Source organism: Anastrepha ludens, chromosome 5 (genome assembly GCF_028408465.1).
Source record: "Anastrepha ludens isolate Willacy chromosome 5, idAnaLude1.1, whole genome shotgun sequence".
Lineage (NCBI taxonomy): Eukaryota > Metazoa > Arthropoda > Insecta > Diptera > Tephritidae > Anastrepha > Anastrepha ludens.
The window spans coordinates 102,468,348-102,579,972 of NC_071501.1; the positions used below are offsets into that span (position 1 = coordinate 102,468,348).

At 35.8% G+C, this 111,625-nt stretch overlaps 2 protein-coding genes across 3 annotated transcripts; both read right to left on the minus strand.

The window, feature by feature from the left end:
• Positions 1-1,934: 1,934 nt before the first annotated feature.
• Positions 1,935-5,722, minus strand: LOC128865367 (peptidyl-alpha-hydroxyglycine alpha-amidating lyase 1). The gene is made up of 7 exons (XM_054105652.1): positions 5,399-5,722; positions 4,977-5,136; positions 4,665-4,905; positions 4,231-4,526; positions 3,945-4,151; positions 3,372-3,875; positions 1,935-2,631 (listed from the first exon to the last, which is right to left on the minus strand). Exons 1-7 carry the CDS (start codon positions 5,483-5,485, stop codon positions 2,441-2,443), a joined length of 1,686 nt encoding a protein of 561 aa, XP_053961627.1. The 5' UTR covers positions 5,486-5,722; the 3' UTR covers positions 1,935-2,440.
• Positions 5,723-9,007: 3,285 nt separating this feature from the next.
• LOC128864373 (homeobox protein 5) lies at positions 9,008-69,703 on the minus strand. Of its 2 annotated transcripts, XM_054103997.1 has the most exons (8): positions 69,618-69,703; positions 34,683-34,948; positions 34,022-34,553; positions 33,546-33,684; positions 32,583-33,473; positions 28,981-29,234; positions 28,692-28,869; positions 9,008-16,086 (listed from the first exon to the last, which is right to left on the minus strand). In XM_054103997.1, the coding sequence occupies exons 1-8, from the start codon at positions 69,670-69,672 to the stop codon at positions 14,568-14,570; spliced, it is 3,834 nt and encodes a 1,277-aa protein (XP_053959972.1). In that variant the 5' UTR covers positions 69,673-69,703; the 3' UTR covers positions 9,008-14,567. The 2 variants fall into 2 exon arrangements, with proteins under 2 accessions (XP_053959972.1, XP_053959971.1); XM_054103996.1 differs by having other exon boundaries at positions 28,692-29,234.
• Positions 69,704-111,625: the final 41,922 nt, after the last annotated feature.

Genomic DNA, 111,625 nt, shown 5'->3' on the forward strand with positions numbered 1-111,625 from the left:
AGTTATTTGTACAACAATATTTAATATAAATAGATAAAATTTGGCCACAAAAATTTTATTTTTTGCATTATGAGAAAAAATATTATACAATACTTGAATAAAGTTTTTTTAAATATATAAAGTAAGTAGTTGGAAATGAACACAAACACACCGTGCGTGTGTAAAATTGTAAAATCAAATATTTGACTTAATAGTACTTAGTTGTTGCGTCGTATTCGACTATTATTATGAAAATTCGAGAATTCGTTTGAGATTAGCTGAATTTTTAATGAAATCTTTAAGTTAAAAAATATGGATTGTGGATTAAATGGAATGCTGAAAATGATGAAGTATCAGTTGTAGTCGGAAATTCGCTTTTAACATTCAAAATATAATTACAGTGAAATTCCCCATTACGGACAGTCCTTATAACCGGACAGCTCCAATAACCGGACAAATTTTGGGCACGCAGGTTTTTCATTCATTTTTTCATACAAATATCATCCTAATAAACGGACACTCTAATAACCGGACGCGGACAAAGTATTTCGAACCATTTTCATAAACAAATTTCTCATAAACGGACAAAATTCAAAAATTTCACAAGCAAGCTTTGTTGTTCATTATAAAAATGAAATAGGTGATTCCCCTTTTAACATGTATGCACACATTCAAGCCCTGTGTTTTAAATTAAGAGTAGTTTTCCATTCAGTTTGTTAAGTCAGTTACATGCGAATGGTTGCGTTCAAAGTTCGTAATAATATGGCGCCGAAAAAGAAGGTACTTTCTATTAAAGAAAAAAATGGAAATTATTAATGATAATCAGTACGTGGAATTGCAAAAAGGTAAAGTATAGTGAGCCCAAAAATTTAATGGTAGGTACACGTTTCTTTTGCTTTGAAAGGTTCAATATTGGCAAAACACTAGCTGCTGAAATCAATAAAAATAAAGAAAAAATTCGTTCTAAATGGGAGTCTGGAGTTAATGTTCATCAAAAGCGAAGCTTTCTTAAAGAAGGCGGCTCTGAAATAGACAAGATGTATTTTAGTTGGTTCGCTGAGGCTAGAAGTCAAAACATTCCGATTTCTGGTCCCATTTTGAAAGCAAAGGCAATGGAAATTGCAGGCAAACTGGGTGTACCTAATTTTAATGCTTCAGATGGATTGTTAAACAAATGGCGAATAAAGAATAATGCTGCTTTCAAATGCGTATCTGGTGAAGCTGGAGATGTAAACCAGGATGGTGTCGAACAGTTTAGGACAAAACTGCCATCTCTGTTGACCGGTTACAAGCCTCAAGACATTTACAACGCAGGCGAAAGTGGGCTTTTTATTCGTGCCTTACCTGACAAAACCCTCGCTCTTAAATCCGAAAAATGCGTGGGCGGTACACTATCAAAGGAAAGACTCAGTATTTTGTTCTGTGCTAACATGGCTGGAGATAAGGAGCTGCTTTTGGTTATAGGTAAGGCAGCCCGTCCTCGATCTTTTAAACATAAACATCATAACATCTAATAAAAAAGCATGGATGACTCGAGAAGTAATGAGTGAATGGCTGCAGCAGTTCGATCGAAGAATGAAAGCCCAGAATCGAAAAATTATCTTGTTTTTAGATAACGCGGCTTCTGACCCAAAGGAATTAAACTTAACCAACATAAAAATTATTTTCTTGCCGCCAAATACAACGGCAGTTAGCCAACCCCTTGATCAAGGTATAATCCAAAATTTTAAAACTTAAGCTTCTATAAGCTTAGTTTTAAAACACTAGTATTGAAATGTAAAGACTTGTACAATGTACTTAATTGATATATGTACATGAATGTATTTATATGTAATACAAAAGTATGCAAATATTTTTTACTTCCAAAAATTTCTTAAATAATTGTGACTTCATCTCTTATAAGCGGACATCTCCCATAGCCGGACAAAAACACTGCGACGGTGAGTGTCCGGTTATAAGGAATTTCACTGTAATTATCAGGAATAGTATGCCTAAAGTAGACCTAATGTAAATTTTGCTTTGCACAACATTTTCCAATCCCTATTTACCACTCTACCCTCGAACACCAAGCAAATCTGCTCATATTTCACTTCCAAGTATTTTAGTTTCTCATCCCGAGTTTACTATTCTTGACTTATTACAGTTTTTGCTTTACCACACACTTAAAAAACAAACCTAAATATTTACATATACATAAAAATAATCACTTTCAGACTATTTTTAAATAAAGCAAATAATTTATAACTAAGTTTCGCAGCGGAATGTTAATAATTTCAAATTGGAAAACTTGCAGTCCTGCTATTGCAAGTAATAATATATTGATTGATGCGCAAAATATACTATTATGACATAAAAACATTAGCAGTCCATGTGTTGCCTTCTCAATGGAAATTAGAAATCACTTATTTCTTTAAAGCTTCTCTTCGTTTTCTGGTTTTCTGCAATTTCGTGTTTAGTTTGCTTAGGCGAATGGCACACTCGTTAACATATTTGTTGTTGCCTCATTCTCCTCATCACTGGCATTTTGATCGAGCTTCTCAAAACCTCCACGTTTGCCACGATCCAATAACAAGCCGCCTAATTTGAATCCCTCTGGTTTCGAGGGAAAATCCCAAGCATGACGACGATTCTTCACGCCAAATGGTAGACAACCTAAAAGTACACATACACATACATACATAGACGGAACAGTCAAGTAGAGTTTAGCTCTGGTACTTAATGGCGCACAAAGTTAGAGGGTGACACAGGCAACATTCATTCTTTGGCACTGGATAATGGATAAAGAAATATTTCACAAGTAATGTACAATAATAAAATGATTACGACCTTAAATTGCATTGTGTAGAAAGGAAAAAAGTAAAATAAATTAAATTTTCTTAATAAAAAGTTTTATTATTTTTACGACATGCTAAAAATAAACGGTAGTGACACTTAATATAAAAAAGCATAATACGGTACAATATAATTTTGAATTAGCTATCAAATTTTAATATAGTTTAAGAATTTTATACGTGCATTTAGCAAAAATTTTAATAAACACATAATTTAGCACATGGTACATACATAAATGTAGGCATGAAAAAATGAATTATTTTCAAAGTTACAACACCAACTAGTGTGCTATACAAAAGAAAATAGCTGCCAAATTCGTTACACAAGTAAATCATCGTATGACAAGGTGATTCAAACATTGAAATTTCAAAAACTACAAAAGGTTACATAATATATTTGTATACGAAATAAAAAATCAAAACGCAAAAAGTGTAAAGCTACACATAGAGATGTAGAGATAAATGCGCCTTATGGACATTCTTCACAAATATTTTGACTCGAAGCGACTAATTTTCGATACACCAATTCACTGGGTGGGCCAACATTTAGCGATTCGTTACCTCGTTTTCGCCGACGTGCAATAATAAATGCTAATATAAACGTCAACGCGGCAAAAAGTAGCATTAACGATACAACAAGTATTGCTGTGCCTCCTGGGTGATGCGATTTCGCTACTAACATCGGTCCAGGTGCAGAGCTGGCGTTGTTATTACTAGCTTTCATCAAAGGCATATCCACTTGATATTCGGGACCATTGTGACTTAAAGTGTAACTGCTGCTGCTATTCAAAAGTGTTTTTGCTGATGACAACGGCATCGATTTGGCAACAGTTTTATGCAAAAATTTGTGTATGCGCATTGGATTTAGTTCAGCAACATATATTTCATTGCCATCCTTGGTTGCGGCCACATCGTGGGGATTTGAAAATTGCATATCATTAGGACCGAATTTCGAGACCACCTGTTTAGTTCTCATGTTCATTATGTAGCCACGCACTTCGTTGTAATGCTGCACCTGGGCACTCAACTCAGCTGTGGGTCCATTTACGATAACAAGTTGACCGCCTGAAATGGTTTGCATTTTTAAAATCCATGATCCCAGTTGTATTGTAAAATATTCGTTTTCCACATTACCTTCTGCTGGTATATAATCCATGCTAAATAACCGATCGCCTACAATTTGACTATAATATTGGGAGTGGAATGTACCATTAGTCCAAAAGAAACACTGTACGCGCCCGTTTTCACGATCAGCTGCACATACTAATTGCTGTTCAGGCACAAGTGTCAGTGCATGTGGAATGGCGAAGTAATTTTTTGGGGCCACTTCAAAGGAAGAGCCTTATAAAATAAAGGTAAGTTTGAAAAAACAAAAATAAAAGAAATAAATAGTAGAAAGGAGTTGAAGTAATTTAATTACCAGAGAATGAGTTTTGCCCCCATGAGAGTATTTTCTTTCCATTTTTGTCATATTTTAATATTCGGGCATTGCAGTAACCATCAGCAACAAAGAAATCACCATTTTCGAGAACGGCGACTGAGGTAGGCTTGCAAAATTTCGAATCCCCTACGCCGGGCATAAATGCTGTGCCCAAAGTCATCGAAGGTTTATCAGAAGAACCAAGCGGGCCAAATTTAAAAACTTGATGCAGGCCGACATCTGTAAGCCATACATTATCCTCATGATCGATTGTTAAACCATGAGGCATGTAGAATCTAATTGAATGAATTAAAGAATTTAAATTGATTCGATTAATTAAAATATTGGACGAAATCGATTTACATTCTAAAATATTTTACATATCCTATATATTTTTAGTTTTTTGAGTATTTTAAATTTTCATAGAAACTTACTGATTCTTCCCCCAGCCGTAGACGACATGCCCCGTTTTACGTTCTAGTGCCAATACGGTGTTTTCTCGAATGGGCCCTTTCTTTCGTTGTAGGAAGACATTTCTGTCATTGAATGTATTTTCATCCCAAATACGATCCACGCGATGAAATATCACTACATTTCCAGCCTTATCGAAACTAACTGCGGTTACTGCGCCCAATTTAAGATCTTCTTCTGGCCATGCACTTTGATATACATAAGCTGCAACCAAGATAATATTTTATTTACATCTAATAGAATTGCATATATACATTTAAACTAAAATTTCTAACTTGTATTCAATTTGGTTAATTCGTCTTTCACGTTGATTTCCGTTTTCAATTTTGGTGGCTGCGGCCAATTTATATCTGCTAAGCCACCACCTTGCATGATCTGTTGAAAGCGTTTATTTGTGCTAAGAACCATGTCGTCGGCCGGTAAGGGCAAGTAGTGCTGTAATAAAAGATTTCGAAAATTTCAAATTTAATATAAAAGTAAAAATCGATACATTTTATCAGTATCAGAACAAACTGAAAAATAATAGCGCAACAGTGTATATCCCCGCCCTAGTATACCGTTTGCCTACACTCACTACTACCTACACACATACCATCATAATTAACATATGCCAGCAATATGTAGATAATCTACTTCCAATTTGGAGCTAAGCTTTATCACTATAAATATCCGTTAGTTGGTGATTTTAGATGCTTACCTCATCGGTGGCGGAATCGGCTATACAAAATGCCAAAAATACCAACGACGCACAGCAGGCAGACTGCACAAAATGTGAAGTGTTCATTTTAGTTACGTGCCTTTGTTCCTTTGTTTTTGTTTCAAGTTTTAAGGCAATTTTTCAGACACTTCATCAATGGATTTATATTTGTTTGTTAAGTTTATAAGTAGCGGCTTCAGGAGAAGGCTTTAAGTTCTTTACATTATTTGTACAATATTTAAATGCTTCGAAGGAAAAATTATTGACCATAAACAAATGCCACCGAATCAAAGATGACATCGAGCGCCGATACATAACACGTATGCTGAGCGTTGCCACACTACGCAAGATGTCGATAACAACATCTATAGCTCTCTAACGCTGAGAGTTGATTATTTATTTAAAAGAATAAAGATCGAGGCGAATATATAATAATAAATTTGGCTTGCAGGAACTTGTGCCTAGCGTGGTATCCAAGGCGAATTAATTTAAGATGGTGGTATTAGAGCAGCAGATTTTGCGACTTGATGTTTGAATGGCAACGTGACTTACTTCTTTGTTTATTTGTTTATATTTTCATGGAAATATTCACATTCAAAACACCAAATTGGAAAAACAAAATATATATAAATGTTGTGATCGCTCTAGCGCCACCACTTTTTATATATTCACCTTGGCGGTATTCCCACTTGACTTTATACGGATTTGACAGAACCAGCGATTGAGCTTACATATGTAATTGTAAATTTATTTAAATTTTTGATTATTTGCAAACGACTCCCCTTCCTATTCTCCTCAATGTTTATATTATTCTATAACTTTAACTTTTAACCTTACTTTAATTTTTGTTTACAAAGTTTACGATTTTGATACTAAGAAGTTAATAATACGATCACATATATGTAAGTATATCACTCAAAATCCGTAATTAAAAAGCGCGATTTCCCAAACAAAATTTCTCTCCCAAAATCTGAGATTATAAAATAATCCTAGATAATAACGATACTTTTTAACATACAACCCTGTGTTTTCTGTGTTATCGATAATTATTATTACGAATGTAAGGAGACACATCAAAATAAAAACTAAATGAAATGGATGCCGGTGAAGAAAACAAGTTTGTAAACATAATTCTAATAAAATTTTTAATTATGGATTCATTTTACAGAAAAAAGCGTGTGTCCATAAACGTTTTGTTCTCTTATTACTTATTATAAAATGTAATATAGAATATCCCATGCGCATTGCTGACATAATTTTTTGCAACCTCAGTAAACGTCGAATACGGATTTCCTTCAACTGTTTATTATTAGCAGCCAATTGCGCAATTAAATTAGCTCTTCCTTCTCCTTGTATTTTTTTCATATCGTTAATAATAATTAAAGAAACCAAAAAAACCGAAATATTCCACCAAAATAATTTGTATGAATAAAAAACTCTTAAAGCAGTATTGACAGCTGATTGTCAATTTTGCAGGTTATCTGCCATATGTGAACGGGTAGATGAATTTGGTGGATTTATAGGTGATTATTGCATATGTGTGGCGGCCGCCGTAGCCGAATGGGTTGGTGCGCGACTACCATTCGGTAATCACAGAGAGAACGTAGGTTCGAATCTCGGTGAAACACCAAAATTAAGAAAAACATTTTTCTAATAGCGGTCGCCCCTCGGCAGGCAATGGCAAACTTCCGAGTGTATTTCTGTCATGAAAAAGCTCCTCATATAAATATCTGCCGTTCGGAGTTGGCTTGAAACTGTAGGTCCCTCCATTTGTGGAACAACATCAAGACGCACGCCACAAATAGGAGGAGGAGCTCGGCCAAACACCCGAAAAGGGTGTACGCGCCAATTATATATATATATGTATGCATGTGTGAACGTATTATAAGAAGAGTACTCTCACACATTTCACGGCAAAGTTATTCTTTTTCATTTTGTATTTTGAGACACAACAAAAACAATATTGCCTGCTAATCTTTTTAGCAAAAGTTTTCATTGCTATGCTTTTGAGCACTTTTTCTTTAGTATTTGATCCGAAATAAAAAGTCAAGAGAATATCACGGATTTATTAAGTCGATCAAGATGTTCGACAGATGGTGAAAATTACTCATCTTTTATCACCTTTAATTATTGTTTCATGGGCGTTTCGGATTCATTAAGTAGCTCAAGATGGCCGACACAGGGTGGAAATTACACAAGTTTTATCACCTTTAATTACTGCTTCATGCTGCTATCCTATAGAGTAGTATGCGTACGAGAATCGAATTAAATTTATTTTAAAAAATTACGAACTTAAATGCGAAACGTTTCTGTAATAATTGCAACGCAGAATTTAATAAAAATTGTAAAACAAAGTTATTTGACACTAGTATTTCGATTTAACTACCCTCCCATCATATGATTTCACATTTCGTATTTATATTTACAGTAACTACAGTACTTACCATTTAATTTTTCGTAAATACCCCAAACGCGGTGTACAGGGCCAAGTTCGCCGAATCCATCGCAGAATACAAATTTAACGGGTGGAAATTGATTTTTACTGACGGGTCAAAAGGATCCCACACTTCTTACGCAGTGGTAACAGAAAATCAGGAAGTTATCGCGTACGGCCTCCTATTTTCATTCTGCTCTATTTTCACCGCTGAAGCAACCGCCATACTACAAGCCGTTCAATACTGCGCCAAAAGTAAGGGTAAGCATATAATTTGCTCCGACAGTTTGTCCTGCTTCCAAGCCATTAAAAACAACAAAAAATCAAGCAAAATAATCGATAGTATCAAAAACATACTAATAACCCATCGGAGCAGCATCAAAATTATGTGGATACCTGGGCACTCCGGCATCCAGGGTAACACACTGGCAGATACAATTGCCAAAGACATGTCCATCACACCAACAGTCACATCACAAATCATTCTACCTAGCGACATACACCGACTCATTCATGTACAGAGGCAAACCAAGTTACTTCGCGAATGGTCGTATTACAAACATCATTATTCCAACATCAACCCTAAACGTTCCAAACCTACATATCCAACATCGGTACCCACCAACCACATTACCCCATACACACGACTCCGTATTGGACACACCATAATCACCAGCGTACACCTATTAAAGGGTAATACACCCAACACCTGCCCCTTCTGCCAAGCAACAGTCAGCGTACATCACCTACTGGTATCCTGCCCAGAACTTGCTTCTCAAAGGCATCACCACTTCAGGAGCACAGACCCTCTTCTACTTCTAAAAGAAGCCACTGAAGAAAACATCAAACATATTTACAAATTTCTGAAGGACACCGACCTACTCCGTCGTATCTGATTCAACATATAGTACATCACGAGACAGCCGAAAGCCTCTGCTGCTAGCGCTGCGTTTGCTTAGTTTACTTTTAATTTTATTATCATGTAAGCTCCAAAAAATAAAATAAAATAAATAAAATAAATTTTTCGTAAACGAATACTTCAGTTTACTTACAAATATATTATTCTCCCAACCTTTGTATTGAGTAATAAAATCAGTGCATTGAATAAATTTAATATTTCTTTTATATTTTTAATAGGGCTTTTCTTTTATTTTGTTTACAAGATGTTTATATGCATTTTATTTTCTATTGTTTTTTGTTTTAACATTTAATAGTTAGCTTTTGGTTATAGTCATCATTTTTTTTTAAATTGCATGAAATGAAAAATTGTAAAAATTGTAAAAAATGTTTAAAATTATTTAATAATTGTTAATATTTGATTTGAAGCAGAAAATACTTTGGGCTCTTGTTTCGTACTTCTGTTAACTATAAAAGTGAGGAGGTTATGATGAAGAACAAAAGTTGCGAGACTAAAGTTTATTTAGTTATGCACCTAACTGCATTGGGAAAAGAAATAAAAAATACATGTATGTTATATAAAAAACAAAAATATAAATATAAAAAACAGCAATAAAAATAAAATAAATTTGAAAGTACGACCATTTCAACACCGTACACACTTGAGAAACTAATAATTTGTTTTAATGTTTTTAGGAAAGATTTTATTGTTTTATATTATTAACCTCACTATTTACTATGACTAATATGTATTAGTGTGTTTGTACAACATTGTTAAGGCAATTTATTTGAATTTATGAATTATCTTTAAATGTTTATGCATGCGTATGAGTTAATGCACATATACACGCACAAATACATATAATATGTATATATGCACATATGTATGTGCTTGTATAATTATATATGTACATATATATGTAGGTAAGTAGAATTTTAACTTACTTTAAGTTCCATTAGGACTAAATTCCATTAGGAAATAAACATAAGAATTGTGCTCTTAACTAAATGTGTGTACTTATATGAGTATTTATACTTTGTATAAAGTTGAAAAAATTTTAATATATGTATGTATTTATGTATACTTGAAATACAATTTACAAATATGTATACGTATGCACGTAAATGATGTATGTATGTATGTATAATTACTTATAAAAGATAAGTTTCAATAATTTTAATAATGCATATACATATAAATATATTATATTAGTAAAATTAGTTATGATAATAATGCACATGTGATTATACATAATTACAATAATGCAACAGCGACGTTCAGCATAAGGAGAATAAACATAAACTTCCCCATTTCACTGGAGTTTGTCACTGTGCTGTGTACATACATACATACATATGTATATAGCAAGTATATATGTATGATATAACAAATATTTAGTCAAACAAGTAATGACATTGCACTAGAAAACATTAAAAAATGCACTACAAAACCTTATTCGTATGTATGTATGCATGTATATGTTTGCATATGCTTTAGTTGCCTGTAAGCATTTATATGAGTGTAATATATTTATAATTATAGGTATGTAAATAACATAATATAGTCAAAATGCTACACACATACATACATATGTATTTGTTTTTTCTTCTCTTTTATAAGAATCATTTATTCTTACTTCCTAATTTGTATATTATATTCACATTGTTTTGTATGCAAATGCATGTATAAGTAGTGCTACATATTGTATTTGTTTTGTTTTTGTTGTTTTTTAGGTATCCTCTAGGTTTTAGGTACTTTCAGTTATATATTTCTGTATATTTCACAAGTATCAATTCTATAATAATTTTTGCAAACATAGTACAGTTGCACATATATACATACATATATATGTACGTATGTGTACAGTATATACGTATGTCCTTATCATCATTGCTATGTACATACATACATACATATATAATCTAATAACAATTATTTGTATGCACCATAATGGCGCTCTAAGAAATTTGTTGAATATTACATAACCTCACATTGAGTAGTTTCAATTACTGCAGATTTATTTACTTCTTTATATACAATTCAATACATACATATGTATGTACGGTTGTGAAATTTAATACAAGTTGCTGATAAATACATACATACATACATAGATATGCTCTAGTGATGTTTTCATAGTTTTTATTAAGCTATTCTTACAACAAAAAACAAACAAAAAATGAAATTCAGTCAATTTGATTTTTGGGTCGTGCGCCTTATTTTTTGATTTTTTGACTTTAAAAAGAGATTTTTTGCCCATGGGCCGCTTTTCGCTAGAATAAAGTCAGTCGAATGCTGCCAATTGGTCGCCTAGAGGCAGCAATTTGCTTCCATTAGACAAATAAGCCAGAGTTGGTTCAAGCAGAAGTGAGATAGCGCCGAAATTCGCGAAAATGTTTTGAAAAATTGGGCTGAGGGAATGAATTACTATGCAGCCGGTCGTACAAATCATTTGAATGAAATTGAGTTCTGTGTTAAAGGTTTACTTTGTAATAAAAATAATAAAAAAATAATTCAAAAAAAAAAAAAAATTTACAATAATTGCGAAATATTCAAGCGTCTTTTATTTATAGTCAAATTAAATTAAATTCCTAACGATAGATGTGCAACCCACTCTGTCTATGTAATACATACTCGTGCGTGTGGACTTTTGGCAAAATAGCTAAAGTCGACTTAGAAATGTCTACCCATTAAAAAGTAAATTTCTTGGCTCTCTATAATATTTAAATTATAATTTATTAATTATTATACACTCATTATCTTGACTTTTAAATCCATTCCAATAAAAGTTGAAAGAAATGTTAGACATTACTAATCAATTATCACGATTTATTGATCCAAGAGCAAAACATACGTGTTTTTTTTTTGGCAAAAGTTCACAAATATTTATATTTGTTTTAGAAATGGATCGAATAATAAATAAAAAAATTAGTATAAATTAAAAATTTTCATATTTCAATTGTCACTTCTTAAAGTGGACTTTAAATGTATTTAGCACAAAACCATTCCCACACGGCGAAAAGAGAGAGGCATGCGCTTCGTTGGTGCACACCTGTGTTTCGATGGGCAATCGTATTAGAGTCGTTAGCTACGCTTATTCGTCACAGAAAACATGTAACATGACCCCTGCCGTATAGCAGTATTGGTTGCTTGTCGTCGAGTACGATGGGAGTTTGTTGGTATTTTCCAGCGCCTACTCGTGCAAAAATGTGCGGCCGCATATATAATATTTTTCTAAATAATTTTATAAAACCAGTTTAAAGACATTTTACTCTACTGGCCAGTATCAACTGCTTAATATTATGATCCTAGTCACGATGTACAGAATCTGTAATCCTTGATTCGAATTGCCGCATTCTCATTAAACATTTCCCGCCGATAAAGGCATTTTCGTTCTCTGAAAAGCTTGGCCTGCCAGATTTGCAGGTATATAAAATAGAGGTGTGCACCTCGTCCTTAAGGTATATTATGCACTACTCGCACATCTAAAACCGGTTTTTTAATGCAACCTAAGATGGTGCAGTGCTGGGCTAAATGAAGGCATATTTACACCGGCCCTGTCAAATCAAAATGCTTAATTCATCTTCCCAATGTGGCTTCGCATTCGAGAAGTAAGTGCAATGGTGTTTTTGTTCAGATGACTTGAGCATTGTCAGTTTGTACCAAGGAAGTTTTCTGAGATTTACTCCATCCTTGGCGAAGTTTCGACAATAGCAAATTCACCTTTGCCAGGCAGTTGAAAAAACAGATAAATCAAAGTAAGTAAAACTCTCTTTTTTGGTTTTTAAGAAAAATGGCTTCAAATACAACTTTCAATTTTATTGCTGTTGCTTTCTTGAGATACACATTTGTATAAAACAGTAAATGACTACTAGTGGAAAAAACTTATTTGCAATTGGGGTTGTGCGCATATTCGAAAAAGTTGATGACCTAAAATTATCACTACTTTAGTCACAAATGATTATATAGAGAAGTATTTATTTTGCTCGCATTTATAAAAAAATTCTGGAAAATTAGATGCTTTGAACACCGAATATAAAAATAAAAAAGATCAAAGATAATTTCTGTGCTGGCCGTTCGAGAATGGGTTAAGTGCTGAAAATGCCTGAAATAATAAAAAAAATATCAAGAATCTACTGATTAATTATTGTATTTTATTCAGAATTATGATTAATCAAAAAGTTTCTTTTTTGAAAATTTCGGTTTTAATGAATCTATTTATTATCTGTTTAGGTAATTCAACTTGCCATGTCAAAAAGTGTAATTGGTTAATTAAGTAATTCAGCATTTGAAATAATTTAATAGTAAACTGAAAATAATAACAGCACTTACATATATTAAAATAAATGTATATGTACATACATACATATGTAGTTGTGTTAAAACAATTCATATTAGTAATAGATGTAGATAAGTAATTCGTATAAATAAATAAAATTACATTATTTTGTTTATTTGTCACAAGATCTATTTGCATTTATATTGATATGTAAAACATCTGGATAAATAGAAACGAGATAAATATTTCAAATCAATGATACGGTCTAGATAAAAGTGCACGCTAGTCAGAAAGCTCGACAGCGAACTGTTCGTTTACTCAAAAATATAAAACTAGATAGCACGCATTTCATTTGATTTTCCATTTTCTTAATTTGAGTTTGTTTCCGATTGAAAATCCTTTCCCCTTGTTGGCGATGTTTTTATAGTATTTCGTTTATTTAAATTCGATTTTGCTCGCGAATCATATTCCTGTCAACTGCTGGTTTACTCAAACATACTAAAACAACTCAATAGCGATCTTTCTTATGAGTTCATGCTTGTGTAAATAATGAACTTTCTGTACATGCTCAATACATATTGCTTAGTATAATGAATTTTTGCTTAATTAAGTGAAATCTTATTAAAATTTAATACTCGTATATAGATAAATATTGCAAATTTTCAATTGCACTGAAAATATTCTCATTACTCTTCAAGTGCATTAATTTCTCTTGATGATACTCAAAAGAAAAAATAACATCTACCAACAAAAAGGTGCGCGCCAGTTGACTCATTAGGCACACACATGCAGTGGGAGAGATAGAGTGAGTGTGTGAGAATGAAAGTGTTGTACGTGTAGACCAGCTACACGTAACTGTTGGCATCAACCGTTAACTCACATAAGCAGCTGTGAGTTACAGTGATCTCACGCTAAATAATTTAAAAAAGTAATATATAGATTCAAATTTGAAGAATGAATATTTTGAAATTTACAGTACTTTGGATAAAATGTTTTTTTATATGCTTTGCATACACATGAAGCCTAAAATATTATGTATTTATACACATACACAAGGTGGCGCAAAATTCATCAGCCTTTCGGAAGGTTTATAATTTTTGCTAATTTTGCAAATTTTGGGTTGTACCTATGTCAATCATTTTGACACTTGTGAATTTAACAGCTGCAGTCTACAAACAGACAATTAATGGTACGCATAAAGTTCAAAATAAAGATTTCCATCATTCGAAATAATTATTTTTAAATTGTAAACAAGTTATTGAAAAATAAAATTTGATGAATAATTTCGCATCACTTTGTATATGCATATGTCTGCAAATAATTATTTAACATAAGATCGGTAATATATACTCATATAGCTTCCTTTATTTTAGTGGGCCATTGCTCTATGCATTCATGTCGCATACAGCAACGCGCTAAATTCATATTTCTAGCGTAAATTAAGTTTTGTAAAAATATTTATGTTTATATTTATTTACACGTGCAATTCTATGTACGTATATTTTTGTATAATTCTACACTTAAATAAACATAAAAAATAAAATCACTTGCGCCGTACTCAGTAACTGATTTTTTTGCGCAGCTTTAGCGTTGTCTCACGCTCGCGTTCGACCGCTAATGCCGCCGCCGCAGCATAGCGCGCGCCACTGCCACGCTGCAAATACAAACCATGCGCTGTGGTGGCCGCTGTCGGCGTTGGTATACCCGAAGTGGAGGCTGACGACGCGGACGAGGCTGTAGATGACTCAAGCAATGTGCTGTTGGCGGTCGCAGCAGCGCTTGGCACGTGGTGTCGTGTTCGATAGCCACCGCCGCTCACAGCAGCGCCAGAGGGTCTGATACTACTGCCACTGGACTCGCAACTCACGTCGCCTCTTCCCGTGCTGCAGGAGAGCTGGTTATGGTTGTTGCTATTAGCGTTGTTGTTGTTGGTGTTTGCATTGCCAGGAGCGCCCTCACTTGCACACGCGTTACTGTTGCTCTGCGCTGTATTGTTATTGCCAGCTGCCTTGCGCAACAGCTTCGTATTGTATTCATCGCATTTGTCCTTTTCTAGCCTTGTGCTGCTTAGCGAACGTTTGTTGCGTTTAGTGATGCCCGTTGGGATGCCAGTAGGTGAGAAGCGCGCTCCTGTGGTTGTTGCAGCGATTACCGCATCGAAGCTGTTGCGACCGCAATTATTGTTGTTACTCAGCCGGTTTGTATCTAAAGGCGGTGTGGAACGTAAATTTTCATTTAATTGAACATTCATACTATTATTGTTGTTGTTATTGTTATTATTATTATTATTGTTGTTGTTGTTGCTGTTGCTATTATTCTTATTAGAACTGCTGCCATGATGCTGATGATGGTGATGACGTTGGTAAAACATGTGAGATTTAGGCAGAGAGGTCGACTGTGAGACTTTACTATGCAAGAAGGCAGCCGAACTGCCAGCCACATCTTGTAATGGATTTGAGTTTAAATCAAGCGTTGCCGAAACTGAACGTGTACTACCCGCGCCGCCGCCACCGCCACCACCAGCATCCAAAGGTGAGGCAGCAGCCGACGGTATTGCTGATACATCACGATAGTAACGCGCTGTCACAGTCGTGCATGGTGGCTCTACCATCGTTGCAGTAGCAGCCGCCGCACCTGCGCGATGATAGCGTATTCGCGAGCGTCCGCGTAACGTCATATGATGATGCGGAGCGCGTGAAGTTGCACTTCGTGAGGGTGGTATGGTAGCTGATGACCCAATACCACCCCCGCTGCTTGACGCCGCTGCATTGCTGACGCCCGCATCAATTAGCACTGCACTGGAGCGCACCACAGGAATTTTACTTTCATTTATGCCCGCAGTCACGACATTTGATGTCGAACTGATCAAGGTGTTGTTGTGTGTTTTGGTTTGTTTATTGAGGCTACTCAGCGTGGGCGCGGTTACATTGTGATGATGATGATGCGGCAAGGTGCAGCCGCTGCTCGTTGTGGCCGTTGCTACAATTCCACCAGCGCTGTTGTTGTTATTGCTATTGGAAAACTGTTGTTGCTGTTGTTGTTGTGTATCCGCTTTGCGTAAGTGCATAAACCCCATTCTGGGACGGATGTGTATAGAACAATTTTGTTGGGTTAGGTAAGAAGGGTATCAGACGTAAATTTTTTTTGTCGTTTGTGCGTCGACAATTAGTAGAAGAACAGAATGGATTAGTTAAAGCAGCCCGAGGAATACCGTAGGTTTTTTTATTTTAAATTTTTATTCACAAAGTAGGCAGCCAGTGTAGTTCGGGCATAAGGATAGAATAAAAAGAAAAAAGTAGAAGATTTCATTTGGATTAATTTATTTGTCATACGATGATTTATTTATTTAATTTTTGTTTTTGTTTTACTTGGTAAAAATGTGATATTGAAAACAGTGTAGCATTTTCAAATCTTCGCGCTTGAAATGTGCTTTCTAGAGGTTGCTTCAGTAAAGTTTCCAACCAATGTGGGTAAGAAAAAACTAATAATTAAACAAATATTCTGGCAGAAAAACAAAAAATAACAAATTCATGCACATGAGCTACTAAAAATCTCTAAATATGTAAGTTCCCTGTCTTACTCCATTTGTGGTATGTAAAAGTTCTCTCGTAGGAAACATTAATTGCCATATAAGATACCACAAAAATCTTTGTTCGCCTCGGTCATATGGCAACTTGGGCAAATTATACGCGTAGAGCTGGCACATACTCTTTCCGGACCTCAGTAGAGCTTTGTGGATTTTAAGAAAATTATTTGCTGTGTTCTTGAATACGCGCTAACGTTTGGCAAATCGAATCATTCCATGTCAGCACGTTGTAGGGTTTCTGAGGAAGATAGCGGCAAGAGGGTGTGGACCTTATTTTTTTTTTTAGAAAATAGAGTCCATAAAAAATGGTATTTACCAAACAAAATAATAGAAGGCCTCTCGTTAGCGAGTGGCGAATAGTTGAAGTAACTGGTATAAATAACAACCTATATGTTGGCAGCACTGGAAAAGAGCTGCCAAAAATTAAATTTGTTTCAAAGCATTTAACGAGTATTAGTAAGACTGCGTTCATATAGGGAAATATTTGCTGCTTCTACTCGTTACTTGTGACGCTTGTGCTCTGTCAACACGCTTTGCCTTCTCGTTATTTTTAATGCTGTTGACTGTAGACTAAAAACAAACAATTCCAAGGTTTGTAATAACAAGAAGAACATTAAAAGAGAGTCCGCAAATTTGAAACAACAAAAGCTTTCCTGTATGAATGCGGCCTAATAAAATTTGCCTAATATCGGGAAAGAGAGATTCGACAGCATTGAAAATAATGAGTTATATCAATTTTATGAGAGGAATTTTCCTCGATAACTTTGTTATTGCTCTCAGATGCAAACTTTTCATTACGGGAATATGTAGAGTCGAAACATAGCGAACAGAGAAGTGGCGAATCGAAGGCGCCTAGTATTCCACTTCAAATTGACTTTAACATGGGAAAGTCTACAGACATTTTATCGATCAATTTCAAATACACTCTTACTTTTTCGCCAATGTATTCCCATTTTTGCATATCGCCTATCAGCCTGTAAATAAATTTTCATAGAAGCCAATCACAACTTTGGCATTCAATATTCTTACTGAAGTGGAAATTTTCAGTTGCTTCCTTAACGTCATAGCTGTGATTTTTGAAAATTCGTAGATATGAGTAGATTGAAAGTCTACACTCGAGTTCTGATGAGACTAATTTTTTAAAGCATGGCCGTGTGGCGCCAAATCATAAAAGAGTGCTGGACTGTGGATAGCGAAGTTGAAGTAGTAAATACAAGGATTTTGATTTGTTGCTGAATAGAAACTAATTGCCATTAAAAAAAATATCTTAAAAATTAATTCCTAAAAAAAGGAATTATCTCCTGTGACTGTACAATTCAATTCGTCTTCTTTTTAATGTTAATTTTTATATCTTTATTAAAACGCCTGAAACGTCTTGCTGTTATTTTAAATATATATAATTTTTTTTGAAGTAAAATTTGCAAACTTTAAAGCTGTACTTCACAAACCATAAGGCATTTGTAAAATATATGCACCGCACGAGACCTCAAATGTAACACTGTCTCATATACAGCACATATTCTTCAAAACTGGCATAACTAAAAAAATAGAATCGAGATTATACCCTTTTTTCTATTCACACTTCACATCTTTACCGTTAAGCAACATATTAATCCAGTTTTTATTTTAAATTTCCGTTATAATATAGTTCTCCTAATTCCTCTCATTTCAGTTATAATTCTCTTCATGCTGTACTACTCTACCTTTTCTAGCAAAAAAAAAATGTTAGCTGCCTCTCTCCTGAAGAATATGTGCGATATACATAATCAATCTTAAAAACACAACTTTTTCCACAGTAATTCAAAACAAATTGTCTGATTGCATAAATGTCAAGGGCACTGGGAAAAGAAAGGCGAATTAGGAATGCAAGGAGCCAGGGGGAGCAAGGAGGAGCAAGGGAGAAGTAGCAGAAGCCAAATAAACTGCTTAGTCAAGAAGTAAGACAACAATAAAATGGAAATTAGATGCACAAATACGAAATAGCCATATATACACACACAGAGAAAAATAAGCTAAATAAATAAAAGACGAGCAAAGGAGGAAAATAAAATTTATTTACAAACACAATTTTAGAGAAGGAGAACAATTCCAAACGAACTCAAATGAATAGCGGAAAAGATGTTTGCCAAAAATGTAAAGAATGCCGAAAAAATGTAAACAAAAAAGAAATTCATAATTTGTTTGAGGTAAATAGATTTTGTGTTTATTAATATAAATATTTTTTTTTTGTTTTAAATTTATAATTATATTAATAATTCATGCAATTTATACTAAAATAATTACTTAAAGTATTGTAATTAATAGTTATATTAATTTTTAGCGGCACTAAATTTTTTTCTAATAACAAATTTAAGTAAAATATATTTTACAAAAAAACCTGGCAAAATAAAATAGTAGATTAAAGATGTCTTTACGAACAATTATTTGATTGATAATGTGAATATTTTATAAAATATGTAGAAAAATAAGAACAAAAAAATCAGTTGAAAATAAATTGCTGAAAAAGTAGATAAATAAATTAAGCCGTAAGGCTAAAATTAAGTAGTTCATTAGCTGCACTTTTATGAAACGCTCTTATTAATAGCTTGTTTACACATCAACTTGTATTATGTGATTCGTTATTAGTTTTCTGATCATAGATAGTCAATCACAATGATTGCATGACTTCCAGATAAGTTGACAGGACGGCAACAATAACCGCTAAACCGGATTACTTTGGCAAGAAAACGGTGATTTGTGTCTGATAACACCAGAAATGAGAATTTATTATTTATATCTAGAATCCCTTGAAACCTGGTGATACAATTAATATCAAAAGCTGCCAATAGTAAATGCTCTATTTAGATGATTCACAAAACTGTTCAAAACTTTTTCTGATGTCACCTTTAAATCGCTGTTTAGTGTACATCGTTAGATTTAGCTCACAAAAGACATCAAACGGAAAATTGTCAGAACTATTTATTTCACCTTACTAGAAAAAGCCTATATAAAAATTATTTTCTCTCTGTGGCATATTCCAAAACCTTAGAATCATTCAACTGGAAAGTTATACCGACTAGACGTTCCTACTTCCAATTACTAGTTTTTTTGCAACGCTTTATTATGCAGGTGGCCGAGCAGAGGTTTGCTTCTATAGAAGGTATGAAAAAATGGCTTGATAGATTATTTGCGATAAGAGGAAAAATGTTTTATGGCTGAGTTATACATAAAAATGGCCCGAAAAATGGATTGCTAGTTGAATAAAGTGCATATTTCATGGCACACTGATGTAGATAAGTTCCCTTTCACGTTCCTGCAATAGTCGGTTCTACGCTATCGGAACGACCCGGATTTATAACCGACCAAGAACTGCCACTTCGTCAGCATTCCCAAACATTTATGGGGTATGTTTATGCTTATTTAAAAATGTAAAGGAGAAATTTAGAAAGCAAAATGTCATTTCAAATGACAATCAGCTGTTAGCTGTTGTTCATGCAAATGTCTAACTGTTACACTGCTCAGCAAATTACGGCGGCCGCCGTAGCTGAATGGGTTGGTGAGCGACTACCATTCGGAATTCACAGAGAGAACGTTGGTTCGAATCTCGGTGAAAACACCAAAATTAAGAAAAACATTTTTCTAATAGCGGTCGCCCCTTGGCAGGCAATGGCAAACCTCGGAGTGTATTTCTGCCATGAAAAAACTCCTCACAAAAATATCTGCCGTTCGGAGTCGGCTTGAAACTGTAGGTCCCTCCATTTGTGGAACAACATCAAGGCGCACAGCACAAATACGAGGAGGAACTCGGCCAAACACCCAAAAAGGGTGTACGCGCCAATTATATATACTCGTATATATAATTCCAGTGAATCTATCTTGATTCGAGATACGTACATAATTCAGTTTTAACGGTAGCAGGTTTGCAATTCCGATTTTTTTTCTATTTAGTTGGTCTCCAAATTGTCAAATTTTGTTTAAGTTATTCTGAGCTGTTAATCTGTATTTATAGATTTTGATGTTGGGGCCAAAAGCGAAAACAAAAAATATGGTTTGTTTGCTCTACTGGTACAATTTGTTTAATGTGCCTTGAGTTTTAAAAATTTATATGACGAATTACTTCATTGAAGTGCAATTTTTTTTTGAAATATATGAATTACGTTATTCGAGCGCAAACTGCAAGTTGATTGAAAAATAAGAGAGCAAAACAAAAAAAAAAAGAAGAAAACAAAGAATGTGAATAAAATAAAAAAATAAATAAAATTATTATTTTAATCAATATAATTTCGGCAAAAGACTGTTCCTTAGTTTTTTGTTAAGTTGTTAACGAATGGTGACTAAATTTACGGACAGGTTTTCTATGTGTAATTATTTCATGTAAAATATAGGGAACGATATTCAGTTTTTCCAATGAAAAACAAATACACTGACACAACATCTTTAAATGGTTTGAAACCAAAAAAAAAAAAAACAAAAATGAATTGAATCGAAATCAAATTCTTTGTTTATTCAAATGAAAGATGAAATATTAAAATTGCGTGTGAATTATGAACCTTGTACACAATATCTCGACACTCAATTCTTTATTCTATAACAACTGTCAAATTTGATTGAATGCGATGGCAAAATTGTAAGTATGGGCATTGCCATTTTATGATATCGTTATTTTGAAAATGTCGCGATCTTGTTTGTTTGAAAGCATTGCTTGATTTATACGATGAAGAGGAAAGAAAGACGCCGAGATTTTGGATGAATTCTTTTTTGCAAAGAAGGGAAATGCACAGTCTGAAAACTAAAATGATCAAAGATGTTGCCAATGGAAGAGCCAAAAAAAAATATCAAATGGCTATCAAATATGTAAAATGGCAGCTAATTGTTTCACAGATGTTGGCAATATATGACTTAAAATATTTCACAACAAGAATTGCCAACTTCATTCAATTTGCTGTCTTGATTGGCAATTTCTTTGAAATTTACCATTGAAACTAATCAAAAATTATGTGTCGATACGGTAAGTTACTGGCTTATAGGCGCCGCTCTCAATACTTTTCAATCAACTCGTATTTATAATCATTTTCAAATTTTATATGGCAATTTACGTCATTCAGTGCATAATTAAAGTACGATACGCACAAAGTTGCTGAATAACGTAATCCAATGTGATATTAAAACGTGCTGTAGCTGTTTCATGTGAAGTAAATTAAATTATGTTTCATATTTCAGCAAATGAATGCCCTAAGTTTTAATCAAAAAGAAAACTCAGCAATTTGTTGTGTGATTGTTAAAGCATTAGAATATTATTTTTTTCTGGTATTAAAATTTTTGATATTCTGAATTTGCTGAGCTATTGTTATGGGGGGGTGGGTTCTTAGTTCATTTGCGCTTAGATACATTTTTGCGGTTTTGTTGCTTTGGTTTGATTACATAAAATTTACGCTTCATTAATTTTGCATTAAGGTCACCTTGATTGAATTGAGCTTTCTTTGTTAAAAATTAAACCGGCCGTTAGAGAACGTAAAAAGCTTAAAAAGTTAAAAAATTAAAAAAATTAAACTCAATAATGAAAAAAAAAAATTATAATAATTTAATTAAATAATATGGATGCATGTGACTATTGTTTACTGATTATTGTTTATTGCATATTTTTGGTTCTTGGTTTTTTGTATTTGTTTTGATTTCTTTTTGGGTTTGAATGTCTCATTGCTAAAATTATAATTGACTTTGAAGCGCGATGAGCTGTAGAAAATTAATTGAAACTGATTATATACCACTTTGAGCAAAAAGTTCTCGGAACAACCGTTAGGTGATGCTCTAAGTCAACTGATTTGAGTTCTGTGTTTCTTTTTTTCTGTGTTATGCTGCTACGTCTGTGATTAACATTCCTACCAAAATTTTATCGCCGTTGCTTGACTTTTACAAAAGTGAGGCTATCTTAAGAAAATCTACCTCTGCACGTGTTTTTGATGTTTTGCAGTTTCAAATATGGATTTGAATATGCAACAACGAGTTTGTATTAAATTTTGCGTTAAAAAAAGATTCAATTGTGCGAAAACCTTAGAAATGTTGGGAAACTTTTTCGATAATGATACTCTAAAGAAAACAACCATTTACGGAGTTGCATGAGCGCTTCAGAAGAGATCGTAAGCCCAACGAGGATGACGAACGTAGTGCCAGATCGTCGACATCGAAAACTGATGGAAACACCCATAAAGTGGAAGAAAAGTGGATCAATAACCGAAAATTAACCATCAGACAGTTGGCGGAGGACTTGAAGGCATTGCTTATGGATCCATTCAGGACATTGTAGTTAATAATTTGGGCTTGCGCCGTGTTGCTGCAAAGTTGGTGCCAAAGGACCTGAATTTCATGCAAAAATGGAACCGTGTTGATATCGCTCAATAGTTAGTGGCGAGCACCGAATGAACCAATGCCAAAAAACCACGTAATTTTTAGTCAAAAAAGAAAGCGAAGCTCATGGTTTTTATGGATTACAACGGTACGATTATTGTAAACCACGATATTTAGCCAGAAGGTCAGACAGCATGGTAACGCACCGTCGCAGAGTGCCATCATTATCCGTAAATTGTTGACCAATAATGAATTGAATACCATCCAACAGCCATCGAATTTTCCTGATACGGCTTTTTTTTCTATTTGGAAAAATTGAAGATGGCTATACCAAAAATAGAGTTCCAGAAATGTTTCGAGAGCTGGATCAAACGCTAGCATAAAGGCATTGCAGTTGAATTTTCTGAATATATTCTAGAACCTTTTTGATCAGGGCGATATGTATGTATGTATATTCACATTCTGGTGACTCTTAATCCCACATTGAAATATTAAGAAAGCCCGGTGCCCACATGCGAAATCGGGACAAAATCAAAGCAGAAATTTGGCAACCGTTAGCAACATTTTTTGTTTTTTTGCTTCAACCTATATCCCATCAACATTCTCCAACCTTCAAGCCGGCCCTTTAGTGCTACATGGCGTGTGCCAGACTGCTACTTCAATTATTTCACCCGCCTACCTACTAACACACATCTAGTAGAAGGGGTAAATACGTACGCTCCCTATAGGTTAATTTGCGAAATTTAATACTCTGCTGCATTCAACCCTTAATCTTATTTCAATTAAACAATTACGAGCTAGGCTCGTATATAATATAATTTCTCATGAAGTAAGTTTCCTATCATGTTGTGATAGATGGAAGACACGCTTCTAGTGTATTAGATGTACGTACGATCCGAGGACCCAACATCGACTCGGATCATTACCTTGTTGCAGCCAAACTGCGCACACGCCTCTGTGCAGCAAAAAACGTACATCTACCTACGCAAAGAATGTTCGACATCGAAAAGCTGCAATCACAACAGACAGCCAGAAGATTCGCCACTCGACTCTCACTCCTGCTCTCGGAGAGCACTGCCCAACAAACCGGCTTGCGCGAGCAATGGAGCAACATTTCTCGCTCCCTACGTACCGCCGCCGAAGAAGAAATCGGATTCCGGCGAGCCCGAAAAAACAATTGGTACGACGAGGAATGTCATGCTGCCGCAGAAAGAAAGGATGCTGCCTATAGAGCCACGCTGCGATCGGGCGCAACGCGAGCCATGTGGGATCGCTACAGAGACCTGAAAAAGGAAGAGAGACGTATTATCCGACAGAAGAAACGAGAGGCCGAAATACGTGAGTGCGAGGAGCTTGAGATGCTGGCCAATAGGAACAACGCCCGAAAATTCTACCAGAAAGTTCGGCGGCTTACAGAAGGTTTTAAGACCGGGGCGTTTTCCTGTAAGAACAAAGACGGCGATCTGGTGACTGACGTACAGAGCAATCTTAAATTATGGAGGGAACACTTCTCGAACCTGTTAAACGGGGACAGCTGCGCATGTCATAGAGAATGTGAAGATCCCGATACCCCAATCGTTGACGACGGAATTGTCGTTCCGTTACCCGACCATGACGAGGTGAGAATAGCAATATCACGGCTAAAGAACAACAAAGCCGCGGGCGCCGACGAACTGCCGGCTGAGCTATTCAAACATGGCGGCGAGGAGCTGGTAAGGTGCATGCATCAACTCCTATGCAAAATATGGTCGGATGAAAGCATGCCTGCCGATTGGAATTTAAGTGTGCTCTGCCCAATCCATAAGAAGGGCGATCCTGCAATTTGTGCCAATTACCGCGGGATTAGTCTTCTAAATATCGCCTATAAGGTCCTAGCGAGCGTATTGTGTGAAAGGCTGAAGCCCACCGTCAACCAACTGATTGGACCTTATCAGTGTGGCTTCAGACCTGGAAAGTCTACCATCGACCAAATATTCACAATACGCCAAATCTTGGAAAAGACCCATGAAAGGAGAATCGACACACACCATCTTTTCGTCGACTTCAAAGCTGCATTCGACAGTACGGAAAGGAGTTACCTGTATGCCGCTATGTCTGAATTTGGTATCCCCGCAAAACTAATACGGCTGTGTAAGATGACGTTGCTCAACACCAGCAGCACCGTCAGAATTAGGAAGGACCTCTCCGAGCCGTTTGATACCAAACGAGGTTTCAGACAGGGTGACTCGCTGTCGTGTGACTTCTTTAACCTGATGTTGGAGAGCATCGTACGAGCCGCAGAACTTAATCGCTCAGGCACAATATTTTATAAGAGCGTACAATTGTTGGCGTATGCCGATGATATTGACATCATCGGCCTTAACAACCGCGCTGTGAGTTCTGCCTTCTCCAAACTGAATAAAGAGGCAAAGCGAATGGGTTTGGTGGTGAACGAGGACAAAACGAAGTACCTCCTGTCTTCAAACAAACAGTCGGCGCACTCGCGTATCGGCACTCACGTCACTGTTGACAGTTATGATTTTGAGGTTGTAAAAGACTTCGTTTATTTAGGAACCAGCATTAACACCGATAACAATGTCAGCCTTGAAATCCAACGTAGAATCTCTCTTGCCAACAAGTGCTACTTTGGACTAAGTAGGCAACTGAGCAGTAAAGTCCTCTCTCGACGAACAAAACTAACACTCTACAAGACTCTCATCATGCCCGTCCTAACGTATGGCGCAGAAGCTTGGACGATGACAACATCCGATGAAGCGACGCTTGGAGTGTTCGAGAGAAAGATTCTGCGTAAGATTTTTGGACCTTTGCACGTTGGCAACGGCGAATATCGCAGACGATGGAACGATGAGCTGTATGAGCTTTACGACGACATAGACATAGCGCAGCGAATAAAGATCCAGCGGCTTCGTTGGCTGGGTCATGTCGTCCGAATGGATACAAACGCTCCGGCTTTGAAAGTATTCGATGCGGTACCAGCTGGTGGTAGTAGAGGAAGAGGAAGGCCTCCTCTGCGTTGGAAAGATCAGGTGGAGAAGGACTTGGCTTCACTTGGTGTGTCCAATTGGCGCCGGTTAGCACGAGAAAGAAACGACTGGCGCGCTTTGTTAAACTCGGCCAAAATCGCGTAAGCGGTTATCGCGCCAATTAAGAAGAAGAGAAGTTTCCTAAACAATGCTAATTAAAAATTAATGCAAAAATTTCCATCTACTTTACTCTACTTTTATGTTTTATCAATAGAAATCCATTACTTTAGCTTCTAATGGTAGATCTTTAGCTCTTGGGCGATGCTACGGCTGCTCACATGCCGGACAACTTCGATTATTTCTGTGGATTTCATCGACATTATCGACATTATCTTTAGCACCAAAAATGTCTGGTGCCGACGAAGCCAAAATTGCACATAATTAGCTGTTAGTAGCTGGCTTGCATTTTCGCCTTTATTAAAGAAAAACTGTAAAATGTATCGTATTTTCTTGATGTTGACTTCCATTGTTAACACCCTGTAACTCACAACTGAATGGCACAAACAAAAAACAGCAAACGAATTTTTTTAGTGTGAAATGTCACCTTGACAACGAGCATAAACTTTAAATTGTGTGATCGATACTTTACGATATATCGATCACTACAGCCATCTACCGAGAAAATAATGAATTTATTTTTCCCTTAACTAATACTTTAATCTGCTTTCATTTTTAAGTTCGATATTATTTCTTAAACTCAAAGGCACAATACACAGTACATACATATGTACATATATTCTGGCAGCCATCGTAGCTCAATGGGTTTGTGCGTGACTACCATTCGGAATTCAGAGAGAACGTAGGTTCGAATCTCGGATAACACCAAAATTAGGAAAAAGTTGTTTCTAACAGCGGTTGCCCTTCGGCAGGCAATGGCAAACCTCCGAGGGTATTTCTACTATGAAAAAGCTCCTTGTGAAAAATATCTGCCGTTTGGAGTCGGCTTGAAACTGTAGGTCCCTCCATCAAGACGCATGCCACAAATCGGAGGAGGAGCTCGGCCAAACACCCAGAAAGGGTGTACGCGCCAATTATATTATATATACCATACATCCCGGCAGAGCGATTAGTTTCAATAATGGCCTACAAAAATTTAAATTTATAGGTCGCTTGAAATAAGGCAAATTATTTATGGATATAATTATGGGGGTACGTTTCTTGTTTTAATTGCTGTTTTTTTACATTTTTTAACAACGAATCCCTATATGGCATATGTGATTAAGCGACAAAAAAGAAACTGGCCCCACTCTACAGCTCCTGTTGAGAATTTCGAGGAGCAAAAAGAGTTTAGTAGCAGTTAGAATAGACAGCAGATTAATAAATAATTTAGTTTTTAAATATAATCTTAATAAACAATTAGCAAAATTTAGCACAATATTTTATTAAAAGTTTGAAATAAATTTTTAGTTTTTAATTATTTTTTAGAATGCCTCAGTACGAGTACAATTAATTTTCTAGAGCGTATCCTGCCTTAGTTGGCTTTAAAAAGTCTAATTTTAAGAGAATAATATTAAAAAGTTTATATTTATATAAATCTAAGCAAGTACATATGTATATTATGTAGTAAATATGTATGAATATATACAGTGTAAAGACTTGCAAAATTCATTCAGCTTATTTTTATATCATAAATTTTAGCTCGGTTTAGTATTTAATGTTTCATTAGTATTGGGGGGTGACTACCATGGGGTGTTTTGCCTTAAATATTATTTCGCTTAGCGCTATTTTTCTAAGCATATTTAATGTATTTTATGTATATTTAGTGCACTAATAAATACAAAAAATATATGTATTTTTTTTATAAATTGAGTAGTACTCATATTGGAAAAAAGATTGCACATTTACGCTACGAAAACACAAAAACATTTAGCAAAATGTCAATATTCTGTTTCTGATACAAAAATGTAAACGTTAGATGTGATTTTAAGGGATTTTTAAATTAGAAATATTTTTTGTTTTTTTATTTCCGCAAATTTAAGCTGTATGGTTTCATGCAGTTGTTTTGCTTGTTTTTAATAGTAGAAAAAATAAAAATGAAATGCTTTATAAGCAGAAAAAATGGATTTATAATCTATTTATTGCTTTTTTGAAAATTTTTGTAAAAGCTTTACAAGCCGTTAGATTTTTTATTCTCACACATATTTTTGAAATAGTAAAATATTATATATTTGTACAAACATTTTTATAAAAGTAAACATTTAATTTTAAAAAATGTGGTATAGACTTTTTGTAAAAGAAAAAATTGCACAGAAATTAATCCAAAACAAATGATGAATACAACAAAATTTAGTAAAAATGTTAAATTCGTGCACATTGCAAATATTAAAAAATTTATATAAAAAATGACAGCAATAATTTAAACATGCCAAAAAGAGTACAACAACTATATACATACACACATTTTATTAAATTTGCGGCACATATTTGAAATTGGCAAACAGTGTCGAATGAGCGATACGTACAACAACAAGGCAGGCAAAAGTGCGCAAACGCAATTGGAATGGAAGCGGTGTTTACTTGGATTATATTGCACTGGCATTGGTTGATTGCAACACAACTTCAGTTTTTAAATTTTTACAATTTTTTTTCTTTTTTTTTTTTGTCGGTTACTTTTATCAGATTGGTTTTTCAGTTATTTTGGTTTTCCGTTTTTAGTTTTGGTGGTATGTTAGATGTAAGTTGTTTGTTGCTGTTGTCGTAATACATAATTGTAGTTGTCACTAACGGGGCACTTCGCGCTTGCACTTACCTCTTGCTATAGATGGCTAGACTCCGTGCACGCGTCGTCACACTGCCACCGCCTCCGGGCGGCAACGTTGTCGCTGTTGTAGCCGCCGCCGTGGTCGATACAACAGTGCCGCCCTCTCCACGTGTGACTGGCACACTAGTTCCTGCTGCCGTTGTTGCTGTTGTTGTCGTATGTGTGGCTATTGTTAGAAGGTTAATGAGGTTATTATTAGTGCGTGTGTTATGGTTATTGTTAATGTTGTTGTGGTTGTTGTTGTGGTAACGTGTATTAAAAACAAAACGATTATTACAATTGTATAGATTTTTGTTGTTGAGCGCCGCTGTTGCTGCAAGCATAGCTTCATGTGCTGCCGCCGCCGCCGTGGCTGCCGCCGACGCTGCTGCTGCTGTTGCTGCGGCCATATCATGGCAATCACCATGGCGCATAGTGGATGTAGGCGGTGCTGTTATGCCAGTAGAAGCCTGTGCGCTCGACATTATGTTGGCGATATTGTTGCGGAAAGGTTGTGAACGGGCGCGCATGTGACGCTCGAAATCCAATGGGCTGTAATTTAGAAGAATAAAAAGAGGACACAAATTAGAAAGAGATCACAAAAAAAGAAAGGAAGAAGTTCGTTTGTACACATGCTGCGACGCGCTGAACAACAGCGCAGATTTTCAGGTAGAGGCAATTGGTTCGTCCCTCTCCCGTGAAGTACTACCTAATGGTTGTCCCGCGGGAGGAAATCGGGGCTGGGGTGGGTTTTTAGTGGATGAGTCGAAAGACAAGTCCCTCACTTTTCGGCTTTCAATGCTTTTTGCCACATATGTATGCGCACCTGCCTGTGTTCACAATAATAACAGCGCTACATATTGCAAAGTTTTGACTATGCGTCTACTTTTTATATTATTTTTTGTTTACTAGTGGGTTAAAATGCGTAACATCGTCAACAAAAAAAAAAAAAATTATGAAAAATCAAAGCGACTTTGGAGCCATTTTAAACTGGAACAATATTATACCAAAATAAATGGACTACAAAACTGCATACCCCGAATTTTCATAGAAACTCTGCACAAAAAGCTTAAAACCATTTTTTTAATCTTTTTAAATTTTGTACAAAGCTTGAAACTTTTTATTTTTATAAACAAAAAAAAAAAAAATTAAAAAAATTACAATAATAAAAAAAAATTAAATAAAAAAAAAAAAATTAAATTAAAATAAAAAATTAAATTAAAATTAAAAAAATTAAATAAATAACAGATAAATACTCGTAGTCAAAATTTTACCATAAGTCGCGCTGCTATTATTTTGAGCACAGGTACGTATGTACAGCATGTATCAGGCCAGTCCATAAGTTCGTGCGTTTTTTAAAGGTGGTGTTAAAATTAATAAAAAAGATGTTTAAAGTATTTATTAATCAATAATATATGTATTTTCCTTTATTAACAATGTTTTCCCACCGTTTAGGCAAACTTTTAATTCCCGGTTAAAAAAATTGTTTATCCTTGGAGCCAAGGAGGAGTAGTTCTTGTTACTCATATGGGATTGAAGTCCACGAAAAAGGTGATAATCAGAAGGTGCAATATCCGGAGAGTATGGTGGATGCGGCATTAGCTTCCATCCGAGCTCCTTCAGCTTGCCTAATGTTTGCCTTGCGGTATGAGGTCTTGCGTTGTCGTGGTGAAACAAAACTTCGTAGATTTTTGTTAAGTGTCTCATTCAGGTTTGATAGCTGATGGAAATAATAATCAGCAGTTATCGTCTGGTTTCGTTCCAGAAGTTCATAATAAACAATACCGGCCATATCCCACCAAATAGACAGGAGAATCTTCTTGGGGTGAAGGCCATCTCTAGGGGTCGGTTCTGGTGTTTCATCTTTATCACCCGTTGGCGTTTGCAAACATGATTATTGTAAAGGACCCATTATTCATTACCAGTAACGATCGTTTCAAAAAATTTTCATTTTCAAGCCGTTGCAGCAGCTGAGAACGCACATTCACTCTCTGCTGAAGGTTGGTGACGGAAAGTCTATGCGGAACCCATTTTCCTAGCTTTGAAACCTTTCCCAACTGAACCAGGTACCTGTGGATTGTTCCATGCGATGAATTTAACCTCTGAGCTATCATATCGACTGTCAAATTTGGCTCAGCTTCCACGAGTTCGAGCAAGGCGTCGGAGTTAAAGACTTCAGGGCGACCAGCGCGCGGGGCATCCTCCACGTCGCAGTTACCACTTCGGAATATTGAAAACCACTTTTACGCAGTCCTTACACTCACGGTATCCTCTCCGTGAACAGTGTTTATTTCTGCAGCAGCAGTTGTTGCATTTTTACCACTTTCACAAAAAAAATACAAAATATGCCTCTTATACGCGTTGGAAGATTCCATTTTATTTTTTAACAACACGTGCTTCTATCCGCGATTAAAATCACTTGTTGAATGTACAATATATCAAAGAAAATATAAATAGTTCCCTTAATATTCCGCAAATAATTTTTTGTATGCAAAAATCGTACAAAAGTGAAATAATGGACTAACCTGATACGTATAATATTTTACTTGGCAACAATATATTTTTTATTCATAAAACCTTAAAGTCGACATAAGAATAATATAAAAAAAGTTTAAATGAATTTTCCGAAGGTCTGGCACGAGTATTTTTTATTTTTATTGAGTTCTATAGGTTTGGAATTCTTATATCGAAATTTTACTGATGTTTAACGACCTTTCAAATAATTTGCTGATCACCGCTGCCACAACCCCGGTAAGTGAGAAATTTTCTAGTCTATCAAAAGTTCTATTAAATCCAGACTATTCAGACTACCTGCCGTTACTTTTTTATCACACAACTTCATAAGTGGGCCAGATACAACACAAAATATGTCAATGGAGGTAGATGTTTTGATACAAACTTGCCGATCGTTGGTGGTAATAATTTCGCCATGATTCGCCGCCGGGCATAGATAGAAAGCGGAAAAAACTAATATAATTGTGTCGTAATTTATTTGATAATATAGAAAATAAATAATAATTAATGGATGAAATCACATGGTTTTAATATTTCCAATACTGAGGTAAAAAATGTATTGTATTATGTTATGCGGACAATACAGTGCTCATGGCAAATTCAGAAGATGATCTTCAACGTTTACTATGATATATTCTTTTGAAAAATCTTCGCAAATATGCAACATTCAAAATTTGCACATCAAAATGGAAATCACTAACAATTTCAAAGGACCCATTAAGATGCAAGTTAGCCGTAAATTACCTGGGCGCAAAAATAACATTTCCGAAAAATTTCGTGGATGACGTGCGAAATCAATTCGAAAAGGACGGGTGTCCGGGTATTTACGCGATTTTATATGGAAAAACGAATCAATGAGCATCAAGCGCAAACTTAGCATATATAAGACAAATAAGACATGCGTAAAGCCAATTATGAAATACGAGTGGTTACAACTACAACGAATAATATCCATCGTCGAAATGCGAATCTTAAACGAAACGAGCGGATACGAGAGATGTGCGAAATAACTGACATAGTGAAATTGAGCCACAAAAGAAGAAAATAATGGAATCTGTAAAGAATAACCTGCAAAGGGAGTACAGGGAATGGGCGACGATCGGTTGGCCACCAAAGCGTTGGCACAAGTGTTGGACGTCTGGATCCCGATCCTTTTTTCTATTTTAGTAAATTTTACGTATCTTATGAAAGCGAAAAATTTTAATATCTCAACAGATCTTCCAAAAAATTACGTCTCACGATGTTAGACCTAATTTCATCATATACGAGTATACAAGCAATCCGCCTTCTGGATGCTCAGCATGTTAAGTTGCACACCACAAACTGAAAGAGAAGCTCGGCAGACACCCCATAAAGAATGTATACACCTCTGAAAATTTCACTCACTATGAATTCGCATTTGTGTTGTTGCCGCGGGAATTATGCTGCATTGACAATTGTTGCTGGTGCAACGCCGACGTCTGCTGCAGCACTGCTGTGGGCTGGTGCGTTTGTTGCTGATGTTGGCGACGCAACGCTTTAATCTGATTCAACTTATCACCTTGTGTCTGTGAGTTCTGCTTATCGATTGCTGCTTGTGTCATTTTTACCGTCGAAGCAATCGTCGGCCGCTGCGCTGCCTCCAAACCAATACAGGGTTTCTTAATCTTTTTCTCTGCGTAAAGTGGCTCAGTACTGCCAATTGGCGATAGACGTGTGATGGCCTCGCTAACAGCAATGGGTGGAGTGCGTCGCACCGGTGGTGTAGGCGGCTTACCGCCTTCCGACAGCGTATTTGCAGCGGTTGACGCAAGTGTAGTGCCCAGATGTATCGTTGGTGATTTACGTCGCCTTGTCGATGCTATATAAGTCGCATTCGAATTATCTGTGTTATCTTCATCATCACCATTCTCCTCGGTAATTGTAGCATCTTCATCGCTGGCGCTGCTCACATTCGCATTGCGACTATTATCGGCCTTTTCCTTAGAGCGGCGATTATTCGTCGAGGCCGTCGTCGCTGGCGTGTTAATAGCGGTGATGGGTGAGCGAGCGCGCGTTGTTACACCAGTTTTTGCATTGCCATTCGTAGATATCTCTTCGCTATCGTGCAGATGCATTGTATCTACCTTCTGTGAGATACCTTTTACGCAATTCTCTTTAGGTTGTGTCAGCGGTGTACCACCGGTTGAGATGACTTGTTTGAGCGCAATGCTGTAAATACCATACTTGTGGATGGGACATTGCAAACCAGATCGTTTGCGAATGCGCTCACCTTCCGCCCACAGCCAGGTTTGTTTACTGTGGAAAAGAAAAATAGAATAGTGAATTTGATGAGTAACTTAGGGGAATAGATAAATTTTCGATATTTACTCTTCCATCCATTGTTGCTGATGTCCAATCACTGAGCCTGGACGACATAGTCGTAACCAGGCGATAGCTTCCAGCGCTGTAAAGTTATAATGCTTCATGATGTAGGCGCCGATAAGGCTGCCAGTGCGACCAAGACCAGCTGGAAAAATCATATGTACATAGATAAGTTAAAAGGAATGTTATCTAATAAAATATTGCGATAAGAACGGCATATAAACTGTGAAACAAATGTAAGTTAGGTACATCGTGGACAATCAATTACACTACAGATTTCTCTGAATATACTACCTTAGTAATCGGTTATTTCGTTAATTAAATTATTTTGATGACCCCGTACATATGTAGGCCAAAATAACTCAATAAGTTAGATATATTCTCGACTCTTAGCTTCCTTACATTACATTTTTTCACTCAAAAAACCATTTAGAGATTATTTTTAGCCACAATTCCATACATTTTCCACCATCCCCACTTACCTTTGCAATGCACTGCTATAGCACCCTTTGTATTCTCGCATATCGAGAGGAATTTCTTCAATATTAAATCACTCGGCGTACTACCATCGATGAAGAACAGATCCTTGTGATCGAAACCAGCATTTTCAAAACTCGACGCATGGTACACCTTCGCATTCAAACGTATCACAGTAGTTACATTGTTTTCGTGAAAGTATTCAAAGTATCGTTCGGGCGAGTGGCATGGGTAACCATTCGGCAGTGTTTTTGACTTCTGGTGTGGACCACAGAACGCAATGAACTTCTGTGGCACAATCCAATTGAAGTCACCATTTTCCACACGCTCGAAATACTCATATTCCTCGGCATCGAAATCGTCGAAGCTGTAAAATCCAGCTTTCAATGCCTTGTACACAGCATTCAAACAATCAATTAGCGAAATTTTATAGCCACTTGGTCCAAAAGAGGCGTCACAGAAACGCGTGTAGGCGGGTATGTCGCCGGCGACTAGCGGCCGATAGGCGTCCATCGGCAACTTGTTTAGGTAGATAATCTGTAAGGAAAGTGGAGAGGAACATAAGTTACAAGCGACATACTCATTCAACATATTCTGATATACAAAGTAATTTTTTGTGTAATTTCATACATAAAATAAGAAGGCAATTGCTTTCATAAGACTTACCGAGTACGAGCCAATCAGGTAAGCGGCATTTAGACGCTTTGCCGCATTGAGCGTTGTGTAATGTATGATTTTTTTGTTGGCGTGACATTTAGCAGTCAATTTGGAATTTAATTTTTGGCAGTACCGATACAGCATGCAAATATTTAATGGCCCAAAATCATTGTAGAAATTTTCGTAAATATATTCTTCATCTATGCTGAAGTAGTGTGTGTTGGGGGTGCTCTTTGGTTTGATGTTTTTCTTGAATGTGACAAAATATAACCGATCTGAGAAGAGAGAAGAAAAATAAGATAAATTAAAATATTGTTTATACTAATTGCAGCTCCAAAGAATATTTTAAAAATAAAAAGAAGGCACCAAATTCGATGGTTTAACTTAGGGGTTTTTGGGTTGCAGAGCGGAGAAGCGGAGAGTTAATTTAACAGAAGTGTACGATTTTATAAGACTATCGGTTTTGCCCGACTCAGTGTGTCATAAATATAAAAAAATTAACCATTAAATTTTGTTTTTGACGTGATAACGTCTTATAATTCGATTTAGCTGGCTGCACGCACGAAAAAATGTATCGTTATCTTGCTCATTCGTCGTTATCTTGCTCAATCGCCGTTACCTTGCTTGAACTGCAAGCGAGAGCGCGGAACGAACGACAAAGAGCACAATCGGCTCTCGCGTTCGGCAACGTTCGACATCTGGCTCTCTCCTACTTGAGTGAGCATATATATGTATGTATATGCGTATTTGTATATAAATTCACATATTTGTATTTGCATGTGCCTCCTTCCTGTGTGCATGGTAATGAACCATTTCTCCGTTGAGAATAGGACGATGATAGGAAAAGTAGGAAATGAAAGGGGGTGTTTCGAGTGCAAAGTGTCTTGAAAAAGGCAAATCGATGATGTTGCCTCTTAGTGTTGTTGACTAACGTCTGATGCACAATCGAAATTGAACATATCTTTCATGAATTTGATCAATGTTTCGTAATTGTTCACGTTTGTGTAAATGTAACTTGATCAATTCGATTACGATTCCATTTACCTCCTTCTCTATAACCATACAAAATATCTATCAAACAAATAAAATTAAAATTTTCTTTTGAAAAATGCAACCATTCCATCAGTATTTTTTTATAACGTTGTCGCGTTAAACTATCGTCAGTAAACCGACTTTACAGACAACCTCTTTTGAATAACTTTTTTACTCAGTAAAAAAAAAAATTAGCGATGGAAATCTTTATTTTAACCTTTACGCGGCCCATTGCTTCTCTGTTTGCATACTGCAGCTGTCTAGTTTACAGGTGTCAAAGTGATTGACGTACGATCCATTTTGAAAAAATTATAAATATTCGAGTAAGGTGATTAATTTTGCACCAGCTTGTACTTTTGCGAACGTAGCTGCAGTTGAGCTACTATGGATGGCGACATTATGAAAAGGTGAATTAAAAAGTTGTGGAAGTTTTTCGCTAGATGTCTTTAGTTCTTCAGGCCAAACTATTTCGCGCGAATGAAGAGGTTATCGCTGAAACTGAGAGCTATTCTGAGACAGAAGGTAAATCGTTCTACAAAAGTGGTATTGAAATGTTAAGAGCGGTGCTGGAATGATTGCGTTGTTCTTGATGAATAAAGCTAATTTTGAACAAAACAAAACGTGTTTTCTTTGTTGGGCACGGGACTTTTCAGACCATATGTTATCGTATGAGAGTGTCCATAGCAGGTATAGATGCCCAGTAACGTAGCGACCATTTTCTTGTTAGAAAAATAAAGCTGTGGTGGTTTTTTGGACATACTTCACATTTTTTACATTTGGTCAGCCTTTTGACAGAAACACTGCTCTTTTGAGACGAGCCGGTATGTGAGCACTTATTCTGCAAGGAACGCAAGCGCACCGACGCACATGGCTAAACCGAATTCTCTCATCATTCTGAATACTTTGATATGCAAACACGTGTTTGTTTAAATCTTTTTTGATTGCATTAGGCGGTCTTATTCTATCGGATGTAAACACCTAAATTTAAATTGAAAATCTCTTAATGCTTTTAGTGCTATATTTTAGTCTTTTGATTGTGAAACTATTTACTTTTGACTTTTCCTCGACCACTTATTGTATTTACCCATTGACGTCACACCAATTAAGAGGTTAAAAAGTTCAAATCTTTGCGGTTAAAAGTGAGTATAAATAAGTGTTGCGTATACAGCCCAGTTGACAACCAACTGACACACATACACACATATATGTGCTTGTATGGTGTTACATATGCACATTGCACTTACCGCATACACACAAGCAGACACATACACACACATTCAATTAAATATGCTGAAGTATAATAAACGCTTTAAGCCGATTGTATTACCGGCGCATTTGGTAGTCAAATTGGCTTGGCATAGCGCACCGCATGGCTGGCATGGCATGGCATGCAATGTTCATAAGTTGGAATACATAAGCAATGCAGGTTTTATGCATGAAATGACCTTGAATTAAACAACTGACTACGAAAAACAAAAAAACAAACAAAAAAAAAAATCAGCAAAGATTACAAAAATAAATATGAAGAAAATTTTAAATAAAATGTTTCAGTGTCGCTGCTGCTGCTCAATGGAGCATAGCACGAAAGCGCCCACAAAGTCAAGTCAAGCTAAGCTTGATATACACGTAAACGAGTGCATATTTGCAATAAGAAAAAATGAGAGCGTAAAACCCAAACCAAACCCGTTAAGTTCGATTACACATGCAACGTCTCACATACATACACATATTTGGCAAATATTTTGCTTACTAACTTTGACAAGAAGTTCAATGCTGTTTGCCGCAATTGGCGCAACAAGCAAACGGTAGCGAAGAACAAAACAAAAAAAAATACAAATCATACCAGAAATTATGCTCTCACACGTAAGTGCAAGGGGGTATGCACTTTACACTTGACACACCACTTTGCGCACGAATGGATTGCGATTGTGTATCGAAAAGCCAAATCGAAAAGTCAAAATAGAAAACCGCAACAAAACTCAAATTGAATGGTTTGCTAATTTAATAGGCAAAGGCAGTGGCAGAAGTCAAAAATGAAATAGTTGCCACCAACACCACTAACACCACCCGCACCACTCTTTGCTTATTTAATTTGTGCCAAAGTGAAAATAACAATTTCACGATTTATAGGCGTCAAATTGTTAGCCACAATTATTGCTAAGAAGTTTGGCACTTTTTACATTGCCGCTCTGCCATTAACTGATGTGCCAAACTGGCTAATGTGACATGACGCTTAGTGTAGGTAGTTCACATTGAAGGTATACCATAAATAACAAATAGGGAAGTGATTGAATACAGGCGGAACCGAATCTTAGATACGAAGTGGTGCATGCCATGATTACATAAATATAAATCATATTAAGCCATTACTGCGTGCCCATAGAATCCATTACCCAATAGGCCCCCGGCTCAGCCTATTGGGTAACGTGGATGTAACATTTAAAATAAAATGCAATCAGCACAGACTTGGTTAATATTTTCTGAAAGTATACACACCCATTTTGTCTATGGATTTTCAAAGGTAGGTAGGTAGGTAAGATGGCAAGAGTACCCCAGGTACACTTCAAGTAGCACTTACATACCGTTTTGATACCATAATGTGGACCACTTCCTGTGAAAAGATTTAGGGAAGAGAAAAACCGTCTACAGCCATCCAGTGCTGTTGATGTAGTGGAGGAGAGAAAAGGGATCTAGGCTGGAGAATTTCTTCAAGTCATCCCCATAGGGCACGCTAAGGAATCTCAAGCGTCTAGCCGCCAGAGCTGGACAGAAAGTGTTCCACAGTCTCTTTCTCTGGAGGATCCCCACAACTTCTGCAATAGGGGTTGTACGGAATTCCAAGCGTCTCCGCATGAGTACCGATCACCCAGTGACCATTGAATACCGCAATGGGTTTGGAAATTTAATGGCGGGGGATTCTCATCACCTTAAGCGTTCTGTTTCTATCGTATTGAGGCCATAGTGCTTTCGAAATAGCACACGATGAGACAGACATCCATCTGTCTTGCGCTTTTTTTAGAAAGAAATTGGGTAGTTTCGACTAATACAAAATTTTGCAACAAAAGTTTTCATGTACTGGCCAAGTTAGGAGCCAAACAAGCGGGAACAAGTTTTAAAATATAAGTCTGAGCGAAAAGAAAGCTTAAGGGGTTATACGCAGTTATGAAGCAAATAAAAGACGGGTTGTCAAGGATTTATCCTGAAGAAACTTCAGAATATTTTAATTTGAAAATTTTTGGCGGTTATAAATGCATCCTTCAAGAACGTAACAAAATTTTTTATTTATGAAAATGTTGATTATAGAGCGCGCTGCAGGCGATTTCTGGAACCTCCTTTAAAAAAAGACGATTTACGGTGTACATCGTAACTCAGGATTGGATTATTTGAAATCAAAAAACCAAACAAATTTTGTTAATATATTAGATTATCTAGTAATTAATCCTTCGGCTAATCAAAATAGTGAATTTTCACAAAATGGCAGCTTTTAAAAGAAATGATTTCGATTTTTACGTTAAAATTTGGCCGTAAATTGATTATAAAATGGAAAATAAGTATCAGATTTACAAAAGGAACGATTAATTACTAGAAAATGTATCTTTAAAGATTGAGTTAAAACGGTTGACCGATCAGACAAGCCGTTTTCGAGATATCGTGTACACCGACTTGAAAAATGCCGTTTTGAAAAAAAACACGTTTAAAGTTTCAATACCTACCTTAAAACGTGCCGAGGCATCTCTACATATTTAGGTATAACTCCGAAAGTATTGCTTAGGTCTACTTCAAATTTCGTGCGTATACTTTTGAATATATGTACATTACAAAAATGCAATAAAAAAAAAATCGATTTTTTTGAAAGTCATAACTGCGTATAACCCCTTAAGGGGTTACATACCTCCAGAATTTCAAAAAATCGATTTTTGTCGACATTTCGAAAGTATAGTATCTTGAGAATATACTGTGAAATTTTCATGCTAAAATTCTCAATAAATTCCCTACAGCCCATTAACTAGGTAGAGAGCGGACCGCGCGCTCCTGTACCTTAAACTTTAAACTCGTTTTTCTCGAAACTACCTTTTCCGGCACGGTCTGCATGATAACTCATACAGTTTTTAATATTTTTTATTCTGTTTTTTTAATATTCATAAGTGTGTTTTCTATAGATTTGATTTGATTGATTTTAGATATTTTTATTAAAAAATTTTATTAACATAATTAAAGTGAGACATTTATAACGTAAAACGCATATTTTTAAATTACGTAAATTGCAAAATTTTTCGAAATTGAAAAAACCGCTTCAACAGACTATGACTACAGCTTTATTTGACAAGATTTTTTTTACTTTTTACAGATCCATCCAAGGAGAAATGAAGCAGACAGTGGAGCAACTTTTTTTTATTGTACTTTGGGTCACGTGATTTTTTATATAATAATTTTGGTAAAGAAAAATTAAAATAAATTTTTTTATAAAGTTTAAGTACTAATAAACAATGTATACAATTTTTTATATTTATTTCTATTGTTATCTCTTCTAAAAACAGTTTTTCTTTTAGCGCATTTTTGGCGCTGCTGGACGTATGTAAGACCTTAAAAAACATATACAGTAAAATTTTATGGAAATATTTTCGTAGAACATTTTAATACATTAGCTTCCATCTGAAGGGGTCAGGGAAAGGGAAGCTATAAAAAAAAAAATATTTGGCAACTTATTAGAGGATTAATATGTTTTAGAAAATTATTCTTCGGAATATTTTACTAGGGTCTTCTCAGGCAAAGCCTTCATGTTGCGAACATAAAAGTCTGCAAAAAAATTAAACGATAAAATCCATGCGAATAACAGATTAACTCAGAAATTCTGAGCAAAAAGTTTGAAATTTTGATGAAAATTTGGCGAATTTTCACAAATTTTATACAAAATTTGAAATTTTGATTTATATTGTTCTTGTTGCAGTATGAACTGTAATTTTATAAAAAATAATTGAAATTACAAAACAAAAAAAAAAAAATTAAATAGTATATTTCTACCTTTGCGCACTCAAATATGAATTATTGATAAATACTGAAACCAGCCGATGTTACACCACTTTATTCGTAACATATATTAAACAATTCTGCTATAGGTATTGCACTTATAATTTTGAGCCTATGTATGTGCATGTGCAACTAAACATGCTCTCGTACATAGAAAGTAAGCGCATTTATACACATACATATACGTACATACATATATACAAGAGTCTCCCCTCAAGTGATACTCGTCAGCGGAAGTGTTGCAGATTTCGTAGAAAAGGTTTCTAAATGTGCCTGCTTATAGTTTTATGTTCATGCGTGTTTACACACAAACGAATACATTTATATTCACATTATTCACATTATTCACTGCAAAACCCGCAAGCACAACTTAAAAGTTTTTTAAATTCTTAAGAAAATCAGCTTTCTCAGTTCTTCTGGTGGTACTGAATGAATATCTTTCCGCCTTATTTTAAAAGATCTCAATGTGCTCCACACTACACAGTATCGGCAAGGGATATATTATTCTAATGTAAGTATATATGTATACAAATACCCTTTTATGATTACAATACTCTATACCCGAGTCGTCATGACGGAGATCGAAATATAAAATTTTTCGAGTAGAAGTAGATAGAGTAGATGATAGAGGGGTGGTCTGTATTACGCCCGCGGCAAAATTTGTGCACATCAACAATCTTTGCATTGCTTTACATAGGTACTACAACTCAAGACCATTAACTAATTATTATTTAGATATGTGAAATGATAGATATGATTTAGGACCATTGCCCTACAATTTTGGTTGCAGAAATTTTCAGAAATGTGAATGCAGTCGATGCCGCCTCTTTTTGACACTAGACGTCCCGGGAATTTTCGTTGCAGAAATTCAATTGTTGCATTCGCAGTTTGGCATGGCGCACCGTATTGTTGAAACTAGTAACCGCCTTAAGGGGGTAGTATGGTATTTTTTTTTTTCATTTTTTTTTTTTTTTTTTTAAATTATTCTATACATCTTAAGATTATTGTGTGAAAGTTTGAAGTGCATTAGAGTAAAATTGACAAAGACACAAAGGATTAAGTATCTACCTCTCCAACCGGATTTCACGCTGTAAAAATCTTCACAAATCTTTAAACGCGTTTTTCTCACACTTGCCTTTTTTACGGTCGGTGTCCACTGTAGATTCATATCTACTGCACCGATTCTTTTCAAATTTGGTTTTTTTGTTTCTTTACTTTATTCACGAGGTAATGACGTCGAGTTTTTTTTTTTTTAAATTTTGTCATATTTTAAAACAACAAAGTTTTCAAGTTTTTTTTATGAAAAATCGGTGTTTTGACTTCAAAGCGCTTTAAAAAATTAAAAAAAAAAAAAAAAAAAAATTCGACGTTGTTACCTGCGAAACTTTATTAGCTGATGAAATCAATTTGGTTTTTTGATTTTAGTTGATCCAGTAATGAGTTCTGAGGGACACCGCAATAAAACTTTTTTATGAGACGTCCGCGAAGATTCGCTGCCACCAACTCATTTCTTCATAAAAATCAATGAAAATTTCACACAATATTCTTTAAATATGACTATATACTGAAGTAATTTTAAAATTTTGAATAAATCAACTGTGTCGACAAAAAAAATTTCGAAAAATATGCTTGTTTTACACCGAATTAACCATACTACCCCCTTAAAATGCGCCGCATTGTGGTTTCACTGACGCCAAAATGCTGAGCGCGACGACGAGACGACACTGTTGGCTCCTGGGCAACGCTCTCCCTCACTGCTTCAACAAGTTCATTGGAACGTCTTGGTCGTTGATGAACGGCATGTTGACGATCTCCTACTGTCCCGTGCTCAAAAAAATTCGACACCAAACGACGAATAGTCTTGTCAGGCGGTGTCTGTTTGCTGCAATACTTTTTGCGATATACGCGTTGAGTTAGAGCAATAGAATGACTATTTTCGATGTAAAGCGTCACTATTTCAAAGCGTTGTTTCGGTGTAAAGCGATCCATGGTTGAAAATGTACTGAATTGATGTATCGAAAACATGTATGTTGAAGTCGATCAGTTGGTAATGACAAAGTTATTCAGCGTTTACATACCGACATAAAAGATGGTGCACGTATTGTCTTCCTTAAGGGGGAAGTCTACTTCAAAAAATCGATTTTTTTTTTATTAGCTTAAAAAATACTTTGAACCCTCTTAAATCAGGTACAATATGTGTTACAGCTGGCTAAATTTTTCTTCGTTGAAATTTCGACCTTTTCCCGAAGCGCTCCAAAGCTTTAAACGCTGAAAACTGAAACTTTAAACGCATTTTTCTCGAAACTAAGTTTTTGTATACGGTGTACACGATATCTCGAGTTTTGATAAATGAATCAGCTTAAAAATTTAATTATATATTCTCTGTAATAGTGTCTCTCGTCTGACATAGGATTTTTTTGATATCGTTATTTGTTAAATTGTTATAAACAATAGTAACATCAATTTTAGGCAAAAAAAAAGAAAAAAATTTCAAGAATTTTTTTTTCAACGCCAAAATTTTTTATCGACATAATCCTACGTCAGACGAGAGTCAATGCTATGTATATGATAACAATATTTTGTTTTTTTGTTTTAGATCACCGAAACGTAAGATTTCATGTACATCGTTTAGGCACCTAAGAAAAGCGGACCTGCGCTTGCAGAAGTGCCACAGCGGCCATTTTGAATATTTTGACTTAAAATTTTTTTTTCAAAAACTTAAATATATAATAAAGATAAGAGTTTAAATAGATTTTATGTACGAGCAATATTTTGTTAGAAATAAAATCCGGAAAATAAGTCTGTTTTTTCCCTTGCCACAGTAGACTTCCCCCTTAAGCCTCAAATATGAATGTCTAAAAGTCTAACTATTGGGGAAATTGAGTTTAAAAACTCATTGCTCTCGTAAAATAAGAAGGTTTGGTTTCTGATATTCTGGATTTTAGTATAACCAAAGGTTTAGCAGTCAACTCATTAACTCAAAGTCTCAAAATTTACATATTCATGCTTCTGGTATAAAAATCTCACTAAAGTGGCGAATAATAGATATTCTGCGCGAAACTGACCTAGAGGCTGCCAAGAACAAAAAAGGAGGAGACGATTCTGTACCTTTTATGCTAATAACCTACTTTAAATACATGAAATTTGTACTACAATTCGTACTACATATACATATAAGTGAGCTCAGAGAGCTAATAGATAATGAACCTAGTAACATTCGTCTAAAGGCGGTCTTTACCATTTTCACCTAGCGTTCAATCAAAATGTTTTTTTGTTTTGCTGAAAATATTTACCTTTTGACTACATCTGCTTGAAAAAATATTATAAATATAAAGTATTATAAATCAGATAATTTTTACGTGCCACTGTTTGGAAATTCTTCCTAATATGTGCCATTTTACCGAAATCTGGCAGGTAAAACTTCGAAAGTAGTCCCAAGCTTGTCGTGAATGAACTGGCGTTTGGCAAAACGGCTGCTTTTGTTGGGAAGTTGGAGCGGATTTCAAATATTCATCCGTCTGAAACTCAAATATACACCAGTCGGTTCCGTATAATCAAAAATAAGCCCAAAATATAGTCAATACTAGCGAGCATCTTATTCTCTAAGTAATAAGTCATTAACTCAAATGAAAGTTCCACAATAAGAAGAAAACAACTACATCGGTAAATGTATAGGTTAATGCATATAAGAATAAGAATATTTAATATATAATACATTCGAACGTGCAAAGCTTGCTTCGGCTACTGAAGAAGGTAGTGAAAAATAAAAAAATCGATACTACTAACAAGATTTCTTCCATGCTTTCGTGCGCCACGAAAATAATAAAATAAAAATAAAACAACAAGAAAAGTAAAATAAGCACATAAAAACAAAACAGAAAACCACAACAAAAGAGTAGACAAGACAGAGTCAATATAAAGTGCCGCTTCTATATGAAAGACGACACAACAAACAAAACAACAACTAACTAACTAACAACATATATGTATGCACATATATATGTATGCACTATAAAAGGCAATGAGTGGAAAAAAACACTTCACTCAAATAAAAAGGGTTGACGACTTTAACCGGTGGCCATGTTACGTTGCTTTGGCACGTTTGGCATTAAGCTTCATTGGCTGCCACAAAGGTTTATTAGAGACTTTCATAATGATTTGTGGAATATGCGAAAGAGCAGTTAAAAATAGAAATAGATCTAGAGATTGTTTAAAGTAGGGTAGTTGTGTAATGGTGAATGGGTAAAAAAAAACAAAAACTTAGTTAAGAAATTTGGTATAAAGGAAATGTGTGCAAAAGTGATTTGTCAAAGAGAAAATTATGAAAACAATTGTTGAAAATTAAAATGTAGCAAATCGAAAAAGGTGCATATCGATAACACAATCAAGAGAGAATCGATATTTGTGCAATGCTAGAGCTCAGTTTTTGCAAGTTTTCACCAGTACGTCAGAGCTTTTCCAAAGTTTCACTTAAGGGGTATTCTGGTCTAGAAATTTGAAAAAATCGATTTTTTTTTGCATATTTTCAAAGTTTAGACCTTCAAAAATATGCCCTTCAACGGATTTTTCAAAATTCGAATTATTTTCGGAGATACAGCGGATTTTGTGACGTGGCGTCTAAGCCGGCCGAGTGGAGCGAATCGCACAATGAACGGCAGATGTTACCGGACGACTTAAGGAGTCATTCTTTCTAGAAAATCTTTTGTATCCCACACAACCTTTATTTATTCTATACATACAAATATACATACAGTGAAATTCCTTATAACCGGACACTCACCGTCGCAGTGTTTTTGTCCGGCTATGGGAGATGTCCGCTTATAAGGGATGAAGTCACAAAATATATACCACACATATAAATTGTATTGTACATAGTTTATTTAAGAAATTTTTGGAAGTAAAGAATATTTGCATACTTTAGTATTACGTATAAATACATATATGTATGTACATATAGCGATTAAGTACATTGTACAAGTCTTTACATTTCAATACTAGTTCATTGAAAAAATTAGGTAATGCTTGATTGCATTAATTTAAAATGTTCATTTTCAAAGTGACTCTCGATATTTTTAATGTGCTGAAAAGCTACATAGTCATTTTTTGCATATTGTTTCAAGCCCGCAACAAGTTTTAAAGCCTCATCATATGATGTTATAGGCTCACTTATTTCTTCTGAAAATTCATCTTCTGAATCACTTATGTCCATAGTATCATCTTGTTGGTCAAATTCAACTTCTATATTGTTGTCCTCAGTGAAAACATTTTGATCCATTTGGAGAAAACCTTTGAACGCAACCATTCGCATGCAACTGACTTAACAAACTGAATGGAAAACTACTCTCAATTTAAAACACAGGACTTGAATGAGTGCATACATGTTAAAAGGGGAATCACCTATTTCATTTTTATAATGAACAACAAAGCTTGCTTGTGATATTTTTGAATTTTGTCCGTTTATGAGAAATTTTTTTATGAAAATGGTTTGAAATACTTTGTCCGCGTCCGCTTATTAGAGTGTCCGTTTATTAGGATGATATTTGTATGAAAAAATGAATGAAAAACCTGTGTGCCCAAAATTTGTCCGGTTATTGGAGCTGTCCGGTTATAAGGACTGTCCGTAATGGGGAATTTCACTGTATATATAATATTAGGCCGGGTCGATTTGTGGGGAGGCAAAAAAATCGCCCATTGCTCTGTGAAAATCATATTCTACGGATCAAAATAAGAAACTTTGCCGAAGGAACCATGCCTCTAAAACGAATTCTGATGTCCCCCAATTTGGGTCGAACTTTTTAGTTTCTTTTCTATAACTCAATTAAATTAATTTTTTCATTTACATATGTTCTGACTAAATAAATTTCTTAAGAGAAAAAATAGATATTATTATAAATAAATAATAAATATTATTATAAATAAATAATAAATATTATTATAAATAAATAAAAATAAAGAAAAAACATAGCCATTTAGCTGATTTTTTCATGTAAAGGCCAACAATGGTGATATTTTTAAATTGGGGGACATCAGAATTTGTTTTAGAGGTATGGTTCCTTCGGCAAAGTTTCTTATTTTGATCTCTAGAATACGATTTTCACAGAGCAATTAGCGACCCGCCCTAATATATATACTTTATACTTCTATAATATATACCTGGAAATATATCGCCGATTAATCCAGAGTGAGTAGTAAATATTATGATCTAAGTTATTCTATTGAAATTGTTGCTTAGATGGTCGTCATGATATTTCAAGTTCTACTTGACCGATCGCTTTGAAGTTTGATAAGAATTCTTTATTATACATGTGTCTATTGCGCCTGCCTCGGATTGTGAAAAATTTAAGTTTGATGTATTTTTAAAAAAATTGACAAGGTAAAAAAAAGGGTACACAATTTTTTTTCAAGTTTACGCCATTTTGCGATTTTTTTTCTTTGATTTGGCGTAATGCGATAGCGACATCCTAACTAATGAAGATTTTTTTTAATTTGTTTGTTTTAGACCACTACAAGGCACACTGTGACTTTTTATCGTTTTAGGATGCCAAAATTTAAAAAAAAAAAGTTCTGCGAAAATGATTTTCTTTCGGTATGTTGTGTAAAAATGACCAAATTTTACGACAGTGTACTCAAAATTTATCAAAACAATAGTTTTAAGAAAGATAACCGTTTACAAACACAAGCCGGTGCGTCAATTGAATAATTTTTATTTATTATCCGAACATCGCTGTGAAGTTTGTCAAAAGATATAATACGAATAAGTATCAATTTCATAAAATTGAGTATTTGCTGATTAAATTTCAACAATTTTGTACTTCAGGGGTAAGTAAGAGGATTATAAAGTTTTTACTATCGATACAAATCCGCTCAGTAAAATATCACTAAAACAGCCATAGCTTAATATTATTTTTGATATTTTACTGAGAAAAACTTATATTGGTCCATCGAGTTCCGTCCATTCTTTAACAGCGAAACGACCTTTAGGATTCTGTGTTTCAGATACTGGAATAAAATTTTGCTACAATTTGCTACCACAGCTTTAAAAGAAGTTTTCATGGCGATTCCTCGGAAAGAACTTTTTGAAATTTGGCTGACGAGCTCAAAAGAAACGCGTCGTGATGCGGTGTTAGAGAAAATTTTTGCGGTGATCGGAATAGACGTGGATACTAAAAAGCTAGGAGAGCGTATAAAAAACTGTTTTACCAATTTTCTTCAAAGTGGGAGGGGTCTTGCCGAGTTAAGGCCCGTGTTCTAGTCCGTAATTATAGTTGGTTTTCCAAGAGTGAAGACTTTGGAAAATACCGTCTTGATGTTGGGCCATCAACTTCATCCTCTATTAGATCCAATGTAGGTAGACCACATGTGGCGTTTTCCGATTCTTCTCTTCGCCCAAAGAAAAGAAAAGCAAAGAGTCTTTTAGCAGTATCAAATAGCGAACAAGTGTTAATGGCGGCAGAAATGGGACTTAGATCAAACGGTAAGAGAAATTCCGCAATATTATTTAAAGAGCTGTGTTTGTCTTCACCGTCAAGAGGTACTGTGTTGAAAAAATCTCGACTTTCGAAAGAGCGCAACAAAAGTTTATCGCCAGACCAAGCACTTGCGCTGATAATAAATGCAAATGATTCAACACATGACTATAATATGCATAGGCAGCATACAGCAGAAATAAATCCCAAATTATCGCGAATGGTATACAATGAAAAGTTCACGAACTCCAACCAATGAGGATTTATTGCACAGGCTTCTAATATCATCCGATCCCTACATTTGCAGCTTACGTAAGCCATCGAAAACCAAGCGCGGGACTTTGCCTCAAGATGTAATTGCATTGCTGGCCCAGGAAGAAGTATTAGGAATAATTGCTTTCGAATAAGTGTTTATGTTTTGTTATGTTTACTCTTTAGAAACTGTTTATTGGCTTACTATTAATAAAAATAAAGATTAGTGACATATTTATCATTGAAATAATTTGTGATTATCCCCTTCATTGAGCAGTATAATGTAGTATAAAAAGGTACCCAGGGGCTGAATGAAATCTTTTAAATATTAGTCATAAGCCTCTAAGCTAAAGTTAAGAAATTTAAACAATTTGTATTTAAATTGGCACTGGAAAATGCTTTTAAAGTAGAAAATATGAATATGTGAAATTTTACCTTACATGTGGGCAAGGAGAAAAAGTGGGCGTATCACGCCCATTTTTATTCTCAAATCAGATTTAGGTATCTGCAACCACACTGCAAAATTTGAAATGAATTGCTCCATTGGTTTGGCTGTTATTAATTTTGGCATCCTAAAAGTGAAAAAAGTCACACTGTGCAAGGGTTGGAATCATGTCAACCATGGAGGTACCGTTTTTTATGTAGCCCCCAGTCCGCCGGCTTGTAATTCCACGATTTTTTTATTTTTATTAATTTTGTTTATACTTTACCAATATTAATAAAACCCATAAAAAAATGGATGGTAAAAATGTTTTCATTGTTTTATCTTAATTAAAAAAAAAATACCTAAAATTAAGGCGTCTAGACCGGAATACCCCCTTTAGATCCAGGATTCAAAGAATTATTGTATGAGGTTGACGAAAAATCATTATAAATTGATAATGCGTGAAAAACGGCCTTTGACATTCAGGAATAATAGGAAAATGTGAGTGAAATTTGGAAATATTTTTCAATTACCGTTTCAAAGCATGGGCAAAACGTTCTTTGATATTTGTATCTTTCAATGTCCTCGCTTAATTTGTTTTTGGGTTTATGCCAAAAAAAAAAAAAAATATATGATAAAGCTATGATATATATTATGATTTAAGCTAAAACCTAACAAACAATTTTTGCTTTTACCTTTATTACTTCCCGGCTAAATGACGCTCATACCTGCTACTCAAAAATGAAGCTAAGGGTCATGTTTCTTTAATATTCATACAAAAATTTGTATAGATATGGAATACAAGAATCCCGCGATTTTCGGGATTTCTAATATCTAACGCAACCAAATGGATACTTAAAAATCCCCTTTTACAGGAAAAAAGCAACATTGAAAAGCACTTTGCGTTTACAACACTGTTGTGATAGAAATCAGCTGGGTTTTTGTGCTCAATATTTAACTCTGCAAATGACTGAAATTTTAATGAGCGGCCATCCTCATCAGTTACGTATATAACGGGTTTTCCAATAACAGGTGTTAGGTGTTAACCAGGAGAAATGATTAACGATTTTTTATGGCCGGAATTGGATGGCATTGATTTGAACAATGTTTATTTTCAACAAGATTGCGCTACGTGGCATACAAGCAACGAAACCATTGATCTTTTACGGGAAAAGTTTCCGGCCCGTGTTATCTCTCGAAGAGGTCATCACAATTGCCCACCGAGATTTTGTTTTTTAACACCTTGTGACTTTTTTCTTTGGGGCCACGTGAAAGAGAAGGTCTACGCCAACAGCCCAGGTCAATTCAAGACCTCAAAGATGGAATTCGTCAGGCTATCGAGAACATCGGGCAACGACTTTGCAATTCGATTATGGAAAATTTCATGAAAAGGATATTGTCCTGTAAGCATGGTCGTGGTGGTCATTTGCCTGATGTTATTTTCCACTATTAACGGCATACCTTCCTCTTTATAATCAAATAAACATCCGATCATTTATATTAAAAAATATGTAGCATTTTTCTTTGAATATCAGAATAACGCCTCTTATTTGAAAACCCTTTATATAATAAAATTAAGTTCTGACTGCATCATTTCAAGTTCGAATCATAATTACGTAGTTTTCTCCCGCATAAAACGGGAAATGAAGTCAAAAAATTCCTCTTTCGATTTTTGCATCGAGCTTTTTTCGACATATCTGAAGTTACAATATATTATCAAATATGTACGTGCTTAAGCACTTTTAAATTTGTATAAATTTAAGTATTATTTTTCGTCCTTTTACTGATGGATTTTCGCTAATAAAAAAATATCTTTAAAATTCATTTGTTATTTATTATGTGGCAGGAAAGCTTCTCAAGCAATGCAGCTTGGTGCAGTTCTTTTCGAATAAAATTGTTGCAAAATAATGAATATTTAAGTGCCGGGACTAATCCCAAAAATCCCGGTATGCCGAAACTCGAAGAAATTCACATCCCTAAAATCCGTTTTTAAGTTTTTTATTAATATACCTTGCCTTTTTAAAAAGTTTCAAAGGAAATTGCGCACTTGCTTTAAAATGGAATTATCCAAAAAACAAAAACAAAAAAACAAGATATAAAAATTTTTAAATTTTCTTCATATTATTTATTCACTTGACATCTATTTCTCCATATTATATATTTTTACAGATTCATAATAATTTTTCGAGTCCAGGACCTTAAATTAAACCTTCAAATTCTTCCAAAAAAATTCTGACATGATGGTGAATTATCCAAAAAACGCAGGTTTGCTATAATTGAGCTCTAACCTAGCGTATCGTCATCATTTCACAGAGCAATACAAGATTTTAATAAATTTTGAACTCTTCCATAGCCACATTCACATTCTCATTCGAAAATATTGGGTAATCTTCACAGCAAAATTGAAATTATTTCCGAAACTACTTCGATGTGGTTGTTATTGTTATTGTAGCAGTATAAACACTCTCCATACATGTACGGGAAATGCTGCTGAGTAGTAGCCCTTAGGCGAATATAAATCCGGGTCGCTCCGGTAGCGTAGAATCGACTGTCGTGGGAACGATGCCGTCAAAACGGAGTTGTCACTTTAGATTGGCCATCTCAGTCACCGGATGCAAATGCCAAAGAAAATGTGTAGGCTCTGATGAAAATGCAGCTTCGCAGACGTAAGCCATGTAATTTAGATAAACTTTTTCGACAAATTCGGAAAATTCGGAGGTCTTTTTCGGTAGAATATGCAGAAAAACTAGTGAAAAGTATGCCCCGACGGTGCCAGGCCATAATTGACAATGCAGGAGATTGGACTTGCTACTGAGGTATTTGCATTGAGTATTAATAATAAATTTGCGAATTTTCGAAAAATCAATTGTTGTTATTATAATACACAAACCAAATAATTATTTAACAGTGACCACGCTCTTATGTAACAGACTGTAATACAAGTTAATTCTTTCTTAAGTCGACTTAGCCCCTTTTTGTTTGTGGTCACAGATATGCTACGTTAGGTGCTGTGGGGCAGCATGACAATGTAGCCAAGAAAGGGTTAAAATTAATTAACAAACGAAAGGGTAAGTGGAATAGGGAGAAAGAGAGAGAAAGACATAACAGATATCCATACGCAAAAACAAATGGCGACTGATTTACATTGCCGGCCATAATAGAAGACTAAGACATACTGGCAAACTGATTGACATACTTTGCGGGTTACTCATCCGTTGCGTCACACCACAAAACAAGGCAGGAAGCAACACAAAGTACATATATCTAAGCAAAAAAAAAGGCCAGCTAAAATATAGAGCAGCCAGGAGGCGCAGCGAGCGACATGAATGTAAGTTATAACTAAAGGATAAATGAAGTTGAAATAATTTATGATGTTTGACTTGGTGGTTGACAAACTGACTAACTGCCTGACTGGAGAAATAACTGCCGCTTGACTGCTTTAGCAGCCTTTGTCTTGTTTGCTAGCTACAGCGCGAAAAACATAATCGAAGCAATCAAAACGAAAGCTAATGGAAATGGAATTTATTTTTAGAGTTACTTCATACATAGACATATAAACATTGGTGTTTTATTTGCTAGTGTTTAATGGTATACTAAAAATTTGTGCATAACTTGGGAATGTAAATATAGGTAAGATATCATGTATTGGAAGCAAGTATAGAAAAATGCGGTTTCTTTGTGAATATTTAGCTTTAACAGTAAAGGCTTGTGAAATGATGTGAAACAAATCCAATAATTTTCCTTCATTACATGTTTGAATTCTTATATCTCATATATATATTTTTCTCTTATATAAAACTATTAAAATTGTAGCTATGCAAGTTAAGTATATTTTGAGTGAGAGCGAGATCAGCTGGTCTTAGTGTTTAACTATATCAATGGCTACCGAAACCACCACAGGATTTCAATGCAGCGCAAAGCTAAAGCATTTGAACTAAGCTTGCAGGAAAAACAATAAAAAATTATTTTTCAGCACAACTAATCTCAGTCACTTATTGGTAAATCTGGAAAAATGAATCGAGTTATAATCTAACTTGGGCACAAAAGACCGTCGAAGTTAAAGTGCAAACCTCCATTAAATATAAATCTTCTTATTTTCCACTGATTTGCTGCACGTATTTGACTATAACTTTAAAAGTTAAAGGGATCCTATATTGAAACTTGCAGGAATTACTGAGCATGTTGCAGATGTTAATAAAGAAAAACCAAACCTGCGGTTTAATATTTTTAATTTTTTTTTCAGACGTTAAAATTGCTCGGTTCGGTGGATTAATCCTCTTTAGTCGGTTTGTATATTTGCCTCGTCCCAAAAAGACGTGATGCTTAATGCTTTTTGCTTGCTTAGCAGCGCAAAGAGTTATCGTTTCTTTGACTGTGTGCAACTGCAGGTCTCTGTGTGGGTGATCGTTCCGTACATATCAAGGGGCTTGAGCGATATTTCGAACTACTTTATTTGAAAACGTTGGATCATTTCAAGAATGATAACACAATTTTTTACCATATAATTTTTTTTGTACATTTTTTGTAAATTTTATTTTAGCCTAAACATTTTTTAAATTTTTTTTAACTTAAAAAACAAAAATAAATATATATTAGGTGCGCAACTAAGTTCTCGCTGTTTTTTTATGAAAATACAACTATATTCTGAAAAACTGGTTAGAAGTGAATCATTGAAAGTATTGCTTATCGCTGGCTATTACTTTTTTCAATCTTTCTGGTAGATCTCATATACCGTTGCGGTAAAACTGTTCATCTTTTGAGGCTATCCACGGCTCAAGCCGTCTTCATATGAATATAACTGCTGGTCAGCTAGATCATGCGCCATCGATCGGAACAGGTGATAATCGGACGGCGCAATATCTGGAGAATATGGCGGGTGGGGTAGGATTTCCCATTTCAGTGTTTCCAGGTAGGTTTTAACAGGTTTGGCAACGTAAGGCCGAGCGTTGTCATGCTGTACAATCACTTGTTCATGCTTCTCCGCGTATTGCGGCGGCTTCTCGAGAAGTGCTCGGCTCAATCGCATCAATTGAAGTCGATACCGATCCCCAGTGATGATTTCGCCTGGTTTTAACAGTTCATAATAAATAACACCAACTTGGTCCACCAAATATATAGCATAACCTTCGCAGCGTGAATATTCGGCTGAGGCGACGATGTAGAAGCATGATTGGGATTGCTATAATGAATCCATTTTTCATCACTCGTTACGATGCGATGAAGAAAACCCTTTCTTTTCCCTTTTTACCACTGGAGCAGTTGTTCACAGGTGAAAAAACGACATTCAGGATCCCTTAGGTTTTAACTCATAAGGAACCCAAGTCCCCTGTTTCTGAAGCATTCCCAAACCATGCAATCGCTTGGAAATGGATTGGCGGGTAACTCCTAGTACTGAAGCAAGCTCTTCTTGCGTTTGACACGAATCCTCACTGAGCAATGCCTCCAATTCAGCGTCTTCGAAGGTTTCTGGCCTTTCTTCACGCGGACGGTCGTCAACATTAAAATAACCGTCTTTGAAGCGACGGAACCAATCTCGGCACGTTGTTTCACTTAAAGCAGCATCTCCATACATTTTTTGTAGCTTTCGACGCGCTACATGCTACGGCGGCTGGTCGTTTTTTTCGAATGAAAGAGGAAAATCAACACTTCCCGCAAATGACGATTATTCGGAACAAAATCAGACATTTTTACAAGTCCAAAAGTATATGATACCAAAACAAAATAACTAACGTGTCGAAGCAGTTTGTTTACTATGTGTCTAAGCTTGGTTTATGGTGGTTGGGGTATGTTAGAATCGACTAGCATACACTGCTGCCTGCATCTATTGACAAACAGCGGGAACTTAGTTGCGCACGTAATATATATAAATGTTAAACAGCACTGAAGATATTTCACTTTAACAACTCTATATCAAAAATTTTCGCATTGCATGAATCTCAAAATTATTAAGTTTTTTTCTTCAAAATTTTTTCAGTTTATTTCTTACTATGCTTACGACAAATACTTGGATTCCCATTGGATCACCCTATTGGAACAATACAAGTTTAGATTTTCAGTTATTGTTGAGTTTTTTTTTTAAACTCGAAAAATAAGAGGAATCCGTCATTCTTGAAAAAAAGAGAGAGGTTTTTTAATCTCTGGAATGAATTTTTTTCCTTGTTCACTCCTCTCGGGGGCATAAGGCCTCGACAAGACTCAGTCTTGAGTTGGTTTCGTTAATCTGTTTTGATTTCTGACAGGGTAGGTGATTAGCATGCCAGTCCTAAATAGCGGGAGTGCCCACCCGTCGTTGCTTAGGAACAACGTCTTCTTTACTGCTTGGAGAACCATCTGTGTTTCACATTTTTCAGCCAGAAAGATCACACTTCCTCTTGCTGGCGCCACTGATGCAACGTGTAACTGTGTGTTTTCCTTTGTTTTTGCTTGTTTTCCTTTGTTTTTGCTTGTTTTAGCAGCCACAATGCAAATAATGCGCTGACTATTGTGCGGGAATAAAAATAGAAAGGATAAGTTTGTGGGGTTGATATTTTTTTTGTTTTTTTTTTTTAACAGGGAAAGTAAGTAAATTTGGAAAAGTGCGAGGACGATGCCTTACTGTCGAGGCCGCTGGAATGAATAATACTGTAAAATTTTTAGAAGATTTGACGATAATGTTGAAAATATTTGGTTCACTTGACAAGGAATCGCTCACATGGTTGCATTTAATGGGAGCAACTTTAGCTGACCACCATCAGAACAGTATGAAGTATTCCAAAGGGCTACCTCTTCAGAGTGGTAATGCATCGCATAGTATGGCTGTCCTTACAATTAACACTAAACCTACCATGACGGGTCAAATGACCCATTTTAAACTTTTTTTCAGAAGATTTTGGAAATAACATTATTAAGTCGCCGTTTTCTTTCACGACTTTTATTAAAAAATACATCGAATGTATTTTGCTCCTTTCTTGCTAATTTTTTTACCGAGAAATATATGTGATCTGCTCTAACTACCGTAACGGGTCATTTGACCCATGCACAGATTGTGCCTCTTGATTTGATTGAGCCGTTTTTCCTATTACGTGATATATTTCGCTCCATTGAGTTATATTTATTGCAGACTGACGGATGAATAGCCAATTTCGTTCTACTACAAACGAGCGTTACAGTAAGAATCGCAAGTTATAGTGCTATTTTGTGAATCAAAAATTCTTATTTGATAATTTTACATATAATTCTTATCCCAAAAATGTCAAAACATTCAAGATATTTGAAATCATTGGAAGTTATAAATAACATAGATGAAGAGTGTTCGGAATTCAGTGAGGAGCTACTGTCTGAAAGTAAAGTAGATAACATAGTACAATATAATAATTCATTTGACAGTATAGATGAATGTGAGTCCTCAGGTAAAGAAAGCGAAGACGAGAAAAAGGCCGTTATCGAGTTCAGAAAGTGAAAAATATGTGGAAGACCGATGTACTGAAATTGCGCCTGATTGTACAATTTGGCAAGAAATAGAACAAAGCTCAACACCTGGACGTTCTCCAATTTATAATATTTTTAGGGAGGTTGTAGGCCCGACAGCGTATGCCAAACGAAATATAATGATATTATATAAATATAAAGAAGCCTCTCGAGTATTGGGAGCTCAATGGAATTTTACTCCTGCAAAAGTAAATGTATTTATTGGTCTTCTATGTATATGCACGTGGCTTATATCAGGCAAAAAATTTGAACATTTCATATCTATCACTAAATGGGGTCTAGCTAGCAACGAAGCCAGCGTTTACAAAATGATAAATTCGCTCTAATCTCAAAAGTATGGTACAAATTCATCAAGAATAGCCAAAATTGTTAGAAGCCTGTGTAACATGTAACTATCGATGAACAGCTCTTCGAAAACAAAGTAGCCGAACAAACCGAATAAGTTTGGTATCAAATTTATTTAGCATCTGATGTCAGCACTAAATACATCATAAATGGATTTTCATATTTGGAAAAGGAAGAAAAAAGAGGTACTTCAACTCCGCTTGCAAAACTCGTTGTTCTCAAACTAATGGAACCGTTCACAGGATGCGAAATAAGCGTCCCTACAGATAATTTCTTTACAAGCGCTTCACTCGCTACGAAACTATTAGAAAAGAGAACCACTCTTTTGGAAACGATTCGCGAAAGCATAAGAGAACTGCCCAAATTAGCCAAGTAGAAGATGGTGCGCCACGCTTCTCAACAAAACTATATAAATCGAGTCATTATTCACTTACCATTTATAAAAGTAAGCCAAACATAAAAGTGTTTTTACTAAGCGCAAAACATAAATCTTTAAGCATTGAAACATTTGGCAAGCGTATACCAGAAACGATAAGATTTTACAATAATACTAAGTACGGTGTAGAGATGACGAATCAGATGGCCAGAAAATACTAAGTGAATATTCAATATGAATCAATATTCTTGACCTGGCTGGAATCAACTCAAGAGTTTTATATAGAGAAACAATCGGACAAAACACCTCTAGATAACAATTTTTATTTTAATTAGCTGAAGAACTTGCCGAAAGAAGATTTTCAACAGGAGTAAAAACAAAGCAAAGAATAAACTATTTTTATGTTTTTTAAATTTAATATATAAACTATTTTGAATCATTAATTGAAAACAATTGTTTCATTCATGTACCAAATTGGCCTAATTGATATATTTTTCGGTAGACTTAGTAATATATATAACATTTTAAAGGCGGGTCATTTGACCCACTTTGGTAGGAATAGGAATACATAAAGTATCGGTAGGTTTAGTGTTAAATAAATATAACCAATTATGCAAAACAAAGCTTCAATGTTAGTTGTTCTTCGTCGTCTAAATAATCTAACGATAGGCCCAGGAACCAAGCGATGGGTTGGAGCCAGAGGGAGAGTGGTGTTAGGGTGTGTGATGGGGTTTGAGAGGGGTACCTCACATGCCGGACATATGTATATTCAGTATGTCAGCATAAATTCTGGATAAGTAAGAATTCAACGTGAACGTAGTTGAGCCAAACTTGCGCGTTTTTGACGAAACAGCTAATGCGTTGAATGCGTGTTGGTGGTTGGACTCCCTTGGTGGCAATCGGGGGTCGCGAGTTTAGGAAGGTAGTAAAATACTCCTGATGAATGCCGTTTAATAACTGTCTGTAAACTGTCCGATACAGAGATGTCTCCTGACTTGCTTGGAAGCTGGCCCAATCACTCGCTAGTGCCTTCAGGAGCGTTTCCCTGTAGTTTCCCAGTAACAACCCACTAGGAATTGCTTGCCGAACATCTTGCCGTGCTCCATGAAAGTTAGTCAATAGCGACTTTATATTTGAACCCACCATCATAACTTTCGCATAGGTACATAAATTGGCTGATTCAGTAAATGAAGCCAAATTAATTCAATTGTAAATACGTTTTTCTGTATTTTTTGGCAGCTTTTGCTGTTTATTTTATATCTGCTGCTTTTATTTATTGTTTAAGACATTATAGCTATGTGTTTTATTTTGCTATTACTTTATATTGATTGCGCTCTTCCACACGTTACTAAATGAAATACCTAAGTATTTAATTCAACAATTTATGTGCTCGAACACGCAATCCTAACAGCAAAATAATCGAACTCAAACAGTTTACGACATAGGAAAATATATGCACTAGGGTTACTTTGTATATTTCTGGCCTTACAATGGATAAATTAATATTAGTCGTTGTTGTAGCAGCATTAACATTCGGAGTTCGGAATCCGGCGGAATGCTGCTGGTTGGCTATAACTGAGCTCTAATCCAGCATCTTGTCATCATTTGCCGGAGCAATAGTAGATTTTAATAAATTTTGAACTCTACCAGAGCCACATTTATATCCTCATTTGAAAATATTAGGCAACCTTCACTCGTTCTCGACAGCAAAATGAAAATATTTCCGAAATGACTTCGATGTTGTTGTAGTAGTAGCAAAATATTCCCCATACACGTAGGGAGAAAGCAGCTGAGTGACATTCTTTGGCCAGATATAAATTCGGTTCCTTTCGGTTACGTAGAATAATCACAGGTATTAACCCAATTCTCAAAAGTGACATAAGTGTGCAATTATAGGGTGATCTTGAAGCTTTCTACTATATTCTAATATTTTCAAAGGAACTGTAAAATAAGGGATGTACTTTGCGAGTAAAAGCTTCAGGCCCTCGCCTAATTCGAAATGGTGTTTTTTGGGTGCTTCTTTAAAAGTGTGTAAAAGGGAAACGAAAGAGGATTTTTTATTTTTGTTTTCAGTATTTTATTTGCTGATTCATTATTAACAAATAGAAATGTTTTTTTTGGCCATGGCCATACGAGGTTCGTTCAATAAGTTGTCAGCCTTCAAAAAATGGTCTTCACATGGACAATGGACACAGATATAGCCGGTTCTACTGAAGCGATTTTGATGATATAAAATTTAAATGAAGTAGAATTGATGCCCTTATCGTGTGAACTACATACCTTTAAGGCCAAAACAAAGGATCAAAAAATTGTTTTTCATCTTTGAACGTCCGCCATTTTGTCAATTTTTTTTTAAAGATCGTAGTTCACACGATAGCGGCATTCACACTGAACAGGAAGCTTTTTGTCTTCTTGATTTCAGACACCTGTGAGTCCCGAGATCCGTGTCGCCAGCGTCAAGACCATTTTTGAAGATTGATAACTTTTTGTATGGTCAAAAAATTCGATTTTTTAACAACAACTGAAAACAAAAATAAATAAAAAATCCTTTTTCGTTTCCGGTTTAAAGAAACACCCAAAAACCACCATTTCAAATGAGGCGAGGGCCTTAATTTCGCTAAATCAGCATGGATTTTTCACGGGTAGGTCTACAGTTTACAACCTGATTTTTTATGAATATTGTTTTTCAACTTTTGCTCAAGGATTTAAAGTCGATTATGTTTACACGGACTTTTCTAAAGCATTTGAGAGAGTTTCTCAAACAATTCCATTGCGTAAATTAGCTTCGGTAGGTTTTCTTATGGTTTTCTTCTTTCAATGGTTGACATCTTATTTAACCGTTAGACGATGGGTGATAATGATTGAGCGTTAGTGCTCGCCACAAGGCAGTATATTGGGGCCTCTATGATTCATTTCATTTATTAATGATATTAGTACCAGTGTTTAGTTTGCTAATTTTCTTCTATAATCCGATGATTTGAAAATATTTTCTGCGATTAGAAATACTAAGGATGTCCCTTTCTTGCAATCGGATATTAATGTGCTCGTTCGTTCAAGTTACTTTCACCTCCAACTCAAATCAAAATCTCTTTCCATTATCTCAAAGAACGGCTAATATTTTACTTCCATCTGTTGATGAATTCAAAGATCTATGTAGATGGGATCTTTAAATCCCATTTTTTATTTCAAGAGTCACATTAACTCAATATTAGGTTTTATACGGCGTAATAGTTTGAAGTTCTCGGGCCCTTGCACTCTCAAATTATTGTTCAGATATTTTGTTCGCCCTAGATTAGAATATGCAACGTTAATCTGGAGGCTTTGCCTCCAATTTGCAATTGAGAGAATTGAACGTCTTTAGAAGGTATTCCTTAAATATGCTCTCAGGTGGTTAAAACTCTCAAATCCCTTTCTACAATTTCCGTTTGATTTTAATTAACTTAAAATCTCTAGAGAGTAGAAGGTCTTTATTTTGTTTTTAGTGTAATTAAAGGGGAAATCGATTGTTCATCTCTATTACGGAACATTCACTTTCATATCAAGTGAAGGAGTTAGTGCTCAAAAATCGTCGGTTGACTGTTAAAGACCTTACTGATATGATCGGAATATCAGAAGGATCTGTGAAAACCATTTTGAAAGACCATTTGGGCCTACGAAAAGTCAAATCTCGTTTGGTACCGAAAACTCTCAATTTCTTGGAAAAAAGTCGTCGCGTTGATGTGTGTGAAAAAATGCTTTCAGACTATCAGGACAAGCTCAAATGCATCATTACGGGAGATGAGACTTGGATTTATGCTTACGACCCTGAAACAACCGACCAATCAAGCGAATATCGTGCTAAAGGCGAGGCCAGACCGAAAAGAGCACGTCAAAGTCGTTCAAAAATAAAGGTCATGATGAGAGTTTGTTGAACGTTATGCTTCGTTCACGTGAAGCAATTCGTCTAAAAATACCAGAATTATGGGCCAACAACTCTTGGTTTTTGCATCACGATAATGCACCGTCTCAAACTGCACTCGTTCTTCGTGACCATTTCGCCAAAAATTCCACGCATATCGTTCCGCAACCACCGTATTCGCCTGATTTGGCTCCGTGTGACTTCTGGCTATTCCCAAAACTTAAGACACCACTCCGGGGAACGCGTTTCGAGTCGATTGAGGAGATAAAAGTTGAATCGAAGAAGGTGCTGATGGCTATACCCGAAATGGACTATTTGGCATGTTTCGGGGATTGGAAAAATCGTTGGCATAAGTGTATTTCATCGTGAGGGGATTATTTTGAAGAGGATGAAATTGATTTACAAGAATAAATAAAGATTTTTCATTTTACAACCAAATTCACCTTACTTTTTGCCCACATGCTTTAAAATTTCAAATACCAAACAATTTACCAAAAAGACTTTAGTATAGTTGGCGGCAAGTAAATGCACCATAAACGAGCTGTTGTTCCAAAAATCCAGCTCATCCATAAAAGCTAATTGAAAATGTCTGCCAATCGCTCACTTCCGTTCATATAAGTACAATTTTACTTATGCTTGTTTGAATTTATTGCCCTGTTGCCATTTTAACTGCCGTGTCCTGTGTAATTGTCTTGCAATAAACTTTTTTTTTTTTTTTTTTTTTTTTTTTGTTTATTTATTTTCAACTAATATTATATTATTAAGTACTACAATAAACAATAGTATTAGTATAGTAATGATGTGTCGTACAATGTCTCTAGACGAGCTCTCAAGTACGTATATTATCTGATGTCGAGTAACTTTTCCTTAGTATTGAAATTAATTTTGTTTTAACTTAGAAGTTATTAAAATATTTTATAACTTTGATGCAGGGAAAAAGGGAACAAAAACGATGCATAGATTATTGTTTATAATAAAAGGTTTAAAAGTAGTAAAAGAAGGTAGTCAGACTAGAAAGGTGGTATGAGTTAGTGTTGCGTGTCATTTGTTAACCACCAGCAGTTTTTAATGGTAAGGGTGGATTCGATTTTGTCGCAGCTTGAAATATATGTATCAAAACGTTTATTATTTGCATTAAGTGTTTTTGATGTGATTATTTTATTGTTCGCTCTTCTGAATATGTGATATATTATTGGCGTGTGGTTTTCGTTTTGTATAAAGCCTTTTTTGTCGAGGTATAAGAAGGATTCGGGAGGTGGAAATCCATTAGAAATAGCTAGTGAGAAATAATCGTCGCTTTCGTAGTAAAACGCTCTTATTAATATGTTATTGGTATTATATAGGCAACGCCGGATATGTTTTCTTATTAAATTTATAATATGACAATCAATTCTGGGCACTTTCGCTGTGTTATATAGCTTTGAGTTCGAGATGTATTTGGTATAGTTACTATTTTGTGATCTATATAAGGAAGTACATGATCGTAGTATTCTTCTCTCAAGCTTCCTTAGTCTTTCCATATATGAGGGTGAAATGTTGTACCAAATTGAGCAACCATATGTGAGTATCGGTCTTACCAGGGTTTGATACATTAATATTTTGACTTTCTTGTGTACTAGTTTCGATGAAAACATTCTTTTATAGATATGGAAAGCTCTTGCGGTCTTCTCGACTTGGAGGTTAATGTGATCGTTATAGTATAAAAATTTATCAAGGTGAATACCGAGATATTTGACTCTCTCAGTGGTTTGAATAGGGATTCTGGTTTCATTAGATATAATATTTAGGTTTTTCCATTTTTTTCTGATATTTGAGTTGCATCTTTTTATGGGTGGACGAAACAAAATGCTTTTGCATTTCTTTGTATTTATTTTAAGATGTCAGTTTGCTGTAAAATCTTCTACGATATTGTATTTCAGTTGTAGATTTCTGTTAATATCCTCTATTGTTCTGTCTGGATGGTAAATGACAATATCATCAGCAAAGGCTATGATATTGTCTATTTTATCCAGCAAGTCAAGTATAAAGAGATTGAAAAGTACTGGCGCATTTACTGTCCCTTGTTGCAAACCATTTGTTATATTAAATTCGCGCTTACTTTTCATATTATTTATATGTACTGAAAATTTTTTATTTGACAGCATGTTATAAATGAGAATGGCGAGGTGAACCGGGAATTTATAGCCTATGAGTTTAGACATCAGGCCTTCGATCCACACTTTGTCGAAAGCTTTTTCAATGTCTAAGAAGCAAGCTCCTGTGACATGTTTTTTATTCCAGCTCCAGTTAATTTCGGAGGTCAAAAGGTTAATTGCGTGTATAGTTGAATGTCTATATTTAAACCCAAATTGCTTAGAATTCACTAAGTTGTTGGTTTTAGTGACCTTATTTATATTTATGTTGATTACGACCTCAAAAACTTTACTAATGTTTGGTAACAAGCTAATTGGTCGGAGATTTTTCAAACAGTTTTTGTCTCTCTCTTTTTTTGGTATCACGATCAGTTTAGCTGTTTTCCAAATAGGAGGAAAATAGGCATTATTCAACATGTTGTTGAATAGTGTGCAATATTCTGAAATTAGTTCTTGGGATAAGTTTTTCAGAATGATGTTAGGTATTTGGTCTAAGCCTGAGGACAGTTTACTTTTCAGATTGGAAAATATATCTGAGAGATCATCGAAACGAATAAAAAAGTTGCCTGTTTGTTCTTCGGTTAAATTATTGGCTTGTTTGATGGCATCAAATCTTGTTTTGGTTGCTCGAAAGCTGTCGAATAAAGTTTTTGTTTCTAAAAACTTATTGAAGCATTCTTGCACCTGTAAGTGAACGAGATTGTCAGGTTTGCACTGTTTTGAAGAATGAATTGCTTCAAAATGAAGCCCTACTATATCGGGTATATCTTCACTGTTTTTGATGCAGTAGTTGCCTGTTGTAAAATTTTTTTCTAGCAGATTGCAATCGAGGCCAGCTTTTTGAAGTATATCTGATGAGTTAAAAGGAACGTTTATATGACTAATTGAGTTGTCGTTTTTTAGAAAAGTTCGTTTAATTATTGAAAATTTTGAGGGGTCGGTATTCTTAAGGGAAATAAGTGTGTGTTCGAGTTGATTATTAAATTGAATCTTTATATTGTCATTAATTAATTTTTTGATAAGTTTTAGTTTTGTTTTTTCTTGTTGGAGAATGTTAGGAGGGAGGTATATTTGTAGACGGTTGTGTTTTTTGATGTTAGTAAGGATTATACTTTTTTCTTTCAGTAGTGTTTTTATGATAGGTAGGTTTACAAGAATATTGGTAGGATTTTTTGTCTTAACTTTTGGTACATTTTTTTCTACAGCTGCTAAAATAATTTTATTTAGCTTAAGCAAGTGAAGATCAATTTCGGAATTAGTTAAGTTTCTATTGTTTGGTGCCAAAATCTCTTTCTGAAGCTGTGTGTTTAAGGTATTTCGAAATTTTTTCCAATTGGTTTTTTTATAGTCTAATGTTCTTTGGATTTGATTGCCTGCCAAGTTAAGATAGAATGTGCCATCCCTACGGGTAGCGTTGATTTCGATAGCGCAATGGTCGCTATCATAGTCGATGCATTTTAAACAGTTAATTGTATCATTGACCTTTTGAATATCTATTCTATGATCAGCAATACAAATATCTAGGAAGGAGTGGGCTCTTTCATAAGACGGGGTTACGGAGGCATACATATTACATCTAAATTCTATTGCATTTGAAGTAAGCCAATCTTTTAAAGCGTTGCCTTTAGTATTGTTTTGCGTGTTTCCCCAGTCCGAGTGCTTACTATTAAGGTCGCCTGCTAATATGTAGTAATGATCTGGGTTTTGAAGGTCAAGAGCTTCAAATATTACATTAAGTTCTGATTTGAATGCATCGTTGTTGTTTCCTGATGGATAATAAGCTGCAATTAGATACATGATATTATTCGGGGGCATATGCATTTTAATTATACATGCTTCTAAATAAGAGAGGGAGTCTACTCTATAATTAAAAACTTTGGTAAATTTCATATTTTCTTTAATTAAAATCGCAGTTCCTCCACCTGTCGTTCTACTAGATCTATCTCTCCTTATTAGATTATATCCATTAAATTTTAGCTTGTGCTTTGCGTTTAGTTTGGTTTCGTTCAGCAAAACTATTTCTGGATTGTTATCTGTTAAGAACTTACTTAATTCTATTCTTCTATTTATATTAATGATTGAGTTAACATTAATGGAAATTATTTTTAAATGCGATTGCGAATTCATACTGAGTCTACTAGACTACATATTGCATCGATTCGTGCAGTTTGTATTTCGAGCTGCTTCTGAAGAGCCATAATTTGCCTACTTAGAGATAACATTGTGTTTTTTAATTCTAGCAGTATTAAACTTTGATTGTTAGTAGGACTATTTGTCCCAATATTTTCTTTAATTACGTCGGCATAGCTAAACTTAGGGGTAGTGAATTTTGAAGTGGTGCTTGTCTTAGCAGCAATGAGGTTTTGTTTTCTTAATCTAATTTTCTGCTGCAGTTCTTTGTATCGGTCGCATCCTTTGTAAGATGCTGGGTGTCCAAACTTCTTGCATAAGACACAGTACACATTTTCCCTCTCCGTCAAGGTTCCGCTTGAGGAAGAACAGTCTTCGGTTTTATGTGTTCCGCTACATTTGACACATCTTGGTGGTAGGTTACAATTGGCTGCACTATGGAAGAAGCTTTGGCAATTCCTGCATTGAGTTATCTCAGGCCTACGTAAGTGTTCCCATTTAATGCAGTGGTATAAAATGGTTTTAATTTGTTTCAGTTCGTTAACATTGCTTTCCGCACTTATTTGAACCATAAAAATTGGTAGTTTTATTTTTTGTTGTGTTGAGTTTTTAGTAGTGAATTGTGTTACTTTGAGGATTTCCAGGTTTTCGTTTTGATATTTGCAAAGTTCACTCAAAATATCTTTGGTGTCGGTGTTACTGTTTAGCCCTTTCATTAATATAGTTTTTGTTTTCAAACATTTAGGCGTATATGAGTAGAATTTCACTTTAGATTTTTCTAAGTATTCTCGAACTCTTTTATAGTCGGCGATATTTTTCAGGTAAATTGCTAATTTGTTTTGTTTATATTCTTTAATTGTGAATTGTGTTATCCTTAAACCATCTTTTATTAGTTCTATAATTTGTTTCGATTCTATATCAAATGTATTTATAGGGGGAATATTTTTACTATTGTTTTTGTGTTTGACATTTTTGTTTGTTTTTGTTTCACTGTCATTGTTTACATTAGTAGAGGCAACTGGATTTGTAATTGACTTTGCACTTGTTGGTGTAACAGTGGTATTATTTGTTGTATCACCAGTTTTTATTTGTTCACTTATTTCGTTGCTTAGATTGTTGGTATGCAAGTACTGCTCAAATTTTTTTATCACTTCATTACACTCTTCTAGTTCATTGTCTAGAATAGCATAGTAATTGTTTTTGCTATGTTTTGACATTGTGTCCTCTATCACGTTGTCATTTTTTCTTTTTCTATTTAAGTCACTGCTTGGAGGGTTTTTAGCATTTTTAAATGCAAATTCAAGCGCATTGCGCTCACACATCATTTATGAAACCACTGACGAATGGTTTTAGTCCACATCTAGCACTCCCGAAAACAAATTAATCTAGTTACTTATGCTTAGAAATTCGCACGGGCTAATTGAATATTTTTCTCAGCAGTACGTGTTGATCGTTAGACAGCATACGGCAAACCGTTTCGAAATGTGTCGTCTTGCAATAAACAATCATACCGCTTCAACTTTTTCCGCATTGCTTCCCAGAGTATTTCCTCCTGTATTTTGACCCTTCCTGCTGTATTTTCTACATTTTTGCCATCATTGTTATGCATTTTAATGATTTACTCTTATACCGTTACGCGATGTCGTATACGTAACGTGCAAGTATTTGTGCACATACATATGTACAAGTAAGGATGAAGCTATGCACGCGCAATGCAAGTGTTAATTAAAAATAAATTACGTATACGCCGTGTATAACCAGCATTAATAGGCTTCTTTCGTGACAATTCGAATTGAGATGAAGTTTTTTGCTTTTACAAGTATGCAATAATTTGCACAACTACCTCTGCAATGGCGGAATAATGCATATTTAATTGCAGAGGAGAAAGTTCAAGAAGTATGGCTGTGTATTTGTTGTGGGTATGCAAATATACGCGTATTTGGATGGAAATTAATAATTACGTACGTACGTAGTTTATACTGACCTTGGAAAAATTCAATTTTAATAAAATTAATAACTTTATTCAAATAGTAAACCGACATACCGTTTTCTTTAACCATTCTGTTCATAAAAACATTGTTCGAGAAAAGTATACTGAAGTAGAAAAAAAAATTTTTAGATAAGTGTTCTTTTAAAAAACTCATGGCGATATTATTTAACAGTCCCTTTAGAAAAAATCGGCGATGAAAATATATCTCTTCTTCTACTTAGGGAGCCTGAGTATGTAAATTGAAACCTATGAACCCGTTTTCTCAACATTTGGCTTTTGGAGTATGACACTCTTGTAGCAAACCAGCGACATATACAGTATAAAATTTCCTATAGTTCCGCGAGGAAGCAAAGGCACGCCACAACCAGCGATATTAATATTAATTCTTTATTATTAAAGTAAATATTACAGTATCGGTTTAAATATGCCTCTTCTCTCTAACTGCCCCCCCTGACTAACTTTTCCAAAAATTATATGAAAAAATTTCAATAATACCCGTTCTAGTGGAAGCAAGATAGCTAAAATATTCTATAAAAAAACGACTCGCTAAATTTTCAAATACAATAAATTGATTGCATTTTTACCAAAAAATTCACCCTTTTATCCATCGTAAAAAAATTTTGCCGATATGGAGCAAAATCCTTTGAGGTTTGATTACTAGGCATAAATACCAAAGTTCGGATTGAGGCGCTATATAATAATCCTAACATTGAAAATAATATACCCTAACACAGTATAATAGACCGAGATTAATTGGTGAAACGAATCGTTGGCTTAAACGAAGAAAAAAATCAAACTCTACCACGGAATTCGCTAATGGCAAGCCGCCGAACTTCATCGACACTCGATATACATATGTATGTATGGTAGTAAGTAGCACTAGATTCCAGCTTAAAAGGATTTATCAAACTACGTGTCTGCCACTCGGTTTAAAAAAGGAGTAGCTAAACGATCAAACTGTAAGATCCGATGAGCTGGGTGGGACTACTATTTTGATACAGTTATAAAAACATCTGTGAAGCAAAAAAAAAAATGGCAAAAACACCTGGTGAAAATATTATATTTTTAAAGGTGTGGCCAAGATTGGACCGCTAACCGACTCTCAGCGAATTTGAAAGCGAAATTTGTTTGGCTGATGTAACCAGGGTGATGACTGTGGTTTGTGTACGAAAAAACTGAGATTCTGTAGTGACATATGAAAAAAAAAACTCCTACAGTCTTCGCTCAATTTGCTTCGTTGATGTCTGAACAGCGACTGATTGGACGAGTGTATGAATATGTGCGAAAAGAGCAGGCAGGTTTCGGCTGCCGAGCACAATAGTAGATTGGCCAAACCTGGTATCATCCTTGCGAGAGCAGCAGTCAAAAATTTCACCACTTGACTCTCACTGCACCACACTAGAATCACTACATTCCAACAAAACGATACAATGACGCTAGAGCACAACGATATGATCGTATGGAATACGAGTCGGGAGGGTGTTCAACATTATCACAGCTGAAATGTGCGATGAACTCAAAATACCTTGCGTAGGTAAGATTTTTACTGTTTGTTCTAATGAAAATGAATTTTACAGGATTACCGAAATTATTTATTTTCCTCCAACTTGAACAAAAAAAATAATTTATTTATAATTTTAAATAATCTATTTTATGACGCGTTTCTAGAGGTTTTCACAGTAAAAATGCATTTTAAATTTGGCCATTGCCTGCTGAGGGGAGATACATAGTTATTGGGCCTGTCAGGAACACACTCGTTTACGGTGGGGCATTATGACCTTCGGAAATCGCAGGAAGAGTGTTGGATTAGTCGAAAGAAAAGATTGCGATGCTAGCCAACAGGAAAAACGCAAGTGAGCTAGTCATTTCACAGAAGGTGTCTACGCCGGTACAAACTTCTGTAAGAAAACGAACGACGACTGATTACGGCGTTGAGATCGTAATTAAATTATGCGTGAAAAACTTGTTCATACTGCTGAAAGGTGGCAGCACTGTTCAAGAGAAAAAACGAACAACAAAAACGCTACTACATTGATTACGCTCATTCCCACCACAGTTGGTTCAACGTTATCGGAACTACATCAAACAGCATTACTTATACATGTATAGGGATGCTTATGCCGTTATAACAATAACAACAAACACAACAATGGTTGCAATATTCCGTTACAGCCTCTCAAGTAGATAGAAAAGCAGTAGCGCAGCAGAAGAATAACAAGGCCGCAGGAGCGAACGGATTTACAGTTGAGTTATACAACAATTCACAGCGCTCTGAAGGGTGGGGATTTTTTAGATTTGCATAAAAAATGTCGAACTTTTTATTATTGGAAATTGTGATTTTTATAAGATATTTGAATATTAAAGTTGAAAATAATCAAAAACAAAAACAAAAATTAAAACTTACTGCGTTGTATCTCTGAAGCCGCAGCCAGCAAATCATTATTATCATCATCCAACATTGTGTGTGTGTTTGTATTGGGCGTGCGCCTATTTTATTGTTACTGCCTCTTAGTTTGGCGGTAACTGGTCGTATGGCAAAAAGGCGGCGTCGTGGCACTTACAACTGCAAGTGAGGTTTCCCGCCTGGTCCGGCGCGCTCCTGTATTGTTGCGGTAACTGCGACGGCAACGTTAACGACGCCAGCGGCGGTGGTGACAAAGACGACGGCACTATTTGCGTTTGCTGCAACTGCGCAGGCTGTGAAAATGGCGGCAGCTGTGTGTAATGTGGCACTTGCGATTGCGACGGCTGTGACTGTTGGTAGTCGTAGGGGCCGAAAGACGTCGGTGGAGTGGCTGTGATGACAGACGTTTGCGGATACTGGAATTGCTGGTGTGCGCGCTGTTGCTGAAACTGATGTTGTTGTGATTGTTGCTGTTGCTGCTGCTGCTGCTGATATGCCAACTGTAATTGTTGCTGTAGGTGATGCTGCTGCTGAAATGTTTGCTGCGAATATTTTTCTTGTTGCTGCAATTGATGTCTATGCAATTGGTTTTGATGTTTTTGCTCTTCGAGCAGTGCAGTCAAGTGCGGCAGTTGTGTTTGCTCCGGTTGAAGTGGTGGTAGCGGCAACAAATGTTGTTCCTTACCCTCACCTTGTTGGCCTTGCTGTGGCGGCAGGTGTATATAGTGCGGATAGGGACTGTTGTAGACGCCGCTCAAGCGCGGTTCAAAACGAAAATATGGCACCCGCTCATATATCGTATACCAGCGCGTCTGTGGATTCACCTGATAGAAGTAGCGATCGCGTTTGGTCAGCTGTGCTGCAGAGTGACACCTCTCGGGCGCTTTCACAGCACGTACAACAGCGCGACAGACTTGTGCTTGTGAATTCGCGTGGCGTATACCGCGAGAACTTGGTAGTGGGGCGTGTTGTTGTTGCAACGTTGGTGTTAATATACGCCGATTTGTGTTTTGATTGCAGCCAATTGAGCCGCAAAGCGTACGATGTTTATGGGATGCCGTTGCGATGCTATTGAGGGGAAGGCGGGATGGCGGTTAGAGCTACGCGCGCGCTCAGCTTTTGAAGATAACGGTATGCGGTCTGTGGCGGAAGGGGTTCCAGGGTAGGGGATGATTTCTGAGAGAATTGTTATCACACCCAATCAATAGTTAATTAATTGCACTGACCTTCGGTTGAAACAAAAAAATTGGTTGTTGTTTTTATTACTAAACAACACATTCACTTTTTGTTCCACAATTCACGAATTTTCTCTCATCCAACATACGACTGCGCAGAAATATGCCTGCAAAAAAAATATAAAAAAACTTTTATTAATTGTTTGTTAATTTGATTTCATTCGCATAATTAATTATATTCATATTATGTGAAGTGTGTCGAAGAATGGTTTGGTGTTACGAGGGTAGCAAATGAACTGAACGCCCAGTAATTGGTTACGGTATCTGTACAGCGAATTACGAATAAAAACACTCACAGCAAAGTTCAATATTTCACTATTGAGTGGAATTACTTTGGCTAACGATTAAAAAATAACCAACCTGTCTATGCCATTACTTCAGAAAATTCAAAACCATTTTATTTGACTTTTTCGGAGAAGCGAATTCCAAAGATCAATTTAATGATCAATTTGAAACTTTACGGCCTTATATCTTTATTATTATACAGGCTGAAGTCCAATATAAACAAGACTGAGCTTAAATAGAAACGACCGGAGCTTTGTTCTGATCACTTCGAGTTTATTTTATCAAAAAGTCCCCTCCAGCCTCGATACACTGTTTTGCGCGATCTAAAAGCTTTTCAAAAGAGTGTTTCAGGTTATTGAACGAAATGTCCTTCAGGTCGTCGGTATGTCTGGCCTCTACGGATGACAAACGATCAATTTTTGGAATAAGTGGAAGTCACATAGAACCATATCAGGCGAATACGGTGAGTGATTGATTGTTAAAATGCGATTTCTAGTCAAAAAAATTAGTCACAAGAGTGGATCGATGAGATGGTGCATTATCATACAATAAGCGCTAGCTTCCTCCTTCCAAATAAAAATAAATACAAAAAAATGTAAAAGAAAAATAAAAAAAAAAATAAAAAAAAACAAAAAAATTACGAAAAGTACAACAAAAAATAACAAAAAAATATATTATATGTACGAAAAAATAGATATATATTTGACAATTTCTTTTTAATTTCAAATCGATGGAATTTCACGTTTTTTACGATATTCAGATGATCTTCATATTATTCACTTTAACTGGAAGAACGTCATAAATTAAATTTTTTTTGTTTTAGACAATTATTAGAAATGATCGACAGCTCTTCGTTTATGCTGTGTGAAAAATTCATGGCGATATGGGAAATTATTGCCAGCTCAATATTGCCCGGTATCTCAGTATATGAAAATATTTATATGTTTACTTTTATTTATGGAGCCATGGAAGATGTAAAACTTTGAAGTCTTTTTTCTCGATTTTAAGTTTTGTTTTTTGAGTTCTGACGTTCTTCCAGCAAATATATGCACAACAAAAAGGGAAACTATGTAAACATGTTATAACGCACAGACCTGTTGCTTACGTAGTCAAATAATTAATATAATTTTAGCACTCATTCTACACACACACACGTATATATACACATTTATATGTAGACCAACGAATTAAGAATAAAAACACACACCAGCTCTGATGATTTTAGAAAACAGTTAACAAATCCAAATAATTCTATAAAATTAACGGAATTAAATGCAAAAAAGAATTCAAGTTCAACGCGGTGAAGCTGAAATTCAACTAAATAGCAGTTGAGGTGGAGAAAAGCTTTGTGGCTACAGTGAGCACAAAAACCCGAACTGAGCTGCTGGGCTAAGTTAAGCCAGACACATAGAAATTTACTATGTACCTACATACATATGTATGTATGCGAGTAGCATCAGCCGTTTAGCGAATAGTAACAAATAGAAAATAAAAAAAGTAAAACAACAAAAGTCACAGTAATAACATAAATAAATAAAAATGTAAGTTAAAAAGTTTACGATTAGCTGGCCACTGGCTGTGGATTTCTTGTTCATTGTTGTTAGTGCTAGTTAAGTTTTTCCACCTACATGAAATACATACGAACATGCACATTTACGTGTCTAAACATAAAGTGCCGAAATGAGAGTGATTTTTGCAATGCCGCGAAAAATAAAAAGAAAAAAAAGCACAATACTTATATGGGCTTAGAAGAAAGAAGAAAAAACATGTACAGTACAGTGTCGATCATAACTGAGGGCATGATTTTTTTTTACTATTTGCGAGCTTGAGAACTTAAAATGATAATTTAAAACAGAAATTTTCTGGAATATAGTATTTTCTTATTATAATCTGGTAGCTAATTTCAAGGAATTCATTTTCCGAATACGATATCCGGCATATGTCCGCCGTGGCTACGAGTTTCATGGTACATTCGTTCAGTCCGATTTTGGACTACTATGTATTTCCAATAAATCTGGCATCAATGGTGGCTTGAATATTATGATAAACCGATTGTTAAGCGCGCTGTATGGCAAGTTGCGCCGTCGTGTTGGAACCAAATGTCTCCAATATATTACTGATTAATTTTTGTAAACGAAAATTTAGTCAGCATAACCTGATACCACCTGATGTGGCCCCGTGCGACTTCTTTTTGTTTACTAAGTTGAAGTTACCACTTTGTGGAACGAGATTTCAGTCGATAGGGGAGATCAAAGAGAAGGCGACGAAGGAGATGAAGGTCATCTCTTCGCCAGCCTACCAGGGGTGCTTGGACGCTGGGTTAAACGTTGGCACATGTGTGTTGCTTCCGACGGGTCATATTTTGAAGGAGATAAAATAAATTTGCATGAAATTCTGAAACTCTGTTTTGTTTTATTTAAATATTCCTGGTACTTTTTGATCATAGTATAGACTTTTTTTAAAGTGAATTTTCACAATTTGGAAATGTTGCTCTAGTGTTAAACGATTCATGACTACTTGCCAAACTTTACCGAGCAGAAATGTCATCACAATGGTCCATTGTCAGCTGTCAAACCATTGCCAGCTGTCAAACGATATCGATAGTTCTGATGCAGCTAGAAAGCATCCGATATTTGTAGTTAAAATTTTTTTCTGTTTTTGTTTTGTGTTTAATATTATTCACTATTTAACAAAAAGCATATAAATAAAAATCTCAAATTTTATACAAAAAGGAGAAAAAATTCCAAAATTTTTCGTTTATATTTATAATTTTTTATTTGAATTTTTGGAAAATTTGCGGGTACATAGTAACATGGCTCATCAAATTTTTATAAAATCAGTGAAAGTTTTAAGCTGCTAAAAAATTGCTTGGATTTTTAATTTCTTTCGATATTGTTGTTGTTGCTGTAACCTTGCACATATATAGGGAATGCTGCTACAAATCCAGATAAAGGAATGCTGAATGCTAAAGACCCAGCGGCTCCGGTGGCAGCAGATGAATAGAAAGGCCTTATTTGCGTTGAAAGATCAGGTGGATAAGGACTTGATTTCACTTAGTTTGGCCAACTGGCGCCGGTTAACACGAGAAATAAACGACTGACGCGCTTTGTTAAATTCGGCTAAAATCGCTTAACCGGTTATCGCAACAATCCACAAGAAGAAGCAGGTAGTTTCTGTTCGAAAAGTACCAGGAATTTCTCATTTGAATGAAACGCACTTGAGATGTTGTTAAAATGTAATTTTTTCTACGTTGGTACCTCTGTCAGATAGAGTGTGCTTTGTAAAGCATTGTTTGTTGTATTCTGCGATTTTCATTATTTTAAATTTAGACAAGCAAAAAAGATTGTCTGAAACGTGTGCTTCTAATGAAAATAACTTGTGTGAAATCGTTGAAATTTATACCGGTACAACACGGGAGCACGAACGGTATGAAGAGATTAAAGCGGGTCGTACTACGGTTTAAGGATTGCTTCTTTCCCATCGTCCAACCAATGCTGTGACTGATGAAAACATCAAAACCGCGATGCTATGCAAGATGTGTCGAAATTGTGAAGACGACTTGAGTGCAACTCGTGCCGCGAATGGTTATTTACTTTGGGGATAACAGCATGGCATTGCCGAAGCTAAGTAAATCATTTATTCTGGTCAAAATGTTATCGAAGGCAGCATTAACGGAACGGTACACGGGTCGGCCTATGAATGTGACATTGGACTGAATCAGCAATGATTCGAATAACTCTACCCAAGCCAGCCGAAACCCATCCAAAATCAAAATTTTGTTCCTGCTATTTTTTAACGGGAGTGGTGTGGTTCACCTCATTCTTTTCAACCGGCTCAATTACTAAAAAAGTATTATGTATGTATACCGAATCTTAAAAATAATTATTAAACTGCTCCTCAAGCTTTATATTCAGCTAACATGACCGAGAGCGACTTTTTTCTATGCTCTTAACTCAAGTTACCACTACAACACCACGCACAGTGTGCAAATTTTATTTTGTTTTGCATAATAAATATTTTTTGCCAAGAAACTCGTATTTGAACTACCCTTTATTTGCCTTAGGTATCTTTAAGTTATATACTTTTTTATATCAACAAAAAAGCAATTCTGTTTTGCTTTTAAATCCATTTTATGGCATCGTGAAGTGGCGACAATTATTTTATTTTATGTGCAAATGAATAGACAACTGTGATCGTGAAAGCTTCTTAAAATTCCAAAAGAGTTAAAGAACGAATTGAGTGACAAAGTCGTCTGTAACAAATATGTGTGGATTGCTATTAACGAATTCTGTAGAAAATCTAAACATCAAAAGTGAAAGGAAAGCACAAATATTCGATAAACATTTATATTTATTGCTTATGAAAATGTTAAAAAAAATGGAATAATTTATGGATTCATTTATGAAATTACAAATATTAAACCGGAATACACATAAATATTTATTTTAAACAAGCCTTACTACTTTTCTTTGCTGCGCTGAAAGATATTTCGCAATTAAAAGCATTTGAAATGCCGCTCAACCGAATTAATTGGGCAAAACTCGTGAATGAATTGATTTGATTTAATTTCAGATAATTAAAAGTCGACTGGAATAATCAAAAGCCGCCACTAACGCATGACAAGTCCTAAGTGATATATAAAAATTATTTACTGGAATGAACAGATAAGCGTAAAATCACGCAGTATAGAAGGAAAGGGGGAAATGGTTAGAAGGCGATGAAAAATGAGAAAAAGGACATGAAAAATAATGGTGTGAAATAAAGCGCAAATCCAGGTAATTGTTGGTTGGTTGGTTGATGTGGTAGGTATTAACATCTCCAAGTTATTATTGAATGGAAGCTAGATATTAAATTCAACACATTAAGTGGAAAAACTTTAGCAATTTTAGTGAATTATCATTGCCCAGCTCTGTTAGATTGTCAAAATATGGTTAGCCCAAAAACTTCAGCTAGAGATAAAGGGCTCCACAGTGTCTCCGCCTTGGTCATTTACAGTTCTGAAACAGTCTCGGTCTGTCCATGTAGTGAACACCAACTGGATGTCACCTTTGAGTTGGATATAACCTTCTTATTATTGTCTAAGTTGAGTAGTTGAATTTTAGCTTTTACCTCGAATTTGAGAGAGAGCTTTGGCCCCTTGGCACGTAATTACCAATCTTCGAGTGTTTATTTTGCCATGAAAAAGCTTTTCATAAAAAACCATTTCCCGTTCAGAGTCGACTTAAAACTGTAGGTCTCTCCATTTGTGGAACAACATTAATAACAACCACGCAACAAATAGGAGAAGGAGCTCGGCCAATCACCTAACAGAAGAGTATGCGCCAATTATTTATTTCATTTATTTATTAAAAAAGGCGTTGTTCAGATATTCGACCCTTAATGACATTTTTATGTCCCTGAGATATCCAGCTCATTGAAAGAAATTCAGGAACGAACTGGAAATATATGGCCCCAAAAGAAAGCGGTTTATGCTATGGGTAATCTTCTCAACTTCTTCTAAGCGGAAGTTAAGGCCATTTGTCTATTTGCAGATACCAACTTAAACAGAAACATCTGGGCCGAGCGAATTGCAATTCTGAGCGACAATCAGCCGGCACTCAACGCATTGACATCCGTGAGGTTAAGTCCTCACTGGTACTTGAGTGTATCGAGAAATTGAATTTGCTAAATTTGCGAATAATAAAGTAAAAGATCAATGGTTTCGTTGCTTGTGTAGCACGTAGCGCCTTCTTGTTGAAAATAAACGACGTCCAGATCAATACCATCCAATTCGGGCCATAAAAAATCGTTAATCACCTCTCGATAGCGCAATCCATTCACCGTAACTGTTGCTCCAGCTTCATTTTCGAAAAAGTAAGGCCCAATGACTCCGCCGGACTATAAACCGCACCAAACAGTCACATGTTGAGGATAGAGAGACTTTTCAACAATAACTCTGGTATTTCTGAGCCCCAGATCCGACTGTTTTGCTTGTTGACGAAGCCACCGAGGTGGAAATGGGCCTAATCACTCAGGATGATTTTTGGATGGAATTCCGGATAATTTTCATGCATTTCAATGACCCAATCTGCAAAGACGCGACGTTGTTGATGATCGGCGGTCCGACAAGGTGCTTCACAATCACCCAAAAATGTTCGAGGTTTACGAACCGTCTCTGCCAAATTTTCACCGTTTTTATAGTGAATTTCAATAATTTCAATGCGTTGTTAAAGCGTGTGTCGTTCCATTTTTATTAATGGCGTAGTTTCTACTTGTCAAATATCAAAAAATGACAGCTTCAAGAGTGACATCTACCGAAATAGCGGCCTATTCAAAATAGCACCTGTGGTTGGAAAACCCTATAGAATAAATAGAAATATATAATAGAATAACAAAAGTTTAATAATAATAAAAGTTTTCAATCATTCAACCGTTTCGAAATGGCTTGCTGTGTGTGTAACTGCCAATGAGTTTGCTTATTCTTCTTAAATTACACTAATTTTCATATGTGAAAATATAAAAGTTTTTCAAAATATTAAACACGCTCGAGAGTTAAATAAATTCCGCCTCATGCGGAACACAAAAAACGCGTAAATTTCAGAAGCGTGGCAGCAATTGAACTAACTTTGTCGCTGCTGCCACTGCCATTGCCATTGCCACTTGAAGATTTTTTTTTAATTTAATTTTTAATTTACAATATTTTCTAATTTTTTTCAAATGCTTGCAGTCGCACTGGCTACTAGCCTATTGGATTTTAGCGCTGCTGCAAATTATCTACCCACATCTGTCTTAAAAAGTAAATACTCGTAAATTGGCAGCCTGTGTTTGAGGTATCGTTGAGAAAGCCACAGTCTGTTTTTGTGTGTGGGTTTTACTTCCTTTTGCCTTTTTTGGTTTTATTTCTAACTACTTTTATTCTTGTTTTATGGTTGTTCTTTCTTTCTCATTTTTTACTATTCAATCAACTATTTTTCAGCGCTTAGACTCAGTAGTTTTGCTTAGTATTGAATTTCCCTAAGAACCCGTAACATAAATATTATTGACACATTTTATGATACTCATAACTCTTACAGTATAAAATGTGGTTTTTAGCGATACTGCATATTTATTGATGCATTGATCTATAATTAAATTATCAATCATCTTCGTATATATTCATTTGAAATCGCTACTCTCTCGCTTTTCAACCTGTTTCATTGTGCTAAAATTTATAGTTTTCTTCTATGTACATTTGTCTGTCAACTAATAGCTGATGCATTGTTTTTTAATGTTTTTGTTTATTTTATTTTTAATATTTTTTTATTTGTACTGGAATCATCATTTGGTGTTGGTTGTGTGAAATGCCCACCATACCTCAGTCGCACGAAAAAGGCAAAGGCAAGTTATTGTAATATTGTGTTGTTGATGTTTACTGGCTTCTGTCATCTTTGCTCCTCCCTCTTTTAGGTTTCGTCAGAAATTTTTGCAGTTTTACTCACATAATCACTTACATAGATTTCCTCAATTAAAAAGGGCATGTGTAGGTTGATAGTGGGATACTAAGAGCTATAGTTAGTTACTGTACTTAGATGCAATCCTCACATCGCTCTTTCAGCAAAGATATTTAACAAATTAATATCTATGTTAGGCATTTCCTTGAGAATCTCAAGGAATTATATGCCGAGCGCCGAGTTGTTTCAGAGAAGAAGCTCAATGATCGGTTTACCAGCTGCTCCATGATGGCTTCTACAAGGTGAAGTTCAACATAAACAAGACTGGTGTCATAAAAATGTTTTTGATGGCGCCATCTTTTTAATGAGTTAATGCGTTGGAAGTTATATTTTAAGCTGACTTCCAGTGAAAGCTTGCTGACATTCGGTTCAGTGGAAGCGAAGTTATTGAGTCTAAAGTGTCAGTATGTTTGTGTCAGCGGTGCAAAAATGAGTTTCGAACAAAGAGCTAATATCAAATTTTCTTTAATTTGTAGACTAGCCCTGTCTAGTGAACCGTTTATCAAATTTTGTTTTAAAATCGGTAAAACGTTTACCGAAACATTTGAATTGATGAGAAAAGTTTATGACGTTGATTGTCTATCTCGTGCCAGAGTTCATGAGTGGTTTAGACGTTTCAGATGTGTTTGTAAGCACATAAATGACAATGAACATACGGGCCGCCCAAAATCAGTAATCACCAAAAACTCTATCGAAATTGTTCGTAAATTTATCAAAAATGAACCGAAATCATCGTTGAAATTCATGGAATCGGTGTTGAATATCTCCAAAATATCGATTTCTCGAATTTAACTGATCATTTGGGCTTACGAATGGTCTGCGCACGTTTCATCCGGCACAAGTTAACTGAGGACCAAAAATTGCTCAGAATTCAACATTCGAAAGACCTCATTAAAGAGGCGAGAAAAGATGAGAGCATCCTTTACAACATTGTAACTGGTGCTGAAACGTGGTATTTCCACCATGAACCTGAAACTAAGCGTCAAAGTGCCTATGGCAAGCCCCAGATGAGCCACCACCCAAAAAATCGCGTTTGGAGAAGTCAAAAATCAAGTCGATGCTCATTTAGTTCCACGATTCCAACGGAATTGTCCACAAGGAGTTCGTGCCAATGGGCCAAACCGTCAATGCAATTTTCTATCTTGGCGTTTGATGCATTGCATTCGTCGCATTCGCCCTGAATACCGTAAAGGTGGAAGCTGGCGCTTATTGCATGATATTGTACCATCTCATCGATCCTCTCTTGTAACTGATTTTTTGACTATAAATAGCAATTTTAATAAGCATTTAAATCCTTTTTACTATGATTTGAAGCTGTTTTATTGTTCTAATATATTCTTTTTTATTTCTCTCCTTTGGAAGTCCACAGCTATTTTCAATGTGATTGGCATTTAGCGGCCGTAGTGTCCACTCAATTACGTTCATATGTATTTATCGGTTCTCTTGAAGTGCTGACAGACGCGACTACGATATTTTGGAACGAAACAATCTTATATGAACCAATGCCAATGATTTTTCAAATAGTTAGAAAAATTGCCATAAAGCTGTACAATTTTTTCCGGCTGATTCACTGCAAGTTGGTTAAAAGTTTTGCCATTCGCAGTTTGAACACACCTCAAATAGTTACTTGAAATTTAATTAAAAAATTGGTTCAAAGTGAAAAGCTAAGCTAATTGCAAAAATGAAGGAGAAGCAAAAAGAAGCTTTGTCAGTGTAAACTATTTCGGTTCAGTCCATATATTAAACACCGTGAGCCCATTAAAGTCTGTGTTGCATATATTTTTCAGTCAATAAACGATTAGTGTAACGGCTTTGTATTTCAAGTTGTTCTCTTAGATAATCTTATGAATATACAAGATTTAAAATGAGTGGCCTGTTTCTAATATTGTTTATTCATTATTTTACTCACATATTTACAAAAATTAATGCCTTCCGAATGTGCCCACTGTGTATATTTCTCCAGTCGCAACAGGTAATTTTGATGGAAGAGTGGATGAGATCCACGAAGTGCGGTGCAAAAGTATTCCTTTTACTCTTTTTATATTCTACGACACGTGTAAGAGACTGTGAGCCCCTTAAACTAACTTTTACCAAGCAATGTAACGGATAATTTTTATTTAAGGGTCTGTATTTTAAAGTAGGAACAAGTCTCTTTGCATAATAACCATCAGAATAAAAAATAACTCTTAGGAAATTTAGAAAAATAGGTGCGGCATCGGCTGAGGTGGGTGCTCAAAGCCAGTTGGCAATAATTGGTTTTCCACTTTTTCGCTTTTAATTACAAATGCGCAACCTTTGAAATCCACAAATTAATGAAAGTGTACAAACTATGCATTCACACACACATGCATGCATTACATGCAAGTGTATGTGTATTTGTGTACACAATTTTAGCAAACTTGACATTTTCTATTCATTGAAAAATAAAAGTAACTGAATGTGTAGGTGGCAAGAAGTAGAATAAAAGCAAGTAAACAAAATGGATTGTTTACATAGAGCAACTAACTCGGTACCGTTCAAAGGTAATTGTTCGGAAAATTATATGTTCTCATGTAGGTATGTTTGTGTGTGTACGTATACATGAATGCATAAACGTGTACTTGAGCTTGGTTGGATGATGATGCAATTGAACAATGTTTTTTGCTACAAGAAAAATTAAGAAAGCGCAAAATGGTTGTTGATGTGCTTACGAGAATTAATGAAGGTGATTGTGGTATTTCGCGCATTTGCTGCAAGAATGTAATAATTAAAAAAAAAATTGTATAGACAATTTAGCATAAATGACCATCAGCTCTTCCTTTATTTTATGAAAAAAATTCATGGCGACGCCTTTTAACAGTTACTCACTAGTTGAAAATATGACTTTACTTTTACTTAGGGAAGAGCCTTAGCTTTTTAAAGTGAAAACTTTGAAGACAAATCGAATCTTCGAATCATTCATTTTTTGGGTTAAGACATTCTTAAAGCAAACAAGATATATGCTTTTAGAAATGTACCAATTTTCATCGTTTCTATTAAGCGTCAGCCAATTCACACTCATATGGCCTTACTTCTGCCTCACCTTGAATTACGAACATTAAAACAAAATTACAAATCGGTCCAGCGCCCGGTGGCCCTTGCTAGAGGTCTAAAATAAAAAAAACTATCTGTTGTTGTTGTTGTTGGTACAACAGCACAAACATTACATAAGCATAAACAAATAGGGGTGTGTTTATAATTTTGCAACCGGGGGTATATGAGAAGAAATCGTAGAGAAAAGAATTAATAGTGGTTAGAGCAAAAATACCGTTATATAAGCGATGGGCGTGGTTATTGTTCGATTTTAGTATTTTGGAAAGGATTTTAGGTGAGACTGAGCAGTACGCGTACTAAGTTGAGGTAAAATCGGGTAAAAGGTGACTGAGGTACACACATTTCACCATAACTGGACTGGACAGTCGGTTCTACGTTGCCGGAACGACCCGAAAAATCGGCGCAATGCGCGCAACGTTTGCGTTAATGAACACTCATTTTGATAATAAAGTTTTATCATTTGAACGTGCTGTTCAATCGTGTAACTTGCCATGATGATTTGGCATAAACAACTGAATAATAAACAAAAGATTTGACAGATGTCACCAAAACAAAATGGCTGCCCCAGGGCGCCAAAATCGACCCGCGCCAATTGAAAAACCCTTTAGTTTTATTTTAGTTTAACAGACATTTTTTTTGTTTTTCTTTTTTTATTTTCTTTTATAAAAGTTTACATAACAATTAAATTATTAGATAAACCTACAACTTAACGCAGCACTAGCATCAAAGGCTTTCGACTGGTAATAGCAAATAATTTTTGACTGTTGCCCTATACTAAGTGAACCACTGTGCAGCCCTTACCAACGAACAGCATTTCATTTTTACATAAGACACCTGCACCTTCATAGTTAAAAAACAAAAAAATAAACAAATAAATAAAAAGAAAATAAAAAAACCAGTGCAAAACCACAAAAACAAAAACACCAAATAAAAGAACTGAATGCGAAGCTGTCGAAACGTTCATGCATTGCTTACTGAAAGATACCATGTCGATAAGATAAATAAACCAGACGTTGGCACTCACATTCCAAGCAAACAGCCAACCCGCCAACCAGCCCACCAGACGGCAAACGACAATGTATGTTACAAATCTATTAAATATAGGCTGGTCTAAAACAATGCTTACGAATTGTTCGTTGGGGCATAGTATAAACGTAAATCTATTTTTGGTGTATGATGGTGGGCTTACAGCCAACTTCTTTTTTATCTCAATGTGTTTCATTGCGTTTTTCACGTTTTTTTTATTTATAGAGCAGTGAAATATTTACTCGCATGGCGTCATCACGCCACTCTACAATATTATGACGTATATGCTGATGCAGTGATTTGTAATATATAAATACAAATACAACAAATAAGAATGGAATGGATTAAGTATTGGCTGAAGCACGCAACAAGTTGACACAAACGTTGATGTTGCGAAAACTCCAGGGAGAAAAGTACTTGCATTCAATATTTTGTTTACACTGTGGGACGACTACACACACATACATATATTGAACTGAAGAATGTGTGTATATGAATATGTGTGGAGATAACTGTAACAATCAAATATATTTTACATGACGATTGTATGTACCATACACACTTGTGCTCACATAATTAAGTCAGTTTATCTTTTCACAATATTCACAATATTTTTCAAGCTTAATTTTTTCGTTAATTTTTGTATAAAAATAAATAATATAGTTTATTTTATAACAAAAACTTTATTGTTTTATTTTAATTATATATAAAATAGAATAATTTATAAGACATAAAATATAAAACAAACTGTCAAATTTTGCACAAAATTTAGTAAATTTGAAATATATTTAATCCAAATTTTCATTTTTATAATCAAAGTTTTTAGAAAAGACGGGGTATGCAGTTTAATAGCCCATTCAATTTTAGTACAATAAAATGCAAACGTGAAGTAGCTCAAAAATCGCTTGATGTTTCACAATTTTTTTGCATATGATTTTGAGAATTTTTTTTCTATATGCAGCACAAGCATAAATCCATTAATTTTTTGTGAATTTTGTGGAAAGTTTGGAAATTGGATTTTGAAGGTTTTTTAAACAATGTTCTCTATTATATATATTTATTTATTTATAAATTTTTTTTTTTATATTTATTTATTTCTTTTGTGTTTTTTTTCATTTTTTTTACAGTATTTTATTTCTTACAATATTTTTTAGTTATGTTTTTTATCTTTATTTTTTATTTTTATTTTTTTATATTCATTTATTTTTTTTTTTGTTTTAAAATTTTTTTTTGGTTTTATATTTATTTTTGTTTTTTGTTTTTTATATTTATTTTTTATATATTATTATATTTTTTAATATTTTTATATTTTTTCATATACCTATACAATATTTTTTTTAATATTTTTACTTATATATTTTTATTCATTAATTTTTTTATTTATTTTTTTATATTTATTTTTTATTTTTATTTTTATATTTTTTATATATATATTTATTTATTATTTTTTTATATTTGTTTACTTATTACATTTATTTATATTTTTTATACTGTATTTTCATAAAAAATCAACGAAAATAACGATAAATGTCACATGAAAAATGTGAGCACAAGTGCATGTTTGCGTAACCTTACGAACAGTTCATGAGCAGTTACACTTTATCAAAGCGATTACACAGGCCTGCGAAATTTAACTTTTTTCAGTTTCTAGAATGGCTGTACTTGTTTCTTGTAGTTTTTTATAGTTTTTAATGGCCATTTTAGCCATTTTTGATAATTTTTTTTGGGATAGAAAATTTTTTTTTTCAATTTTCGACGAAAAGGTTGCATAGTACAACTCTTTAGCTTTAAAACCCATTTTTTTAAATTATTGTACGATTTTTTAAAAAAAAGTTATGACATTTTGAAATTAACAGTTTCAGTTACGCCAATAGACGTTATACCCAACGTATACGTAACTGAAACTGTTAATTTCAAAATGTCATAACTTGTTTTTAAAAAATCGTACAATAATTTAAAAAAATGGGTTTTAAAGCTAAAGAGTTGTACTATACAACCTTTTCGTCGAAAATTGAAAAAAAAAAAATTCTATCCCAAAAAAAATTATCAAAAATGGCTAAAATGGCCATTTTTTGACCTTTTAGGCTTCATTTACCAAAAATCCTGACGTGATGGAGCATTTTGAAGGTCAGATTCGTTTTCAGCGCATAAAAAACTACAAGAAACAAGTACAGCCATTCTAGAAACTCACCCTCGCAGGACTGTGTTATTTTTTCGTATTAACCATGTCACTCATACGCCACGCGGTGTCAAACGCAAACAAACTTATCCGTATCCCGTGAATTTGTAATTCTTTTGATTCACATTTTTTTACTAATATAGCTTTCTTCATTTCAAATGCCTGTTAAGGGGATCGGAGAGTGAAATCAATCATTGCCTTGCATTTAATTAAAAAAAAAAATTTTACTTGTATGCCAGTAACAGCAGGAAATTGTGAGTAGCTACTTATGATTGATGTCTAAGGCAGACGTTGAATTGGAGTTAGTAACAGAAATTGTGATAATTACACGAGTATTTCATGAAGTTGGAAAAATAGCAAAATACCATAAAAGTTAAGGAAGTAGAAATAAATTCTGGAATTCTAAAAATTAACACTCAACATTAAGAAAATGGATGTTAGATTTATGTCTCAACTGGTTGTTATTAATCCCATTTCCACTTAATTAAAACAGCCACAAAAATTCTTAATTAAATAAAAATAAAAAACCGAAGGAAGTCTCAGAGTCTAAATCCTCTTCAGTGTGCAAAAAACAAATCATAGCATTCTAAAGCAGTTTTTCAAAAGAGCCAAGAAGTTAGAACTCTTGCAAAAGTATTTAATAAGGTTGTACAAAAATAATACATTAAGTAAAAATGTTTAATTTACACCCATAAATATATAGTAATAATAAATTGTCCTTTTAATCATTAGGGATTTTAAGTTAATCTCGTAAGTAAAGGGTATTGCTGCATAAATCCTGCCATAATTGCAAATAAAGCTCCTATTAATAGTATATAATGGAAGTGCCACCAGCTTTGTCCGAATTGGGAAGAATTTTTTCGAAATGTTTGATACCAAAAAAAGTTTGAGACAGGGACAATCATCCTATTTTGTTTCTTCTCTTCAAGCGAGGGTTTATAAAGAGCGACTACCTAACCTAAACTATCTACTCAGCAGTTCTAATAAGAGTATTGTTTGCGATTTATTGGTTCACTTGAATAGAGGCAGTCAGTTAAAGCATTAAAGCTGTGAAAAGTTTTTTTAAGCAATCATTCTCAAACTCTTAATTCTAATAAAATGGGAAAGCAGAGAAATTTAACAGATGGCGAAAAAGGACGAATCGATATATTGACCTCAGAGGGACTTTCAAATCGCCAAATTGCAAAAAGATTGGTCAAAGTCCAAATATTGTGCACGTTTACGTGAAAAAAGGTGTCTGCTGTGGTAAGAAATACAAATGCAAAACTCCGATGGCTTTAACACAAAAAGAAAGCCGCAAAATCCTTCGGATTGCATCAAAATCCGTAGTTTCATCAGCAAAAATTAAAGAATTGGCAAATGTTGCAGCTAGCAAATCAACTGTTCAAAAGGTTATTCTAAAAGCATAACATCTGAAGCATAAAAAAATATAAAAAAACAACTTTGAATAAGTTTGACAAAGAATGCCGCCTCGATTCGGCAAGGAACCTCAAGGCTTTGAGTTGTGTTACAAATAACGATCCCGGTGAATGGAAAAAAGTAGTATTTAATGACGAAAAGAAGTTCAATCTGGATGGTCGAGATGGATACAATAATATTTCCATGACTTGGAAAGGAGAAGAGGAAAGGAGTCGATTTGGACCTGATAATGCACCTGTACACACTTCAAGTGTTGTTAAAACTTGGATTGCGTCTCACAACCTTGAGGTATAGCCACCGTAGAAGATCTGAACATTATTGAAAATCTGGGAGGGCGACTTGCGTGTAAGGTTTGTGAGAATAGGCAACAATTTGAAAACAAAAATGCTTTAATTCCAATCATTAAAACGGCCTGGTCTGAAATTTCATTAGGCTATCTGAAGAATTTGTGCAATTCCATTCATCAACGTATTTATAAAGTAATTTATAAACAAGGTGGTGGCAGAAACTATTAAGCTTTAAATAATAAATATAAAAAATAAAATTTCCTATATTAGTTACTACAGGGTGGGCCATATAGCGTTTGCTTTTTGAGCTACCTATTTTTTTTTGAGAATGGTTAACACAAATGACATGTAAATGTGTTCATAATTTACTTAAAGGTTTGACATTTACGAAATAGGACGCTATACGCTTGAAAAAAATTGGGAAATAAAGCGTTTTTCAGTAAGGGCGCTTCAACTCTTTTTTTTTTTAATAAAACACAAACGGTTTGACTTTTTTAACTAATTTTTTTTTATTATCGAGTTTGAACATATACATTTAAGTATGAAATTCGATTTCTTTCGCATGACCACCGCGTGCTCGTTTTACGAAGTCCAATCGTTGAACCCAATTTTCGACCACTCTTTTGCATAAATCGGCCGAAATTCCAGCAATTTCGCGTTCAATATTGGCTCTGAGCTCACAAATCGTCGCCGGCTTGTTACTGTAGACCAATGACTTCACATAACCCCAAAGAAAATAGTCTAGAGGCGTCAAATCACACGAGCGCGGCGGCCATTCGACCGGTCCATTTCTGGAAATAATGCGCTCATCGAACTTACTCTTCAACAAATCAATTGTAGCGTGTGTTGTGTGGCTTGTCGCCCCGTCCTGTTGAAACCACATGTCGTCTATGTCCATACCATTCAATTGCGGCCAAAAATAATCGTTTATCATGTCGCGGTATCGATTTCCATTCACAGTAACGTGGCGATCGTTCTCGTCAACGAAAAAATATGGGCCATTTACGCCGCCGGCATGTAAACCGCACCAAACAGTGATTTTTTCGGGATGCAACTGTGCCTCATGAATCACGTGTGGATTGCTTTCTGCCCAGTAATGCATATTTTGCTTGTTGACAAAGCCATTGAGCCAAAAGTGAGCTTCATCACTGAAGATGATTTTTTGGAAAAAATCTGGATTAAAGTAGCAGCAACAGAACGATTATTTTTATAAAAAATTTGGACGATTTGCAATCGTTGCTCAAGTGTGTAGCGTTCCATGATGAAATGTATACTAATGAAGTTTACAAATGACAAGCGAAAAATAAAGAATATTGCGTCGTTCGCCCTCCCTATCGGAAAAAAGTTGAAGCGCACCTATTGAAAAACGCTATATTGAAAACCTATTTCCAAAGTGGTGAGTCTTCTTCTTCTTTTCTGATTTTGACATCAGTGGCTACGTCAATAAGCAAAATTGTCGGATTTGGGGCTCAGAAAATCCACACGTTACTGTAGAGAAGCAAATGCATCCACAACGAGTCACTGTTTGGTGCGGTTTTTGGTCTGACGGCATCATCGGACCATTTTTTTTCGAAAATGAGCGAGGAGCCGTGGTTATAGTAAATGGCGAGCGTTACCGTGACATGCTCAACGAGTTGTTTTCAAAAATTGAAGAGGATGACATGGGCGACATTTGGTTTCAACAGGACAGGGCAACTTGTCCCTGCCAAAGTTACCCTCGAACTTTGGGCTACCGTTTTTGAAAACCGAATAATCAGCCGAAATCCCAAATCTCTTCAACAGGTAAAAACTTGAATGTTTTACACATCAGCATTTAAAGATGTTTTGATATCAGTAAAAGAATTTTCCAGTAACATTATTAGTTTACATTTAATTCTGAAAAAAAAAAATAGGAATTCGTATGTATGCATGTACCTATAATTATAATTATTTACTTTATTTGAAGCTTTTCACTATTTCCAAAGAATATTCGTCACAACTATACAAATCCCATTAGCAAACTCTTCACCAATACATTGAATTGAAAACAAATCGCTGGTGTCTGACTAACGCCAAGCCAGCAACGCCAAATCAGTCGCCTCAACGCCGCAGCGAGTGGGTGTGTACACTCAATCATTCCTACACTATCTGTACGTATATATAAACAAATATATATATAAATACATACGTAAATCGAAACTGCAAATATATGGACGGTATACGAATGTAAACAATGCATTGACTGCGCAGCCTGCAGCGCGCAGATCGTACGGATTTCAAAACGTGAAATTTGCTATTTTCCATTTAAGTTAAGTTAGAAAAAACTACTTTCGTTAAATGAGATGACCTTAAACAAGTACGAATAAGAAAATTACGTCATTTTGGCGAGTTGAGTCGAAGTAAATGGGAAAGACGATTAAGGTATGCAAATTATGGATAGCTAAATGGTAAAGAAGATGTTGTTAAAAGAATTAAATGGTAATAACAAGCACACACACACCTATTTATGAATCACCATAAAAAGATGGTAAAATAAAATCATGGCAAAAATATGGTCAAAAGTAGTCTTTCTTGTAATACTAAAGTTTATATAAGGAATTCTATTTCGACATGGTTGCATACTTTTTGAGGGTTTAGCCAAAAATTAAACTTTGGTTGTTTTGAAAAAATTAATATCGAAGAAATTGGCCGATCAAATATAATTAGTATTAAATATTATCTCTACGAAGGCGAATTGAGGTTTGAAAATATAAACTTGGTGAACCATTTGTTTCATAAATCTATGCACAAGAAAGGCAGATGAAACTAAGCGCATAATGCGACTAACTTACCCTCATTCCCATGCCAGCCGGTTTTTCGTAGCGTTAGATGAGATTGACGATGACGAAACAGCGAAGCAAAAATGTGAGAGAAGAGTCGAGGCTAAATAGGTGGGGTAGTAGCTAATAGGTGGGGTAGTAGCTCATCGCCATTGGTAGAGTGGAGTACGCTGCGGCAATCAAAGAAGACTGATTAGCCGACGTTACTGATTAGCCGTGGTGGTTAGTCTAATATTCTCGTTGAATCGAAGAAACTTCTGTGATAGTTGTTGTTGTAACTTCATAAATATTCCAAATAAATACTCCTGGCCAGATATAAAACAGGGTCGTTCCAGTAACCTAGAACCGACTGTTTGGGAACGTTTATTCCTGTTTCAAACCCTAATACGACTCAGAGTGGAGTATTTCTTAGGTAATTTTTAAATTAATGCTTTTGATGCTTTTTGAAAAACAACTTCATCTTACAGTTAAGGATGACCACTGAAAGAATGTTGGAATGATTTTTTATTTTAGTGGTACAGTTGCAATATGACCAGATTTTGTGAGATAATAGGCTTTGAGATTCTTTGTTCGCGAATAACTTTGGTTGGATTAAGCTTGCCTTGGAATCCCCATACTATCAATTGCTGTTTTATTTGCGTCTCATATGGATAGGCCCCAAATTCGTCGGCTATTACGAGACCATAAATGTGCTTTAAACCACCGGGGGCGAATTTTTTGAACATTACTTTGTACCAATCGACACGAGTACTTTTTGGGCAATTGTCAAATTATGCGGTATCCAACAAAAACAAATTTTCTTGACTACATACATACATATTGAATTTATGCTGGTCTCACTAATGCCCTCAAGGAAGCCTCTATATCGGGATATGTCACATGACAATCGTCTGTTATCAATTCACGCACAGGATCGACTTTTTCTGGCAGTTTTTGGACCGCGTTCACGAAATTCATCCTGCAAGAAACGACAGCAAGTAGGAACTCGTAGTACCAGCGTTTCGCAGTTGCTTAGTGTAGTGCTTGAATGCCAAATGTCGACGTAATTCTATAAATGCACTCTTGCGTCGATAATCTATGTATGTCGAAAATCGTAATAAATCATCGCACGAAAATGTTGACGAGTAAATTCCAACTTTCGGGCGAGATGAATTTTTCAACTCACTGAAAAAAGAACAAATAAAGCTCGTACGTGAAAACGTTTTATACGTAAGTTTATGCTAAAAACTACCAAACATAAAATATCGAATTATCGGTCTTCACATGGCGCAAAAATATAAAAGGCAATCGTCGTATGATGATGATGATTAATTACCATCGCGCCGATCACTGGGCGTTTAGTCTTCTTATAGGCCTTATACTCGTAAAACATGAGGATTGTGGCGAAGTAGCTATTTGAATTGAGTTGTATTCAATTACACTGTACTGCAAGTCCTCACTTTGTTTCAAAATGAAGTAGTTTCGGCGGTGAAAATCAAATTAATTGATTCTCACATTTTAGCTTAGTATGTATGTATGTACGATGTGCTCAGCAATTCTATGTAAAAAACGACGGAGCACATACATATTTGTGGGATATTTTAACCCTCTACTTCCTCAATAGATGGGTTGTTGTTGTTGTAACAGTTCACAAGGCCCTGTCAGTCAGTACGGTGTAGTCACCGATCGTCATCATTTAACTCATGTAACGGCCCAGAAAAAGTGTTGTTTCATTACGTTGGGTTCAAAGAGAGAGGGGTGTTAGGTGTGTATCTTTAACAGGGCATAGGAATAGGTGATTAATGTCGTGCGCTGTATGTTGGGGTCGATTCAGGATTAGTAGGAGTTTAATCTGCTACAATATCCGGAACATAATAGAGCCAAAGTCATGCGGTTTTCACGAGGTAGCTGAACCTCGACAATGGCATTCGGGGGTCAGAAGTTTCGGACTGTGGTGAGGGTCTCCCGTCCTCAATAAATGGGTATTTTTCGTTTCTTTTGTCTGCAAGCTTAAAAAATTATCATAACAGAGTGCTATGAAGGTTTCGAATGTAATCAGAAAATATTTTATATATAATTCTACCATAAGCCACTCAATATACCAGCGGTCAGACTTCAACTTAAACGCTAGAAATAAATCTAAACGGAAAATAGATTTTTAAAAAGAAATCAGCTGACTGGAGAATAGTTTATAAGACACCCAACTCGATATTTTAACACCGATATTGAAAGAAAGAGTAATTATTAAATCATTTATAGTATAATAAATATAAAAGTGACTTTTTGGTTTGCAAAGCACAAATCGAGATTTATTTTAAGCTATGCGAGTAAATGTGTTATTTATTCAGGCGTAGCAATGTACCTCGTATTTCGGTTGTAAGTTAATGCACGAGTATATAAAATATAATTAACATTTTCTTCTGACAAGCAAATTTCAAGCACCGAGAGCATTCATGCAAAAATTAAGCAACAACAAGTCTCAAAATTGCTACAAATGGGAAAGTAGCGACAGACAAAATGGCAAAAATAAAAAAAAAAAACCCGCTGCTCAACAACGGAAAGGAATAACAAAATTAGTTTGCTTGACGCCTAAAAAGCAGCGGAACTGGCCAAACAAACGAGTATAGAGATGTGTGCATATGTTAATTACACAACAACAAGAGACAAACGAGAGCGGCAGAGAGAACTGCAAATAATTGGTAATACGAGCAGTGGCAAACAGCAAACACCGAACACCGCTTAGAACAAAACAATTTCAACGACATTTTCAGTTTCGTTGACATTTTGTGTGAATAGGTAAGTGAAAAAGCTGCTCGAGTATATCATTGAAAGCCATATGAGTACATGGGTGTGTGTGTGTGTGTATAATGTATAATTTTTAGTTTTGTTTTTATCGTCTGCTTTGATGTATTTTTTATGTTCACCGTTTTTGTATTTCCTCCCACTTTGTTGTTGGCCCAACGGCGACCTTGAAGCACGCGTTTGGATGTACATAAGTATGTATGTCTGTGCATACGTACGTATATACTAATATATTACCATTTTCGCGCGTAAGCCGATGCGACTGAGTGACTAACAAAATTAGCACAAGCGCTGAGCAATTCAGAGCCCTTGCTGAGACAATAAACGCTGCTGCTGCTGCTGCTATAAAATGTACGATCAGATCAGCGGCGCGATCAATAGGCGTCGAAAATGTACATATTCACATATGTACGTACATACACCCCTTTGTTGAATCCAAATGTGCTTTCAAATTAAGATATGCGCATTTGAAATATTTGTTTACAAACTAAGGTGGAAGTGTAAAGGTGAGAACAGCAAAAGTGAAAATGTCGAATGAATAGTTAACAGAAACAGTAAAAAGCTTTCAGAAGCAAACAAAAAAAAAGACACAAATCAAATGATTTTAAAACACTTACACGAAATATGAAGTGAAAACATTTTAATAGTTAGTCATTACGAACGCTGAAACTTAAATGCACCTATGTATATAATGGGTGTCTTATTAGAAGTACAGAGTTTTCGATTCGATCAATCGATCTGACATTACTTTTAAGTTCTAAATAAATAAATAATAATAAATAATTGACGCTTTGGTTGTTATTAAACAACAAAGTAGATAAAAAAAATAACTTAATAAAAAATAAATAATTGGCGCGCACGCTTTTCATAGGTGTTTGACCGAGCTGCTCCTTCTATTTGTGGGATCCGCCTTAATGCTGTTCCACAAATGGAGGGACCTACACTTTTAAACCGACTCCGAATGGCAAATAGTTATTTACGAGGGGTGCCTTTTATATTTCGGGATTTGGCAACCCTGGTGTTACAATCTGGCAACTGACAGTTGTATCGCAAAGTTTGACATTTTTTGGCTTTTACGTACTCAGAATGTTTTGAAATACCAGCGCTTTTTGTGTTGTTTACAGTAACTTAAAATATTCATCTCGGTCCAAAAATGGAATTAAATCGTGAACATTTTCGTGCCATTATTTTTTACAACTTTCGACGTGGATTAACTCAGCAACATTGCATGGATGAACTTAATTAATTTTTTGGCGATGAAGCTCCATCAAGGACCAGTGTTTATCGATGGTATGGTGAATTCAATCGTGGTCGTAGTTCACTCCAAAACGAATTTCGTGAAGGTCGTCCAAAATCAGTTGTTGTTCCGAAAACCATTGATGCTGTGCCCGAACTGATATTGCAAGATCGTCATGTGACCTATCGTGAGATTGAGACAATCTTAGGCATTAGTGGGACTAGCATACATTCAATATTGCATAAACATTTGACTGTCAAAAAAATTTGTTTGCGTTGGATCCCACACAATTTGTCAATCGCTCAAAAAAAGGCTCGAGTCGATTGGTCGTAGGAAATGCTCAAAAAATAAGATCGCGGGGCTTCGAAACACGACTATGACATCGTTACAGGTGACGAATCATGGATTTACGCGTATGAGCCCGAAAGTAAACAGCAATCGACTGTATGGGTGTTTCAAGATGAGCCAAACCCAACAAAAGTTGTTCGCGCACGAAGCACTTCCAAGCAAATGGTCGCCTGTTTTTTCGGAAAAACTGGACATGTCGCAACCGTACCACTAGAATAACGCAGAACAGTAAATTCTGAGTGGTACACAACCATTTGTTTGCCAGTTGTCTTCCAAGAAATAAGGAAAACCAATCGCCAAAGACGGATCACTCTTCACCAGGACAATGCGAGCTCTCACACATCGGCTCAAACAACTGCATTTTTGAGCACCCAAAACATCGAATTAATGGGTCATCCGCCTTATAGTCCTGACTTGGCACCGAATGACTTCTTTTTATTCCCGTACGTAAAAAACAAACTGAGAGGTCAACGTTTTTCGACACCTTAAGAAGCGGTTGCGGCATTCAGAATGCATGTTTTGGAGGTACCTCATTCAGAGTGGCAACAGTGCTTCGACAATTGCATGCAAAAGTGTATAGATCTTCATGGAGAATATTTTGAAAAACAATAAAGTGATGTTCGATGATTAAAATTTGTTTTTGTACTCTAATCCCGACATATAAAAGGCACCCCTCGTATGAGGAGCTTTTCCATAGCAAAAATACACGCGTAGGTTTGCCATTGCCTGTTGAGTTCTACCCCAGCAAATTACTAGGCTACTACCCGATCATATCATGTAATAGAAAATTTCACACCACTGCACCTCGGCTGCGCCTCAAATAGTCAATATTTGGAAATCAGATAAAGCGAGTCATAGTCTTAGGCGGAAGCTGACTATAAATTATTATATTGAGTACTGCCTTAGATTTGAGTCGTTTTTGCCTGATGGGATGGAGTAGTATCCCATTGGATGGTCTTTGTTTTATTTTCAAATAATATTATGTTGCGGGGTTTCAGAACCTTCTCTAAAATGTGCATTTGATACCCTCCTACTCATAGTTTGACACTTTTTTTGCGAGAAAGGAGCTCGGCAATCCCATTGTAGACGACGCTCGCCATTACCAGAACGACTCGTATTTCTATCCGACCAAGGACTGCCACTCTAGCAGCATTCTCCATACATGTATGCTGCTACAACAACGACTCGATGTTGGTTAGACAAAATTTTTGAAACGTGCTGTTCGTTGAGCGTTTCTCCAATGGAGAAATTTTTCTTTTCAGTGAAATAATTTAGTAAAATAGCGACGTAAAGTCACTGCTAGGACCGATTAGTACCGATTACTTAAAAATGAAGACGTCATTAACGTCTATTATGCATGCCAGAAGCAAATGATTCCAGATTTTATAGTCCATATCAATCGTCTGAATTCTACGCGTGAAATCATCACTTTATTGCGATGAACTGTTAGTGCCCCGAATAAATCGATCAGTAAAAAATGTGATTTAATCTTTTGGATGATCGGCTGATCTTCGTGAGACGTAGTTGAGCTAGCCATGAGTCAGAAATAAATTATAAACACGGAATGGGCATTCTTTCTGAAAGAAGTGCATGTGACGCAGTAGTGTCGGAATCCAGTCATTACCGGCAATACACATACGCTCAAACTACTAAAGCAGAACTGTTCATAGCCATTGGACTACTTATAAGCCGCACACTGCTATGGAGACACGCCGAACGAGGTTCTTACATCCTATAGAGACAAAGAAGATCCAGAACCAATTAAGCATGCATTCTCCAATTTCCCTGTACTATCCAGGAGAAAGTAAATCAATTTGATAACAGGGAATAGAAATCCATGGATACATATGGTACATATTATAACAGACATTGTCCAAGCTCAAGCCTATATGGGCTCACAGAAATATCAGCAACCATTCTGTTTAACTTAACCGTTCCCACAACACACAGTGGGGATTTTTTGTCACATTTTGTTCAAAAATGGCTGCCGAATCCATGATCTGACCAATTTTAATAATACAAGTTCGGATTCGGCAACCCTAAAAACGTATACATCAATTTTTGAAATATTTCCGGTATATATTTTAGGTTTGACCTTGAACTGATCTTCAATTTGAACTCGCAAAGACAAACGGACAACGAATTTGAGTTCAGCAACCCCAAAAATGTTTGCATACATTTTTTGAAATTTTTCCAATGAATATTCTAGGTCCGCCCGTGAAAAGAATTAGTTTTTAAGTTTTTAGGTAGTTGGGGGATGATTTCAACTTTTTAAGGGGGTTGGAAATTATTGTACTTGCCGTGATGTGATAACGTTGATAAGACCTACAATAAAAACTATCAAGCCGAAATTGAATACATATAATTTTTTGTTTTTAATCCTCCGTTGGGCACCCCAGTCTGGCCAGACTTTTTTGGACTTTGGACGTGGATTTAATATATTTCTATTATAGCTAACGTCTTCAGCTTTCAGGTAGCTTCCTAAATCTACATTTTTTATCAATTTATGAATATAAACTTTTAAGAGTATCCTCGAACAGGTCGAAAACAGGCCAGACTAGGGTGCCTAACAGAAGGTTTTAAAAAGGGTGCCCAACGGAGTATTCAAATTTTTCTCAAGGGTATGTTTTGATATAATACAATCTCTTCCAGATTACGAGCATATTAAGTAAACTATTATTAAAATCGGTAAAAAATTGCTTTCTCTGGGATTTTCTAACAAAATTTGTCGAAAAATCCCTATTGGGCGACAGGCGGTTCTTCGTCTGGCCAACAACTGCCATTCCAGCAGCACTACTCATACATGTATGGGGAATGTTCATGCTGCTCTAGCTGCAACAACAACCTAACTTTACCTAAATGCCATAAAATTGGCAAGCCAACAAATTATTATGAAACTATACCAAAGCACCCGTCACATGCATATCTCGTTTAGTTTACTTATTTCCAGGAAGAATTTCAAACGTTGCGAATATTGCGCAAACTTTTTGTAATTTTCCAGTCACTTAAGCAAATGAGCAAAGCTCGTGAGCAGTTATTAGGTTGCAAGCATTAATAGGATAAACCAAGCAATTTAATTAGTCAATAAATAATGAATAGCTGAGATGCGCGAATTTATACAGTAGGAACCGGATAAATTGAACTATGGCATTTTCTATAAAGAATGCAAGTATTAAATGGACTTTATTTCGTAAAAAGCAATAATGGTGAAGAGAGTAAAATAATAAACTTACGGCGGCCGCCGTAGCCGAATGGCTTGGTGCGTGACTACCATTCGGAATTCACAGAGAGAACGTTGGTTCGAATCTCGGTGAAAACACCAAAATTTAGAAAAACATTTTTCTAATAGCGGTCGCCCCTCGGCAGGCAATGGCAAACCTCTGAGTGTATTTCTGCCAAGAAAAAGCTCTCATAAAAATATCTGCCGTTCGGAGTCGGCTTGAAACTGTAAGTCCCTCCATTTGTGAAAGAACATCAAGACGCACACCAAAAATAGGAGGAGCCCGGCCAAACACCCAAAAAGGGTGTACGCGCCAATTATATATATATCTATATTTCAGTAAAAGTACTTCTTTTGCTGGTAATCGTAAATTGTTGGAAAATTCTTAGAATTGGAAATGGTTTTAGAGCATTTTTCATATTTCATCACTGATTTGATAGCAAAAATATTAGGGATTATTTGAAATAAGTATTCAATTATGTAGGTGTGTCATGTCACGACTTCTTTCACTATTCCATTACATTTGACGTTAGAAAACGGAATACCAATTCCTGAGAGGAACCCACATTTAACTACTTTCAGATAGTCAGCCAGCTTTGAAAGCCCTTCTTTCAACTGTAATATTCTCAAAAATGGTGTATGACTGCCTCATCCTTCTTAACACGTTAGTAAACTTCAATACAGTATTATTACGTTGGGTTTCTGGGCATGAGGGATATGAGGGGAAATAAATGGCTGATCATCTAGCTAAAAAAAGGGGCAAACATACCACTTATTGGTGCTGAGCATTTCTATGGACTTACAAATTTAGAATTTCTTAGCAAATTGCAGGAGAAGAAATTCGTTGAACACTGGCGGCATTCTACCGGAACAATTCCTAACAGCGGACAGAGGAATCAGTGATAAACTACTTTCCCTCAGCAGAGCAAATTTAAGGCTTCGCCCGCCGTAGCCGAATGGGTTGGTGCGTGATTACCATTCGGAATTCACAGAGAGGTCATTGGTTCGAATCTGGGTGAAAGCAAAATTAATAAAAACATTTTTCTAATAGCGGTCGCCCCTCGGCAGGCAATGGCAAACCTCCGAGTGTATTTCTGCCAAGAAAAAGCTCCTCATAAAAATATCTGCCGTTCGGAGTCGGCTTGAAACTGTAGGTCCCTTCATTTGTGGAACAACATCAAGACGCACACCACAAATAGGAGGAGGAGCTCGGCCAAACACCTAACAGAAGTGTACGCGCCAATTATTTATTTTTATTTAACTGGTTACTTTACAGGCCACTGTAGCCTGGCCCTTAAACAAAATTGGTGTTTCTGAGATCATCATTTGCCGGGAAATGGACACTGAAAATTCAGAACAAATCCTTTGTAAATGTCCTACGTTAGGCAGAAAACGACTACACCACCTTGGTTCTATTGCCGTGCATTCATATAAATTATAGAGCAATAAACCTCAGAATGTGCTAAAATTTAAAAAAAGCCATAAAATATAGGGTACCTCAGCAGGTTTTGCACAATAGATATGTTATTTTAAGGTCGGAGTGCAGAATAGCCTAATAATAATGGGTAATAACCTAATAATGGGGGTAATGGTCCATGTTTAGCTCAGGGAGAGTGGATGCTTTGGAACTTTAAAAAAACTATTTTGCATGAGATATTGAGGAAGCATCTCAGACTTCACCCCTTTAAAATTCTATTGTGCACAGGCTTAAGCTTAACGATTACGATTTGCGTAAACATTTTTGAGAGACAATGTTGGAGCGATTTCGTATGGCAAACACTGTCTTCTGGAGTGATGAAGCCCATTTTCATTTAAATGGAAGTGTATATAAGCAGAAATGCCGTTATTGGGGCACTATCAAAACATCAACAGCAACTTCACATTCCTCCCGAAGTAACGGTTTTGTGTGCGCCGTCAAGCAGAGGAATAATTCGACCACATTTTTGTGAAAATCCCCGAGTGCAGGCTATTTCTGCGAATAGTGTCACTTATCAGCGAATCATCATCATTGTTGGCGTGACGGTCCGGGTTAAACCATAGTCTCCCTCAATAACTTCGACCAACAATCTCGAACCTTTGCAGACATCCTAAATTTCTTTAGTCCAAAGATCTTGGCGTCTTTATTAACTGTATTCATCAGGGTCTTCCTTGGGCTACCCCACGCCACACATCGTTACTGCGTGATTTCTTCCCTAACAGACTGATAAGCCGTTTCCCTTACATATTCTGGTCATCCAGGTCGCTCGATCTTATCCTTATGAACTTTTTGTTTGTGGCGGTATCTCAAAAGTTAAGTCTATGTAACAAACCTAGCGACTATCTCAGCATTAAAAGAAAATATCGTACGCAAGGTTAATGGCATCTCGACAATACTTCTCTAGCGAGTGGCTCGGAGTACGGTCGCAAGATTCCAAGAGTGTAACCGACATTTAGAGAAAATAATTAAAAATAAAACAAAATTCGCACTTTTCTTCTTTGTAATAGTTGTCCCAATAAATTTTATAAATAATTCTTTTTTGATTTCTAAATCTGCCAACGGACAAATCAAAAATCCAAAACTTGTCGAGCGTGGCGTCAAAGAAATCAGGCAGAATTTATGTGCGTTAGTGGTTCAGGCATTTGAGTGGTCAGCGCACACCCTAAAACTGCACTCATTTGAAAGTAATCGGTAAACCGCAAAAACGTTGGTGTTTATAACAAAATGACAGCCAGTTTTCGAATAAATATTCAACAAACTCTTAGGAGTACCTAGAAAAGGCGTGAAATTGGAAGCTCTTTGAATTAGTGAGCACCAAGCCGACGCAAAGTTACAACATCAAACCATAGTTGGGCAGAATGAAGTGTCAGAAGGTAAGCGCAAGAAGAAAAAATGGCAGCTTGCACACAGAGAGGTTTCACTTTTTCATTTCTGTTTACCTTATTTTGCTCTACACAGTTTACTTTTACAAAATGGTTTTGTTCATTTTGTTTGCAATTTTATTTTTAGCTTTGCCTTTCATTTTTTATTTTCAATTTTGCTGCACTACAAAGTACAAAAAACCGAATGTAAGCAAATGATTATGGGTGACATTAAAAATCACTTTTCTATCGGCGCAAGTGGCGGCAGTGGTGGCAAGCAATGAGTATGCGATGAAATGTGATACACAAAGTAAAAAAGTTCAAAGAGCAGCAAGTAGCGAAGGGAAGGGAAGGCGGACAAGAACGATTGCGTAAAACTATTAAAAATAAATTTTCCGCACAAATAGAAAACGAAAAAGTAAATAAACCAAACAGAAAAAGCGAGGCTATGGAGATGAAGAACATGGAGGTAGCGTCAAAAAGTGCATCACTGAGGTTGCATTTATTTTGTTAAAAGCGACAGGAGTAACACTTTGCAACAAAGCGACAGAGGACTTGGATATTTGTATTATGTTATCGGTTACCTTTGGTATATATAATACCTGAAAAAGAACGCAAACAGTGAAAGAAAAAAAAAAAACAAAAAATTACGGCAACAACAGCGCCAATTTCTGTCTCTCCGTGAGGCAAATGGATAGAATAAATAGGAAAGAAATAATGAGACGATTTTTTTATAAAAGTATAATGCATTCTACAACAAAAACGAGATGGACGATCGAATGAATGAAAATGAGATTTGCACTACGACCTCACGGGTCTTTTGTGCCCTCTACTCATCACAGTAGCTCCTCCAAACTCAGTTTCCTTAAGGGGGGGGTAGGGTCACAAAATCAAAATTTTTTTTCTTCACTCATCTTACAGTAAATCATTTCAAGAATGTTGTGTCAAAATTTTAAGTGGATCGGAGCAGAACTCTCAAAGTTATAGCCTTTGCAGACACTCTACCTCGAATGCGGAGCATCGATAATTTCTCAGAGTCATTTTTTCAAACGCGTTTTTCCCGAAACGACTTCTTAAAAGTCGGTGCCAATCACAACTCCGAAACTATTCAACCGATTCTTTTCAAATTTGGCACACGTTTTCTAAATCAAAAATACCTCCCCCCTACACTGTTTTTTTTTATTTTTTTTTTTTTAAGGTTGTTTTTCACTTACAAATATGCCGAAATTTTTCGCCAAAAATGCTCGTTTTACGTTTTTTTGCCACCAAAACTTCAAAAATGAAAAAAAAAATTTTCTTAATGTAGGGGGGAGCATTACGTCACACTTTAACTGAAAAATTCGACTCTTTTAGTTTCAGATGATTCTACGACGAATGCCGATTGGCACCGCAGAGCACCTCTCGAAAAACATATCTCCAAAAAAACTCTGTCATGGGCTTATTTGTCAATATTTTATTATTAATATTTTTTTAAAACTTATTGAAAGGATGTACAATAACATGCAACTGATTTTATTAAAGTATCTTAAGCCATATTTCTGTAAAAATTAAAAAAAAAAAGTGTTTTTTTTTAGCGCTAAACCCTACCCCCCCCTTAATGAACCTAAGATAGAGTTGGATTGGGCTGAGCAAGTGTACCTTTCTTTCCGCAGCAAAAACCGTATAACGCAAAGATCTAAACTTTGTAGAAAATTAAAAAAAAATTAACAAATAAAAAACATGTCATAAAAATTTCAACTTTTTAACTAGAATCTTAAAAAAACTTCAAGGTATGCAGTTTTATAGCCCATTAAATATTATTTGACAAAGTATTATTTTGAAGTCCCAGTCCCTGTGCTGTAGTTTTTTAATGCAGTGTGTAGATGGGTAAGACCATGCCATGGAAGAATATACAAGGCAATGCACTAGAACATCGAATTTAAGGGAGCATTAACGATTTCTATCGAAAGATGCAGATTTTTAGTCTTGACTGAGATTTTCATCTTATTGCAAATCCCTTCTACGGAATATATCAGTAATAATCATCTAGCTAGTGAACTGAGCTCCCGAACCAGCTAGTGAACTAATTTACTTACGCTTCCCAACTTATGGGTATCTGAGTTGCTGTTTGGAAATTTTATCTTTTGAATAAATATAGTGAAACCTGAAAGAATCTAAATCCTTTTCCAAGAAAAAAGCGAATGTAGACCCAGCAGCAATGGGACTCCATCATTTTTAGCGACAAACAAATGTTCGAATTTTGTGTAGTTGTTTCCAGGCAGCGTGAAATGTCAAAAAAAACTGAAACATATAATGGCAATTATTTGACAAAGGCAGTAAAATTTCCAGCGATATTTATAGTCTGCATGTCCTGGAAAGGACATTAGACAAGTTTACCACCTTGATCCAAAAAAGGCCCGGAATTTTGTTTTTTCCTTGTTCACTCTGCTCGTGAGCAAGGTCTTCGACAAGACCCTCCCATCGTACACGGGTCTTGGCTGTTGGTTTTTCGCCGTCCCATGTGATGTCGACACTTGCTAGCTCGCTCAGCATCGACCTTCTCCAAGTATTCTTTGGCCGACCATGACCTGTATTCTCTTGCGGGTTCCAGCCCAATGCCATTCTCGTGATGCTATCTGGTGGTTAACTAAACGTGTGACCTATCCATCACCACTTTCTGCAATTAGTTTGCCACAGGATGGGTTCCTCATTCATTAATCTCCACAGCGCGTTTTTGCTGATGGTGTTCGGCTTGTGGGCAACAATGAAAAGAAGACTGCATAAAAACGATGATGTAGTTTGGAGTTAAAAATACGGGAACTTTCGAGCTCCATAATTTTAATTGAGTATTGCATATGCACGTTGATTCCTCCCTCTACGCAATTCTCTGGTTGGTCTAATTCCCCAGTTGTAAAATGATCCAAGACTGTAATTAATTGAGCTGGACTTGTTGGCTAATGGAATTTAACTAATTTGTTCGAATTATGTTTTCCATCTCTAGCCTTTACAAAAATTGCATAATTCTCAGAATACAGTAACCTCTGTGAAGGTATTCTCCTTGTTGTGGTGCGGGGGCTTAGTCGAATTATTAATCAGACCTTATCAAGGTAGTACGATCGTTTAGGTACATTCCTGTATTCAGCGAGTGCACTTCATTCCTATGGTCTGGCCTTTTTGAACGATGACCAAGTTATGCCAATCGGAGGAGCAAACCTCTTGAAAAAGCTCTGGCTTGGAACTAGGTGTAATACGACCAGTGCCGAGGTTATGCATGGCTGGGAACTCAAATTTATAAAATTGTCCAATCGCGAACAGAGTGCTCCGGATACCTGGTGACCTCCTCTATTTAGCCTTGCCTGTGCCCACGGACTCTGTGCAGGTGGTCCTCTTTTGTCGGAAACTCGTGGGACCAAAAATGAGCGGAAATTAAAAAAAAAGGAAAACTTAACCTAACCTAACAGCTGCAACTACATCTATTATTGTTGCTTTATTTATTTTATCTAGTGAGCACTAACAGTTGAGTCCAAAAACTGCAAGTGTTGCTCATTATCATATGAGTGCAGTTAGCGCGCATATGTTAACTTTTGAGGTTCACCATCAGATTAACAACGATCGCATTTTTTTCTTGTTGAGTTTCAGGAAATTCTCTTTGAAGTTTCAAAACTGGCCCACTGTTGCTGTCATTCATTGGCGTACACATATTTGTGTACGAGTGGCAAATGGAGAAGCAATGGCAGGTGAAAAGCCATTGTCTTTGCTTGATGCAACACCGAGTTTTGTTTGCAATTTTAATCACTTGTGTATGTACGTATTTGCCATAGCTTGCCATTATAGTGCGGCGTGTGCATGTATGTTTTATTGGGTCAAGGTGTATGTTATTCTTACACGTAAACTCAATAAACAGAATATTCAAAATACTACAATATATTGTATTTTTAACTAAGAATAAATGCATGGCAAACGATGAGCTCCACACGCTAGGCGGATATTACATAAGTTGCATAACTATTACAATTCACAGCTGGGTGGAATGATTACGAAGAAGGATAAGTTAGATACTTGTGCAAACTCTTACCCAGGAGATATTTAAAATGCATTTAAATAGAAAGTAATTATTTGTCTAAAATATGCACCATCCTTAGCTAGCTTTGTTTGCTCTTCTGAGACTGGTAATTTTCTTTGGTAGAACTGAAGTTAATGTAAAAATAGCTTCGTTATAATAAAATATTTTTCGTATGATCAGGTTCAAGCAAAATTGTACTTACTAGAGCACAGACACCCGACTTGAAAATATCCACAAGAAGTCTGTAGTCAACCATGCAGTCTAGAAGTTAAACAGTTACTAATGGATACCAGATTCCTATGCTCAGATTTGGATAGCGCGAATAACACAGAGGTGTGATATCATCCCGCTTATACCAGAAAGATGAATGCGTAAACATTAAAATGTTAGGACATCAAGTTTGAACGTTTGATTATTATTATTATTTGCTATGCACCGATTCCATTGGGGTCGATGTGCAGCTTTTGACTTTAGCGACTTGCGCGCCAAGTGAGCGAGTCGTCAGGTGACGTGAATTCGTCATATAGGCTTCGTCTCCATGTTCCTTTCGGCTGTTCGCTTCGACGAGAGCCTTGCGGATTCTCGTCTAGGGACATTTTGCTGATGCCAGTCGTAGGTTTACGGATTGTATGACCCATCCACTTCCACCTTCGTTCGCGTATTTCAATATCAATTGGCAGTGGTTCGCTTCGAGTAAGAAGCTCGTCATTAGAAATCCAGTTATCTGGCCACCATATGCGCAATATAGCTCTCAAACTGCGATTTATACAAGTTTAGAGCTTTGTTGTTGTTGAAACCGCTACGAACCACGCTTCGCAGCCATACAGCAGTATAGACTTCACATTCGAATTTAAAGTCCTCAGCTTTGTTCTGGCGGTCCGCTTTTAAGCATAGCGAAGAATAATTTGGCTTTCGTTATTCTCTACTCAATGTCAGTATTGACGCCGCCATCAGGAGCGGTTTGCCTACCTAAGTAGACAAATTTTTGAATGCGCCAGATCAAGTGCCATTACTAGGCACATCACCTTCAGTGATGGGAAGAACACTTTGATTAAGTATTCAAAGTACCTGTAAGAGTGGAGCCTGCAACGACGGCAACATCCGGGCGACGTTCGCAAATAATCTCCGGTGCGTCTTCACAGCACCCAACTGGAGGCAGGGTATAACCCAAAGAAAGGTGTACCTTCAGAAAGTGGAGGGGGATCATGCTGTTATGCGTAACACTCGAAGCCCTCTCCAAAGTCATTCTTAATCGAATCAGCAAAAAATGGATGACACTTTACGTAGAAAACAAGCTGGTTTTATCACGCTTATGATCATTGCTGGACAGATTGTCGAATTGCAGGAAACTCTCAACTTGGTCTTTGTTGACCTTGAGAAGGCTTTTGACCGGTTGCGGCATTATATAACATGGAGCGCGCTCCATCGTAAAGAAGTGCTAGGGTTGCCAATATTCGACAGACCCATCTGGCAACCCTGTATCTTTTGAGAGAGACGTCAGATCGCTTAATGACATACCGCGTTGGAAGCGTCGGTCCAAGCAGATTTTTGCCATGGAACAGTACACGCCACGCGAGCGCTCCCAAATTGTTGAAATTTACATTCAACAAAAGAAGTCAATTGTGAAAACTCAACGTGCGTATAAAAAATTAAATAATGTGAAAAGTGCGCCTTCTAAGAACACCATTAAACGTTTGTACGAAAGGTTTTCGACTGGTGATGCTCTTTCTAATCCAAAGAGGCCAAATCAAAACCGACCAAGGCGCCACCAAGGACATCCCAAAATCGCCGTTCTCAGCAGTTGGGCATTGCTCGGACCACTTTACAACGAATTATCCGCATTGATTTGCATTTATTCCCGTATAAGATTCAATTGAGACGAAAAGATTGTTGCCTGCGGACAAGCCTCGTTGATTGAAAGGGGCCCAAAGAGTAATCGAAATCCGTCGGGTCCGTCGAATGATGATCTCGTAAAATTAGATGATTTGCACGCATGGAATTTTAGCTTTTAGTATAATATGGAGCACACACAGGTTAATCAAGTCAATGCATTAACTCAAATTGAAAAATTTGCGCATTCCTGCTTCTGGAATACTTTCAAGATTATATGATTCCACATTCGACTACGGCGACCACCTATAAAAAATAACTATAGCATCGTTCTATCTTTTATCTGTGTAATAGTACAATCATGATACGATTGAATGAATCAATGAAAATGAAAATGAGATTCATACTTCGACCAGAGAACCTTCGACTTCATGGAATTTTGTACCGTCTACTCATCACACTATCTCACCCAAACCTAGTTCCCTTAATAAACCTAAGATAGAGTTGGGTTGGGCTGAGCGTATATGCCTTTCTTCCGGCCGAGATGCCTCAACTTTCTTCCTGTAGCGTCTAATAGCGGTCGCCCCTCGGCAGGTAATGGCAAACCTCCGAGTGTATTTCTGCCATGAAAAAGCTCCGCATAAAAAATATGTGACGTTCGGAGTAGGAAACTGTAGGTCTCTCCATTTGTGGAGCAACATCAAGACGCACGTCACAAATAAGAAGAGAAGCACGACCAAACACCCAAAAATGGTGCATACAAGCATATATATATATAGCGTCACATTCGAGAATAAAATATGCTGGAGTCACCGGGGTTTTTTTTTTTTTTTGAAAAAACTAAAAAGTTTATTAAAAAAATGTGAAACATGTAAAAATTAAAAAAAAATCCTTCAATTATTTATTCAAAAAAAGAAACAAAATAAAAAAATTTAGAAAATTCTCTTCAATTTTTTTTCACCTTTTATTAAATTTTTGGAATATATTCAGCCATTTAAATTTGAACCGAGTTCAAAGAAATGTTAATTAAAAAAATGCATGAGTTTAAATTCTCTACTGTGAAACGAAGTTTTACTTTCGTAAAAATGAGGCCCGTCTTTTGTTTTATGAAAAAGTAAATTTCGTATTAAACTTGCAAAAAATGTTCTCAGCATTTTTACTGGGTTTAGGTCATTCCCTATCAACGTAATTTGCATGAAATGCATTTACATGTAGGGAAAATTGGCACTGTATGTCTGATATCCGGCTTGCGGCACCTGCCTTCTTAAGTCCAAGCATGAATTGCATTCTTGACAAACACCTGCATAGAATTTTACTTGCCGGTTCACGTGTTGCCCTATAACACGGTATGTGATTTTATTTTGCAGTATTTTTTCTTGGGTTCGTAACTTTTTTCGTGTCATGTCCTAAAAATGGTTGCAAGTCGGACACACATGTATATGTATATGGATGAATGAACGGACGCACGAGCGTAATAAATCTTAATGCACTGACTGAAATTTGAAGCAATAGAGTAGTAGAGCGATTGCTAAGGTTGGTCCGTATAAGGAGAGTGAATAAGCAGGCACTCGAAGGCAGCTACACTTGCGTGTCTACATTGGATTGGAGAGCGTTGTTGTGCACCTCGATTGCTGCAAGCAATAAAGTTCAAAAGTCATTCGCTTAAACGATGGTGTTTAAGTGGCCGTTTTATGCCCTATTCATTTTTGTTTTTGTTTTTGTTTTTTTCTGCAACTTCTTTTACGCCAAAGAAAAACTATTTTCAACCGGTTATTTTTTGCATTTTCGGGGAAAATTATATAGTACAATACAATACTTCCGCAATTTAAATGAAAATGAAATTTTTTATTTTGCTTAGTCATTAAATGGTAAATAGTGGGTTATAGAAAAATTAAATTGGAAAAAATCGATTTTGTGTATGAGAGGTACTCATACGCCCTGTTGGCCCTTCGAGTGGGCCAAACGACAGAAGTACGTACGTACGTACATTTCATATTTCAAGTAAATGTACACATGTGGGAAAAATGCGCTCGACCAGTGCAATGTGAAACCGCATTCGGCGCATATAGGGCAATATGACACGCGTGCAGCAACAACAAAAACAACAACAATAAGTGCATAACAGCTAGCAAATAGCAGCTGGCAAATAAACAAACACAAAATGTGGGATTTAAAACGCCGCAGTGCTCTCGACGTCGACGTCATTTGAGCTTCACTGTAAACACAACCAATGCCATCGATGTCCACACACACACCCATTCAGTCATTGTGACTCTATTTGTTGGCATTGTGTTGTTAAGCGCTGTAAGCTATGCCGGCGCTGGGTGGGTGACCGGCAGCGACATTAACAGATCGGTTGCCTCACTCAGCAGCATGAATCTCTTGCATTTAGTTTCACTTAATTGCCATTTCCATAGTCATTAGTCGTGACATGAGTTTACAGTGATTCTTGTTCGTTAGTCGGTGGCTTGGCACGCTACACAAATTGCACTCTCCAGCACTCTCATCTATCTGCTCAAAGCTGCATCCCTCATACACTATCAAAGCAGTCTCAATTTCATTATTGGCAGCCGAAATGGCATTCGCTAGTGTTTATCGGCCAGTACGTCGCCTGAATGTTAATGCAGCTGCCGTTCGATTGCAATTCGATTAGGATTTAATACTGCCAATTATAAATTACTTTTTTTTATTTTATTAACGGATGATTAAATATGTAAGTTACAACAATTAGAAGCTTACAGTTGCCATTTAAATATTTCTACTTTAATGGCCTTTATCCGCTTCTTGAATTGAATTTGTGATAGCAATCAACGATTGCCGGTAATAAATGAGATTCATTGCTTTTTATGGGGATAAATACCCGTGTTTGAAAACTGGTAACCTAAGCCAAGAGAATCAGATAGTATCTCGCGAAAGATAACACACAATATATTAGACTGAAAAAGTGTTTTTTTGGAAGCCATTTGGTGCGATCCACCCGATTCATATGATAGTCATATGAAGTAAAATTAAGTTGTTAATTATCGATAACGCGCACCACGTTTTTAGTATGAATTTTACAGGTACTTTTATAGCTATTAGGGATTCACAATCACAGACTAAAGGTGTGGTTATGAGTCTTGGCAGGGGCAACAGAAATTAAAAAAAGTGTTAGATGTTTGGCCGAGCTCCTCTTCCTATTTGTGGCGTGCGTCTTGGTGTTGTTCCACAAATAGAGGGACCAACAGTTTTAAGCGGATTTCGAACGGCAAATGTCTTCTATGAGTTTTGCCATCGCCAGCCGAGGGGCGATCGCTATTAGAAAAAGAACTTTTTCTGTTATTTGATGTTCATGCACGGAGATTCATTCATTCGTTTGGCATTCGAAGGGAATATTAAAATTTGAAAAAAGGAGAATTTAAGAGCGCATTGTGCAATTCTTAAAATTACATGACAGCGCCCGCTTTTAAATAAAAATTAAATAATAATGCTCGCTTGAAGCGTAGTCCATAGACTCTCGGGCCACTACAATGTTATTTTTAAGGCCGGCGGGCCAATTAGATGTCCTAAATTTAGTAGTTTTCGCGAAGCGTTGTAGGATGAGAAAAAAAACAATTAGCCAAATGAAGTTTTGGGGATAGTTTAATATATATTTGAACTAAAAAAAAAACATTTGTACAATCTCCAACAATATATTGTAAGCCGAGTTATCAATAGATTCCCAGAGCGCCTTGCCACTGAAGTATCCAACTTCTGTACAAGATACAACTTGCAATTTTCATCTGAAAACAAAAAAAAAAAGATTATTAATTTTGATGTAATTATCTTCGATGTGAACTAAGAAAATTGGGAGAAACACGTAAAATTCGAATTTTTGGGGAAGGTAGAAAAAAAGTGGTTTTTCAAGGAAAAAAAAACTCTTCAACTGGGTAAAAAAGTCGCTTAAAAAAAGTTTTTGGATGTTTTTTTTAGTTCACATAGAAGAGAAAACAATACTGAAGATAACGCATTTTGAATGAAATGGATAGCTCGTTTAGTTTTTTTGCAATCGTGTACATAAATTAGGTAAAATCGTGAAAATGAAAAGCCGAGAAAACGCGCTTCAAAGTTCAACAATAAGCGCACGGTTGCTCGACGCCGCACTACGCTCGGCTCTGTAGCTCTGCAAATACTTGGAATTTAACTCTGAAAATTTGTGTCTCATGTTCTTGAATATCTAAGCTATTGATTTCAGGAAAAAAAGAAATCGATTTTTTTTACCTTTTAATTGGCCCGCCGGCCTTAAGCAATCGTTACTGTGGTCGTGTGTCGCGAAATTAAGAATACGGTTGCGCAAGCATAGTGTCTGACACATAACTTGGAAAGTCCAGTTCAAAAATAAGCCCCTGGGTAACCTGTTCTCATAATTCGAGTAGAAAGTCAGAGTATCTACTAAGAGTACGTGGACTAATTTAAACTTCTACTGAGTTTTGAGTTCACGTTGACAGAAACTCGTGAATGAAGAACACGGAGCTTACTCTACGCCCTCAAAAACGAATATAAGGTTTCTCAGGGGAATACCAACGGGGCTATGGACCATTGACCATTTAGTTACCAGTTTCAGAAACAGCATAACACTCTCTGTAGCAGCTGCATAGTCCATTCAGTACTTCCTCTGCAAATGATACGCCCTTGCAAGAATTGAATAAAATTTCTGGGGAACCCTTTTTTGAAGATTTGGACAGCTTATTTGATTCGCCAAAAATTCGCGATGGTCTCAGGACTTATGCTGTTATAGGACTTGGAAAATCTTGTTTCGGCCGCAAAGAACTCTGTGGTAATCGTGTAAACTTGTTTAAGATTTAAACTAAACTAATCGTCTGATCAAATTGTAATGTTTCTCAAGCTAATAAATCATTAGTACTTAAAAAAAAAGAATTGGGGTATTTACAAGAGTGTCGTATTGTTGCATTTGGTATACTTGAAATAACTAAGCATATATTTTGGTGATTTGCATTGATTTTATAAGTTTACACATAGTCTGAAAGTGGTTGTGGTTTGAAGTTCTTTATTGAACCGTTAAAAACTTTACACTAGAAATTGAAGTTTGAAAAAGGCGAGCCAAGAAGCACCGAGATAATGGTAACTTCTAAAACACTTAGATTAAGAAGCCCAATTCATTTGAAGATCTGGAAAGTAAAATGGTAGATAGTCGAGGAAGAAAGGAGAGAAATGACAGAGAGAAAGAGATATGATAGAATAGCGACAGAGACAGAGATAGCTCGTCATGTGAGAAGATTCTTTGGCAAATCTGAAAATCTGCACCGGCTTGATATCGGAACCGAAAATTCGTAGCATTGCTCTAGCAAAGGTAGGACACACATAGAGAAAATGCTCAGTGCTATCCGCCTCCTCTAAGCAAGACAGGCGAATCGGGTTCTCAATGATTCCAATGGTGGTCATATGCTGGCGTCATGGGTTGTTTTTTGTAATAATTCCGACTATCATCTTTTCTACCAAGATTTAGAAGAAAGTTCGACAGGTTTCTCTTCGGACTTATCACAAAACACTTTGCAGTTCTGCAGTGTTCTAGGCTCGACCTTTGCTATATTGCTCCGATCACTGTGGAGTAACCGTTCATCCGGCCAACTGCAGCTATTTCATCGGCCATTTCATTTCCTTGAAGCAGTGTACTGGAACCCATATAAGTACATGTATATTCCGTCTTAATACAAAATTAAGCTTCTCCTTACATTTTTGAACAATATTTGAGGTTTGCTGTGCATCTTCCAGGACCTTCAGTGCAGCCTGACTGCCACTAAAGGCTCCAGTCTGTTTCCCACTCCATCTTCTCTCAATTATCCATTCTGCTACTTTCAGAATGCCAGAAATTTACGTTTTGAAATTAATTACCATTCCTTCCTTTACGGCACTTACTACACTTTACGAACCTAAATATTAAAAAAAAAACATAAGTTCTATCT

Excerpts from the sequence above, each read along its gene's own strand:
- LOC128864373 (XM_054103996.1), bottom strand. The coding sequence starts at position 69,672 with ATGTTGGATGATGATAATAATGATTTGCTGGCTGCGGCTTCAGAGATA. Across the intron at positions 34,949-69,617 it reads GGCTTCAGAGATACAACGCA|ATCGGTTATATTTTGTCACA; the intron begins GTAAGTTTTAAT and ends CTCTCTTCTCAG. Across the intron at positions 33,685-34,021 it reads TATAGCAGTGCATTGCAAAG|CTGGTCTTGGTCGCACTGGC; the intron begins GTAAGTGGGGAT and ends TGATTTTTCCAG.
- LOC128865367 (XM_054105652.1), bottom strand. The coding sequence starts at position 5,485 with ATGAACACTTCACATTTTGTGCAGTCTGCCTGCTGTGCGTCGTTGGTA. Across the intron at positions 4,906-4,976 it reads ATTAACCAAATTGAATACAA|CTTATGTATATCAAAGTGCA; the intron begins GTTAGAAATTTT and ends TCTTGGTTGCAG. Across the intron at positions 3,876-3,944 it reads GGATTATATACCAGCAGAAG|GCGGTCAACTTGTTATCGTA; the intron begins GTAATGTGGAAA and ends AAACCATTTCAG.